A 144,179-nucleotide genomic window follows, 5' to 3' on the forward strand; every position below is an offset into this window, starting at 1 on the left:
AGGAAAAAAGAAAACAAAGTCAGTAATGTGAGGCAGTACGATTCTAATAACATCACTGTTTCCCGTCCTCAAGGAGCAGGGTCGTCAACACAAAATGATAATAGACAAGGGGCAAGGGACCAGAGGAGAGAGAGGCTCAATTTGACCCCCCCGATGATTATAAGGAATTGTTTCAGATTTTGTATGATCGGCATGTGGTTCGCCGTATCACGTGACACCAATGCAACCCCTTTTCCAAATGGTATGATGCTAGTGCTCAGTGTGAGTACCATGCAGGGAACCCTGGGCATTCATTGAGAATTGTACTGCTTTTAAGAAGGTTGTCCAAGCTTTGAGAACGAGGAATGTCATCAACTTTGGTGACAGTGAGCAGCCAAATATAGCTCAGAATCCGGTGCAAGCCATGCAGGGGCAGGAGTTAACGCGATTACTGAAGAAAAAAAAGGAAAGAGAATTGTAAGGAAGTTAGTTGATGTAGTATCACCCATGAGTTGGTGTGGTGCCAGATGGTCAAGGTAGATGTTGAAGTGCAGGGAACCCTGGGCATTCCATTGAGAATTGTACTGCTTTTAAGAAGGTTGTCCAAGCTTTGAGAACGAGGAATGTCATCAACTTTGGTGACAGTGAGCAGCCAAATATAGCTCAGAATCCGTTGCCAAGCCATGCAGGGGCAGGAGTTAACGCGATTACTGAAGAAAAAGGAAAGAGAATTGTAAGGAAGGTTAGTGATGTAGTATCACCCATGAGTTGGGTGTGGTGCCAGATGGTCAAGGTAGGATTGTTGAAGCCCAGTTTGATGGGTGAACAGTTTAACAGTGTAGAGGTATGTCTGTATCATAACAGTGAAGGACACAATATTCAGCAATGTCCTGACTTCCTATCTTTGGTACAAGACATGATGGACGGTAAAGAAATTGAGTTCTTTAGAGAGATTGCTGAAGAAGAGGAAGCGGAAGTTTGCGCTTCAGAAGGATCGTTGCTGAGAAGGTAGTCCCGAAAGTGGTTATTACACCTCCATCTCCATTCCCATATCGGGATAATAAACAAGTGCCTTGGAGATATGATTGCCAGATGGGAGATGTAACAAAAGAGAATAAGGAAGTAGATGAGGTGGGACGCTTTACTAGAAGCGGTAGGTGTTATTCTCTTAATCCACCTAAAGAGTCTGAGAAGAAGGTTGCAGTTGATAAAGGGAAAAAAGTGGATGTGCAGATAGAAGAGGATAAGCCTGTTATTAATGAATCAGTAACCGAGAGTGAAGCGGTAGAATTTTTGAAGTTTCTGAAACACAGTGAATACAGTGTTGTGGAACAGTTACACAAGTTGCCTGCCCGTATTTCTGTTTTATCATTACTTTTGAGTTCAGAGGCCCATAGGAATGCTCTGTTAAAGGTTTTGAACCATACTTTTGTTCCGAAAGAGTTGCCCATTGAAAAGTTGGATCGGTTAGTTTCCAATATACAAGCTGATAATTTTTATCTTTTTCTGATGATGAGATCCCTTCTGGGATGATTGGTAGTCAGAAGGCTTTGCACATTACAGTTAAATGTAAAGGGCATGTGTTGTCCCGGGTCTTGGTTGATAATGGTTCAGCTTTGAATGTGATGCCCTTAGTGACTCTAAAGAAGCTTCCATTAGATAGTACACTTATGAGAACCTGTCAAAGTGTGGTTCGAGCTTTCGATGGGACTAAAAGAGAAATGTTGGGCAAGATTGATGTTCCTCTGAATATTGGTCCAGCAATTTATGAAGTAGAATTTCTCGTAATGGACATTATGCCTACATACAATTGTTTGTTGGGAAGGCCTTGGATTCATCAGGCCGGTGCAGTTCCGTCCACATTGCACCAGAGACTGAAATTTGTAATTGATGGAAGGTTGGTATGTATTCACGCTGAAGAGGACATTATTGCTTCTGTTTCTACTACTGCTCCGTATATTGAAGTTGATGAGCAAGCCGTCGAGTGTTCTTTCATATCGTTGGAGTTTGTCAATGCCATATTCGTGGCCGAGGGCAGGAAGATACCAAAGCCTCGATTGTCAAACTATACCAAGATGGGGCTCAAATTGACTCTTGGAAGAGGAGCGAAAGTTGAAAAGGGGTTAGGTCGACAGTTGCAAGGACTGGTGAATCCAATAAGCCCTGTTACTAAAAGAGATCGATTTGGTTTGGGGTATCAGCCAACTCCGAGGGATAAGCTGAGGGGAATTAAAAATGGTCAGGAAATGAGAAAGGCCAGATTGGCTGGTGAAGACCTTAGCTGGGAACCCATGACCTTCCCGCCGTTGAGCAGCTTTTTCATATCTGGGGGACATATGTTTCAAGGGAATTCAAAGAACACTAAGGTGATGGTTGAGGATGCCTTGGGAGATTTAGGCATTAGTTCTATAACTGATGATGAATTTGAGGAAATGAGAGATATAGGCATTTATCCTGCACCGCCGGGCTTTGTGTTGAACAATTGGACCGCGGAAGAACTGCCTGTAGTTTACAAATCTTTTACAGAGTAATGCACTGGAACTTTCTCCCTGTTGTTCATACCCTGGGGCAATAGGTGATTTTATGTAAAGGGTTAAGCTGTTTGTTTTTTCTTGCTTTCAATAAAAGATGCATTCTGTTAGTTCCAAATGGCAAACATTTCCCCATGCATTTCATTCATTCATTCATTATTGTATATATGTATGTATTATTTTCTTTCTATTTATTTATATGGGAAAATATCCTCCCATATGTATATATGTATATATATCTTCTCTTTCATTATTTTTTCAGGAGCTCAGATATCAATAATATGAATGCCAATGACTCTGACCCGGAGATTGATTTCGAGAAGCCTATATATCAAGGAGAAATCGAGGATTGTGATGATGATGAGGGATGTGAACTACCTTCTGAATTGCTGAAAATGGTGGAGAATGAAGATAAGCAGATTTTGCCTCATAAAGAGTTTTTGAATTTGGGGACAAATGAGGATAAGAGAGAAATAAAGATTGGTACCACTCTGTCAGTTAGAGGTCGACATGATTTGATAGAATTGCTTCAAGAATACAAGGATGTGTTTGCTTGGTCATACGAAGATATGTCGGGTTTAGATACAGAGTTGGTTGTTCACAAACTGCCAATAAAGCCTGAATATAAACCGGTACAACAAAAATTGAGAAGAATGAGACCCGAGATGCTGCTCAAGATTAAAGAGGAAGTGAAGAAACAATTTGATGCCGGGTTTCTTAAAGTGGCCAAATATCCTGAATGGGTGGCTAATATTATCCCAGTACCGAAGAAGGATGGGAAAGTTCGAATGTGTGTCGACTACAGAGATCTCAACCGAGCTAGTCCAAAGGATAATTTTCCTTTGCCACATATAGACACGCTAGTGGATAATACTGCTGGAAATTCTTTGTTCTCTTTTATGGATGGTTTCTCTGGCTATAATCAAATTAAGATGAACCCTGAAGATATGGAAAAAAAAGACATTTGTTACCATGTGGGGAACGTTTTGCTATAAAGTAATGCCGTTTGGACTGAAGAATGCAGGGGCAACATATCAAAGGGCCATGGTGACGTTATTTCACGACATGATGCATAAAGAGATAGAAGTTTATGTCGATGATATGATAGTCAAAGCCAAGACAGAGGAAGAACATATCGGGAATTTGAGAAAACTCTTTAAAAGACTAAAAATATGCCAGCTAAAACTCAACCCAAATAAATGTACTTTTGGGGTGACATCTGGGAAGCTGTTGGGATTTGTAGTGAGCCGAAAAGGAATTGAAATAGACCCAGATAAAGTAAAGGCTATTCAAAACTTGCCACCCCCACGAACACAAAAAAAGAAGTCAGAGGATTTTTGGGGAGATTAAATTATATAGCTCGGTTTATTTCACAGCTGACCAAAAAGTGTGATCCCATATTTCGCCTTCTTCGCAAGAATAACTCAGGAGAATGGAGTGAGGACTGTCAAAGAGCTTTTGAAGCAGTGAAGAGATATTTGTCGAGCACTCCAATCTTAGCACCACCAATCTCAGGCAAACCCTTGATTCTTTATTTGTCAGTTTATGAAAATTCAATGGGGTGTGTGCTGGGGCAACGTGACCAAACTGAGAAGAAAGAAAGGGCTATTTATTATCTCAGCAAGAAGTTCACTGAATGTGAGACAAGATACTTACCCGTTGAAAAGTTGTGTTGCGCTTTAGTATGGGCTACCCGAAGGCTTAGGCAATATATGTTGTATCATACTACTTGGCTTATATCCAAGCTTGATCCTTTGAAATATCTAATGGGTGTGCCTGCATTATCTGGAAGATTAGCTCGTTGGTAGATCTTATTGTCCGAATTTGACATCCAGTATGTAAACCAGACGGCAATTAAAGGAAGTGCTATAGCGGAATTCATTGCAAGCAGGGCTTCGGAAGAATATGAGTCGTTGAGCTTTGATTTCCCAGATGAAGATTTAATGGCTATTTCGGTAGAAGAAGCAGTTGCATCTACTAGTAAATATTGGAAGTTGAACTTCGATGGTGCTTCAAATGCCATGGGACATGGAATCGGGGCAATTTTGGTCTCACCAGAGGGAGAGCATTATCCTTTCACCAGTCGGCTTAATTTTGATTGTACTAACAATATGGCTGAGTATGAAGCTTGTGTTATGGGTCTTAGAGCTGCTGTTGAACGCAAAGTAAAAATGCTCAAGGTGTATAGAGATTCAGCTTTGGTAATATACCAGCTCAGAGGAGAATGGGAGACAAAAGATCCCAAGCTTGTAGAATACCGTAAGTTAGTTATGGAACTTGTTGAAGAATTTGATGAAGTAACTTTCAATTACCTCCCCAGAGAAGAGAATCAAATGGCAGATTCCTTAGCCACACTGGCAGCAGCATTTAAGATGAGCGAGCATTCAAATATGATGCCCATTGAAATGAAGGCTTATGAGTATCCGGCCCATTGTTTTAATATTGAAGAGGAAGAATATGGAAATCCCTGGTATTATGATATCTTGCAATATATAAGGTATCAGAGTTATCCAGAACAGGCTACTGAGAATGATAAGAGAACCATTAGAAGAATGGCATCAGGATATGTGCTTGATGGTGAGACCCTATACAAGAAAAGTCTGGATCAGGTCTTGTTAAGATGTGTTGACGCGAAAGAAGCCAAATTGATTCTTGAAGAAGTGCATGAGGGAATATGTGGTACCCATGCTAATGGGCATGCTATGGCTAGGCAGATTATGAGATTTGGGTATTATTGGTCAACTATGGAAACAGACTGTATCAATTATGCCCGAAAATGTCACAAGTGTCAGATTTATGGAGATAGAATACATACTCCTCCTCATCCGTTGCATGTAATGACAGCTCCGTGGCCATTCTCAATATGGGGCATGGATGTTATTGGACAAATTTCGCCCAAAGCTTCAAATGGTCATCGCTTCATTCTGGTAGCCATAGATTATTTCACCAAGTGGGTAGAAGCAGCTTCTTACGCAAATGTTACCCAGTCTACAATATGCAAATTTTTGAAGAAGGAGATCATTTGTAGATATGGTTTGCCCGAGAGGATTATCTCTGATAATGCGTTGAATTTAAATAATAAGATGATGGACTCGGTCTGTAAACAGTTCAAAATAAAGCATCATAATTCCACTACTTATCGCCCAAAGATGAATGGGGCAGTAGAGGCGGCCAATAAGAACATCAAAAGGCTCATAGAGAAAATGACTGAGACCTATAAGGATTGGCAAGAGAAGTTGCCCTTTGCTCTGTTTGCTTATCGAACTTCAGTACGGACTTCAACTGGGGCAACTCCGTTTTCTTTGGTTTATGGGATGGAAGCTGTCTTACCTATTGAGGTGGAAATTCCCTCACTTCGGATTTTGTCAGAGGTAAAGCTTGATGAGGCAGAATGGGTCCAAGCTAGGTATGACCAGTTGAATTTGATTGAAGAAAAGAGATTGAAAGCTATTTGTCATGGTCAGATGTACCAAAAACGTATGATACGGGCATATGGTAAGAAAGTTCGCCTTCGAGAATTCCATGAGGGAGTTTTGGTGCTTAAAAGGATTTTGCCTATTCAGAAGGATTTCAGAGGAAAATGGATGCCCAATTGGGAAGGACCTTATGTTGTCAAGAAAGCCTTTTCTGGAGGAGCTCTAGTCCTAACTGAAATGGATGGATCAGAATTACCATATCCAGTGAATTCTGACGCTGTTAAGAAATATTTCGCTTGAAGAAGAAAGAAGAAGAAAAAAATGAAAAAAATAATAAAAAAAAATGAGAAGAAGAAAAAGAGGAAAAAAGAGAAAAAATGGAAAATGGAAAATGGAAGAAAAACAAAAAGAGAAAAATGAAAAAAAGAGAAAAATAAAAGGAGGGTTCAAGACGAAAACCCGAAAAGGGTGTCTTGGAACCAAAGGAGGTCTCAAGTTGAAAACCCGCAAAGGGCGGCTTGAGTTGAATTTGAAATTCAGAATTCGCGCATGGTGGAGGTTCTGAATCAATTTTGGAAGTGGAAAGAGCTCCTGATATGGATAGTAACAATGACAGTTGGTGATCAGCGATGAGACTAAAGATTAATGAGTCTCGATTCAAATAACCAAGAGAAATTGAATGCACATGAGATTCAATATTGGTTTAGGGCATCTAATGATAGAGATTTGGGAGTTTAGAAGTAGCTTCATACTATTAAGCATCACAATTTTGGAAATCTTTTTGACAGAAGTTACACTCAAGATATTCTAACGGCGTGCCAGTTCAAAAGCATTTGCATTATTGATATTTGAAGACGCCTACTCTTTTGTTCTTTTATTGTTTCCAGTTAAAAGTTTGCCATTTAGTTGCCTAAAATTCTCTGTATTTATATAAATAAAGAGATATCTTTCCTTGTTCATTTCCCTTTTGTAAGAATCTTATTTTGAAAAGTTAAAACATATAACTTAACTTGAAGTACATGAGATCACTTTGTATTATTGTGCAAAAGGTTTTGGAAAATGCAGGTATTCTGAAGTTGACAATGGTTTAAAGATGTAAGTTTGTGTGGCTACGGGAAGCTAAAACCTTGGAATTCATAGAAAATCTCAGCCATGATAAGAATACCCAAAGAGATTGTCATTGGTCAAGAAGTTGGTCATGGGTACTGGTGGGTTTCAAGAAAAGAAAGAGTCAAGGTTCTGTTAAGCCGAGAGATATGAAATTGAGATTGTTAACTGGGGTGAACTGGTCAAACGTTCTGTGCCCAAGATGAAGCCGAGTTTCATCGAGATCAAAGGAGATAGAGTTCCTTCGAAGAAGAAAATGCATCAAATTGCATATTTGCATACATTTAGGCATGAATAGGATCATGGCACTCATAATTGCATGATGACTTAAGCATTTGCAGGTTTCCCAATGATAGTTGAAGATTGAAGATATTGAAGCATCGAGATGAAGATATTTGGTTTGGAGATTTTGAAAAGAATGATGTTTATACGAAAACTGAGCTAAAGCAGATTCATGTATCCAATGGTTTCCAGACAAGTTTTCGCGATGGAGATGAATTTTCAGAGATTTTATCAAATTCTAAATTTTTGAATATAATATTTTCAAACATACATTAATGATTGATAATGTTTGATTTTCAGGTTGGACTTCCAAAACAGGTCAATCTTAAGCCTTCACGAAAGAGTAATGAAGCAAACTCGTTTGTTGAAGATTGTTCGAGTTCTCTACTCTCTGAAGGAATAGAGAGCGGACCCATTTTATGAAGATTGAGTCCTATACTCTCTGAAGGAATAGGGAGCGGACAAGTTCGTTGAAGATTGAGTCCTATACTCTCTGAAGGAATAGGGAGCGGACAAGTTCGTTGAAGATTGAGTCCTATACTCTCTGAAGGAATAGAGAGCGGACAAGTTCGTTGAAGATTGAGTCCTATACTCTCTGAAGGAATAGGGAGCGGACAAGTTCGTTGAAGATTGAGTCCTATACTCTCTGAAGGAATAGGGAGCGGACAAGTTCGTTGAAGATTGAGTCCTATACTCTCTGAAGGAATAGAGAGCAGACCCGTTTTGTTGAAGATTGTTCGAGTTCTATACTCTCTGAAGGAATAGAGAGCGGACCCGTTTTGTTGAAGATTGTTCGAGTTCTATACTCCCTGAACGGATAGGGAGCGAACCCGTTTTGTTGAAGATTGTTAGAGTTCTATACTCCCTGAATGGATAGGGAGCGAACCCGTTTTATGAAAATTGTTCAAGTCTTATACTCTCTGAATGAATAGAGAGCAGACACATTTTATGAAGATTGTTCGATTCTTATACTTCCTGAAGGAATACGGAGCAGACTCGTCATTTGAAGATATTTCAAGTCTCACTTATCCCGACGTAATATTGAGTGGTTTAATCTTTTGAAGTTCTCATGACCGGACAAATTCGATCATCTTTTGATCTTTGCTCTAGTCTCGTTACACGACAATGAGCAAAGAGGGGCAGCTGTAGATGCTCGTTTCTGTCCAGGGCCAAGTCGGAGCAGACCCGAAGCAATGAGAGCCCAGATGAGCCCAAACCAGATGAAGGTCCAGCTCAAGACCAATTGACAACAGTTGGATGCAGAAAAAGAAAGAGATCGAGGTTGGTTTTTAGTAGTTGAAATAATTAGATAATGGGGAATTAAAAAACTGTAAATAGTCAGTTTTGAGAGGGTTATTACCATGACAGGAGAGAAAAAACGGGGGGAAGGGTTAGAGAGCAAAAAAAAGCGAGAGAGGAATCGGAGATCATTGCTAAAAAAAACAGAAAACATATAGGGAGAAAGAGATCAAGCAGTGTAACAGACTCATTTTTTCAGGAAAGCAATATTAAGCAAGGAGCAATTTTCTTGGTATTTCCTATCTTTAATTTAATTGCTAGCAATTTCCATGAATGTTTTTATTTCTAAGTAAGTGAAAATACAGAGAAGATGAACTAGTTACGTTGTATTGCTTAGTTTTGTTTTTTTTTACTAGTATTGTGGCTATCATAGTGTGTAGTTGGGATGTTAATGAGAGTTAGGTTTCCTTGAGTAGCCACCATTCGTAAGTTAGAGGCGAATTCTTAAGAGAGATAAGTAGAAAATGGTGAGAGAACAGTGAGTTTACCTGTCTTTGCAATTTTCGTCTGGAGAACTCTCGACGGCAATGGTGTTTGAAGGAGAAGAGTGACAATCGGCCTCCTTTTCTGGTCAGTAGTTTGCGTAATAATAAGAAGAGAAGGGTCTAAATAGTTTACCTCGCAACGCATCGTTGTTTGTTGTCGAATTCGTCGGCAAGATTGAGGGTGCGCAGGGTCTTAGTGTTCGGGAGGTATTAAAATGGCGAGAATAAGAGAATTTAGGGTCGGTTTAAATTCGTTTCTGGATTATCCGGCAATCGAAGGTGAAGATCAGAGTACTCGGTTTTGGGTATCACGGCGGCGTTCATGGGTATGGAGGAAATAGGATAGGGTCGGTTTGTTTTTTTTTTAACTTCTATGGTTGTCGATAGTGCCATGTAGAATAGATTTATGCGGCTAGAAGCTATGGTAGTTGAGAGATGCGCCATGCATGGCCGAGAAAGAGATCGGCAGTATGCGAAGAAAGGGAAGAAGAAAATTAGGAGTGCGACTAGGCATGTTCTGTTTGAAGATTAGAATAGTTTGGCAGTTTACTTAGGTTTAATATTAAATAGTTTGGGTTCTGCGTAAGTTAGTGTAGCTGGTAGGTTAGTTTTCATTTAAGTTTCATGTTAATTTTTTGGGTAAATTAGTATTTAGTCCTCATAGGTTTAGATTTTATTTATACTTAAGTCATATTTAGTTATGTTTTCAAATTCTGTCATTTTGTAATTGTCCTAATTTCGTTGTTTTCCCAACTTTAGTTTTAGTTGTAATTTTTTTAGGTTATTTATGTTAGATCCTCTATATTTATGTGTGTTTTTATTTAAGTCTATGCTTTAGTTTTAATTTGTATGTCAAATTTTACATTCATTTAAATTTAGTCATTACATTTATGTATATATACACTTTTTAAAATTTATAGTTTAGCATGTTATGATTTTGGTTTTATATTTAGGTCACATGCTTACATTATATGTTATATGGTTTATGATTTTTAATTAAAATGTACGTACATAATTTTTTTGTATTTTACGTTGTATGATATTTTTAATGTTTTTTTAATAAATTTTGGCATGACATCTTTCTGGCACAATTCACATGATAACCGCATTCGCATAACTCGACATAATACATAATTGAATTAAGGGTAACACATTTTTAATTTAAAATTGTTTTAAGTGGGCAGTCATAACTGATTTGAGATCTGCTTTTAATGATTTTAAAATAAAAGTGTATCCCGAAAGTGAAACCAAAAATTGATTCGTCATCTAAAATTTGGGAACGAAAGAAAAAGAAATGTTCGTTTATTTAAATATATCGAGAAAAGGTTGTTATATCTTTAAGATCTAGTCTCGATATTTGTAAATAATCGAACATTCTTTATCTTTCTAAAATTACTTGGTAATTTTAATTTAATTTGTTTGAGTGTTTTTGAATATTTCAAATTTACATTTTTATTTTATGGGATCAAAAATTAAAATAAATTCGAATTTGTAAAGTTCATTGCAAAGACGTTAATTAATCGACTAGGTACCGATTTAGGGCGTTGTGGGGGTGCTAATCCTTCCCCACACGTAATCGACTCCCGAACTCATTTTTTGGTAACGCATACCTCAATTTGTTGTTTTAATTAAAATTAATTTTTATTTAAAATGACAAAGCATTTTTGGGTGCCCAATCACACCTTAATCAAAGATTGGTGGCGACTCTTTGAACCGTATTTTTTTGATCGTAAGGGAAATTCAAAAATTTTCGAAACGAGAGGTCTTTTAAATTGCATTTGTTTTTAAATTAAAAAGAGATAATTAAGAATCAATGTGGTTTTTTTAAATCTTACCTTTTTTCACCCTTCAAGAAAAAAATCGTTTCGACACCTCATAGGGATTTTATAGTTATTCATTTTATAACTCATATATCATAGTTTCTATAGTGCTTATCCTATAGGTTCGTATCACCATTATATAGTCATGCACACATACAAATCATGTAATACATATAATCACAAATATCACATATACTCATCTTACACCCATGATCATGCTCATGATTTCATATATACTACCATAGGAAGTAGACTCATCGCGAGTCTTGTTTCCATACATCATACATCACTAATATGCACTCACCTGGCCTCACTAGTCAATATCTATCTCTTATCTTTTCCCCTGATCGATCTTACTTGTCAATGGTTCCGAAAATCGTTTAAGTTATGTATCTACATAATTACACATTTTAAGGAAATTATTAGATGCCTACACCTTGTAATTTGATACTAACAACTTATCCAAACTTAATAAACCAATATTCATTTTTTCCTTTAGGGGACCCTCCTTGGGGTATCGATACCCTCCTTGGGGTATTGATACCCTCCTTAGGGTATCGTTACCCTCATTTCATTTTGAAATTTTTCGTTTGAGAGGGTATCGGTACCTGTTGAATGGGTACCGATACCCCTAGCCCAGAAATCATATTTTTATTCCTAAAATTACTTTATTTCAGCTCAAATGCTTCATATATCATTCCCTTTTATATTCTTAACTTACATACACATGCTTAAGCTTACTTATACTCCTTTATCACATCTTTAACCTAAAAATCCTATCCTCCATATGTAATTCAAGAATTACACTTGATTTTCAACATGTTCCAAATTTAATTATATTACTTCTAACTTTTTAATTAAACCCTTGACAAGTCAAATTCAACCTCGAAATCTATTAACTCCTTTTATCTCAATAATTCACTTAAAAACTCTTTTTACTTAATCTATCCTAACTCTGTCATCTTTTGATTTAAATTTGACTTAAGTTTTCTTTAAGCTTAAGTATACTCTAATGATCATAACCAACTCAAAAATTCAACAAGAAATTAACTATCTGGAAAACTCACCTTTGTTTGGAGCATATGGCCACGATGGAGAAGAAGGGAACCCACTTTCCATACTCTTCTTTCCTTTTTCCTCATTTCCCACGTTTATCATCCTATATAAAGGGAAAATAAAAATATTTCTTATCAAATTACCATTATACCCTTCAAACTTTCCATAATTATTATATAATCTAATACTGAAATATTCATATTTAAGTCATTAAACTTTTAACTTGTTTCGAAATCGAGCACATAATTTTCAAAATTTTCAATTTAGTCATTGACCCTGATTTTGGGATATTACATTCTCATTTCATAAGGGAATGAACAAAATGCTTGGTATTTGGTATGCATAGAAGCAGACAACACGAGGTATCTTTTGCATATGATATCACTATACTTTTTTTTGAGGACGTTCAGTGATGATAATGATCTTCACAGATGGAATAGTCGAGTAGGTGAATCTAGTTTAGGTCAGTTGCTTGGAAATTGAACTCTAAAGATGAGATTCCTTGAGTTTCAACAACACCTACACTATAACAGGTTCTTCTTGACAAACTTAAGAAATTGGATCTGTATATCCAGATTATAACATTATATATATACAATAAAGCTTGAGATGTCCCTCTAGAACAATTGGTTAAACGCAGCTTTATGGATAAGATTCAGCTAGCCTGATAAAGGTGATTATAATATACAATAAAGCTTGAGTTGTCCCTCTAGAGCAATTGGTTAAACACTACGGCTTTATAGATAATATCCAGCTAGCCTGATAAAGGTAATTATAATATATATACAATAACATTGAGTTGTCCCTATAGAACAATTGGTTAAATGCCCCGGCTTTATGGATCCAACTAGCCAGACAATGGCAAATTAAATAAGGAGTTTCGGTAAAGATGGACTAAGGGAGTTAAGGAACACCTATTATAGTCAATTTCACACGAGCACTCAAGAATTTCATTTTTAGACTGATATTTTTGCGCTGCCTTTGTTAGAGAAACCTACAAAGCTTGAACAAATGGAAGATTTCAGAGGACCGAAATAGAAGGTCTAGTAATTGATTATGCTAGTTGCGTCATTTTGTCCGCATCTTATTAAAATGCCAAGCCAAGGAAAAAAGGCATGTTGCAATGACCGAGAAAAAAATGACATTTTTTATAGTTGAAATCTTAGAAAATAGGAAGTCAACCTGAAACCAACTAATCAACTTGAACATTTTTCAAAGAGCTATTGATTCCTTTGACATTCTTTGAACTCATGTTTTTGATTTGATTCGTTTGTAAGCCTGAATTAAGGGGAAACATTTTATAGAATTCTTATATTCTCATATCTTTTTCCTTCCTAAAATAAGAGAAAGAAAAAACATTTTCAAACAAGACAGTCTCAAATGTGAAAGGCTACAACCCAAGAAGAATTAGGGCATGATCGATTCCAAGGACCAGATTTGCAGACAAAGCATGAGACTCCACCCAGGAGATAAAACAAGAGTTAATTCTTATTACATGCATCTTAGACATACTTAAGAGCATCACATTCATCATTTTTTGCATACATAATTTTTTTGCAGCTTTTAGAGTCAATTTCAACTTCACAGCGAAGGATATTGGACTCAACAAACAATTTTCTAGTTTCATTCAGAGTCAATTTCAACTTCACAGCGAAGGATATTGGACTCGAAACAATGCAACTTACACAAGATTGGATTTCAACTTCATGACGAAGGATATCCAACTCAAAACCAATTTGGTAAAATAACCCTTGGATTTCAACTTCACAACGAAAATATCTAATTCAAAGCTCAACTTCACAACGAATGAGCTATCCACGATTTCAACTTCACGATGAAGGATATCGTGCCCACAAGCAGCATCCATCTTAGATTGGATTTCAACTTCACAACGAATGAGCCATCCATGATTTCAACTTCATGATGAAGAATATCGTGCCCACAAGCAGCATCCATCTCTAGATTGGATTTCAACTTCATAACGAAGGATATCCAATTCAAAGCTCAACTTCACAACGAATGAGCCATCTACGATTTTAACTTCACGACGAAGGATATCGTGCCCACAAGGAGCATCCATCTCTAGATTGGATTTCAACTTCTCAACGAAGGATATCCAATTCAAAGCTCAACTTTACAACGAATGAGCCATCCACGACTTCAACTTCATGACGAAGGATATCGATCCCACAAGCAGCTTCCGTCTCTAGATTGGAATTCAACTTCACAATGAAGGATATCCAATTCAAAGCTCAACTTCACAACGAATGAGCCGTCTACGATTTCAACTTCACGATGAAGGATATCATGTCCAATAGATCAACTTGATTTCATAGAAAATAAGTCATCTGCAATAACATGGGTTTATTCCCCATCCAAGTACAACATAACTCAAGGCAAGAAGGGTTATCTGTCAACAAAGACCTTCAAGTTCGATTACATTCAACTCAAAGGCATATCCAATTTACAGCATAGCTCAAGGTGAGAAGGGCTATCTGTCAACCAAGACCTTCGAGTTCGATTACACTCAGCTCAAAGGCACATCAAATTTACAGCATAACTCAAGGAGAGAAGGGATGTCTGTTAGCAAAGACCTTCTAGTTCGATTACATTCAGCTCAAAGGCACATCAAATTTACAATATAACTCAAGGCGAGAAGGGTTATCGGTCAATGAAAACTTTCGAGTTCGATTCCATTCAGCTCGATGACACATCAACCACACGGTAAACTCTTTTTGGTTGAAGCCGAGATCTTCAAGTCAAGAAGAAGATCTGGGGCAATCTCTCAAGTTCAGTACAACATAACTCAAGGCGAGAAGGGTTATCTGTCAATAAAAACTTTCGAGTTCGATTCCATTCAGCTCGATGACATATCAACTATTTTCCAGTTAAAGTTTAAACCAAGGTCTTTAAGTCAAATAAAAGTCTTGGGTGACAAGAAACCATTTTCCAGCAACATAGCTTAAGTCGAGAAAAACCACCTGTCAACGAACACTTTTAAGTTCGGTTTTGATCAGCTCGAGGGCCTATCAACCACATGATGGAGCCAAGGAACTGTTTTCTGATTGAATTTTTAAACCAAGGTCTTTAAATCGAGAAGAAAATCGAAGCGGACTACAATTTGGCAACAAGAACCCACATTTTGATTCAAATTCTGAACTACGACTTCAATTCCATATCACTTCAAGACGGACTCGACTTCGTGACGGATGAGTCATTCGCAACTCAATTTGACAGTGAGTTATTCTTAATTGAAATATCGATCAATTTTCAACTCCACCGAACGAAAATTTGTGTTATGTTATCTTTGTCCTATTTTTCGTTCTATGAAAAAGAACAAAGAGGGGCAGTTGTAGACACTAATTTTCGACCGGCCATATATATATTATTTTCATTATTATGGTATAATATATATGTATATATTTTATATTTATTCTATGTTTTTATTACATTTACAGGGCCCATTACACACAAGTACAAAATAACCCAACATGTGGCCCAGCAGAACGCCCTAGTGGAGCAACCCGTCTGCAACCCGAACCCAAACCTGTCCAGCTAGGGTTTGAAACCCTAGCTTTCTCTTCTCTACAGCACCGTAATCCCTCATCCAAAGACTCCTCGCCACTCATACAACTACGCCGGCCGTTTTGCTCAATTCAACCAACCGCAGTAACGTGGATTTATGGGACACCAAAAAACAGCAAATAAACAAGTAGTTTAGATCGATTAGGACTAAAAAATAGTCTACAATAGGGAATTTTTTACCTATAAATACATGTAAATCGAACTCAAGAACACAAGACTTAAGCACAGAAAAATCACGAAAAAATACAAGCAAATCGCAAGAATATTCGAAGCATTTTTTGTAAAAAATCGAAGAGAAATAAAGGTAAAAGCTTGTACCTTGTTTTCGGTGTTAAGGCTCGCATATCTTTTGTTTTCATTTCTTTCGTTTTGGATTCAAAAAAACCCAAAAGACTGAGGAACGAAGGGGAGGTATTTCAAGACTTTTACTCTCAGATCTAGCCTCCCCTGAGGTCGTTTTGCAGAAACAAAGGGGATTTTTGAAGTGGGGATATGAATAGCTATCTAAAAAGCAATATTTTTGGGTTTCGTCATCGATGAACGGCGGCCGACGAGGTGGCGTTTGGCCAGAAACTAGGTTGGGGTGGCGGTGTTCTTCACGAATAAAGAACACCCAATAACTTTCAGAGGATTTTCGGGGAGGCTTCTTTGATCCATTTTTGAGGCAACTGTAAAATGAAATCATGTTTATGATTTTTTAACTTTTATAGCAACCCGTTAACCCATTGCTGACCCGCGCGTCGACCCGACCCAAAGCCTAAGGGTCTGCATGTTTTACCAAATAAAAGGGATAATTTTTCTTTTGGTCCCCCATTTTTCAGTCATTCACTTTGAGCCCCAAATTTAACTTTTTAGCCCCAAATTTCTTTTAAAATTGACCCTCGATTTGTTTTTCTTTCAATTCAGTCCCTTCACATTTTAATTTTAATTTTTATTTTATTTCTTATTTTTTATTTATTTAAATATTATATTTTAGTATTATATATATATATACATATGTTTTTTCTTTCTTGTTTTATTTAATTTATTTACTTTATTTTACTTATTTTTCTATTTTTTCATTAGTATTATGTTCATATATTTTTATTTTTTTTTCTTTTCCATATTTTATTTAAATGCTTTTTTATATTCATTTGTTTTTTATTTATTTTTTATTTATTCCTTTTTATTCTTTTATTTTATTTTTTTTTCATTGCTTTATCTTTTTTTTTTACTTATTTAATACTATATTATACTTACATTTGTTTTTATCATCTCCTAGGCACCCTTTTCTTCTTGTCCCTATTTTTGACCAAATTTGTTTTCTTTTTTTCTTCGGTGCATTAATGGTAGTAGGCCCTCCTTATTTTATTTTCCTTCTTATTTTCTTATTTTTGTTTTTTTTTTCTCACGTTTTATGTATATATGGATATTTTATTTTAACATTATTCTTTTTATTTATTTATTTAACTTATTTATTAAACACTACATCATATATATATTATTTTTTTCTATTTTTTTCTTTCTTCCCTTCCCTTCATTTTGTTTTATTTTATTTTTATTTATTTTATTATTTCGTTTTGTTTATTTTTTTTATTTTACTTTGTTTTCTTTTATTGTTTTCTTTTATTTTATTCTTTAGCCATCTCCTTAGGGTTTTATTTGTTTCATTATTTGTTTTTCTTTTGTTGTTTAATCTTGTATTTAGCATGGTGTAGATCAAATCCAAAAATTAATCTGGTCAAATTTGGCTACCCAAAAGTAGAAGGTTTCCTATGAGAAGTCATATAAAGCAGAGTGTAGATTTTAGATTCCTAAATATATATTAGTTTGTTTGTTTGTTTGGAATTTAAATTTAAATTCTTAAGCTTTACCTCTAAATAAGTGTTGTAGAGAAGTTTATTGTACTTAGGATTGTTCTCTAGAGTTTTATAAACTATAGAGAATTCCAATTTTTTAAGTGAATAAAAAATCATAGAATATCTGTCTTCTCTAAAACTCACATGGTATCAGTCTAGGATTATCGTTCCTACTCTTCACTGATGGCTCTTTCCTCTTCCTCAGAAATTAATTCTGGCGGTGGCAGCAATCCCAACAGTAGATTCGTCGAATCTTCAACCCCCGTCACAGTCCATAAACTGATTGGCCATAACTACCTTCAATAGTCCCAATCAGTCAAGATGTACACGAAGAACAAAGGTAAAGTTAGCTACATAACATGCGGGGTTGCTAAACCTGCTGAAATCGATCCAGGATATGAAAACTGGCTTCAAGAAAGCAGTCTGGTAATGTCATGCTTAGTCAACACCATGTCCCCTGGGATTGGAGAAAATTTCTTACTTTATTAAACAACACATGAAATCTGATTTTCTGCCAAAGAAACATATTCAAGTGCATATAATATTTCTAAGTTATTTGGGATCGAGAGTAAAGCATCAGATCTCAAGCAAGACGATCTGAGTGTTAGTATTATAACACTTTGAACAGGTATTGGCAGCATATAGATTTGTATGAAACTAATGGGTGGAATTGTGTGACTGATGCAACACTTTACAAGAAGTTGGTCAACCATAAATAAAAATTTCAATTTATGAATGGTTTACATAAAAGTTTAGATGTTGTTAGTGACCGAATTCTTAGCATCAAGCCACTTCCTTCCATTGGTGAGGTGTTTTCCGAGGTTTGTAGAGAGGAAATTCGACAGGCGCTGATGTTGGTTGAACCTTCGTCACTTGATGCTTCTGCTCTTCTCACTCATGCTACTACTCCTAGAAAACCTAGACCGAGTAAGCCATGGTATGAAAACTGTCGACGAGTTGGTCATCTAAAGGAGAATTAATTGAAACTCCATGGCAGTCTTACTAATTGGAAACCACAACGACAACGGTCAAAAAAAGGATATTTCATCCAATTTTGCGACATCAGAATCTTCAACCAATTTCAACCAGCAGTAGTTTGATGAAATGCAGAAATTGATTCGACAAACTATGTCCCTCATTGAACAAGCTCCTGCGTCCATAACTCAGTTTGGTAGTTTTTCCTTTCCTTCTAGCACTTTTTTTGGGTTGCTGATTCGGGTGTCACTGATCATATGACATGGAACAACAATTTTTCATTAATCTCACACTGTCATCCATCCAACGATATGTGAAGACTGCTGATGGCACTTTCCATGGTTGTGTTTTTTAGGAAATAGACTCGGAGAGAGTGATTGGAAATGTTGAACTGTGTAATGGTCTCTATATCCTTGAAGGTCAATCTCTTCCTCAACGACGTCTGATCAGGTTGCACCTTCTCTTCTGTTTGTTTCTCTTCCCATTTATCGAATTTAAACTCTAATGAGATAATGTTGTGGCATTTTCTCCTAGGTCATCCGAATTTTTATTTCCTTCACAAATTGTTTCCTAAATTGTTTCTCAATAAAACATCAGCCCCCACGCACAATAGTAGCCCCCACGGCCACCAAAGGTGATGCACGACCTTCACCAGGCCGGTTCGACCAACCCACGCACAGGCCCGACAACGCGATGACCACGATTGGCCAAGACAAGACATGACATGATGGAGTGTCGTGAACACGCTCGGCTACCTCACCAAAACAGTTCGGAGATGACAGCAAACAAAGGACAAAGGGAGGGGTTCAGTCGAATGTTATCATCTGCGACTTAACTTGGTAATGAACAGCGGTGGCGACGTGAAAGGGAGCAGTGGCAGTAAGCGTTTAAAAAAAGGGGGAAAGAGATGGTGGAGGGGCGCCACACGAGTTTTAAACAAAACTAAAGTTAAAGTTTGATTCTAAATAAATTTGGTTTAATCATAGGGTTAGTCCCTGGCTTCTATGGGTTTACGAAAAGGACCGCCACTATTTTATTTTTGTAATTTTGTCATCGAAAATGAATTAGGGATTTTAGGAAAAATCCTCAATTTTTAGGGTTTTTATCTACTCGACATATTGAGACTTCGTTTGCTCTTTAAAATTTGTTTTATCATAATTACCTTGGAATTCATACATGTTGCGTGTGTATGGCATATCATTTCGAGGATATGGATTCCTAAGTTAATAGTTGCATTAGAAGACTTTCAATACGAAAATGTCACATTAAAAGGTAAATAGATATGTGAAAGCGTGTCTAAGATCCAAGAAGGCACTCTAAAAAACAACATGAAGGATGATCAAATTAAGAAATAGAAGCTCATAGAATGCATTAAAATAAACTTTTCAAAGATGACATAATGATGTTGATATGACTATTCAAGAAGAAATGTAGGGGGAAAATGTATTCGAATTAGAATCATCAAGACCCAAAATAAGGAGTTTTATATGGAAATGATCGGAAGCTTAACAGGTGACTCCAATAAGCTGAGAATTGATTCAATGTTAGCACGAGGCAATGAATGATGCTTGGTGTTCACGTAGTAAAACAAAGGATAATCGATAAGGTACCAATGTTGGACGTTGTGAGGTGTTAACCCTTCCCCACATGTAATTGACTTTTGAATATGTTTCTGATTTCACATACCAAAACATTAGTAGTAAAATTAAAGGTTTTATTAAAAATTATCTGATTTTAAGTGTTCTAATCTCACATTAAAAATGATTGGTGACAACTCTCGTCTTAAAACATTTAAAAAATTCCGTCCAGCGCTGCAACCAAAGTCATATGACATCACTAAATTGGGGTAAATAAAAGCATAATAGTTTATTTTCAATGATATTAATGAGATTGATTTTATATGATTAAAGAAGAAAAAAGAGTTTTTGCTTGTAATAAATGAATTTTAGTAAATGAAAAAAAATGCCCATTAAGTTTTAAATTGGTTGCGAATTAGTTCTTGAATGTCTATTTTCTGAAACATGTGGAGTGAAATGTTTGCTAGGTAGTCCTTCGAAGCATAATAGATGGATTTCTAGCGATACTATTCTTTTTAATTATTTAGGCATAATGAATCACCTTAGTGTTGCATAAACGATGACTTTATTCTTTATTATTATTTTTTAAACATTTTATTTTCTAACGTTTTAAAACATAACCTATTGAATGAAAATCGTTGATTAATTAACAGTCCATCTATATGGCTGACGTAACATTTTCATATGTATTCAATTGTTGATGTCATAGATGTCACGTCATCATTTTTTGTGGTGTGAGACAAGTCATATTATCATTTTAGTAACGTAGAACATATCATGTCATCATTTTGGTGTTATAACATATACCATGTCATCATTTTAGGTGATACCATCAATTAAGCACATGTAACATCAGTAATATGAGTTAACTAGTAGTCAACTAACGATTTTCATTCAACATAGTCTATTTTAACTAGAAATTAAAACTTTGAGTGATAAAATGATCCAAAAAATAATATAGAATAAAGTGACAATTTGTACAAATGTGGTGGCCTTTTTGTCATTCTACCAATTATTCATGATATCATGAATTGCCAACTAAATTAATCAAGTCGTCGTTTAATTGTATTATCAATTTAAAAGTTAGGTTAAATTTACTTTTTATTATCCCAAATTGTTATGGAATCTGAATATTGTCCGACTAAATTTTCGGATCAGATAACCGACGTCGCAGAGAGTTTGTTGCTCAGGCTACTTGTACAGTGTACTCACCGGAGGTGCTTCAATCTACATTTTTCGTGTTGGTTTGTGACTTTTTGTGTACAATCTCCACCTTAACCTGTCCTCGCCACAAAATCTCATTTGTTTCTTTTAAGCTCTATGTGGCTTATTGTATAAGCCGTTAGGTAGTAAGTTGCCAGCCCCTCAAAACGCCCTTGTCTCGTGTTTCGGTCACCTACCATTTTCGTGGTTTGAAGAGTCTCAATTTCATGATAATAATCTTAATGGCATCGGGTAGGCATGTGTTTGTTTGACTCAAACTTTTTATTCCAAGTTTGTTCTTGCGATACGATACTATTTCATTGATTTGTAAAATTATTATAAAAATAAAAGATAATCTTTTACTACATCAAACACGTTTAAAGATAATAAAAATTGAGGAAGTGATCAATGGCGAAACTTGGGTCTATTTAAGATTTTTTTTTAAATTAGAGAGACTTAATGAGAATTTTTCCAAATTATGAGAGGGGTTAAATTAAGAACATTCAAAAAATTTAAAGCTTAATCTAAATTTTTAAAAATTTTGTGAGGGCCAATTAAATTTTTTTAAAATTGTAAAGGTTTAAATTATAATTTTTCAAATTGTGGGGGCCATGGTCCCCTCCAGACCTAATTACGTTCCGGCCCAGGAAGTGATGATATAAACACTTCACAACAAGTTAATCAAGTAAAATATGTTTAAAATTTTCGTGTTTATAGAGTATGCACACATATTCGTCTTAAATAATTTCAGGATCCTAAGTGAATGTAAAAATATATTCTATTACTTTAAACAATTAATTTAATATTATATTAAGAAATCGTAGAAAAATGATTAAGGTAGGGACTTAAATTATAAAAGTAAAAAATGTGATCGAAAAAAATTATAGACCTCAATTATAAAAGTAAAAAATAAAATAAAAAATTTAGGGCACTAATTTTAAAGGCAAAGAGTAAGATTTAAAATATTAGGAGCCTAAATTATATAAGTCAACCTTACGAATGGTGGTGGGATCTCTTTGTCTTCTTTATTTGCATATGCTATTTGGCAAATATGGAAACGACGAAATTAGTATATCTTTCATGGTACTCTACACCCGTCAGGGACGACCCTTCATCGAAGTATTAGTTGGGCAAAGTATTAGGATCATCAATTATAAATATAAAAAAGGTAGATTAAAAATTAAATGCTTCAACTATAAAGATAAAGAATAAGATTATAAAAATTAAGTGTCTTAATTATAAAAATAAAATATAAAATTACTTTTTTTAAAAAACTCAATTGTAAAAAAAATATAATATAAAAATTAGAAACCCTATAAAAATGGGCTTAAGAGTACATCTTAAGCGACCGCTTAGACCCTATAAGCCCATTTTATAGGACCTTTAATTTTTCTATTATATTTTTATTTTTAAAATTGAGTTTATTTTTAAAAAAAAGTTAATTTTATCTTTTATCATTATAATTCATATCACTAATTTTTTTAATATTACTTTTTACTTTTAAAGTTGAGGCATTTAATTTTTTTAATCCATCTTTTTTCCATTTATAATTGATGACTCTAATACTTTGCCCAACTAATGCTTCGATGAAGGGTTGTACTTGACGAGTGTGGACTATCATGAAAGATATACTCATTTCGCCGTTTCCATATTTGCCAAATAACATATGCAAATAAAGAAGACCAAGAGATCGCACCAGCATTTGCAAGGTTGACTTATATAAAATTTAGGCCCATAATATTTTCAATTTTATTCTATACCTTTAACCTCTAATTTTTTTAATCTTATTTTTTATTTTTATAATTAAAGTCTCTATTTTTTTTCGATCACACTTTTTACTTTTATAATTTAAGTCCCTAATTTAATCATTTTCTACGATTTCTTAATATAATATTAAATTAATTATTTAAAGTAATAGAATATACTTTTGTTTTATCTTGCCTTATTTTTTAGTTTCACTTAGGGTCCCGAAATTATTCAATACAACTTTGTGTACACACTCTATAAACATAATTGCTCAAATTTAAGAGCTATAAATCAAGGTCGAAAATTTTAAACATTTTTTACTTGATTAACTTGTTGTGAAGTGTTTGTATCATCACTTCCCGGGGTGGAAGGTAGTTAGGTTTAGAGGGGCCATGACCCCTACAATTTAAAAAATTATAATTTAAACCTTACAATTTTAAAAAAAATAATTTGGCCCTCACAAAATTTTTAAAAATTTAGATTAAACTTTAAAAATTTTTAATGTTCTTAGTTGAACCCCTCTCATAATTTGAAAAAAAATTCTCATTAAGTCTCTCAAATTTTTAAAAATCTTAAATAGACCCAACTTTATTGAAGAAAATGTAAACTGCTTCAAAATTTTTGAAAATTTTAATTTGAACCTCTAATTTTTTTTAAAGTTTTAAGTTGATCTCCAAAACTCTATCACCAAGTTTCGCCATTGATCGCTTCCTCAATTTTTATTGTCTTTAAACATTTTTAATGTAGTAAAAGATTATCTTTTATTTTTATAATAATTTTACAAATTAATGAAATAGTATCGTATCACAAGAATAAACTTGGAATAAAAAGTTTGAGTTGCTATAATTCAAATATGAATAAGCTCTTTATGGCCATCAATTTCTGCCGCTACTTGTCACCAGACATGTCCATTGTGGATTCATATTAACGGAGGCTCATCACTATTCTTTCAGCATCTCGAGGTTGCTGCTTTGTTGGACTACGCATTGGATTATTTTTAAAGTTAATTTCTAATGATTTTTAATTTACAATTTATTTTATTCAAAATAAAAAAAATATTTAATTTATAATAATTTTAATTGTAATTGAAAATATTATATTATGATGGGTTCTAACATAAAATATTACATATTCAATTTAAAAGGTTATATAATCGATAATAATTTTGATTACAACAAAAAAATGTGTTGACAATAACTTTAAGGTTGCCATTGAAATAATTATGTGATTTATATGATTTGTTAGGAAAAATAATATATTTTATTTTAACTTAAAATGTCATTTTGTAACTGAAATAATTATGTGATTTACATGATTCGTTAGGAAAAAATAATATATTTTATTTTAACTTAAAATGTCATTTTATAACTTAAAAAATTACGTTTTATTACAATTTAATTGATTTTTAATTTTATATGAATTGTATTTTAGAATCTTCAATTTTGTTGCACAACCAAACGAAGAAAAATAACAATAGTAAGCAAATTCCTTCGATCATTCTGGCAAAGGTTGAGAGTATTTTTTTTAATAAATATTATATTATATTTACCTAAAATAATCATATATATAGCACATTTAGAATCTTTATTAATATGATCCTTAAAAAGTTGTAACGGTAGATAATCAAAAAGTTTATTATTTAATTAATTTTTTAAGATTAAAGGTTTTTTTATTATGCTAAAGAGGTGGTTATAAAGTAATATATGTTCTAAAAACTCTCAAATGAACGTTAAATCACATATTGCAGTTACTGGTGTTTGAACCAGAGACTTCTGAAAACAACAACAATTCTTTTAACCAATAAATAAGTTGGTTCGTACTTAAGATTAAAGGTTAAATTCATAGAAAAATTGTAAACACATAGAAGTAAAGATTTATTTTATTCTGTTTATAGTTATAAGAACAACAATTAATAATAAAACTCAATAAAAGCTAGGAGCTAAATCAATATTTTTAAACCAAAAATAGTATTGATATTTAATTTTATAAAAAATAAAATATAAAAAATTTATTTTAATTTTAAAATAATGCAAACAACCATTTGAGACATTTAAATCAAATAAAAAACATCCATAATTTGTAATGCTCTAGAATTGTAGGTCCAATTTTGCTTTCAGTTCATGTGTTCTTCGTACATTTAAATTTTAATTCTTATTTATAAAAAAATAGTTCTTATATTTTTAATCTCAAAATTTTAGTCTTATTACTCTTTTAATTTAATAATTAAAGTTGAGTTGATAATTTGATTAAAAAAACTTTTGTTAATTTGAATCATGTTGCCTTTCTAAATAAAAAAAATATTCATATAAAGAATATTACAGTCGTAGAAAGCCAAAAAATAATAATAATAATAAAAAAAATTGAATCTAGATTATAAAGTTCTTGGATACTATTTTTGGGACATACTGGAATTTGATGCTCTTTTCCTTTCATGGCTTTATTGTAGTTTTAATAATTTTTTCAATATTACATTATCCAATTTAAAGGAAGTCTTTTCTAAGAATATTATTAATAGAATTTCAATTATTTTTTAACAGTTCGAGATAATTACAAGTTAATAAATGACTATTTTTTTAATATGTAGACATGTATACGTATCTTGTAAATACATGTGTTCGAACGAATAAATTCTATAACGAGAATAATATTTTTTTTATCATTGAGGACATGGGCTGAACTTCATGGGGTCAAGGGGAGCCTTGACCCCGTCAATTATTTTTAAGTATTAGTTAATATTATATATATATATATATATATACATATTTGAAAAATTAATTAGATCTCTCAATTATAAATATTATATTTTTGAAAAATAAAAATATTTTAACACAGGCTATAATAAATTCTTAATTCCGCTTATAATGATATCATTTAATGAGTTCCAAACTTCAATTATTAAATCAAAAGAATATAAGGATTGGGTTTTTAGAAGACATCCAAAAAAAGATACTCTTAACATTTGATTAAATACTCATTTTAATCTCTATTTTTGATCGCTAACATTTTATTTTAGGAAAAAATGCTTATAATATTTTACTAAATAATCAAAGTAGTTCTTATTTCTTTTTTGGAGCATTTTGGTCACTGACATTTTACTTTAGGATAAAAGGCCCTTATTTTAGAATATTGATCATTTGTTGACTAATGTTTTCATTTATATAGAGATTTTTTTTGATTCAAATTGAAATGTTGAAACTAAAATACCCAAAGAAAAATATATGGCAAAATAATTATTTAACCAAATGTCAAGGACATTTTTTATTATTATGCCCCTTTAGAATTAAAAGTAAAAGAAATAAAAGTCAAATGTACAAAGAGTAGATAGACTAAAAGAAAATTAGACCAAATATTATAGCTCTATTTTCTTTTCTTCGTTTCTTGCAGTTAATTTCTCACCTATGCACTTTTTTTTTTTTTGATAAATCACCTATGCAACTTTTGGTCTTTAAACAGAAGCCGACAAAAACAAATTCACATGAAAAAATAATCACAAACCCAAAACGAAAAGGAAAATAAAAAAAACTAAAAAAAAGGTAGAAGTGCAGTATTTTTCATTCACCTTTCAAGTTGTTGGTTCAATATTATTCTATTTATCACAAAATTCCAACTCAGACACCATCTTCCAAGTTGTAAGCAGAGTTTTGGGCTCCAAGAATATAGAGAGAGAGACTGAAAGGGAAAGAAGGAAGGCAAATGTTTGCCACCAAAAAACTTAAAACCTTTCTTTTGGGACCTTGAAAAATCCTTGTTGGCTGTTGCCTCTACAAGGTCATATTTTGTTTTTTTTTTGTTTTTTTATGGGGGAGGTCCTACAATCCCACTTGTTGGCCTTTGCTGCTTCTCTCTCTGCCCTTTGTTTAGTGTTTACCTTCATTTGTTTTTAAATATATATTTTTCCCAAACTACTCCCTTTTCTATTCTTTCTTATCTAATTCTATATCCCAGCATAAAGACCCATTCTTTTTCTTAATCTGGGTGTTGAAATTTTGTTGCTTTTTTTGGGTTGTTGAAGGTGAATGGAACTGTTGGTTCTTTGTATGCTGTTCAACTGTTTTTTTTTTGCTGGATTTCTTTGTAAAGGTGGGTGCTTTCTTTGAACTGAAACATCTGGGTCCTTCTGATATTTGACTAACTTTGCTGGGCATCGCTTTGAAAATACGGTGGTTTTGGGGCTTGGATTTGATGGGTTGATTTGTTTTGGATAGCTTGAGAGTTGGAAATTGGAAGGTTATATGGATAAAAGGACGGGGTTTTTTTTTCTTTCCCTTTTTAGTTTATAGTTTGTTTTTGGTTTTGTTTGAACCTAGATTTCATTTCATGATTGGTCCAAGACAATGGAGATGTTTATGGCCAGATTTTTATTTCTTTAGCATTGAATGCTATGTCTTGGTGAAATAACATGAAGAATCTTCTCAAGAAACTGCACATGATGTCTAATCAATCTGAAGATGTAGAAGGGTCAACTGCATCAAAGGGCAACAAGTCCAGTGATGTATCATCATCAACTGATGGGGCTGTGCAGTCAAAGCCTCATCATAGTCCTGAAAACAATAAACCATTGTCTGTGCTTTCCAATTGGTTAAATTCAGTTGCCAATAGAAAAGTTCCTAGGTCACCATCTTCTTCAAACGTGAAAAGGGAGGAAACTATGGAACCTACTGATTTAGTTAGTACTAGTGGCTTAGAGGCTGCCTTGGATGCAGTGAGGCGTGATTCAGGTTCTAGTAACTCAAGGGATCCTGATATAGAAGAGGAGTATCAGATACAATTGGCCCTTGAGTTGAGTGCCCGGGAGGATCCTGAGGCGGCCCAAATCGAGGCTGTTAAGCAAATTAGTTTAGGGTCTTGTGATCCTGAGAATACTCCAGCTGAAGTTGTTGCTTTTAGATATTGGGTATGTTTCCATCTTCATTCCCATGTTTAACCCATTTAGCTTTCCTTTTGTTCTACTTCTTAGTACGTACGAAAGTCTTAGTTGGAATCTTTGAGTTTAATTCTTGATTTTTAACTCCCTTTACTTGGTTGAGTTTAAACACTTTATCAATGTGCTATAGGTTGAGCCTTTGGCAACTGTTTTGCATAGCATTAACTTTATATTATCTTTTCTCCTTTAATTTCTTTCTCCTGTTTCATCTTGAATATCACGTGAAAGTTATTTTGTGAATTGGAAAAGTTTAGCACATAACTCTTTGGAATGAATGTAATTTATGCTTAGGGGGAGAAATACTTTCGAGACCAAATCCAGTTATTGTTCTGAGAAGGTGTCTGCCTTTCCCTTGTGCTGTTTGTGATTCGTGAATCCTTCTCATTTTCATTATAAAAGCCTCAAAATATGAATTATAAGTAGCATCCTCAGAGCTTAAATAGAGTTTCCAGATTCCTTATTAACGTTTCATGTCTGTTAGTTGATCTTATTCGACTTGGATTTGTCCCCTTTTGATCTAGCCTCATGTTTATTCAAATATTTGTCTGACATTATGTTCTTTTAATTTTGAAGTCCATAAGTTCATCCATTTATTTCTTATAATCAGCTAACTTCGTCAGTAACTGAACTAATCTTTTAAATAGAGCTCTTTTGTACTTCCTGCCCCGTCTTCATATTTCTAGAATAGAAGTTTATCCTTGCTGTTTCTTAGTTGAATGGCCATTATAGAAATACTAAATTGTATTAGTAAGTTCATGGGTTCTTTCAATTCATTGACAAACACATGTTTTGAGACTTTCATCGTAATGATCTGGTTTATGATTTAAGTAATCTTGGGTGTGGAATCTTGGATTTGATATTTTTTGGGGTTGTGTCCAAGTTGTTGGTTTTCCCCTCAAGTTAAACTGAATTAGACTTGGACTTCCTTTTTGATAAAAAATTGGACTTGGATTGATCTGTTATGATGACAGGAAGGTTAGGGTTTGATCGTGTTGATTTGGGGGAAATCGCGAAGGGAAGAGTTGGGAAGAAACAACAGAAATTGGGGGAGACTCGAAGGAGATTAGGGATTTATCGGGAAGCTAGGGATTGAGATACCTGAAGAATTGGGAATGGAAGAGATTAGAAGAGTCGGCTGAGGGGTTAATGGGTCTATATGTTAATTGTTTTTAATTACTGTTGGGCCTTTAAGATTGGGCTTGAGTCTGTTAGAAGAGTTTGGTGATAGAAGAGGGAATGGTGAGTCAGCATAGGTGGTTATTTTGTTTTAGATTCTGTTTGGACAGCTGGTACTGTAGATATATAACTTGTACCAATCCTTTAAGGATTTTTCATCTGATGAATGAAGCACAATTTCTGTATCTAAATTTCTCTCTTCTGAAATCCCTAAAATTCTTCTAAAATTCATCCTCATTCATAACAAATTGGTATCAGAGCTGGTTTTGTGATCCAAAATCAAGTAGTTCAAGCTGGGAAAGACAAGGAAGATGCAGAAGACTGGAACCAGTGAGGTACCAGAACAGACCATAGAGGAGAAAGAGGAATATTTACCGTCGTGGTGGACAGAGCAGAAAGCTGAGTTGGAAGGAAGGATTCAGACACTAGAAGAAGGAATGACTGAGAACAGGGGGTATTTGCAGAGAATCCTGCAGCTGGTCAATCAAGCAGCTGAGGAGAAGGATTCACCTCAGTCAGTAAAGAACCAACTAACAGCAGTTGAGAAACAGGACAAAAATGGAGGTAAACAACCCTGTTTGATTACGGTTCTTAACGAGCATGAGAAATATACTTTTCAATCGAATGAACCTGGGATATTAGCTTCTAAACCTGTGGGGTTTACTGGTCATCACACTGTTAATCCAAAGTTGCAAGAAGAAAATAGGATGGGTAGTTCTAGTGAGACTAAGGGGGGAGGAGATGAACATGTTGATACTAGAAGCTACTGTAAAAACCCTTTTGGGAATACAAATGCTGTGTTACAGAGGCCCAAATTGGAGTTACCAATGTTTGATGGTAACAACTGCAGGGGCTGGATTAGGAAATGTCAGAAGTTCTTTAAATTGTTTGGAATTCCAGAGGAGCAAAAACTGGAATTAGCTGCTATGTATTTAGTAGGGAAGGCTGAAACCTGGTTTGATGGTTATATATTGCAGAAATATAGAGTTACTTGGCAGGAATTTGAGGCTGATTTATGTCACATATTTGGGGACAGAAACTATTCTGATATTATTGAAGAATTCAATAAGTTGATGCAGAAGGGGAGTGTGGAGGAATATCAAGAAAAATTTGAAGAGTTTAAACCTTATTTACTGCAACAGAACATGCATCTGGGGGAGGCTTATTTTGTGTCTAGCTTCATTAGTGGTCTCAAGGAAGAATTAAAGCACAAGGTGAAGGTGTTAGAGCCAAAGAATTTATTTGAAGCTTACAGGCAAGCAAAACTTTATGAATTGGCTAATGAGATTGAAGGGAAGAAGTATAAAGTGGCTAACAAAATTTTTTCTTATAATCCCTCAAATATTCAACAGAGCAGTGGGAATAAGGGGTTTTTGCCTAAGACAGCTCCTCCTAATACTAGTAACAAACAGAGTTTATTGGATTACAGAAGAGCCAATAACTTGTGTTTTAAATGTGAGGAAAAATTTGCTCCCGGACATCAGTGCAAAGTGAGACAGCTCAACTGTATGGAGGAAGAGGAACCTACTGATTCTGATGAACAAGAATTAATAGAGGGAGAGATTAGAGAGGGGGAAGATCAAGCTAAAGAGACCCTGGAAATTTCTATTAATGCTATTACAGGGAATGTGGGGCATACTACCCTGAGAATCCAAGGTTTTATAAGAGGAAAACCTATTAATGTGCTAATTGATAGTGGCAGCACCCATAGTTTTGTAACTCCTAAATGGGCCAAGGAAGGGGTTGAATTAGTACATACCCAACCATTAGTCATCACAGTAGCTAATGGTGAGAAGCTGTTCAGTACTGCTAGGAGTAATAAGGTGAGCTGGAAGATGCAAGGCTATGATTTTCAGCATGACTTCAGAGTATTAGCTTTGGGAGGTAGTGATATGGTTTTGGGGGTGGATTGGATGGAAGAATTCAGCCCTATAATGATGGATTTTAAAACTAAAACTATCAGTTTTGAGAAGAATGGAGAAACTGTAGTTATAAAAGGGTCTCAAAAGCTACCATTATTCAGATCTATCACAGGTGAGAAATTACAGAAGTTAGCAGAAAAGGACACTGAATTGAATGGAGAGATTTATTTGTTAAGTGCTGAAGTAGAAGGCAGTGAAATTCCTTTACCACTAGAAGACCTACTAGAAGAGTTTAAAGAAGTTTTCGAAGAACCAAGAGGAATGCCTCCTAGTAGACAACATGATCATGCAATTGTCCTTAAACAGGGAACACAACCAGTAAACCTTAGACCTTATAGATTTGCTCATCATCATAAGGCTGAAGTTGAGAAACAGATTACTGAAATGTTGTCCTCTTCTATTATTCAGGTGAGTAAAAGTCCTTTTGCTTCTCCATGTTTACTTATTAAAAAGAAAGATGGAACTTGGAGATTTTGTGTGGATTATAGGAAACTTAATTCTGCTACAGTTAAAAATAAGTTTCCTATTCCTATAGTGGAGGATTTGTTAGATGAATTGAATGGGGCTGCTTTCTTCTCAAAAATTGATTTGAGGTCAGGATATTGGCAAATTAGAATCAAGGAGGGAGATATTCACAAGACTGCTTTTAGGACTCATCAAGGACACTATGAGTTTAAAGTAATGCCATTTGGTCTTACTAATGCTCCAGCTACTTTTCAGGCTTTAATGAATGATTTGTTTGGAGCATATCTAAGGAAATTTGTTCTTGTATTTTTTGATGATATCTTGGTTTACAGTCCTAGTTTGGCAGAGCATAAACAGCACTTAAGAACAGTGTTGGAGGTGCTGTTGGAAAACAAGTTATATGCTAAAAGAAGTAAGTGCTTCTTTGGACAGCAGCAAGTGGAATATCTAGGGCATTTAATATCAGCTGATGGGGTGGCTACAGATCCTACCAAAATTAAAGCCATGCAGCAGTGGCCTTTGCCTAAAAATCTAAAAGCTTTAAGAGGATTTTTGGGTTTAACTGGATACTACAGAAAATTCATCAGAGGATATGGGGAACTGAGTAAGCCTTTAACCAATATGTTGAAAAAGGATGGGTTTTATTGGTCTCAAGAAGCTATTACAGCCTTTGAAAAGTTAAAGGAAGTTATGTGTAATGCTCCAGTTTTGGCTTTGCCTAATTTTGAGCAGAAATTTTTTTTGGAAACTGATGCGAGTTCTAAAGGGATTGGAGCTGTTCTTTCTCAAGCAGGAAGACCTATAGCCTATTTGAGTAAAGCTTTGGGTCCTAAGCATGCAGATCTATCCATTTATGAGAAGGAGTATTTGGCCATTTTGATGGCAGTTTCACATTGGAGGCATTATCTAGAGAGTGGTTCTTTTGTCATTAAAACAGATCATGAGTCCTTGAAACATTTACTTGAACAGAAGCTAACTACAACTATTCAGAGGAAGGGGCTTACAAAGTTATTGGGGTTGGATTATATTATTCAGTACAGGAAGGGTAAGTCTAATAAAGCTGCAGATGCACTCTCTAGACAACAAATGGATTCTGGTGAATTTGATCAAATAGGAGTTACTGTTATAACTCCTACTTGGCTACAAGATATTGAAAAGAGTTATGAAGAAGATGCTCTAGCTCAAGAAAATAAACCTATTCTGGTTATTAATCCAGATCAATTACAGGACTGGAAATTACTGAAGGGAGTCTTGTATTTCAAAAATAGGATTTATGTGGGCAACAAAGGGGATTTGAGGCAGAATATAATTGTGGCTTTGCATGATTCACCACAAGGAGGTCACTCAGGTATTCAAGCTACTTATCAGAAAATTAAGTCTTATTTTTTCTGGCCAAGGATGAAAATTCAAGTTCAGGAGCATATACAGCAGTGTGATATTTGTCAAAGGACTAAAATAGAACATATCTCTAAGCCAGGGTTGTTACAGCCTATTGCAGTCCCAAACAATGCTTGGGAAGTGATTACAATGGACTTCATTGAAGGATTGCCACCTTCAACAAAGTATAATTGCATTTTAGTGGTGATTGATAAATTCACTAAATATGCTCATTTTATGCCACTATCTCATCCCTATACAGTAGTGGAGGTTGCTAGAGTTTATCTTGATCAGGTTTACAAATTACATGGCCCTCCTAAGGTGGCTATTTCTGATAGGGACAAGTCTTTTACTAGTCTGTTTTGGCAAGAATTAATGAAGCAATTGGGGTCCACTACATTATTTAGTACTGCCTATCATCCTGAGACAGATGGCCAGACAGAGAGGTTGAATCAGTGCTTGGAGCAGTATTTGAGGTGTATGTGTTTTTTGAAACCAAAGACTTGGTCCAAATGGTTAGCTCAGGCCGAGTGGTGGTACAATACTAACTACCACTCTGCTCTACAGATGACACCATTTGAAGCTTTATATGGGTATAAAGCTCCTAATGTGACATGGACAACAGAATCTAGGGTGGAAGCAGTGAAAGATGTCATGCAACACAGGGAACAGTTAAATTTACTACTACGAGAGCAATTAATTAAAGCTTCTAACAGAATGAAGCAGATGAGTGATAAGCATAGAACAGACAGGGAGTTTCAAATTGGCGATGAAGTTTACCTGAAGCTTCAACCATATAGACAAACATCACTAGCCCTCAAAAGAAATTTGAAGCTTGCGGCTCGTTATTTTGGACCCTACAAGATACAAAACAAAATTGGTCAAGTTGCTTATAAACTAGAGTTGCCAGCAAATTCAAAGATCCATCCAGTTTTTCACGTGAGTTTACTTAAAAAGAAAGTAGGGAACAAAGGACTTATCTCGATCGATCCTCCAGAGGTCGCGCCGGATGGACAATTGAAGATTTACCCAGCCCTTGTTTTGGATCAACGAGTGATTACAAGACAGAATCGAGCAGTCATTCAACTGCTCATTCAGTGGACGAATATGGGAGAGACAGAGGCAACTTGGGAGGATTATACAGTTTTAAGACAACAATTTCCTCAGTTCGATCCTTGGGGACAAGAATCATCTGGAGAAGGGGGTATTGTTATGATGACAGGAAGGTTAGGGTTTGATCGTGTTGATTTGGGGGAAATCGCGAAGGGAAGAGTTGGGAAGAAACAGCAGAAATTGGGGGAGACTCGAAGGAGATTAGGGATTTATCGGGAAGCTAGGGATTGAGATACCTGAAGAATTGGGAATGGAAGAGATTAGAAGAGTCGGCTGAGGGGTTAATGGGTCTATATGTTAATTGTTTTTAATTACTGTTGGGCCTTTAAGATTGGGCTTGAGTCTGTTAGAAGAGTTTGGTGATAGAAGAGGGAATGGTGAGTCAGCATAGGTGGTTATTTTGTTTTAGATTCTGTTTGGACAGCTGGTACTGTAGATATATAACTTGTACCAATCCTTTAAGGATTTTTCATCTGATGAATGAAGCACAATTTCTGTATCTAAATTTCTCTCTTCTGAAATCCCTAAAATTCTTCTAAAATTCATCCTCATTCATAACATGATCATTCATATCAAGAATGATTTTATATAGTGTGGTTAAGTTATCCCAATTCATATTCTTCTGAACGTTATGTACTCCAAATTTTGATTTTTTATGTCATATACACAAGATATTCATTGAGCTAAAGATTGTAAGTGATTTACGATGATTATGGTTTAAACTTGCATACAAAGATCAACTATAACTTTGAAATTCAGAACTGGTATTAATTATTTTTTTTTTGATAGGAATGGTAGGCCTCGTTAAAACCCCCTTCTTGATTAATGGATCACAATGTGCTCCTTAATCAGCGGAAGGAGGAAAGAGTGCCTAAAAACTTCATTAATAACCTCCAGTTACATAATACTTAAAACCTACCACATAGACTCCTTTAACAACATCCCAAAACAAAGCTAAAAATAACCTGAATCAACCAGAACAATGTATCTATCCAATACCCTCCTTTGCTAGAGTATCAGCCTCAACATTGGCTGACCTAGCAATAGGGGTGTTCATTCGGTTAAAACGGTGGCCGACCGAACCGAATTAACCATAACCGAATTAACCAAAATTTTTTTTCTTTAACCGTTAACCGAACCGAATTTTTTTTCGAACATATTAACCGAACCGAATAAATTTCGGTTAATTCGGTTAATTTCGAATTAACCTAATTTTTTTTTAAAATTTTCTAATTTATATAAAAATTAAATATTTTTTAATTCAAAAAAAGTTTATAATTAATTTAAATAATATATAATTATAAAATAAAAATTTTAGATAAATTTTTTAATTAATTAATATTGATTTAAGTTTAAAAGTTATTGGATCTTAAATTATTAATTGGGTTTTAAATGGTTTGGGCTTAGCTCATATGTTATATATAATATATTTAATATTTTTTTAATTAAAAAACAGTTTACAAATAATTTAAATAATATATAATTATAAAATAAAAAATTTATATAATTTTTTAATTAATTAATATTGATTTAAGTTTAAAAGTTATTGGATCTTAAATTATTAATTGGGTTTTAAATGATTTGGGTTGAGCCCATATGTTATATATAATATATTTAATATTTAAAATTTAATTTCGGTTAATTAACCGAATTCGAACCGAATTAACCGTTGACCGAATTTTAAAAATTTTCTTAACCGTTAACCGACCGAACTAATTCGGTAACCGAACCGAATTAATTCGGTTCGGTCGGTTAACCAAATTAGTTCGGTTATTTGAACACCCCTACCTAGCAACCCATCTAATAATATCATTCAAACCTCTAAACTTATCACCAATATCATTCACCAAGTCAAAGTAGACCAAAGGACATCGTTCTTTATTCTTGACCCAATCAATTGCTAATTTACTGTCAGATTCAATCAGATTCAACGATTAAACGTTCCTTAAAAAGTTGTTGAATCGAAGTAAAGTAGGATAATCCCTTCTTAATTGCCAATAGCTCAATCAAGATAGGAGGACCTGGACCAGCAGCCTCTTTGTAAGAACCAACCACCGAACCATCCTCAACTCTAAGAATGCCTCCAACACCACTTTTCCTCCAGTCTGCCGTCACTGCCGCATCCACATTCAACTTTAAAAAGCCCTTTGGAGGGCGTGACCAAGGCACAATTAAGGTAATAGGAGAGCTTGAGTAAGAGCAACTATCCCCAAGTGATGGATCACTAATGAGAGAGTCCTTAGGAATATATACCTCCTTGAAGTTAGCTAAGAACCAAGATGCCATCCTACTTCTCGCCATAAAAAATAAATCAATCTGATCTAACCTCCTCCCATCGAACACAATGGCATTCCTCCACTTCCAAATTGACCATAGAACCACACCCGAAATGAAGGACCAAATTTTAGAATTAGGTACCAAATCATCCCAAGCAAACAAAAAATTTTGAGCATTGGCTTGAAAAGCTGAACAAACTCCCCAGAAATTCAAAAATTTGTTCCATAAAGACCACGCCACAACACAAGTAAAAAATAAATGTGTTGAGGACTCATCCGCCTTGTTACATAAAGGGCAACCAGCGTCAACAATAGCTGGAACTCCTCTCCTCTGTAACTCTAGTTTAACTGGCAATCTTTGAAGCACCACTTGCCACATAAATACCTCCACTTTAAGGAGGCACCAAACCCCTCCAAACGTACTTCATCCAAAAAGGGTCTGCTGTACTTGTAGTACAACAAGACTTTACACTCGAATTGACAGTATAAACTCCTTCCCCATTCCCTCTCCAGACTAACCCATCAGAACAGTCATGAGAAAGAGTGATATTATGAATTAAAGCCAATAAATCAGAGAATTGAACCAGTTCCCAATCACTTAAATTCCTTCTCAATTGAACATGCCAAGACCAGCCTGCAGACTGAAACTCCCCAAACTCATTCAGCTTCCCATACTTATTTACCGAAAGAACAAACATTCTCGGGAAAACTAGATTTAGAGGGGTATCAAGCGCCCAACAATCATACCAAAATCTGATGCTCCTCCCATCCCCCACTCTAACTTTAAACAAGCTTCGGAACTTTACTCCAAACTGATCCTGTTTGAAGTGATTATTGACCACCGATTTCCATATCCAAGAAGCATATGCAGGTAGTTCCTCATTAAACATAAGAGAATTAGGGTCCAGATTATATTTACAGCAAATAACCTTCTTCCACACTGACTCCCTATCGTTTGCAAATCTCCACGACCATTTCCCTAGGAGAGCTCTATTCATATAACTAACATCCAGAACACCAAGACCCCCAGCATTCTTTCCAGCGCACACAGTCGACCAATTGACCCAGCGAATTTTTTTTGCCTCCACACCTCCTCCCCATAGAAATCTGGCCATGATGGAGTTAAGCTTCACCATCACCGAAGACAGTATCTTAAACAGAGACATGAAATATGTAGGCAAGGAACTCAAAACTGTCTTCAATAAAATCAACCTCCCTGCCATTGACAAAGTCTTAGCCTTCCAACCTGCTAACCTCTTATAAAAATTTTGAACAATCGGATCCCACACCAATAGCGAATTCCTCTTAGCACCAAGAGGCAACCCCAAATATTCCGTATGGAAATGTCCTACCGAGCATCCAACAGCATTAGCCCACTGAAGAATCACTTCCTCATCAATATTTATCCCAAATAATTTGCTCTTAGACATATTCAATTTCAGGCCTGACATAACTTCGAAAACACGTAGGATCCTCTTAACATTAATTACCTGTGTCTTCGATGCATTGCAGAAAATAATTAGATCATCTGCGAATTGCAGATGAGATAGATTAACTGAAGCCTCATCGCAACCAACAATCAGACCACAAAACAGACCTGAAGATACTGCCTTACGTAGCAGCAGATTCAGCAGTTCTCCAACAAAATTAAATAGCAGTGGGGAAAGGGAACAGCCCTGTCTAAGACCTTTAGCTATAGGAAATTCAGCAGTAGGAACACCGTTAACTAAAACTGATGCCGAAGCAGTTGTAACACACTTTCGAATCCAATTACACCACTTAGAACCAAACCCCATTTTGTTCATGACTTTAAAGAGAATGTTCCAATCTAATGAATCATAAGCCTTCTTGAAGTCCACCTTAAAAACACAACCCTTCAACCCTTTCTTCCTCCACAAATCAATTCCTTCATTAGCAATAAAAGAGCAGTCCAGAATTTGTCTCCCAGGAATAAAAGCAATCTGTGACTCACTGATAATATCGTTAATACAACATCTCAACCTTCTCGAAAGACACTTAGATAGGATCTTGTACATCCCACCTACAAGTGAAATAGGTCTGAACTCATCTAAACCCCCAACATTAGAGCCCTTGGGGATGAGAGTTATGAAAGAATGATTTATGCCATGTTCTCAATCCTTCCCCAAAAAGAAATTATGAAAAAACTTCATAATATCACCTTTCAAGTAAGACCAGAATTTAAAAAAAAACCCATATTCAACCCATCGGGCCCTGGAGCTTTATTACTATCACACGAGCTGATGATTTCCCAAATCTCTTCTTCCGTAAACTCCTTTTCTAACATTAAATTCTGCTCCATACGAGAAAAATTCAATTCAAAATCCTCTACTTCCAAAGTTGAAACACTGTTATAGGCTTTAAAGAAATGCTCCTTGACACTAGACTTGATAATGACAGGATCTTTGATAATTACACCATCAACATTAATAGCATTCAGAGAATTTATTCTCCTTCTAATTGAAGCGCATGTATGAAAAAATTTAGAATTTCGGTCACCATCTTTAAACCACTTCTCTCTAGAATTTTGGCACCAAATTTGCTCCTCAATTCTGTATAGTTTCCAAAGATCATTTCTTAACAACCTCAACTCTGACGCGTTCCCAACAACACTGGATGACTGATTTTGCTGCATCCTCTTTTCTAATTGGTGAATTTTGTCTTCAAGAACAGAAATGTCCACACGTGGAAACTGATTCCTATCCCCAGACCAGCTTTTAATGGCATACTTTGTATTCTAAACGTTGGTTAAAAAACTATTTGCAGAAGAGAGAATGAGTGTGAAAGGTAGAGAGAGAGAAAGAGAAAATTTGAAAGAGTCCAACGTCTCTGATGAGGAATGGATTATTTTCGTTGATAATCTTAGCAAGAGGGTTCCAAGAAGTGTGTGAAGGGAATTTTTTAGTCATTATGGTCAGATTGTTAGCATTTTCATCCCACGTCTTTTAGTGAAACCAAAATACAAATCTTCAACTTTTGCTTTTGTCCAATTTGCTGGTGAAGAAGGTAGAAAGAAGGCAATCCAGTATGCTAATGGAACATGGATAGATGGGAGAAGAATATCAGTGGGGATTGCAAAGTATCAGAATACAAAGAGAAGGATAGCTGCTGAAGGCAAGATGAAGTTGGAGAACAAATAAGAAAAACATGAAAAAACAAAGAGAGGAGGGAATGTCGAGTCTTGGAGAAGTATGAGAGACAGAAGATCGTATAAGGATGCCTTGAATACAGGTATTAATATGAGAAGTGAACCAGTTTCAGGGGGAAACGAGAAGGGTAAAAATTAGATTGCAAAAGGAGTTAGGAATGTCTGGGAGATGCATATTCTGAAGGAAAATTCAGATTGGGTGAAGAGATCATTAACAGGTATAATCAAACCTTCTTTTGATCAGGATGTGATAAAAAAAGCGTTGAAGTTAGAGGGAATCAAAGTCAATTTAACCAGATGGGGTTATGCATGGAATGCTTGTATCATTACTTTTAAGACGATGGAAGAGTTTTAAGATGTATGGATGAATAAGAAAGAAGAGCTGCTCTTCTGCTTTGATTGGTTGGCACCATTATTGAGTGACGATGGACTTCCATTAGCTTTTTTCCAGGTGGAGCTTCATGAACTTCCTTTATTATGCTGGAATGAAGCATTTCTGGAAAAACTTACTGCGAGGTGGGGAGATTTCATATGTGTTAAGGGTGAAACAAAGAGCACAGCAGAGTTATCAGTGGCGAAAGTTATTATTAGGGTGGAGAGTCCATATGACGTCCCGGAAACGGTTACCATAGGTTCTTATTATAGATCATTCAAAGTTAAGATAACTTTGGGATCTGTTTTTAAAATTCCAGAAGATTTAGTGGGGAGGAAAGTGGAAAAAATTTCAGAAGATTGGAACAGTGATGATGTCTCGCCTAGTGAGGATGCTGGCCGACGTTCTATTCTGGCAAGATTTGAAAATCGAGAGTTATCAGAAGAGTCTAGGCGTAAAGTATTATCTTGGTTGAATAAAGGACAAAATAGTGGTTGGAATGAAGTTAGTGGGAGACATGGCTCATCGAGTAAGTCAAACAAAGAATTTTCTAATTGTGGGCTGACAGGTTTAGTGGAAGACAACACAAACCAAAGTGGGAAACACTTGGGGTTGGGGTTGAGGGAATTATTTGATAAAGATGTTCAAGCCCAATTGGATGATAATTGGGTCTCTTCACAACCATTGAAGAAAATTATTCCTGAAGGGCTAGCTTATAATTTAAAATGGGTTGGGGAAGGGGAAAATAATTCAAGTGGCAGATTTATTCCCCAGCCTAATAACAATTATCTCAATACTACTGATTGTGACGAGGAGGTTGAAGAGGAGCTGCAGAAGGTGCATACAGTAGAGGGAAAAAGAAGTTTCAGAAAATGAAGATGTAGCTGCTATTGGTATGAAGCTTTCAATCTGCCCGAGGAACCAAGAAGGAATTAAGGATGATTTGTCGAATATTCAGTTGAGTCTAAATGAGGGAAGCACGTCAACTTCGAATTCAAGACCTCTTATTCGGTCAAAAAGTTTCAGCAAACGAAGAAAGTTAATAATTTCTTCATGTTGTTCAGGAAGTGTACGCTCAGAGGGTGATAAGTCTATAAGTTTCTTTGATAGAATTTATAGGAGGGATTATAGAAGTATGGTCAGGGAGTCTATGGAACAAGAATTGACTTCTCCAATGTCTTCCCATTCATCTATTAAAGCAAATGAAGAAGCTGCAGCAACTCGGAATGTTTGTAATATGTTGGGGATTATGTTTAAAGGTGGGCAACAATTATTAGAGGAGGAGATCGAGAAGCTGGAGATGAAGAGGGTTTCGAAGAAGCTTTAGGCTCTCTTTCTACGGCTGGGTTGTGCAAACTGTTTCAGATAATTAAATGTCAAAATTTAGCTTGATATCGTGGAATATTAGGGGTTTAGGTAGACATGAAAAATGCAGAGCAGTAGCCAGACTTGTGATGAAGAGTAGCCCAACTATTTTGTTGATACAGGAAACCAAACGTTAACAGTTCCAGCAAGCATTAAGAAGGAAATTAGGGGGATCACGTTTAAAAGGCTTTAATTTTGCTCCAGCTGTGGGTACTGCAGGAGGATTATTGTGCATGTGGAACGAGGAAGTGTTTGAAGTTAAACAAGAATTTATTCACAACAGATTTATAGCCATTGTTGGTACATTCAAATCATCAATGGTGGAGTGTGCAGTATTGAATGTGTATGATCTTTCTATTGAGGCAGAGAAGGATGCTTTTTTCAAGGAGCTAAAGGAGTTTGTAGTACACCTTAATGTTCCAGTGTGTATTGGGGGAGACTTTAATTCCTATTTAGAGCTGGATGAGAAGATGGGGGCTTCTCACAATTGGCATTCAATTGAGCTACTTAGGAACTTTGTCCAACAGACTGAATTAATGTACCTTCCATTAGCGGGTGGCAGATTTACATGGTGTAATAACAGAGACTTTCCAACGTGGGTCAGATTGGATCACTTTCTAATTAATGGTGAATTTCTGATTACCTTTCCGAACTTAGTTCAAAGTCTTCTTCCTAAGTCCCTCTCGGATCACAATCCGGTTTTGCTAGAAGAGAAACGATTGAATTGGGGCCTTAAACCATTTAGATTATTCAATTATTTATTAGAGGAAGAAGGGTTTGAAGAGTTGGTCAGTTCTATAATTATAAACCTCAACAGGGAAAATAATCGTAGGGGCATATTAAGTATTTTGCAAGGCACAAAAAAAGTGATTAAAAGCTGGTCGGGCAGCAGGTATACAGGGATTTCTGAAACTATTTCGGTGCTGGAAAACAAAATTCGTGATATGGAATTAAAATTCCAAAACAGCAGTCTCTCGCCTCAAGAATAGAGACAGTTGTCGCATTACATGAGTGAGTTATGGAGGATGCACAGGATAGATGAGAGGATTTGGTTCCAGAAATCAAGGGTAAAATGGATTAAGGAGGGAGATAAGAATACGAGGTTCTTCCATCTTTGTGCCTCGAGCAGGAAAAATTAAATTCTATCTCATTGTTTATTAAAGGTCATGAGACTTCAGATCCGAAACAAATAAAAGAGCATGTAACAGATTTCTTTACGAAGGTTTTTAACAGTGTAGCAACACTGGAGGTGGATGATATGAATCTTGGTTTTTCCAAATTAACAATTGAACAAAGGGAGCGACTAGAGGTACAATTTTCAGAACAATAAGTTTGGGAAGCGATCTCGTGTTCAGATAATAATAAGGCGCCTGGACTGGATGGGCTCACTATGGGTTTTTTCAAGAAGTGCTGGCCTAGTTTGAAGGATTCGGTGATGAAATTCTTTACTGATTTTTACCAGAAAAAGAAATGGGAGCACGGTGTCAATCACACATTCATTACCTTAATTCTGAAGAAAATTAATCCAATATGTTTGGAAGACTACAGACCCATCAGTCTCGTTGGAAATACGTATAAAATTTTGTCTAAAGTATTATCTAAGAGAATTATTTCGTGCGTTGAAGACATTGTTAGCTCCTCTCAACTCGCCTTCTTTCCTGGAAGACAGTTGCTAGATTGTGCATTTATTGCTAATGAGGCCATATATTATTGGAGGAAAAAAGGGCTGAAATGTGTTGTTTTTAAAGCAGATTTCCTCAGAGCTTATGACACATTTGAATGGCCAATCCTACTTAGAATCATGAAGGAGATGGGATTTGGTGAAAGATGGTGTTCGTGGATCTCGTATTGCTTATCTTCTGCGTCGGTTTCTGTTCTGTTGAATGGTACCCCCACAAAGGAGATTAAGATGTCAAAAGGTTTAAGACAAGGATGTAGCTTTTCTCCAATCCTATTTAATCTGGTGGGGGAGCTACTTCATTTGTTGTTGACTAAAGCGGTAAATATGGGCCTATTCTATGGTTTTACTGTTGGGGTGCCAGGTAATTCTTGCCAGTTGTCGCATCTTCAGTTTGCAGACGATTTAATAATTTTCTGTCGTGCATCCATCAGCCAAATCATAAATGTTAAAAGAGTTTTGAGAATTTTCAGCTTGATGGCTAGGCTCAACCTAAACCTTTCGAAAAGTCATTTATATGGGATCAATATTGAAGAATCTACCCTAACAAAATGGGCCTCTTCCATAGGTTGCTCTGTGGGTTCATTCCCGACGGTATATCTAGGATTGCCATTAGGAGCGAAGAAGAACTCAGAGGTTTTGTGGGAACCAGTTATTCAGAGGTTCAATAACAAATTGGCAGGTTGGAAAGCTTCGACATTATCTTTGGTTGGTAGATTGGTCCTATTGAAATCAGTTCTGACTTCTCTTCCAATATTTTTCCTATCCGTATTCAAACTGTCGAATAAAGTTAGCCAGAAATTGAATTCGTTGACGGTTGGATTTTTGTGGGGGGACGGCTCAGAGAAGAAACACATCCATTGGGTGAATTGGCAAACCGTGTGTCGTCCGATTGAAGATGGAGGTTTGGGGGTCTTAGATCTTAATCTTACCAATCGGGCTTTACTAGCGAAATGAATTTGGAAGTATGCTAACGAGAAGGCTTCACTGTGGAAGAATTTGATTTGCTGCAAGCAAAACAGTGATAGCACGTCTACGTCGGTTAGTTCGGTATATTCTACCCAAGATTCTTGGATTTGGAAAGGAATTGTTAGAAGCTTCTTGAAGAATGATGCGATTGGTGAGGTTAAGATCACATTCTAGAATCCAAGTGAGAAATGGCAAATCAATTTTATTTTGGAATGATGTATGGGTTGATAATATACCCTTGAAAATTCAGTTTCCGAGAATCTTTGTATTGTCCCTAAATAAATCGGGAAGGGTTAGAGATTTTGGCAGTTATGATTCTAATGGCTGGTTTTGGGATATTCGTACAAGAAGAAATTTATGTGATTGGGAGTTGGAACAATGGCTGGAATTAATGATCAAATTGAACAACATTTAGTTGACAGATGCAATGGATGATTTTTTATCATGGACAGGGAATGGCAATGGACTGTTTTCTGTCGGATCGTGTAGAAGGACTATTGTTAAAGATCAAGTGGTGAACCCTATTTGGAAGAATTGTGTATGGTCAGGGTTGGTGCCTCCTAGAATCAAATCTTTTCTTTGGCAAGCTACACACCAAATGCTGGCAGTTAAGTCACAGCTGAAGATCAGGGGGTCCCCTTATCGGATGGGGAGCTTTGTCCGATGTGTATGTTAAGTGAAGAAACGGTTCAACATTTGTTTATTGTCTGCCCAGTGGCTGGCGAGGTTTGGACTAATTTTTTCAGACTTTGGGACGTAAGTACAGCTTTACCTGGGGATATTTCTTCCCTAATTAGTTCCTGGTCTGATTTGGTGGCGAACTCAATGATCTGGAAATTTATTCCAGGGGTGGTACTTTGGTCGATATGGAATTATAGAAATTCTATGTTTTTTGACAGAGGTTCTGGACAAGTCTTCCTTGTTCTTCATCGTCAGATTTAGATTAGTCAAGTGGTTTTTAGCCAAATTCCATCAAGTACAGATTTCAATGGATTTGTTAATAGCTGATCCCACTTTAGCAGATGGTTTCAAGTGTTTATAGGCTCCGAATAGGGTTGTTCAAAAATGGCTCCCTCCACCAGTTGATTTCTATAAGTTTAATGTCAACGGTGATGTGAGAAGCGATGAGATGGCAGGTGGCATTGGGGGTATCCTCAGAAATTCTAATGGTTTCGTCCTAGTGTCGTTTTCAGAGAGAGCCGGTCCTGGTCCTCCCCCATTACCAGAGTTGAAGGCTATTAGGAAAGCTATTGACATTTTTTATTCCTCTGTTTGGGCTACAAAAGAAAGATTAATTCTGGAAAGCGATTGCAAAAATGCGGTGGAATGGGTCCAATCGCCCAATCTCTCCCCTGTGTTCTCTAGTAATTTTATTAAGGAAATTAAGTCTTATGTACTGTCTAGGGGTCTGTTAGTGAAGTTAATTCCTAGGGGGTGTAATTGGGAGGCTGATAAGTTAGCAAAGGAAGGGATTGGTTGAGTGTAGGCTGTTTTAACAGGTTGTTCCTGCTTCTTGTGAAGTCAGCCTTATATGTTGTTTTGTAAAGGTTTTCTAATGTATCTTTGAATTATTAATAAAATGAGGTACTCTTTTACTCCTTCCGCTGTTTGACCCATTTTTTTTCGAATGGGTCAATTATGAAGGGGGTTTTTAATGAAACCTCCTACTTCTATAAAAAAAAACTATTTGCAGATTTGAGTATATATAAAATATAGTTTTCTCTTTAACTACTTTTAGAGGTAAGGATTATTATTATATGAAATTGAAGTTATAAGTAATAAAATGAATTTTTTTGTGACATGAAGAAAGATGGTTTAGATCAGCTTTGAATGTTGTGATTCAAGCATATATTACATGGTGAAATGCTATAGGTTATCAGATTATGTTTAATAAAAGAATAATAAAAAGTTCTGGCTAATATTGGTAATATGTCATTTTGGACTTTCTAAATATCTACACATTTGCTAGATTCCTTCCCACTGCCGTGTTAGCTTTCTAGGCTATATGTTTATTCCCTGCTAACCCAGCTCATATCGTAGATTTGTCCGTGCTTCACAGAATTATAATTCTCTCGATTATGATGACAAGATCCTGGATGGCTTTTATGACCTCTATGGAATTCTAACTGAGCCCACTTCCGAAAGAATGCCTTCACTTCCTGATCTGCAAGGGGCGTCAGTGTCAAGCAATGTCTCTCAGGAAGCAGTTTTGGTCAATAGGGCTTTTGATGCAAATTTGTTGAAACTTGAACGAAAAGCACTAGAGGTGACTGCGAAGTTAAGATCAGAATCTTTGGCTTCTGAAAGTAGCAACCTGGTGCAAAAACTTGCGGTTCTAGTTTCTGACCATATGGGTGGACCAGTTGCGGATCCTGAAAATATGTCACGGGCCTGGAGAAGTCTTACTTACAGTTTAAAAGCTACCCTTGGCAGCATGGTTTTGCCACTTGGTTCTTTAACGATTGGGTTGGCTCGTCAGCGTGCATTGCTATTCAAGGTATTTGCCCTCTTTGTTTTTATTTCTTTTGATTTAGGTGTTTACAACCTGACAATTGGATTTCTCAAGATTTACGAGAACAATGAAAGAAAAGAAGATTCCATACAGAAAATGTCTTGTTGTTGAATTAACAACCAGTTCAGTGTAGTTGATAGTTTATTCCAAATTTTCAGTCCAACTATGGTTTTGATGAGAAGTGACGGCAAATAATGATTTCAAAATGGCCCTCTAAGAATATCATTCTTTCGTATGTGCGTTAAATATGTTTTGTTTGCTTGATGGTCTTCGTTGTTGTTTTTTCCTATCCATAAAACTTCTGTTTCTATTTTAAGATGAATGTTGATGGGGCTGTTAACCTTGATTGGAGAAGAAGTGGTATTGGTGGAGTTCTTAAAGATGCCGATAAGAACAAGCTGGTTTCTTTTTCTAGAGCATTAGGACCTTCTTCTCCTATTCTTGCTGAGATATTTGCTATCAAAGTGGGGTTAGAATTGTTTTTTGAGTCAGTTTGGAGGGACAAAGGAATTCTGATTTTGGAAAGTGACTCGTTTCTTGCTGTGAAGTGGATCAACAGCCCGAAACTTTGCCCGGTTCACCTTGTTGATTTGATTACAGAAATTCATAAGACAGTTGTGCAGTCTAATGTTATCATTAAGCATATCAGCAGATGTACTAATGTGGAAGCTGATTGTCTAGCTAAGTCAGGAATTGGTTAGTGAGTGAGGAGGTTGTTGTTATGAGTAGTGGTTATGGTGTATTATTTTGGTTATGGTTCTATGTTAGGTAATTTTATGTAATGTTTGGAATCTTATGTAATTATGGGTTATTAATATATTTAGGCACTCTTTTCCTCCTTCCGCTATTTGTCTCCTTACAAGAGGCAACTATGAGGGAGGTTTTTAATGAGGCCTTCTATTCCTATCAAAAAAATAAAACTTCTGTTTCATTTATATTGCTTATTTGGTTTAGGTCATGTACAATGAGTACCCAAGTCTTGCACTCTTGGGCATACTTCTTTATGCTTTCCTTTAGGAAGTTCACTTTTCTTAGTAATTCGATTTCATGGTTTGATTGTAATGATCTTTGAGGAATTCTCCTCTATCAATAATGGCTATTTCTTTGTGTTTGCATAGGTTTTGGCTGATACTGCTGGTATTCCTTGTCGATTGGTTAAGGGGCAGCAATACACAGGTTCTGATGATGTAGCAATAAATTTTGTAAAGATTGGTAATGGAAGGTGATTTCCGTTATGGTGTATATTTTTATATTTTACGGTTAATTGTTTCATTTGATCAAATGTGTTTCTTTTGTTTAATTATGTTATGTACTAACTTCTATACAAACCTCTACGTATTTCATATATATTTCTCTATTTTAGAATTTGCATTGTGGTTCTTCTTCAAAAGATGCTTGTTGGGATTTTTTTTAGGCTAGTATTGCATCTAGGTTTGAAAATTGTCGATATAGATTGCAGAAGCTTAACTATTAATCTAGGTGATCCGTATATTTTCAGGGATTACATTGTTGACCTAATGGCAGATCCTGGAACACTTATTCCTTCTGATGTAGCTGGACCGCATGTTGAGTATGCTGATTCTTTCTTTTCCACCAGTCCTTTGTCTAGAGACATTGATTCATCTCATATGGCCTCTTCTAGTAGTGGGTTTGGGAGTTCATTTGAAGACAATTCAGAGTTCGGGACAGCTGAGAGGAGATCCAGGTTAAAAATTTTTGCTACTGGAGGAAACCAATCTGATGAAAGAGGTGATTTTAATGCGTTTGCAGATTTATCTGGGGCAACTAGAAGTCTGGAGCAATCTAAGGAGCCCATGGAAGACCTTAAAACCCCGTACATGGAGAAGGTACATGTGCGAGAACTTCCAAACAGACCTACTTATCCTCATGCACATGCGAGATCTCCTTCCTGGACAGAAGGTATTAGCTCTCCTGCTGTGCGTAGGATGAAGGTGAAAGATGTCTCGCAGTACATGCTTGATGCTGCCAAGGAGAATCCACAGTTGGCTCAAAAACTTCATGATGTTTTACTTGAGAGTGGTGTTGTTGCTCCCCCTAATTTATTCTCTGAGGTTTATTCCGAGCAGTTAGACAGATCAATTATTGAAGTCAGGTTGGCAACGGAGACTAAAGATGGAAACATACAGAGCACTGGACATCGTGAAAGTAAGAATCAAGATGATTTTGGGCCCTCTCATTGCTTGCCTCCTCTACCCCATCGCAAAGTATATGCCAAAGCAAGCTCTCCTCATAACCAACGTGAGCATCTTAAACCCGGAGAAGGCCTAAGGATCTCTTATCCATTGGATGCCAGGGAATCCACTGGAACACCTGTGTCATTAGAAGTTGATGCAGTTCCAATTCAATATTCAAGAAATGTCCCAGTTGCTGTTGTTGCATCTTCAATGGTAGTTGCCGCAACAAAGTCTTGCACCGATTCAAATGTTGAACTTCCTTTAGCTGCTGCTGCTACTGCTACGGCTGCTGCTGTGGTGGCAACTAGTGCAGCTGTGAATAAGCATAATGATGTAGTTGCCGACTTTGCTGGTAGTGAGCCACAAGGTAGTGATGAAAGGGAACATGATGCTTTGGGTGTCAACTCAGAAGGTGAGAGAATATCAGATAGATCAGCTGGTAATGAAAGTTCAAAGTCGGATGCTGCGCTTGAAGATATTGCAGATTGTGAGATTCCATGGGAGGAAATCACGTTGGGAGAGCGCATTGGACTTGGTATTGACCTCTCCGTTAGCTATATGTTTCATGCTTCCCTTTGGTTTAATGTGATATAACATCATTATTTTGGTGCATCCTTTATGCTGCAGGTTCATATGGTGAGGTTCATCGTGGAGAATGGCATGGAACTGTGAGTTTTCTCCTGCTTAGCTTTTGTCTACTGTCCGTCTTCCCTGGGTCTGAACAATTTATGTTTTCACCTTCATTGAGAAGCATTAAAGATGTTCTATTATCATATAGAAAGTATGATTTTGTATCATGCTTATTGGCTGGTAAGTCACTTGGATGATGTGCAATAACCTTTTTGGGTGTAAGCTACAAAATATAAGCTGCTAAGTGGCTTAAAAGAATACATGACACTTTACTGGAAAATTGGCTTAAAGACAATGAGGACCATTGAAATGAAAATTTTAAGAATAGTTACATAAAATATAAGTGTATTGCAAGGCACTATTTGAAGAGTATTGTATCTTTTTCCCTGTTTCATGTGTATTTGATAACCTAATTATCCTCATGCACATGCGAGACCTTCTAAGACTCTTATCCGCTACGAAACTTATCTAGTAAGAAACCAATCTAATTAGATAATACTTGATCTATAAAATTTAAAAAATAAGACTTCTAATTTTCGGCTTCTTTCTACTTATGTTTATTTTCAATCTTATTAACTGGCATTGCTGGATAATGCATTCCATATAAATGCATTATTTCATTCACAAAAATTGTTTGTATATACACAATGTAAATCTGGTTGTCCAACAATGTTATCAAATGAGTTGTTTTTTTTCCTGCTGTTTGAATGGAAATCATTTATTGCCTTAATCTTCAATTGGGTAAAATTTTCTATCTTATGTTGCCGTGCTTTGAAGGAGAATATTAATCATTTTCTCACACTTCGATTTCATAGGAAGTTGCTGTGAAAAAGTTCCTGGATCAAGATATCTCCGGGGAACTACTTGAAGAATTCAAAAGCGAGGTATTGGCCTTTCCTATCTCTTGTGCTAATGTGTACATGTACTTACCTGATGCCAAAGCCTAATTTTGCATGTTTTTAATGTCATTAGATTTGTTATAACCCGCAGTTACTGAATTCCATGTAACTTTTGACAATCTTTCACACCTAAAACTTAGTCAATATTGCCCCACTTTATGTCTGTTTATACTCCTCTAGTGGCAATTATGGCTAGAGTTGTCCTTGGGTCTAGAAGGTTTTCCAGTTCATTATCTCTCACTTTTTGTTTGGATACTCGGTGCACCTCTTTAGATGTATGATGCTTGGTATAAGAAAAAAGTTAAGCCACCATCCAACAGCTTGGCCCTGATAAAGTAAATTTTATCATGTATAATAAAAGAAATGTATTATACATGTTATTGAGTACGGTTTTGTTTTGGAAAAGTGTACAAAAAGTAGGCTTAATGGATGATCTTGATTTTCAAAGTTCAAGTTCCGTACCAGACTGGTTGAACCTTGGAGACCCCTAAGTTATTGTCTGTTTTATTGAGGAACTAAAGCATTTTAATTTTGTAGGTCCTAATCATGAAAAAATCAGGCATCCCAATGTTGTTCTTTCATGGAGCTGTAACCCGTCCACCAAACCTTTCAATTGTAACAGAATTTCTCATAGTATGCTGCCACGCTTTCTTTTAACAATTTTATAGAAACTTTATTTGTATTTTAGTCTGATTTTGCTTTTAGTCATATACAGCGACATAATACTTTTGAAAGACTTTCTGTGGTGACTTTCTAACATAGATTATGAGAACTAGTTATTCCCCAAGCAGCTTAATGGAAATGATGTGTCGAATCACAAGTAGAGCTATTCCATAAATCCTCATCATTATGCCATGTGCCAGTATTTTATTAGCAATTTAATTGTGAGTAAAAGAAGAAAAAAGGCTAAAAGTTGAATTTACCATAAGCAAAGGGTGTGGGTTAAAGAAACACTCTGGAAGAGTTACTGAAATTGTGCCCTAATGAATAAAATGCTGTTCGAGGCATGGTTCTGGATTCTGAACTTGCTCATCTTGGCATTGTTGTTTCTTTATTCTTATGTTTTGAATGTTTTATTTTTCTTGCTGTTTTCCTAGTTGCTCTGCACTTAGCAACTCTTTATTCACTTTGTTAGACACATTCTATCTAAGCATTTGCATTTTATATGCAGAGGTAGTTTGTATAGTTACTTCATCGGCCAAATAATCAATTAGATGAGCGGCGACGTTTGAGAATGGCTCTTGATGCTGTATGTTTCTGTTTTTCGATTTTACTAATATCTGATTTCGCATGCTTTGTATGTGAATATTTTCTTGTATTTTATTTTTAACCAATAATCAAGTATGAAACAAATAATTGCAACTCTTATTATCTATATTTGAATTATAATTATTGTTGCACATTGAATTGCATATGTACAAATATCTGAAACTAATAAAGAGTAAATTTTGTACCATCATGCAAAGCTTTCATATTTTCAAAATACATCAGATTATATAAGTTTTGTGTTCTTAATCTTAAGATTAATTAAAACTCTGTTTCTTAATCTACATATATTACACTTTGAAATGATTATGTTATTTGGTTTACTTAAAGTTCATTTGATGGTTTTGCTTGGTATCCTTTCTTTCTGGATGCTTGAACTTTCAGGCTCGAGGAATGAATTACTTGCACAATTGCACTCCAATGATTGTACACCGTGATTTGAAGTCCCCAAATCTTTTAGTTGATAAAATTGGGTTGTAAAGGTTGCCTTCTTCTCTTCTTTACTGTTGCTGATCCCATTAGAAACTTCTTTAACAAGTAACTAAAACGGGTATGAAATTTTGATTTAGGTTTGTGATTTTGGTTTATCACGGATGAAGCACAGTACATATCTCATCAAGGTCAACTGCAGGGACGGTAATGCCAAACAACTTGTTTACTCTTTTGTTTTCAATAACACTTATTTTCTCTTATATATAGCTGTTCAATCCGAATCAATGCCAATGGAAATAGTGGAATTGTTGATTTAACAATTTTTTTTGTAACATATGGGTAATCCTAAAAGACATCCTGGTGTAAGTTGTAACTATCTGGTGTCTGTTTTGTTTTCGATATATGGGACAAATTATAATTTTAGTGTCATCAAATATGCTCTGCACACTACGCATGTTTTTTCATTGTTCGCCAATGTCGACTTTTAAGAGTACCATACAATATGTATCTTTGAATTTATTCAAGTCTATGCCTCACGCTTCTCCAGGCTGAATGGATGGCTCCAGAAGTACTAAGAAATGAACCTTCAAATGAGAAGTAGGCATTTTCTTTTCCCATTGTCATTTTACATTATTGTCGGTCATGATTCTAGAGTTATTTAATGGTCATATAAAATATGGTCAACATGCAGGTGTGATGTTTATAGCTTTGGAGTTATCTTATGGGAGCTCTCTACAATGCAACAACCATGGGGAGGGATGAATCCCTGCAAGTTGTTGGTGCAGTAGGATTTCAGCATCGTAGACTTGACATTCCAGATGACATGGATCCTACCATTGCAGAAATTATTAGAAGGTGTTGGCAGACTTGAGTATATTTTTATTTATTTATTTATCTATTTTGTCTCTGATCAGATATGTGATGCAATATTGCAAATTCCCATAAGCTCAAGTTCATATAGTTGCACCTTACCATATGAGTTATTTTGAACCTAGAGTTGCCATGCTATTTATATTACACAGTATGTATACTTCAACTGTTGTTGGGATGTTGTTCATTGGAGGTGTCAGTGACTGTGTTGGTGGGATGATATTTGGAGCCTGAATTTCCGACCAACGATGATGTAGGCGCCTAGGCGGATTCTCCATGATTTTCTAGGTTTGATAACCATGCCTGTTTCATGTGAGAGACAGAATAAAAAAGGAAGAAATTGACAGGAGAAAAAGAAATTTTTAATCAAACTTCTCATTGTAAAAACAGAAAACAAACCTGTTTTTATAGGCTATGGATTACAAGTTAAGAGTCCTACTACGTTTATTTTTCTTCCTAACTTTTATCTCCTAAACTTTATCTTATCTCCCAAGAAACTTAATCCTAATCGTACAATATGAATAATTTAAACTTTATCTCCTAAAATAAATTAACTTCTGAGTGAAATAAATTCCTAATCGTCAGCAACTTTCTACAGTGACATCTAATCCTCTGTATATGAAAGGAAGCTAAACTATTAAAATGACACCAGACAATTACATTTTTTTACTGTGAATTTGATTGTTTGCTAGTCTATTAATTTGAAATCAACTCACTTTCAGAGTTGATTAGTTGCTACAATCTTGGTGCATGTGTCGGTGATCTGGCTGGTATTACAAGCTAGTCTTTTGAACCATGAATTTAGCTAATTCTAAACAATCTGCATCGGTGAATTCTGGAACTTATGAATTATATTTCCATCTCTACTTTGTACATATTTTTCCACTTCTTAATAGATAGCCTGACCTTTACTTGGTAGTCTGAATTTTCTGACTTGTATTTTTGTTATTATGCATTTGCTTTTGAATTACACAAACAAATACGCTAACCGTTTAGAAGTGTTGTGCCGAAAATTTATTCACCTACAGTGTCCTTCATTCTATTATCATGTTCACTATTGAACTTTGGTAAATGATGGAGGTTGAATGAGATGAACTATATTCCGTCATCATCATTGCAATCCATAGATTGTTGTCGTCGATGCATCTGGATGCCTGATTGGAAGGACTGACCATTGTTGTTTAAAATTGTAGAGATCCAAAACTGAGGCCAACATTTGCAGAAATTATGGCTGCTTTGAAGCCCCTGCAAAAGCCAATAACAAGTGCACAAGTACCTAGATCAAGTGCCAATGAGGGGATTCAGCCATAAAAAGTGTTGTAGTGTTTGGGACGAGTGACATGATTGAAGATTACACAACATAGACATATACTCTGGTTTGGGATGATGTGATTCTTTCTGCACATTTTACATTCTGCTTTGCTTCGACTTGTTGCTGTCTTTTTTTTTTCATTTTTCTTTCGGGGTGTCGGTGACAGCCATTTTCGACGTGCATTTATTTGTAAAAAAGAAGAAAAGAAAGAAAGAAAGTGAAGTTGTAATCAGTGGTTTGCCTCATTTTGTGTTCTAGAGGTTTTTTTTTTTGTTGAAAAAAAAAACTGTAGAATATTTTAATCTGTTGAACATTTGTTAGGTGAAACCGAAACATGGTTCACCAAGGAATAGGATTCTCTTTTGTGGCTACAAATTTGAAGAATGGTGCAGCTTACATAATGATGCCATTTTCACCTTGTTCTTGTTTCAAATGCCTTCCAACTCTTCAGTCTATTCTGGGTTTGGTCCTTAATCTTAGAAATACATTTTTTTTAAATTGTATCATAAATTTTTAATATAAAAAAATATCTCTAACATTTGATTAAATAATCATTTTATATATAGATATATATATATATATATAGAATATTTTAACCCGTAAAATTTATTATTTTAATTAAAATAACCCTTCCATTGATGATAATTATTAGTCAACACTCAAAATATGATTATTTTGTCTTTAAAAAATGTTGAGATAAAATATTCCGAAAAGAGAAGAATAAGGACCAAAGTTATTGAATCAATCAGTGGTCTTAAAGATGGGATGAAAATCGTTAGTTGACTAATGATTCTTGCTAGTTAGATATATCCACGTGAATCAAAATATTGATGTGTGCCATATCAATACTTTTTTTAGATAATTAGAGTCAACTATAAGATTTAGAATAAACTATAAAAGTACATTTTAAAATCTACAATTTTCTAAATTTATTTTTTAAATAAAATTTAAATCTTTTTAAATTTTTTGTAATTCATTTTAAAATTTAGATATAATTTTGAACTTATATTTATATATTTTAGAAAATTTTATTTTTTTAATTTTTTAATATATTAAAAATTAAGTTTTTAAATTATTTTTAATTATACATTTATTTAAAAATTAAAAAGAGTCACGTGCTATTGCTATATTATTATTATCTTATTAGTCTCAATTGAATACAATGCAATTTTATTCAAAAACTTTCAATCATTTGACAATGAATGTACATACACTTGCATATGTAATGCTCAAACTCGAAACATTAAAATATAACATAATCACTTAACTACTGAGATCGATTGGTTTGTGCTACTAATATCCTATTATGAATATATTATGTGTTAGAATATTTTAATATTTTCAATTAAAATGTATAATATAATATTTTAAATATTATATTTTATTAATAGATGTTACTACCTTATAATCGGTATTATTAATCAATAACCCCCATCAAATAATTTTTAGATGGATGCCCTCCAAACTGCACACTTCAGACTACCTCGCTACAAAACGCGATGTAATTACTCGCCTCTCACCATATGCGAGGTACGTCATACGTGGAAGCACTTTTCACATAATGGTATTTAATATTATTTTATTTAATACCTAGCATTCTGCAGGACGCGAGGTCCACGAGACATTGAATCGTCGCAAGTAATTTATCGCGAGTGGTGTTCATTATTCATCGCGTCACGCGAGGTATGCTATTCCAACCCAAATCCACAAGTTCTATAGGCATGTTTGAGTGGTATTTCGGGAATTTAATCTCAAAGTTTTTGTAAGTTATAAGATTACATGCATACTATTGGAATTTATCTTTCACTTGAGGCCATTATTGAGACATACGGGACAATGTAAGCGGATTAAAAATTGCATTGAAAATGCTCCCAAAGCTTGGTTTGTGCGTGAAAAAAATGCTAAAAGGGTTTGATAGGCATAGTCGAGGGTTTTTTCGGGTATTTTATCTAAACAATTTCGTAGTTTATTATATTAGAGGCGTAGTATTGTAACTTATCTTTCAATTGAGTGTAATATCGACACATACGACATTGTAAGCGGGGTAAAAATCGCTTTCAACATGGTTCCAAAGTTTGATCTTCTACATTAAGAAGATGCTAACATGGCTTAATAGGCATGTTCGGGGTGGGGTAAAAATCATAATGTTGAAGGATAACTTAAACAAATTAATAATTAATTGATACGAGAGCGTGATCGAATAGGTCATTTGTTCTTTGAGTGTCCGAGATTCCTACAAATACTGCATAGCTTCGGTTGCTCGGTTCTTTTTTGATGTTGGACCAAGTCCTCATCACAATAAATCCTCGTCGATTGTGGACGAACTGTTTTCTACTGTCGTAGTGAAAAATTTAGCCTTGTTGTAGTTTCATCATCAACTTCATCCGGATCCCTTTCGTTTCTAATGAGAGGAAACTCGTGCTTATACATATTTTTTTTATAAGAATGACAGGCCTCCTTAAAAACCTCCTTCTTGATCCAAGAAGGAGGAAAAGAGTGCCTTAGAAACTTTATTACTCCTCCGAAATTACATAAGATTTAACATAAACACCATACTGAAAAAACACAACAGACTAAGCTACTCAACAGAAACAAAAACCTAAACTCAAACGATAAAACGCACTGGAAACGACTAAACATCAACCAATTCCCATCTTATACATATTGAATATGGTTTGAAGTAAGTATACAAGATCAACGAATTCAATATAGTCAATCTGTACAGAAAAACAAGCAACATTGACGTGTGAACATGAGTATTTGAATGTTTGGAATACTTCACAGTCACAGGTTCTATCACGTAGATTAACGACGCATGCATTGTGATATATGCCTTCCAAATCCTTGAATATTCTGATACACGGAATTGATTTAGTTCGCGAGAGATGCATGTTACATTCTTTGTGTTTGCGTGTTGTATAAAGGCCTGCAATCTTCTGTGGAGGTTTGGATGGAATATGTGGGAACTTGCAATCAATTCAACTGCTTTTTTTCCAAAGGTTGCAAACAGGGTTGCCAACCGATAATATGTCACTTTGAAAATGGAAGTGATAGACAAATGTCGTACTCCCTTCATGATGAATTGATCGCCTCCACCAAGTTTGTTGTTAATATGACCATATTGTTTACCCCATCGAAAGATCGAAGCTATTTCTCTCTCGGGATTTTAACTATGTAGTTGTAGCCTTGTTGATTCCTGATTCTTATTTCATGGAATAACTCCTCAACCTCGCGTACGAAATGTGAGTGTCCTAGCCATTAAAAATGCAGCAGTTAATTAAATAATAAAAGAAAAAAATATATGAATCCCAAAATGATGAAAGGTGTACCCATGTGAAACATCATTACACATTCATCTTCATTCATAAACTTTTGTAGATAGTTTGTAGCAATATGGCGTAAACAGTACCAGTGATGATATAAGGAGGTTGCTAAGACGGTCTCATTTGCTCGATTTCATATCTAATCCCAGCGCCTATGTCAGAAATTAAACATATCCCACCAGAACGTTCACGCAAAACATGAGAAAAAACATCTGTGAAAGTACTTGAAGAAGAATTTCCAAGAGTCTATGTATTCCTTTTTACTATTGCAAAACAATGAGAATAATTTTCCTATTTCCGTCTTGTGCAACAGTAAAAAAAATAATATATGTGTGTGTCTACCGTACAACAAAGTGTCGTCGACCTGAACCATTGGTTTGCAGTGGTGGAATGCAGTCACACACTGCAGAAATGTCTAAAATATGTTGTGGAATTGGCACGCACCATGTATGACACAATCGTTTTTATACGTCAGCACAATTTCTAGTTTCACAACCATTCCCGGTATGTGTTTATTCATAAATTTCAACCATTATCGCATCTTTGTGTACGATTCTTCCTATTGACCGAACAATTTTTGTTGAGCATGATACTTAGCATACCATGCTTTATTGGTAGTTAACCGTGTAGCCATATTCAGATGTAATCAAAGCAATACAAATGGCAACTGATATACGTGGAGTTGTTTTCATTAGTAGTTTTGTTAGGATTTTTGGAAGCTCAAATCGATAACCGGAATAGTTTGCAAAGAGGGGTCGGAACGGTTTTATGTTTAGGGAATAAGGAGATTGAAAGATAGATAATTGCACAGCGATTTATAGTGGTTTGACTTTCTCAACCAAAGTCTACGTCCACTACCTTAGCTCCTCACCAAGGATTTTCCAACAAATTCACTAATTTGTTCTTTCTTTTGAGGATAAAGAGTAACCTTACAAACTCCCTAGTTTTTCCGGGCTAAACTAGAACCTTTCCCTAGCTTTTACACGGAATTAGCTAGAACCTTTCCCCTTTACAAAAGGATAAGAAATGTAAACAAGAAAACCTCTCTAAGGTAGGTGTTTACAAGATTGAGCTCACAAGAACAAAATATATACAAGAGAAGGAAGAAATAAGAAAGAAAAACTCTTCTCTTGTGTTTGATTGCTTGGATAGTTGTTCTCTTGCTTCTTCAAGTGTCCTTAGGTTGTATTTATAGCTTGGAATATGTTTGAAGTCGTATATAGCCGTTAGGGATGTTTTGGAGCCGTTTGGAGATGAGAAACAATTAATAAAACAGCTTGGAGTGTGGGGGGAATCGGTACCCCTCATGGGGAATCGGTTCCCTAAGTGCAATCTATTTTCGACCGTTAGACAGGGGGGAATCGGTACCCCTAGGGGGAATCTGTTCCCCCTGGAGGGAATTGGTAACCCTTACAGGGGGAATCTGTACCTCCTGGACAATTTGATTTTTCTTGAAACCCTTTAAAAAGAATATATTTTTAGCTCGATTAAGGCTCGAAATACTTTGTAAAATTGTTTTAAAATAGTTTAAGTATAAAACACAATTTTACACTTTAGTAAGGATTAAAATGAACTTTGAAAGACTTGGAGTAATATTTTGATATTCGAATAATTATATCGAATATACTTAGAAAATCTTTTGTAAAATCTTCAAATTCATTTAACTTAATTTGTTATATCGAAACATCAAATGTTTTCAACAGGTTTGAAGGCCTCACAAGCATGTTGATAACTCCGTAAAAATACTATATTTAGGACATTTACTTAAGTTATTGGTTATCTTAAGGCACATTTAGGATCATATAGATGCATTTAGGAGTATATAATTACATTTGGTGGATTGAATTTGCCGTGGTATTTTATTTTGCAATTGATGCTGCTTGATGGGAAGGGTTGTGTCTGGTTAGTGATGTACAGGTTCATGAAGCCAAAGGTGAGCAAGGGAAATTACCGTGGCAATTTGGGTTGATGAAGCATGAAGAAAACATCGCGGTAGCTAGGACGATTTTTTGGGAACAGAAAAAGACAAAAAAAAGTTGAAGATATTTTTATAAAAGAGCCAACTGTCCAACCCACACATGATTTATGTTGTCTGCAACTTAGGAGGGGACCATTGCCACCTTTGTACTCCCTTTCACGTGATAGGGATGTTACCTAGGGTATTAAAAGAATTTTAGCACAAAACCCTAGGATATTCCCTTAGTATAAATAGAAAATGATGCCACAAAAAATGGAAAAGATTCTTTTGGGAGATAGTGAGAGAGGCAAGAGTGAGAAGGCAACTACAAGCTTCTATTTTTTCTTCCTTTTCATCTTTTTAATGGTGTCCTTCAATTTCAAGCTCAAGGGAGTGGTGAGCTAGGTGTTTGAGATAAACTAGTGTCGCTAAGGTGGTTCATGGTGGCCAAGGGAGCTCACGACAACGAGCGTTGAAAGTTTTCCCTCCATCTCTGTGATTTCTTTTCCTTTATCTTTTGAGGGTTGTTATAAAGCGAATGATATTTTTGGATGATTTATACCCCACCATGAACTAAACCTTATTTGGTGTGAGTCATTTATGGATGATTAATTGTTTATTTTAATGAATGGTTTAGTTTTTTGGTTATTATTTGCTTTGTTTATTGTATTTAATTACTTAGGATTATAAGATCTATGAGAGTAGTTGTTTCTTAGGTTCACCACTTAGTGTTTGAGAGAAACTAAATGGTTCGATGCTTAGTGTTCGAGAGAAACTGGGTGAGGATCAATGTGAGCAATGGGTTTTAGTTTTTAACTAAGACCTAATCTACCTTAGAGATAAGGATAGGATTTTAACGACTAAAATAAGTAGAACTTAATCGATAGGTTTTATGCTATTGTTCAAGCTAAGAGGTATTGCCGTGGCATTTTCATCTGTTAGGTTCTTTGACTAGAGATAGCATAGGGGCACTCTTAGCAAAATTTGTCGAGTAAGTAAGCCATAGAACCATTCTAGAAAACAAAGCTTAGGATTCCTTAGTAACCCCACAAATTATTCCCATTGCAACTTGTTTGTGTGAGGATTGTCTAGTTATCTTTTTTAATCCTGAATTCTCAATTGTTTTTGTCTTAGCATTTTTAATTGGTTACACTTCATACATCTCACATGGCCATAGCATTTTCATCATGCTTAATTGCCACATTGTCATTATATCTTATTTTTCTATAATATTTTTGTTTGTCACCCATCCATACTACCATTGAAATTTCATGTACATATATTTCATTTTACCACAACATTATCATTGTTTGATACCATCACACTAACTATACTTAGATAATTTAGATTGATTCTTTAACTTAACTTGAAATTTCATCCAATCCATGTGGAGACGATACTCACTCACTCTATATTACTTGTTCGATTGTGTATACTTGCACATATTTTTGCGTAATTTATAAGTACACAAAACGTGCAACACACATGAACATCTAAGTTTGGATGATCCTGATTGAGCCTGCTCGCGGTGTATGTATGAGGTTGGACGTATTTTTGTTAACGTCCACATGTTGTTCATCTTTTTCAATCGTGATACGCCAACCCTCTAATTATAACCTTCGTGTTTGTGGACACATTCGACGGTATACTTGTCCGCGTCTATTTTTTTCACATTTGACGTAACCCAATGATGTATATTATAGTTCTTAATTGCATCCGCAGTGAGTTCTTTCGTTTTAAACGTCATTCCAATATAAAGCTCGCCATGAGCATGTTGGTGGTATTCATCAAGCTCTGGTAATTGGGAAAATTTCGTAGCGTTTAGAGGTTCCATAACAACCATTATGAAGTGAGATGGTGGCTCGTAATAAGAAACTTGAGGTATGACATATGAAATTTCATCATAATTCTCTCCCTTTGACATATTTAGATCATCTGGTTTTTCATTGAAAGGGCCTACCTCGTAACCATCTAGGCTGATCTCCCTTAGTAGTTCTTCATAAGAAATATCCTCCTCAAGCTGAAATAGTTCAGTGTCGTCGACTACGGGGATAACATAAGTAGCAATTGAGCGTCAATCATGAGACCGCTCATGAACCGTTCTACCAAGATCAAAGTCGACATCAGCAGCACAAGAATACCTTAGCATCGAAGATGATAAAGCACCAGCACCACTACAATATTGATTGTATGTTGAAAGTTGTGTTGCTAGTTGATTTAGGTAAAAGTCCAAGCTAGCGACGTAATAATGCGTTAGCATTGAAGATGATGATGCACCCAAGTCAGCCCAACTTTGTGTACTTAATAAATTGAAGTCTTTACGTAAATTAGTTGTCGGACTATAAACATTTGGATCGAAGTCAAAATCTGCCCATGTCCAACTTGGGATACTAACTGTAGTAGCATCATTAGCGTTAGAAAAAGTTTCATATAGCTTAAGTGGCCCTCATAATGAATACTGTATGTGACAATCGAGCATCATGTCCTGCGACCATATAGAACATTGTTCTTGACTTTTTTCATCAACTTCTTATAAGTTAATTTCTTCGACAACATTATCATAACAGTATATTCGGACTGAAAGATGGTGTCGAGAGATTCATCACACATAATATTGTCATCATAGTATACTAAATCAATAACACTTCCTCTCTTTGATATGTGTTGAAGATATCTATGATCATGCAAAGAGAAGAACAAAGTATGCAATAAATTATAATTACTTCAATCTATGTAATAATTGACAAGCGTCAAATAAACTTACCACTATAGTTGTTGATCAAATTCCTTATCTTTGCCTTCACTTAAGTTCTGTATGGTTTGTTTGTTCACCTTCAATTGCTTAAACTAAGGATTTGAATGGAAGTCTTGTTTTTTTAGTAGACTAGTTTCTTGACATGATGTTCAAGAGACATAGGCCTGCAAATTATATTTCTGACGTGATGTGGTAGGTAACTCGCGTTTTGCAAAAAGCGAGTTATTCAGAGATTCCTGATGTGGCATAAGCTGATTCGATGTGGGAAATGAAATGAAACTCGCGGTGAATAAGGCACGAGTTTACTGCCACGATGGTTATATAAAAATTATACCTCTTTTCCCACTAAACCTAATCATCTTATTTCATTCATAAATGATCTATTCATTCTCATAAATTTTCACTTCTAGTTTGAAAAAGACATAATCTTCCGGTGGCAGTTATAAAAAGTTTTTGCCTTGCTTTGCAAACCTTGTCCTCTATTAGCCTTGTACTTCGTTACCCTTCTGACACGACGCGAGGTTCCTCTATTAGGAAAAAATGCTATTGAGGTTTTTCTTTTGTATTTTTGTACCGAGAGTACCAATAACATAAGGCTTCCTCTTTTGGTGGCATTTAGATTTCCTATTGGGGCTCTCGAGACTCTTCTTGCAAGCGAACACCCTTTGACAAATGCTTGGGGCTCTCGCGGCTCTAAAGGTACAACAATTTTCAGGTTGTTATTGTGAAAAACACAAGGCTCTAAGACGAAGTTTTCCTTTAATTTTTCTGTCGTCTTGGTATCCGTTTATTATAGAAGGCAACATCGACTTGTTCTGTGTATTAAAATTAAAATGTACATATCCATTTTTGGAGTCGTTTAAGCCAATACTAAATTATGTTTGTTAGTTTAAACGTGATTTATTTTCCTTTGTAAGCATTTTAAACATGATTGGTACACCATTTACAAGTTGAAGATAATAACACCTCTAAGCTCAAACGTTCATTGACAATGTGTTATTTGTAACGCCATTTATAAATTAAACTTCATATAATAATACCTTAAAAAATAATATCATTATGGAATCGGACCTCGCGTTATACATATAGTGAGGTTCATCAAACGTCAAATATTATTCGATTCAGATTCATTGTATCTCGCACCCTGTGAAATGCAAGTTATAGTATGATTCATTAATATTATTCGATTCAAAGTGTGGCGCCTTTTCAACGTACCTCGCGTCTTCGAAGACGCGAGGTCTCTATGTTCGCTTCGTAATCAATGCGTGGACAATTATAATTAGGGCCCATTTTGGATGTCTTCCTAATCCTATTTCCAAACAAAATGATAAAAAGAATATGTTTTAATATGGTGCAATTATTCCCGAGAGAGGTGTTATAAAAAATTCTTGTGCACGTGGCTTGTAATTCTATAGTTGATTTCGTCAACACGCAATTAAGTTGCAACGGATAGAGATTATATTTTTCAAAATGTTTCAATGAAGAATTACGTTATCATGACGTGGAACCAAGCCGATAAAAGGTTTCATGAAAGATGTTCCGCTCCTAATAATCATGAAGCTTTATATAGTGAAGACGTGTATAATTATTTTAGTGGAATAAATTCGAAGTTCAGTCTACAATGTTTGAAGCAAGCAGCTGAAAAAGGTGATAACAACATATATGTGTATAACCTCATTCTAATTTGTTTCGGGGGCAATTTAAGGGACGGAGGATTTCAAATCTTGAGAACTCTTGATCTCACGAAAATAAATTTAGAAGTTATTCGTCAAGAGATGAATCTGTTTTTAGGGTTAATGTCATGGCTCGTCACAATATTGTTTTCCCAGAATAAATCGAAGCATGCACTTGTCCTACCGACTGCTCATGTAATTCACACCACCATCTTTGGCAAAGATACAATAACAATCTATGTACTTGTTATGCTTCTTGTTTTTGGAACCATGAAACAATTTTGTTTTTTTACATTCTACAATTAGGTTATGTAAGAGAATATAATTTATTAAACATTATGTATAAAAATATTATGTTTCAATAAATGTTATTTTTATTAAAGATTATAGAAGTTATATTCAAATAAATATTATATATAAAAATATCATGTTCGAATAAATGTTATATTATTAGATATTATGTTCAAATAAATGTTAATATAAAAAAACATTATCATGTCATATAAATAAAATTCTTACATTTAATTCGAATAACATATCGCTCGTGACGATTCAATGTCTTGTGGACTTCGCGTTCTGCAGAGTGCGAGGTATTAAATAAAAATATTAAATATCGTTATGTGAAAGTGCATCAACGTATGACGTACCTCATGATGAGAGTCGAGTAATTGTATCGCATTTCATAAGACGCAAGGTAATCTGACGTGTGCATTTTAGAGGGCATCCATCTAAATAATCTTGGGAGGAGGTTGGATGTTTAAAAAATTATTTAATGGGGTTATTGATTTAATAATGCCCTTAAAATCACGAGCTCTGAATTGGATATAAAATGACGTTGTGGGAAGCAAAGGGGAAATAAAGGAATTCCAACAGGTCATAGAGTATTCAAAATCAAATACATTTCAATCCAATAGGTAATTAGAATCGCTGTTCAACTCACAGCCACACACACCAACCTGCCACTGGCCACACCATTTGGGAAAAGAACAAAGCCACCCCTTCGTTTTAATCACAAACGAAAGACCAAAAACCTTTGTGTAAGCAAACAGGAATCAAAATGGGAACCGTCATAGATTCCCATTTCTTAGCTCTAACGGCCATTGTTACTGTATGCTTTATTACTTTAATTTACTTCTCTCTCCTCTTCATCTTATTTTTAAAGAATTCTCTCTTAATTGATTTATCTTGGTGTTTGGTGCAGGTGGGATATCAGTTATTTTTCTTTATTGTCACTGCTCTTCTCAAGTTTGATAAAGTCACCGACTTTGCTGGTACTTACCTAATCCTCAAATTTATCTTCTTTACTTGTTCTTTACTTCGCAAGTTTTACAAAGTTCAAATCTTCAGTAAAAGTCAATGTTATTCTCCTTTGGTACCCGAGTTAGAGTATTTGCGTCTGCAGGCTGTGTATTGTCAATCGACTAATAAAATTTTAAACAGAGGCTATCTTGTAATGACATATTTCAGACTATTACAAAAATTCTTCAAATGCCAAAATAGTTTTCTTGATTCATTGGTTTCTAACAAGAAATAAGAATTACTTTTATACGATTATCTTTTACAATTTAGGTGTTGATATCGTTTTTTTTTGTTCACTCAGGAAGCACAAATTTTGTTATAATTGCGGTGTTGACTCTGGTAATTAAAGGATCATGGCATTTTCGACAGGTAATTCGAAATCACTATTTTTTTTTTCAAATATGGAAAGTACATTGACGAAGTTACGAAGTACTTTCATGACATCCTCAAATAATTGACTGCGTAAAATTTTGCATGAAATACCAGTGAACCTCATATAGGATTCTGATTCTGATAAGAATTTTACTCCGAAACATTACTGATTTAGCTGATCTGTTACTTTAGTCACACTTTGCATTTAATTGTTTGCTTATGCATTGGAGGAAGTAGCCATAAACATAATTCTATTCGTACAAAATAGGTTCAAGTTTTTCATATTGAGTGGTAAAGAGATATCTTAACATTTTCCTTTCCATATCCTTTTTTGTAGAAGAAGTGAAATAGAAAACATTTCTTTTTTGTGTTATCATATGGTGTCCTCAAGCCACATTGGGCTCGAGAGTAATCCCTCTTGAGCCAAGAGCGTTAAATAAGCTCTTCCAATAGTGCGCTTCCCAAGATTCAAATTCATATCCTCATCCATTAGGCGGTTGAGGCCGCTACCTCGTCAACCAACATCTTGTTGGCAAAAGAAAATGTACTTATATTTCCTATGCATTTTTAGTTGAGGATCTTGACGATTTGACCCTTCTGAATGTATTTCAGCATGGAATAATGTTCAATAGACATTTTCATTTTTCACTGAGTGATTTTGCAATTCTTCTTTTCAGGTAATCTTGACTTTGCTTGTAGTAATATGGGGACTACGCTTGGGACTATTTCTATTGATGAGGTATAATAGTATGGAAATTTATAGTTATTCAAAGTTATGTTTTTTTTTCTGAAGCAGTGCTTTCTGTAACAATTCTTTATATGTAAGTTATTCACAGTTATGTTTTTTTGTCATTATGGTGTTAAGAATTTTGCAATGGGGCGAGGATCAACGTTTTGATGAGATGCGTAGTAATTTGGGGAAATTAGCAATTTTCTGGATATTTCAGGTATCCTTATCTATCTGAGTATGTCTATTTCTTTTCTGTTTGTTGACCGAACATTTAATAAACCTCAATGCACCCCAATATTACCATGCATTGCAGGCTGTCTGGGTGTGGACTGTGAGTTTACCTGTAACCGTTGCCAATGCGAGCGATAGAGATCCATCCGTTCAGGCTGCAGACATCATAGGGTGGATTATGTGGTCAGTGGGTCTCTATATTGAAGCTACGGCTGATCAGCAAAAGCTTTTTTTAAGAATTCTCCGAAAACAGAGGAAAGTGGTGCAATATTGGACTATGGAAATACTCTCGTCATCCAAACTATTTCGGTGAGGTGAGCATCACGACTTTCTGATGTCACCAATTATTCTGGTTGCTTTGTTTCCTAGATGATTCTATCTACAAGTAATGCTTGGTTTATTTTATACCCCAAATGGTAGATGGTGTGATTAAGTGCATAATTCATTTTTATCTTTTTATCTTCCATACTCCATCTTGCCGCCTCTTATTACCTCCTGCATTGTTCAATCATGTGTTTTTGAGATATAAAAGGAGGAAGTAGGTTCATCTATGTTTTTCTGGTTTACTATATCTGGTGCACCTTCTGTAAAAAATACTGAAATTTTATTTGGTTTGCCACATCATTCCTAACTAACATAACCTCTACCTTATTTTAACTTTATCATAGTTAAGACTAGACTTCAGTTTCAATTTCTGTATTAAAATATCTAATGCACCTGTAATTGTGGGTGGTAATGGTTATATCACTCAAATGACGTGATTTTCCTTTTGTTCTTAACAAATATTGGCAAGATTTTCCTTTGGTGGGGAATTTTCATCGCCTCTGTTCCAATACTCGAAGGTGCTGAATGGCTCGTAATTCTTGGGCCAATCTTTCTGACATTGCTACTTCTTTTTGTTAGTGGCCTACCACTGCTCGAGGTTCCATTGTCCTACCCTTGAGTTCTTATATTATAAGATCTTGCTACAATTCTGCAATCTGCTTTACTGATATTATATTACATCTCACAGGAGTCCTCGGACAAGAAGTTTGGTACTGTTCCTGCATATAGGACTTACAAGAAAACAACTAGGTTTGCCAATTTGCTTCCATTTCATCTCTTGAACTATGAATTGGAGAAGTTACTGAGTTTAGCATCTCTCTGGTTTCAGTCCTCTCATTCCACTGCCTCAAATCGTATATGGGAACCTACCGTTATGGGTCAAAGCTACTTTTCTCTTTGAATTTCCTTTCTACAGTCGGAGTTTGCCGCAAGTAGGGCCAAACTGGTGAGATTAAATCTAATCTTTTTGCAAATTGTTATTATTAGACTGTTACACAAAATTATCAGCTTTGCTAGTTTGATATTCTATACTGCATTATTTGATTGAATTTAAAATTAAAATACGAAGATCTTGGGGTACATATGTGGAAGAACCTACTGCCATTCACCTGTCTGTGCTGTTTGACTGACTGGAGTAGCTAATTCTTTATTCTATGTATCACATTGGACCAAATGAGCTTTTAGTTTCCATTGAACCAGTTTGATCTGGTTCTTTAACAATGCATATAACCTATATTGCTTATAGGTATATATTCGTTGCTGGCATTCTTTGACTGAGTTGTACTTGTACAAGGATGTTTTAAGTGCCAACTTGCTAAAACATGACACAAAAGAATCGTTGATAGTATATAATTCAAGAAATTCCACGTCCTTGTAAAAGGGATTGTTGTTCTTCTTAGAGGTCCCGGGTTCGAGCAGGGTGTGTGGATGTTGTCAATAGGCTAAGAAAACATTTGAATAGATACTACCTTCTAATCATCCCAGACTATTCAAAAAAATTTCCACATCCTTCCACAACTCGGTCAATCTTTGAACATTTCCACCAACTCAGTCTACCTTTGAACATTTTAATAGACTGAAAATCATACCCGGCTTGCTTATTTTTTTTTTCCTTTTTGACGCATGCACGTTAAGGGTGTGTTTGGAAAAATAATATAATTTCGTAAAAATGTAATTACTACCTTAGTCACGTGTAGTTACAAAGAATTCTAATTCGTTGTACATGTTTGGCTAGCAGAATATAATTACATCTTAATATCCTATGTCATGTTTGATGGTACAAATTGTAATTACATAGTTATAAGTTTAAATTTTAAAAATAATATTAATTATAAAATTGAAGAGTGTAGTTATTCGTGTAATTACACCAATTCTCACCCTTTCTCCTAAGAAGAGTCTAATTGGGGGTCTTCAGTTATACTCGATTCAGCGAGACCCACACATTACAATGGTTGGTCAAACATGTCATATGTATGTAATTACATCCAAATCCAGTTTCCATGTAGCTTTCCAAACGCGCCCTAAACCTAAATGTTTTTCCTTTTTCATTGAAGACTATTTTTTTTTACAATTTGTGTATCCTTATATGCAACTATGCGTGTCTAAATAATTGAAGTTGGGTAGAGGTGTGGAATGTCAAATGGATAAACCAGTTTCCACACAAATTTAGGACATACAAAAGTAAGCAATAGAATGAGACACTGGAATTTATTTACGTAGTTCAGACATAAATCTATGTTTTTAAGGCTTTTGTCTAGTGAAGAATTCGATTACAAACAATGATTTAAGTCCTCTTCTAGTTAATCTTTATCTCCTAGTCAACCCAAGGAAGTTATCCCATGGATATATATCATGATAAATGAGATTATATTGCAGCCGTATAGTCATGGTCGAGTAGGACTGCTCACAGCAATTTGAAATTTTCACATTTGGACAGTAAATTCTCTTTTACTAGATTGATGATTATCTGATAAACTGCTACTTTGTTCGACTCAACAGTGGATAAGAGTCATAATATAAATAAAAAAATGCTTTCAATTTTATTTAATTGCACATATGTGGATTGAAGATATGGAAAGGGATGTGGCCACTCCATAAACCACATGCCTGAGTACACTGCCGTCCCAAGATATATTAAACTGAACTAAAAATGTTGAGAAATGGGATTGTGTTTGTAAAGCATGAAACTCATAGCACACTGTGAGCTTGTGAACTTAATTTGAGAATTCTTATAATACGATTATTTATAAATATAAACTTTGCTCAATATATAACACGATTATATGTTTGCAGTTGCTTTATTATTACTTTCCCCATTGCTTTTTCTAGAGGTTATTTATGCCCTCTTTCTTCATATCCATTGTTCTTTTGCTTGAAGTATGTTTAGTATTTAGTTGTCCTTCATAAGGTGGACTTGACATATGCTTGGTTTCCTCACAACCCTACTTCACTTAGGAAGGGAATTTGTTTTCTCCCAAGAGCCGAAAATGAAAGCAAAGTGAGGCGATAAAGAGTAAATTTGTAATGAATAAAGGCAAGTGATTCCCTAGATTTTTATGTTCACAAAATAAAGTGTTTGTGATACAATAATAGTGGAGTCTCTAGTTATGCAATCCTTCAAGTGTGTGTGTTTAAACATTTTAAATATACCCAAAGAGTGTTTGTGTCTTTAAATGATAATAGAAATTTGAAACAAATAGAAGCAAAATATTGATATTCTTTAATGACATACAGGATTTCTTTCCTTTGATTGTTTTCTAACATCATTTCCTCTTGTGCAAGGCAGAAATCAAGGATGGATTAGAAGTGGTAGTATTCCTTGGTTTGACACGTTGGTTTCACAACTTTATTGGCACTTTCAGAAACAAATAGAAAATACGAAGAAAATATCTAAAATGCACGTGAATTTGAAATTTTCAGGGATTGCCGAGGTCTAGCACTGGGCACCTTTAACGTGAAAGCAATAGGACCGTATGGCAATGCTATTGTAGTGTTCTTGTTCTTGAAATTCTTCACTTGGGAGAGCTTTTAATTTTCTACCTCATCTGATTAGACTTTACCTTCTTGTAACATTCTTCTTGTCCTTGTATCCTCTCTTATGAAAATAAAGACCATTTGCTTTGGGTTAAATGACTTTGAAATTGAGTTTAAACCCTGTGTTAAATGGTTTTCCCAGTTCAATTGAAACCTACATGGTCTTTAAAGCAACATGATAAATTACTTGAATATGAAGAAATTAGTTAAGCATGTTTAAAAACAAATTGAGTGGGTTTGCTAGTGGAAAATAGCAATACCAAAAAGAGAAAAGGCAAATGATGAAAAATAGAAAGCCTTTGACCCCTGTTGTCTGAATCAATCTTTCATCGTCAAGAATCCGACGGCTTAGATTCGTCGTCATTACTCATCGTCCATCTTCCGAAATCTACATTCCCATCACCGTCGGAATCAACGGGCTCCATCATTCTTGCACAATCATCGACCCTACACTTCATTCACAGCTGATTCAAAACAAGATGCAACTTGTTCACCGAGATCAGGCCGTTCTTGTCCCGTTCAGACAGATCGAAGGAGACGGCGACTCTATCGGAAGACGAGCGGCACAGAGTGGAGAACTCGGACAGATCAATGATGCCGTCTTTTTCGGGGTTGATGTCTTCCAAGACATGTTTCAGTTCATCCTCCGAGTAGCTGCTGGAGCCCATTAATGGCATCCAACCTCCAATCCGGTTTACCACTCCCTGTCCAAACACGTTGATCTGGATGTGCATTTTGTTCGTGAGAAAGTAGCTGCTGATCAACTGTAAGTGAATTATGTGCCAGCTGCACATCAAGTTGCTGACGGGCTTACCAAGGCTCTTGCCAAAGGCAGCTTCTGAGGTGTTTCGGTCCAAGGTTTGTGTGATACCAGTCTAACGAAGAACAGGAGATTCGAAAAAGCAGGGGAATATTGGAGGTTAAAAATGCCATGACTTTGCCATGCATACGTGGCAGAAGAGATCTATTAAGAATTTGTTAGTCAGCTGAGGTGGTTACTGTGTTGTTAGGCAGTTGGGGCTATTTGTATGTCCATGCATTCTGTATATATATCCATGTACACTTCTGTCGCAATCGTCTTTCGGTTGGGTCCCGGAATTGGGCTTCGACTTAGAAAAATGTGGATTGGAGTCGCCACCGATCAAAAAAAAAAAAAAATTTAGGCTGATCGGACACCATCTTACCTGATCTGCGTTTTACCAGAAATGTGTCGGATTCGGGAGTCGGTTACGGTCAAGGAAGGATTAGCACCCTTGAACCGCCCTTTCGGTACTATGTAATTTCCAATTGTCTTAATTAAGAAAATTATAGTTTTAGATTAAAAGGTAAAAAATATCGATCCAAATCACTTACCTTAGATTGGTTTAGAAATCCCTTAAAAAGTCAAGAAACGAGTTAGGTAATAAAAGTGGTAAAATAAAATGAGGAAAAATAGAAAATAAAAATAGTTAATATATATATATACCAATAATCAAAAAAAAAATGAAGACATGGAAGATAAAATTACTAGGAAGAATATGAGGCAAACAGACAGAATAAAGAAAAAAACAAGGTACAAACAGAAGTATGAATAAATATAAAGAAAATACAAAAGGAAAAAGAAAATAAGGAGAGAAAAATAGAATAAGAATATAAACCAATAAATAGAAAAAAAAGAAAAGTACAAACACATATTAAAAATCTACATAAGAAAAATATATGCAATAGAATGAAATATATAAAGAACGAAAAAAATATATAAGTAATATATATATATATATATATATATATATATATATATATATATACTATAGTATAAATAAATAAATAAAGAAAAAGAAAAAATATAGGATATTATAACAATGTATATATACGTATATATATACATAAGAAAAATATATACAATAGAATGAAATATATAAAGAACAAGAAAAAAAATATAAGTAATATATATATATATATAAAATATAATATACTATAGTATAAATAAATAAATAAAGAAAAAGAAAAAATATATTATATTATAACAATGTATATATACGTATATGTATATAGAGAATCATAATGAAATAACGCAAACTTGGGTGACCGAATTAAAAGAAAATCAGAAACAGAGACTGAATCTTAAAGAAAATTGGATTCAAAATTGAAATCAGGGATCAAATCGAGCCTTAAAAAAATGAGAGGACCAAACGTGTAGTTTCTCCTTTCGTTAAGAAAAACACGCGAATCTTAGTATATAACTTAAGTTTAAAAAAAAAAATTCATTTATTCTCTTCTCATCAGCCGAATCCCTCTCCCATCTCTTCGTTTTCTCTCTTCAGTTCATCCTTGGATGAACACGCCGCCACCTGGGTTCCTGATGAACCCAGAAAACACCCGTCGCCGCCTCGCCGCCGCCGTTGAACGGCGACGACCACCGTTCATCGGCGGCAAAAATCAAAATTTTGCATTTTTCCGAGAGGTCTTTGTACCCTCGTTTAAAAAAACATATTGATTTTATGAAAAGGAAGCATCGGGAGGGTAGATCTAGAATAGATCCACTCGAAATACCCCTCCCCGGGTCATCGGCCGAACATTTCTTTGGGGTTTTCCGGGCAAAATAGCAAGCAACACTCGACATGCAACGATGAAACACGAACAAACAAAGGTGAAAAAAGAAAAAACGCTACCTTTTTATTCTCTTTTTCGAAAATCTCTACAAGTGTTTGAAATTTCTTTGTGTTGGCTATGATGAGTTTGCGTGTGTGGTGATTTCTCTGTGATCCAATCCATCCGTAGTGTTACAAATGTGTATTATTTATACTGAAAAAACTGACTTATTTTTAGGCTCCTGTTAAAAGTAGAATTCTAATGCATGTTGGTTGTTGATTTTGTGGGTCGTTGGTCGCTTCCTTGAGCCGGGAGAATCGGGATGACCGTTGATGGAGAGAGGCATACGGACTGAGGGTCCTCGGGTAAGCGGCGCCGCTTGGAACGAGGCATGGAGCTAGGGTTCTGGAGACTTTGGGTGTCACGGGCTGCTCTCGTGGGATTTGGGTCTTGTTGGGCCACGTGTAGCAAGCTACTGATGTATCAGGCCTGCACAAATGTAAAGAAATAATATTAATAATATTATATATATAATTATACAATATAATTATATAATATAACAAAATGATAAAATTGAGTGTCTTCAGCTGCCCCTCTTTGCTCATTGTCGTGTAACGAGAATGGAGCAAAGATTAAAAGACACGAATTTCAGCCATATCGAATATCTTCTATCGTGGAGTTGAAATCCGATATCAAGACTGATTTGTTGATTTGGATTGAATCTCGAAATGACTCCATCGTCTTGAGATTGAGTTGAAATGGGAAATTCTGAGCACGAAATCCTTCGTTGTGAAGTTGAAAACGATCTCAAAGCTTTTGACAAGTGGCCTCTGAATCGTCTTCTAGCTCCAGATACTTCGTCGTGAAGGTGGAACTTGACCTGAAGACTTTGGTGTTGTGCTGCTACAGATGACCCCTTCGTCGTGAAGTTGAGTCAATCTGTTGGGGTATGATACCCTTTGTTGTGAAGTTGTATATGTATATGGCCCCTTTCGTTGTGAAGCTGAGCCTGAGAACTGGATATCCTTCGTCGTGAAGTTGAAATCCAAGTATTGTCCCGAGTCCAATATCTTTCGTTGTGAAGTTGAAATTGGCTCTAAATTTGAGAAATGTTTGTTGACAACCAGCGGTCCCTTCGTCGTAAAGTTGAACTTGCATTGTCTGGAGTCTGATATCCTTCGTTGTGAAGTTGAGATTGGCTCTAAATTTGAGAAATGTTTGTTGACAACCAGCGGTCCCTTCGTCGTGAAGTTGAACTTGCGTTGTCTGGAGTCCAATATCCTTCGTTGTGAAGTTGAGATTGGCTCTGAATTTGAGAAATGTTTGTTGACAACCAGCGGTCCCTTCGTCGTGAAGTTGAACTTGCGTTGTCTGGAGTCCAATATCCTTCGTTGTGAAGTTGAAATTGGCTCTGAATTTGAGAAATGTTTGTTGATAACCAGCGGTCCCTTCGTCGTGAAGTTGAACTTGCGTTGTCTGGAGTCCAATATCCTTCGTTGTGAAGTTGAAATTGGCCTTGAAATTGTTTATTGACAACCAGCGGTCCCTTCGTCGTGAAGTTGAACTTGTGTTGTCTGGAGTCCAATTTCCTTCGTTGTGAAGTTGAAATTGGCCCTGAAATTGTTTATTGACAATCAGCGGTCCCTTCGTCGTGAAGTTGAACTTGCGTTGTCTGGAGTCCAATATCCTTCATTGTGAAGTTGAAATTGACTCTGGGTAAAACCTGCAAAGATATGCATATACGCGATGTTATGGATGTCATGCTTTTAGGTATGCCTAAAATGTATATGCAACATATGTTATTCTGGGCTCTGGAGAGAAATCTCGATCTCCGGTGGCCTGTCGTCGTTGACTCTTGATTTTGACACCTTGAAGTTCCGATCTCTGATCTTGAATTCTTCAAATGTTTGATTTTTTTTTGGGATGCTTCTCAACCATCTCAAGCATGTGCATGAGCCTTGATCGGCTTCTGGGTACCTGTACTTTTCAATGAATCTTTGTACAGTAATATGCGATTATCTTTCACAAAAAATAAATAAATCATTAGGTTTAAATCTAATTCAAGATGCTCAGAAGGAATTAGAGGAAATATTGTCTTTATTCATAAGGGAGGAGAAGAACAAATAATACATGGCAAACATTCTAAAAAACGAATACACGATGATGTGTCAATGAATGTCTTAGATCTCGATAACGTGGGCACTTCTGAGCTGAAAAGCCGTTTAGTGACCTTGAATGCAGCCTTTGCCAAAGGATCTTTGAAAATGTGACAACGTTTGGGAGGGTGCAACATTTCTCCGATTTGTTGAGTTCGTAGAAGATTCATGTGCCGGGATGTTTCTACCGTTAATATCCAAATCGCCCTTTCCGGGTTTTCAACTTGGACTCATCCTTGGTTGCAAGACGCCCTTTGCGGGTTTTCATCTTGAACCCACCTTATTTTCTCTTCTTTTGTTCTTTTTTGCTCTTTTTCTTTTCTCAATTTAGGGTGCCCTTTCGGGTTTCACCCTAAACATTCTTTTCTTCTTCTTCTTCTTCTTTTTTCAACTTAGGACGCCCTCTTGGATTTTCATCCTAAGCGAAGTATTTCTTGACTGCGTCCGAGTTAATGGGATGTGGCAGTTCAGGTCCGTCCATTTCAGCCAGGATGAGGGCTCCTCCGGAGAAAGCCTTTTTCACGACATAAGGTCCTTCCCAATTTGGCGTCCATTTTCCTCGGACATCTTTCTGGACTGGCCAAATTCTTTTTAGCACCAGATCTCCCTCGCGGAATACTCTTGGGCGCACCTTTTTGTCATGTGCTCGGATAATTCGTTTCTGATAGATTTGACCATGATGAATGGCTTTCAGTCTTTTTTCATCTATCAGATTAAGCTGATCATATCTGGATTGTGCCCACTCTTCATCATCCAGTTTAACTTCTGACAAGACCCTGAGAGACGAAATCTCGACTTCAATGGGTAGCACTGCTTCCATTCCATAGGCTAATGAAAATGGAGTTGCCCCAGTCGAAGTTCGTACCGAGGTTCGATAAGCGAACAAAGCAAAAGGCAACTTCTCATGCCAGTCTTTGTAAGTTTCAGTCGTTTTCTCCACTATCTTCTTAATGTTTTTGTTTGATGCTTCTACTGCTCCGTTCATCTTTGGTCTGTAAGCAGTGGAATTGTGATGTTTTATGTTGAACTGTTCGCAAGCAGCACTCATCATCTTGTTGTTCAAGTTTGTTGCGTTATCGGTGATAATCCTTTCAGGTAGACCATACCGACATATAATTTCTTTCTTCAGAAACTTGCAAATAGTGGATTGAGTGACACTGGCATATGACGCAGCCTCTACCCATTTCGTGAAATAGTCAATTGCTACGAGAATGAAACAGTGACCATTCGAAGCCTTCGGATGGATTTGCCCGATAACGTCCATGCCCCACACAGAGAAAGGCCATGGTGACGTCATTACATGAAGCGGATGGGGTAGAACATTTATCTTGTCTCCATAAATCTGACATTTATGACATCTCCTAGCATAGTTGATGCAATCGCTTTCCAGCGAGGACCAAAAATATCCGCATCTCATTATTTGTCTTGACATCATATGCCCATTTGCATGTGCTCCACAAACTCCATCATGTACTTCTTCCATTATCATTTTTGCCTCTTCAGCATCGACGCACCTTAACAGAACTTGGTTATGGCTTTTCTTGTATAAAACCTCTCCGTCAAGGACATATCCAGCTGCCAACCTTCTAAGGGTTCTCTTATCGGTTTCGGTGGCTTTTTCTGGATAACTCCGATGCTTGATATACTGCAGAATGTCGTAGTACCAAGGCTTAGTGTCTTTCACTTCTTCAATTTGGTAACAATGAGTTGGGTACTCATACGACTGCATGTTAATTGGCATCATTTCAGACTCTCCACTAGCCCTGAATGCGGCTGCCAATGTAGCTAAAGCGTCAGCCATCTGATTTTCTTCTCTAGGCACGTAGTGGAAGGTGACTTCGTCGAACTCTTCGAGTAGATCCAGCACTAGTCTCCGGTATTCTAACAGTTTTATATCCTTAGTTTCCCATTCTCCTCGGAGCTGATAGATTACTAAAGCTGAGTCACCATACACCCGCAAAGTCTTTATATTTTGCCCCAATGAAGCCCGAATTCCTAAGACGCATGCTTCATATTCAGCCATGTTATTGGTGCAATCAAAGTTTAGTCTGTTGGTAAATGGGTAATAACTCCCTTCCGGAGATATCAGGATTGCCCCGATGCCATGTCCTAATGCATTTGATGCTCCATCGAAATGCATTCTCCAGGAGATGTCTGTTGAAGTATCTGCTTCTTCTAAAGATATGGCCATCAAGTTTTCATCTGGGAAATCAAAGTCCAGCGGCTCATAGCTCTCATCAGTTCTGCTTGCCAAAAAATCGGATATGGCACTGCCTTTTACCGCTTTTTGGCTCACGTACTCGATGTCGAATTCAGACAAAAGCATCTGCCATCGGGCTAACCTTCCGGATAGAGCAGGTACACCCATCATGTATTTTAATGGGTCTAACTTGGAAATCAGCCAAGTGGTGTGATACAACATGTATTGTCGGAGTCTTTTTGTAGCCCAGACCAGAGCACAACAAACCTTCTCCATAGGAGGATATCGGACCTCGTAATCGGTGAACTTCTTGCTTAAGTAGTAGATGGCTCTTTCCTTCTTCCCGGACTCGTCATGTTGACCTAGGACACACCCCATGGAGCTCTCGAATATGGAGAGATACAAGAATAGAGGTTTTCCTGGGATAGGGGACATAAGGATAGGAGCGTGGGACATGTACTCTTTTACCTTCTCAAATGCAATCTGACAGTTTTCATCCCATGTTCCAGGGCTGTTTTTTCGGAGAAGGCGAAAGATTGGATCACACTTGTCGGTTAACTGAGATATAAACCGGACTATGTAATTCAATCTTCCTAAAAAACCTCGGACCTCCTTTTGTGTTCGTGGAGGAGGTAGACACTGGATAGCCTTAACCTTATCAGGATCAACCTCAATGCCTTTTCTGCTGACTATAAAGCCTAATAGTTTCCCGGATGTCACCCTGAAGGTACACTTGCTAGGGTTCAGTCGTAACCGGAATTTCCTCAATCTCTGGAAGAGCTTTCTCAGATTCTCGACATGTTCATTCTCTGTCTGTGCCTTGATAATCATGTCGTCGACATAAACCTTGATCTCTTTATGCATCATGTCGTGGAACAGGGTCACCATAGCTCTCTGATATGTTGCCCCAGCATTCTTTAATCCGAAAGGCATCACTTTGTAACAAAATGTTCCCCACATTGTGACGAAAGTGGTCTTTTCCATGTCTTCGGGATGCATCTTGATCTAATTGTACCCCGAAAATCCATCTATGAATGAAAAGTAGGTGTTCCCGGCCGTATTGTCCACCAAAGTGTCTATGTGTGGCAGAGGAAAGTTGTCCTTGGGACTTGCCCTATTAAGGTCCCGGTAATCGACACACATGCGTACTTTCCCGTCCTTCTTCGGCACATGCACTATGTTGGCCACCCACTCCGGGTATTTGGCTACTTGGAGAAAACCGGCATCAAATTGCTTCTTGACTTCTTCCTTGATCTTAAGGAGCATTTCTGGTCGCATTCTTCTCAGTTTTTGCTGCACATGTTTGAATTCTGGTTTGATTGGCAGTTTGTGAACTACCATATCTGTGTCTAGTCCCGGTATGTCTTGATACGACCAAGCGAACACATCTCCGTACTCCTGAAGTAAGACTATCAGGTTTTTTCTTGCTTCAGTCGAAAGATTTGTGCCGATTTTAACCTCCTTTCGATCTTCCTCAGTGCCCAAATTTAAGATTTCGATCGCCTCCTCATGTGGCAGTATTTGCTTTTCTTCTCTTTCTATCATTCTCAACAATTCGGTAGGCAATTTGTACTCCTCTTCATTATCGCATTCATCAAATTCCCCAAGACAAATGGTTGATTCAAAATCCACCTCCGGATCAGGATCATCAATGCCCACATTATCGTTATCTGGGAACCTGGAAGGAGGAAGATGTGCATGTGTGAGAGGATAATATCCCACACGGAACGGTCAAGAACTAACTTTGAGAATAACTAGAAATGAAGTACTGGAATGAAGGAGATAGATAATGACTTCAAAAAGAAAAATTTGTTTGCCATGGAAAAGAAAAATGCATCTTTTATTAAACTTAAACAAAATGTTTATTCACCCTTACAAAAGATCACCTATTGCCCCGGGTATAGGCAAATAGGGATAGTTCGAATATTACTCTGAAAGATTCTTGTAAACCACAGGTAGTTCTTCCACCGACCAACTGCTAGGCACGAACCCATGTGGCAGAGGACATATCCCGGATCTATCTCCATTGTCAACATCTTCTGTGGTCACGACATTGATGTTCAGATCTTCCAGAGCCGTTTCTAACTCGGATATGGTGGTCTCAAACACATAACCACCCGACTTGAATGTTCTGAAAAGCGGTGGGAATGTCATAGGCTTCCATTGGAGTTCGTTTCCAGTCAATCTGGCCAATCATCTCTCTCGGTTCTTTTGGATCTCCTTTCTCTTTTCATGATAACTGGGCTGAAAACCGAGCCCAAATTGGTCTAATTTTGAGATAGGAAGGACAGGATTGATCATTCCTTGCAAATATTTCCCAAAACCTCTCCCGGTTCTGGCGCCTCGGCCCAGGGTTTGCTTGATCTCCATCCTTGTGCACTTGGAGAGTCGAGGTCTTGGGATTCTCTTTCCTTCCGCCACGAATGTGGCATTCACAAACTCCAAGGAGCGGAACAAACATTCTACCGCTTCTTCGTCTACTTCGATAAATGGAGCCTCCGTGGTCACGCTTGCCACAATATCTTCCTCAGCGTTGATAATTACTAAGGCCCCGTCAATAACAAATTTAACTTTTTGGTGCAACGTGGAGGGTACTGCACCTGCTTGATGAATCCATGGCCTTCCCAAAAGACAGCTATAGGACGGCATGATATCCATCACAAGGAACTCAACATCATAGGTGGCTGGTCCGATGGTCAATGGTACCTCGATCTTTCCGATTACCTCTCTTTTGGTCCCATCGAATGCTCGGACCACATTCTGACAAGCTTTCATATGAGAGGTATCTATTGGTAGCCTCTTCAATGTAATTGAAGGTATCACGTTCAGGGCCGAACCATTATCGATTAAGACACTTGGTAAAACGTGCCCCTTACAGTAGGTAGTAATATGTAACGCCTTTGTTCAACCTCTTCCTCCGGATGGAATCTCATCATCTAAAAATGAGATGAGATTATCAGCTTGAATATTATTCACCAGTCGATCCATCTTGCTGACTGGTATGTCTTGTGGCACGAACGTTTGATTAAGGACATTCAACAGCTCTTCTCGGTGTGCTTCCGAGCTTAAAAATAGTGCTAGCATTGAAGTACGTGTAGGTAAGTTGTGGAGATGTTCTACAATGTTGTACTCGCTGTGCTTCAAGACCTTGAGGAACTCTTTAGCTTCTTCCTCCTTTATAGGTTCATTGACAACAAGCACATCTTCTTTGAACGGCTCAAGTGGTCTTTGCCCCCCTTTACTATTACCTCCTCCGAAAGTACTCACCTGACATTCGTACTTCCATGGCACTTGCCGATTGTCCTTATATTGAAAAGGCCGAGGTGCTGAGATTACCACCTTGGCTGGTGTTGTTACTGTCATGCTTGCCTTAGGGGTAATTATCAAAGGACTACCCCTACCAAATCTTCTGTCTGATTATTCTCCAGTGGCACAAACATCTGCTTCCAAGGACTCTTGAATTTCTTCGTAAAACTCCAGCTCCTTCCGATCCATCATGAGCTGGACTAACAATCTGAACTCTGGGCAATCTTGCACTTTATGCCCTTCTTTGTTGTGGTAACAACAATGGTTATCATCTTCATTTTCTGTCGTATCTGGATATGGTGCAAGAAATCCTGCCTTTACCATTTGGCTCCATACCCAAGCCAAAGGAGATTTAATTTCTGAAACACTTGATTTAATTCTCCTTCCCCCTTCAGTAGTAATGGCATTGATTCCTGTCTCCTGATGATTGGGCAAGGGATTCTGGGCGACGTTTGGTGCTCCGGAGTTGAAAGTAATCCAATTCTTGTTCCGCATTCGTTGTACAAGTCTTTTGAATGCGAGACAGCTTTCAATCGAATGCCCCTGCACACCGCCATGGTATTCGCAGTGAGCGCTCTCGTCATACCATTTCGGGTAAGGGGGATTTATTGGATTCATAGGATAAAGCGACACTGCATGAGTGTCGAAGAGTTGTTGGTATAATTCTTTATATGTCATGGGAATGGGTTCGAACTGCTCCCTTTCCCTTTCCCTTCTTGGTTCTCTCTGGTTCTGTCTAGAAGTACCGGATGGTACAGCTGCTGTGGAACTTGAGCTTGAGATCGTAATCCCCTTGCTGACGTTGTAGGTGTTTACATTGTTGATCTCTCGCTCTTTGTTTTTCATGGGAGGTTTTTTACTGGAGTCTCCTCCCTCAATCTTTCCTTGTTTAATGGCCAATTCGATCATTTCACCGGCCATGACTAAATCTGAGAAACTTCCCGACGTGATTGCTACCAAGTGCCCGAAGTAATGTGCCTTCAAGGTCTGTACAAACAGCTTTCTTGTTTCCTTTTCATCCAATGGTGGATGAACTTGCACAGATAAATCCCTCTATCTCTGTGCGTACTGTCGAAAACTCTCATTGTGTTTCTTCTCCAGGCTTTGTAACATAACCCGATCTGGTCTCATATCGTTGATATGCTTATACTGCTCCAAGAAAGACTTGGCTAAGTCTTTCCACGTCTTGATATGAGTTCGGCTAAGCTGGTTGTACCACCGAATAGTTGAAACGGACAGGCTCTCCTGAAAGCAATGGATCAGGAGTTGGTCATTCCCGCCATATCCTGTCATCTTTCGACAGAACATAGTGATATGGGCTGAAGGGCAGCTGTTCCCGTCGAACTTCTCAAACTCAGGAACTTTAAACTTTGGTGGAAGCACCAAGTCTGGAACTAGGCTCAGCTCCATTGCGTCCACTCCATAATAATCATGATCTCCCTGGACCATCTTTATTTGATCTTCTAATATTTTTATCTTTTCTTCCATCTTTTTGGCTTTATCTTCCTCATCAAAGTCTGGGACATGATAATCATTCGGATGATCATCAGGGATGATCGTAGAAGTTTGTATCTTCACAGCAGGTGCAACTTTCGCTTTGGTAACGAATGAGTCCCCGGGTAGTGCTGCTTTCCCTTTAGTAGCAGATGCGTCCCCGGGTAATATTCCGGGTGAGATAACCACTTGCGGGGTTGGTGGTATGGCCACCCCCTCAGAAGAAATGCCCCCTGATACACTAGCTTGTTGTAGACCCGACAACTTGGCTACGATTTGGTCGACCAAGGACTCCTAATTTTTCTTGATGGACTCAAGAGTACTTTCACTGTTCTGAGCCATCTTATCTTCTAGTTCCTTTTGAAGTCTTGCCATGTTCTCTTCGATCTTCTCCATTCTGGCTTCCATTTGTCTCTTTTTTGCTCGAGTATTGTGCGGGTGATGTGTATCTGATGCTTGTGGTGGTAAGCTCGGTGTCTGAGACATGTTCTGTTAGTTAATACGAATGTAAAAACATGGAAAAAATATAAAATAAACAGACATGAAATATAAAATGCAAGAAATACAATGCATGATGTATGCAATTGGAGGCATTGATCCAGAAAAGTGTTCATTATTATAAATAACCCTTGTTCAGACAAAAATGTCTTATCTTTTAAGAGACATAAAAACAAATTAAAGGTACATTCGGACTAAATCCTCTAGACCCCGAACAGCTTCCAGTAGGTTGACAAGTCTTCTGCCTTCATCTGACACTGGTTGAATGCCTTGTCGAACCACACCAGCTTCCCTTGCTAGGCCGTGAAGATGACAGGCTGCTTTTTGCACTTGATCCAGGAAATCTCGGATGGTTGCATCTCGGGCCCTCACCCTTCGCTGTGCTTGTTCCCAACGGAAACGCCATTGTAATCCTCCGTCGAAGGGCACCATCTGAAGCTCGTTTGCTTGCCTCTTGAACCCATCTACAATAGCTTCTAACTCAGCTATTGTCTTTCCATCTTTCTCATGTTGTTTTTCTAAGTCAGCTACCCGAACTCTCAAGCGCTGGTTCTGATATTGACTATCTGCCAAGCGTCTTTGGGCAGTCTTCATCTGTTCCTTCCAAGCTTTCTCATCAGGCCCCTCAAACTTCCTTTTCAGGCTATGAGCTTCGTCTTTCCAGTACTCAGAGGTTACCTTCAATTTGGCATTATCCTTGACCTTATCTTGATACCCCTTTCTCAAGTCTTCGAACTCAAAACAGACTCTTTTCTGTTCTCTTTTCAGTTTATTTGCCCGATCTTTCTGAGAGTCAGCATCTAGCTTCCACTGATAGCGCTCGGCTTCAAGTTCCTTTATCCTTTTCTTCAGCTCACTATTCACGGCTTCAAACTCGGTCTTGGCTATCTCGAGTTCAGAAGGGATATACCTGAGATGTTCTTCCATGGTTTGGGTGTCATCACAGTCTGGAACAAGGATGTTGTCATTCTTTCTCAATCTTCGCCACTCCACATAATCCGGAGTGAGCATGCTTCTGGCAGCTACAACATCCATCCGGAATACTTTCCTCCACGAATCGGCTGCTTCTTTGATCATCTTCTTATAGCTGTCGCCGTGATACTCAAACTCTGACCTAGCCAACCCGCATGTTGCCGGGACAAACTGACGTGCTCCATACTGTCTGAGTGCTAATAACGGAGCATACCCGACTGCTCCCCAAAGCCCAAGTAAGGTCACAATGTCAGAGTCACCACATCGGAAAAGAACGTCACTGAGAAATAGCCAGGGGGCTCTCCAGACAATATCCCGGTCCTGAAGATGCGTAAAGACCTTCATCCATTTTTCCTTCGAGGCGCCTTCATGCCATTTTAAGGTGATAAATTCACCTAGAGGTGAATAGGTGGTGCTGAAACGGCGGTAGGCAACCCCGTCAGTCTTCCAGAAGTGGCTGTGAATCCAGACCTGAAGGAGCTGAATGCACCCGGTGAATCTTCCTCCGCCAGTTCTTCGGCAATGGTTGAGAGATCGAAAGGTCTCGGCCAAGATGGCTGGTGCTGGGTTAACTCGTTTAGAAAGTTGTTCAAATAGTTCCACCACAGCAGCGTCAATGCACCACAAAGCCTTCGGAAAGATGATCAAACCGTACAGACCCAGTGCAAAAAGGTCTATAGTCTTCCACTAATCAGGGTGGTTTTTCATTAGTTGCTTTATGTGGATCCATTCAATTCCTTCTCCACTGCCTCTACGCTGAGTCCGATCGATTACCCATTTCTCATCTACTCCTGCAACTTTGGCCAGTGCATTCTTGAAGGGCTGGCTTTTGATGTGTTTAATGTAGGCTCGCTCAAGCTTGATGCTTTCACAATGCAGCAGTGTAGTGTATTCTTCGATGGTGGGCACCATGTCCTCTTGGTTAAAAGTGAAGCAACTATATCCCGGGTTCCAGAATTGAACCATGGCTCTAATTAAGGACTCATCAGTCTTAACATGAAGCAATAGTGCCATGTCACCGTACCGTTAGCTGAACTTCTGTCTCCGATCATTCTTCTAACTGTCCCAGATATCTCGAAGCTCTTGTACATTGTTCTGTTTTAAGCTGATAAGGGTGTAGCGAACCAACTCTGACACATAGTTTCCTTGAAGATTATCTCCCTTTTCACTTTGAGCCTTCTCGGACCATAGTCGTGCCTCAGCGTTTTCAATCTCTTGTATTACAACACCTTTGTCCATGGATTCAGATTATTTGAGTTTTAATAAACACCTTTTTAGGGATCAATGGCCTCTTGTTATGATGCAAATACTAAAAACAAACACAAAGGCAAAAAGGTTAGTAAAATAGAAATAAAAAAAATGGTAAAGGAAAAAACATAAGGACACAAAAAAAAGGTTAGGAAAGAAATGTCCTAGGTTTTGGAATGTGGTTTTGGGGTAGGCTCTATTTATTCAAAGTCTCCCGGTTTAGGTTCTAAAAACGGTACTCGAGTTCTCCTTGCTGGCGCCCCCTTGGGCCGACCAGACCCTTAGTCCGAAACCCATCACAGGCTTGTGTAGACTAAGTTAAACTCAAGAGGACACATTCCCTTATGCCCATACGGAGAATAAATTCACACGAAGGCATAAGGTATATGAATCCCGAAGGCTACTTGCTAGGCCCTTACGGTGAATAAATTCACACGAAGGCGTCGCTTTCACCCCCACTTAAAACGGGTTCGGAGCTCGGGTTTAGAGCCTTAGATGAAAAATGTTTGGAAAGCTGAAATCATTAGAAAACGGTCAGTCCAACTATTTACTCGAAAAATATAATCAAAAATAAGTAATAAGGATCGGAATATTACCTTAAAATTTAAACTTACCCTTTTCGTTAAAAAGACAACTGGAAATTACCTTAGCCTGACTCACTTACTTGTCTCCCCAGCGGAGTCGCCAAGCTGTCGCAACCGTCTTTCGGTTGGGCCCCGGAATTGGGCTTCGACTTAGAAAAATGTGGATTAGAGTCGCCACCGATCAAAAAAAAAATTTAGGTTGATCGGACACCATCTTACCTGATCTGCGTTTTACCAGAAATGTGTCGGATTCGGGAGTCGGTTACGGTCAAGGAAGGATTAGCACCCTTGAACCGCCCTTTCGGTACTATGTAATTTCCAATTGTCTTAATTAAGAAAATTATAGTTTTAGATTAAAAGGTAAAAAATATCGATCCAAATCACTTACCTTAGATTGGTTTAGAAATCCCCTTAAAAAGTCAAGAAACGAGTTAGGTAATAAAAGTGGTAAAATAAAATGAGGAAAATAGAAAATAAAAATAGTTAATATATATATATACCAATAATAATAAAAAAAGAATGAAGACATGGAAGATAAAAATACTAGGAAGAATATGAGGCAAACAGACAGAATAAAGAAAAAAACAAGGTACACAGAAGTATGAATAAATATAAAGAAAATACAAAAGAAAAAAGAAAATAAGGAGAGAAAAATAGAATAAGAATATAAACCAATAAATAGAAAAAAAAAGAAAAGTACAAACACATATTAAAAATCTACATAAGAAAAATATATGCAATAGAATGAAATATATAAAGAACGAAAAAATATATAAGTAATATATATATATATATATATATATATATATATATAAAATATAATATACTATAGTATAAATAAATAAATAAAGAAAAAGAAAAAATATAGGATATTATAACAATGTATATATACGTATATATATACATAAGAAAAATATATACAATAGAATGAAATATATAAAGAACGAGAAAAAAAAATATATAAGTAATATATATATATATATATATATATATATATATATATATATAATATACTATAGTATAAATAAATAAATAAATAAAGAAAAAGAAAAAATATGGTATATTATAACAATGTATATATACGTATATGTATATAGAGAATCATAATGAAATAACGCAAACTTGGGTGACCGAATTAAAAGAAAATCAGAAACAGAGACTGAATCTTAAAGAAAATTGGATTCAAAATTGAAATCAGGGATCAAATCGAGCCTTAAAAAAAACGAGAGGACCAAACGTGTAGTTTCTCCTTTCGTTAAGAAAAACACGCGGATCTTAGTATATAACTTAAGTTTTTTTTAAAAAAAAAATTCATTTATTGTCTTCTCATCAGCCGAATCCCTCTCCCATCTCTTCGTTTTCTCTCTTCAGATCATCCTTGGATGAACACGCCGCCACCTGGGTTCCTGATGAACCCAGAAAACACCCGTCGCCGCCTCGCCGCCGCTGTTGAACGGCGACGACCACCGTTCATCGGCGGCAAAAATCAAAATTTTGCATTTTTCCGAGAGGTCTCTGTACCCTCGTTTAAAAAAACATATTGATTTTATGAAAAGGAAGCATCGGGAGGGTAGATCTAGAATAGATCCACTCGAAATACCCCTCCCCGGGTCTTCGGCCGAACATTTCTTTGGGGTTTTCCGGGCAAAATAGCAAGCAACACTCGACATGCAACGATGAAACACGAACAAACAAAGGTGAAAAAAGAAAAAACGCTACATTTTTATTCTCTTTTTCGAAAATCTCTACAAGTGTTTGAAATTTCTTTGTGTTGGCTATGATGAGTTTGCGTGTGTGGTGATTTCTCTGTGATCCAATCCATCCGTAGTGTTACAAATGTGTATTATTTATACTGAAAAAACTGACTTATTTTTAGGCTCCTATTAAAAGTAGAATTCTAATGCATGTTGGTTGTTGATTTTGTGGGTCGTTGGTCGCTTCCTTGAGCCGGGAGAATCGGGATGACCGTTGATGGAGAGAGGCATACGGACTGAGGGGTCCTCGGGTAAGCGGCGCCGCTTGGAACGAGGCATGGAGCTAGGGTTCTGGAGACTTTGGGTGTCACGGGCTGCTCTCGTGGGATTTGGGTCTTGTTGGGCCACGTGTAGCAAGCTACTGATGTATCAGGCCTGCACAAATGTAAAGAAATAATATTAATAATATTATATATATATAATTATACAATATAATTATATAATATAACAAAATGATAAAATTGAGTGTCTTCAACTTCACTGTGAAATATAGTTTTCCTTTCATAAGGTTTCATCCTATTCTTCTTGTTGTTCCAGCACCCATCCGTGACGGAGATCTTGCCGTTCTTGTTGGCGTCAAACTGGTCCAAGGCCTTTCGGAGTTCGTCATGGTTGACGCGTGAGGCGGTGTTTGGTTGTGGGGTTGGAGTTCTGGACATGGTTTGCTTAAAAGGAAAATGGAATGATTTTGGTTCAGCCAAATAGGAACCATGGCGGGATAACAGAATAACAACCAACTGCTTCTACTTATGCCGAGCTTGTTCCATTATTGTCAAAATTTATTTCTTTTTCCTTTGATTACATATCATTTAAGCCATTAACATTTAACAAAGATAATAACATGACAGTTTATAAAAGTGGTATAGTTATATATTCGATCTCCAATATTTATATATTCTATCAATTTTGTCTTAATTTTAATTTAATTCAAAAAATTAATGCTCCAATCAGTAGATACCACGCATCAATAGATTATTGCAACACATTTTACTAGTGACACGTGATATTATTTAATTGGAGAATTTAGGGGTTTGAGATCGGAGGTTTAAGTTTTGAGATTTATGGTTTAGGATTTAGAATTTATGAACTATGATTTAGGGTTTAGAGTTTAAGGTTTAAGGTTTAATGATCGGGGTCTAGAGTTTAGATTACAAGTTTCAAATAAAATTTAATTTAGATTCAAATGAAAGGTTATGTATTAGTTTCTATTCATATAAGGATCTTATTGTCCTCAAAATGAAATAGCTAAAATTAAAATGATCTTAAAAAAAAGAATAAGAGTTGGGATGGATCCAATTAAAGGCCACTTTATAAAATTTAAGAGTAAAAACATATACAAAAATGTAATCATTTGAGAGTAGTAATTTCATCAATCTAAATGATCATTACTCAAAGTTTGCAAAGTTTTACGAGGCCTATGGAATTATTCAAAGCCTCTGAAGTCCTATATCTTTCGGACAACTACGACACCTTAATGTGTCTATCGACAGATTCATTTGATATGTAATCCAATATTTGATAGTTAGATTTAGTTAGTCTATTAATTTGCAAATAGTTATCCTTAACTTAAGTCTCAAACTAATATTAAGGGACATAACATAAGTTACCATGTAAGATTAAGATAATTTTCCTTTTTCTCTCGACGATTTTTCATCATTGTCTTTAACCCATTTATTTTTTGTTTTTTCTCCGGCAAACAACCGTCGTAATCCGATTTCACTATAAAAAAAAAATATGTATGAATGAGTGGTAAAAATAAAGAATGAAAGAGCGCGTGATATTTTTAAGGCAAACAGAGGTGAGGGAATAAAGGCAAATCAAAAGGACAAGATGAGTCCACGTACAGCAAAGACGAAGCAGCCCATTCCCACATTCAAACTTGAGGTTCCGAACCAACCACCGTTCCCCCTTCCCTCTTAAGCCACTCTACTAATCATCTGTATTTAATATTACCCTCTCTCCTAAATTTCCTTTGGGTAAACTACACAAATGATCCCTCGACTCTAGTCTCTCACTATTAAAAATTATAAAATAATCCCTTATTATAAGAGATTATTTTTTTGAGTCCTTCAACTATTAAAATTTACAAAATAGTTATCCGGCTTCTAATATATTTTGAACTCGTTCGTTTCTTTTGAAAATTTTGATAGTCGTTTCTACTGACTGGATATGATAAAATTATATTTTAATGATGTTTATTAACACTGTCATTAATTTTAAGCACTAACTCGACGACATAATATTTCAAGCATTGGTTTGATGACATAATGTAAATGGAGGCTCGATCCATAGAATACACCTCAAATAGTTATGGGATCAAATTTTATCATATCTCAGTTAACAAATTAACGTCCTACTCAAAAGACTATCATCTTTTAATGAAAAATGACGAGTTTGGAACATATGAATAGTCGGGTGACTGTTTTGTAACTTTTAATAGTCGAGTGACCATTTTATAACTTTTAATAGACAAGAGATTCAACAAAGCAATCTCATATATAATTGAGGGGTCACTTTATAATTTTTATTAGTTAGAGACTCAACAAAGCAACGTATTATAATTAGGGACCATTTGTGTACTTTACCCATTTTCCTTCATACATCCACTAATGCTGGAATTCATCTATATATTTTCGTGACCACAGAGCTGTAGAATATATGGGTTATCCGCGTACACATATGGTATAGGCATTAAAGTAATACGAGCATAGAAAGTGAGGAAGCTTAATGATGTGTATTTTAGCCACACAAGCCAAACTTTATTGAGCTTTGGTAGTGTCCATGGGAGCCATACATTTATCTCAATCTCAAGGTCCAAAACCCTCCAACGCCACCGTCTCTTTTACACTTGAATGGGCAATGAACAACTTCTCCTCCGGATTCCCAACCCAAGGAAGAAAGGAATATGATAACGAAAGCTTCGGAAAAGATAGAGAGAAGCAAGGCGATCATAAACCCGAAGCAGCTCGTTGCGAGTGGGATTTTTCTCTCGCTACAGTCGTCTCCTCTGGTGCCAATGCCGCGGTTTCTGATTCTCTCGGCGTCATCGAATTCGATCCTTCGAATACCGTTGTAGCGACAGGAGGGATCGCGAGAAAGATTAGGATTTACGATTTGAAGTCTTTGTTGCCACAAGATGACATCATCGTATGCAACGGTGAGCAAAATGATATAGCCTTACTAGACCATGTCAATGCATGTAGCTATTACATATGTACACCGGCTAAGCTCAGTAGCCTTAGATGGAAACCCGGGTCCGGAGGGCGGCTTCTCGGATCGGGAGACTATGACGGGGTGGTCACGGAATACGATCTTGAGAGGAAGCTGCCGGTCTTCGAACGTGACGAGCACGGCGGGAGAATAGTTTGGAGCGTGGACTATTCGCATAGGGACACATTCATCGGGGCATCCGGCTCAGATGATGGCACCATGCAAATGTGGGACCAACGATGTGGCAGCGGTGAATGTGTGGCTAAGGTGCAACCGTCAACGGCACGTAGCTCCGTCTGTTGCGTCGAATTCAGCCCCTCCAACGACTATCTGTTAGCCGTCGGATGCGCCGATAAGAAGGCGTATGCCTACGATGTGCGGAAAATGGATGAGCCGTTGCACGTGTTAGGAGGGCATACGAAAACCGTGACATACGTTAGATTCCTCGACACCCAAACAATGGTTTCAGCAGGAACCGATGGGTGTTTAAAGCTATGGAACATAAGCGATTGTCGTTTAATCAGAACATACAAGGGACACAAGAATTGTCGAAGCTTTGTTGGGCTGTCGGTTTGGAGGCATGGTGGCTTGCTTGGATGTGGGTCGGAAAACAACAAGGTATTTGTTTACGATAAGAGGTGGGGCGAACCCATTTGGGTACGTTGCTTCGAGACAATGGCTGGAGCCGGGTTTGAGCATGGGTTCGTCAATAGCGTATGCTGGAGGCAAGTCCAGGAAGACCGGTGCACACTTTTGGCAGGGGGTTCCAATGGGATTTTACAGGTTTTTGTTGGCACAAAGAAATCATAGCTCATTCTTATTGGTTTACCATTTTTTAGCATTTTATCCAAGTTTTTAACTTTCACTTGTGGCTTGCCATTCGCTTAAAGATATTTCAAAGTATGAACATTGATTTTCATCTCTGAATAATATAATCAAGGGAGGGAGGGTGTCAACACACATTTTTCGTCCTACTAGGATTCAAACTCCTAAAAATAGGATAGAATTTTAGGATTCAAACTCCTAAAAATAGGATAAAATTTTGCTAGGATTCAAACTCCTAAAAATAGGATAGAGTTCTACTATTATTTAAATTCCTAAAGATAGGATCCACAAGCACTATAAATAGCCATTGTAACTCACCATTGTAAGACGATTTACACACAAAACACAGAGGAAAGCACGGAAAATACAAAGGCAAAGTTGTTGTAAACGATTCAAAAAAGGAAATAAAAGGTAACATCTTTTTTTACATTGGTTCGTTCATTTCTCGCATGTGCACGTTATTTTTCTTGAGATTTGGTTCGAATAACCCAAAACGTGGGTTGCGCCGATGACTAAAAAGGGGTGGGATTTCGAAGTTTCGCACCTAGATCCACCCCGAGGCGTGTTCATTTTTTTAAAATATTTAATTCTCCCCCCTAAATCATTTTTTTCCTACTTTATTATTCTTGTTATATATGCATATTACTTTCTATTAATTTTATTATATATGTATATATGTTTTTTTACTAGTGTTATTATATATATATATTTATATATTTCCTATTTTGCATGTATATATACGTATATTACTTTTGATTTTCTTTTTTTTATTATTATTATTTTACTTATATATATATATATATGCTTTTACGTTTTTATATATTTTACTCATTTATTTATCTATTTTTATATTTATCCTATATTTTATGTTTTTATATTCTTTTACTTGTTTTATTTATTTATTTGCATTATCATTTTATTTTTATTTAGTTGTTTGTTGTGCATATATTAGTGTTATTGTTTTTTTATTTTATATATTCTATTCATTTTATATTTACTTTATTTCTTACTTAATCTCTTTATTTTATTTGTTTTACTTTATTTATCATTTATTCATCTCTTCTAACCCATATTTTGACTTTTAAAGGGTATATTTGTAAATCCGTCAAAGGTAAGTAATTTTGGATCATTATTTTATCTTTTAATTTAACTTGTTATTTTTCTTAATTAAGACAACTGGAAATTACGTAGTACCGAAAGGGCGGTTCAAGGGTGCTAATCCTTCCTTGACCGTAACCGACTCCCGAGCCCGACATATTTCTGGTAAGACGCAGATCAGGTAAGAAATAGGGTATCCGATCAACCCATTTATCTTTAAATAAATGATCGGTGGCGACTCCAATCCACATTTTTCAAGTCGAAGCCCAATTCCGGGGCCCAACCGAAACACGGTTGCGACAGCTTGGCGACTCCGCTGGGGACACAGGTAAGTGAGTCAGGCTAAGGTAATTTCCAGTTGTCTTTTTAACGAAAAGGGTAAGTTTAAATTTTAAGGTAATATTTCGATCATTTTTACTCACTTTTGATTATATTTTCGAGTAAATAGTTGGACTAATCGTTTTCTCATGATTTCAGCCATCAAAGTTTTTTTTCATCTAAGGCTCTATACCCGAGCTCCAAACCCTATTTTAAGTGGGGGTGAAAGCGACGCCTTCGTGTGAATTTATTCACCGTGCGGGCCTAGCAAGTAGCCTTCGGGATTCATATACCTTATGTCTTCGTGTGAATTTATTCACCGTGCGGGCATAAGGGAATGTGTCCTCTCGAGTTTAACTTAGTCCATACAAGCCTGTGATGGGTTTAGGACTAAGGGTCTGGCAAGCCCAAGGGGGCACCGGCAATGTAACAACCCGAAAATTTCAAATAATATTAATTTGGGATTTGAAGATTTAATTGTGTAATTGGTGAAAATTTGGGGACTAAATTGAAAGATTTTAAAACTTGAAGCTTGTTTTAGAGTTAAAGGAAATTCAGGGACCAAGCCCTGAATTTACCCAAAAAAGTTAGGTATTTGGTTTATATATATGATTTATGCGTGAATTGGGTTCTGAAAATCAGAACCCAATTCCTCCCAAATTTCCATTTCCTTGCCTCAACTTCCGACCCCGATTCCGACGCCGTCTGAATTCCGATCGTTGTTTTGAAAGCACCACCGTGTTCGTTATCGAGTCAGGAACAATCCCCTCAATTTAATTGAAGCGAAACGCTGCCAAACGTCGTGAATTTCAAGTCAAAGCATCGACGTTTTTTTTAGCTCAATCGCCTTGAAAATCCTAAATTCATCGCCGATCGTTGCTCCGTTTACGACACCTCCCGCACCATCGTGTTCCTTGTGCCGTTCCGAGTTCGCCGGTCTCATCCTCGATCTCCGTAGACGGCGGCGCATGGGGAGGTGAAGCGGTCAAAGTTTCCGATTTTATGAAATCGAGCTCTCCGCCGTTCAAAAATTTGAACCGATCTTTGTAAGTATCTCGAAATCACTGAAAATAATTTTTAGAAAATTTTCCGGAATTTTTAGAGTCCCGGAAGACGTCCCACGCGCCTACACGCGCCGCCGGTGGGCGAGTGAATGTTTGAAAAAAACCGGTTTGACCGGTTTTCTTAAGGGTTTGACCGGTTTGACCGGTCACGACCCGACCCGATAGTTGACCCGACCCGACCGTTGACCCGACCCGTTGACCCGACCCGACCGTTGACCGTTGACCGGTGCTATTTTGGTAAATAATTCGGTTTTGGTGCTATTCTAGTAAATAATTCAGTTTTGGTGCTATTCTGGTAAATAATTCGAAAAAGGGTGCTATTTGTGTAAAATGTTCAACAGATTGTTGACCTCCTTTGACCAGAACTTTGACCGGCTTTGACCGGCTATTAAACGATCGTTAATCTTTTCCGAAACCACCTATCCTGACAGTTTTCGACGTCCCGAATCCGTTTTTGGGGTCTGTTTCACCAAATTCGAACCCGGAAGTCTCCAAATCGTCAGTCAAACCCGTTGACTTTGATTTTGACCGAGAATTCGAAATTTCTGAAGGTCATACTTTATGTTTTTCGACGTCCTGAGTTTGATTCCGAAGTCCGTTTGGCAAATTCTGACCCAAAATTCCCGAATCGAGCTTGTGAACCTAAAAAGGCTTAGTATTTTAGTATTTTGATATATGGTTAAGAAATTGATTAAGTAAGATATTTTATGAAGGTACTCGTGTTTCACCTGAGCAAGGATCAGTCAGGTCCGGTGTTGTCCGTTCGTCAGATTAGTCCGAACCGCGTATTACAAGAACTACCCGTAGGTTTCCGTATATTATTTAAGTAAAGATTAAGATTATTTTTTTTATTAGAATTCCAATAAGGATTTTTCCAATTCGTAGGATCTAGCGCTGCAGCAGAGCGTGATCGACAAATCCAGTAGTAGGCTTCCCTATCCGATTTCTCAGACTGTTACAGGTGTGTTTCCTAACAGTATTATATTACTGATTTAAATGATTTATCTGAATACCGAATACTTGATATCTGATTTACTGTATATTCTGATATAATTTCTGAATTAAGGTATTTCATACCGACTTCTGAGATCTGCTTATCTGATATCTGAATTATTGATTTGAATTCTGATTTTCGTATTTCTGCATATGGTTTTTAAGCATGAAATATTTGTTATGTTTTAAGTGATTAATCATTGTTTTCATTTGAATACATTCATTGTCATTTGGGTGGGTATTGTTGAAGGAAGATTATCTGCAGACTTCTCGGCTTTGTGCTCAGGGTCTAAATGGCATGTGCGGTTGGGTGTATGGTTCTGGGGAACCTACACAATTATGATGTGAACGGATGGGGGTAGTGTTCATGTTTTAAAAACATGTTGCATAAACCGATTTCATTGAAAGATTTTATCCGTATGTTTTTATTATATACTGTATGGAGCACACTGAGCTTTTTAGTTCATTCTGTAGTTTTTAACCTTTTTCAGATAGTAGAAGACCGTAAGCTAGCAGATTTGGCATCAGGGAAGATCAACTACTTAATTTGTACGAACGTATATCTCTATATGTTTTTCAGTTGTGTTTGGTGACATGTATTTGCTATCGTTTTGGACTTATTTGTATTACTAATATCTTGTTTTGTATTATAAATAATGTAATATAAGTGTTTTAAATATAAAGAAATCTCTGAATGGGACATGTGCCCGCTTAGGTTTGGGTCTAACGTTTAGGCCGGGTCTAGGGGGTTACATTTGGTGGTATCAGAGCTTTCGGTTTTAAACACTCGGACTGTATATGGGTCCTAAATTTTGAAAAAAAAAAACGTGTCACCATATTTTATAATTTAAAGTTTTCTCGAGATCCCTGATGCTAATCTGACATATGTTTCGAATTCTTTCTGTAGAGCCTTATAGATCCAATAATGAATGCTGCTAGAGGTCGTAGGACAGGACGTGGACGTGGTAGAGGGCGAGTCGCTCGACCTTCTGTTACGATAGACGATCCATTGTCACCACTTGATTCTCCTGTTCCACAAGTAGATCCAACTCTTTCTCAAGATGATCAGTTTACTCCTGTGAGAGACCCTCCTGTCACTGAAAATGAGGATTCTGAGATGAATGAAGACGCCATTAATAGAGCTATCTTCCGCATGTTTCAGAGAGCTGCTAGAGCCCCTAGTAACATGACTGCAGTGGAGATTTCAAATTCTTTGGTCGCTGCTGGTGTAATTCCATTCGAGGGTATTACTGGTGGACCTCCGACAGACGCTGAGTATTGGCTGGAGGACACAGAGAGGATTATGGATGAGATGGACCTCAGACCTGAGCAGAAGTTGAAGGGGGTCCTAACTATGTTAAAGAAAGAAAGCTTCAGATGGTGGCAATCCATTTCGGGTAGTATTCCAAGAAACCAGTTAACATGGGATCTTTTCAAAGAATGTTTCCGGAGTCGTTACGTCGGAGAGAGATATCTACAGGAACGACGCCAGGAGTTTCAGAATCTGGAGCAGGGTAATATGACTGTTATGGACTACGAGGTTGAGTTCATCCGATTGAGTCGCTATGCCCCTGGACTTGTTAACACTGAGGCAGATCGATGCTTGAGGTTTGAGAATGGACTCAGGTATGAGATCAGGAGTCGAGTTGCTACCCATCGGGAGAGGAATTTTGACGCCTTGGTCGAGATAGCCAAGACTGCTGAAGAAATAGAGCTATTGGGTATGGAGCACAAGAGAGATACTGATCGAGCCCAGAATCGATTCAGGAGGCCTTCTGGTTTTGTTAATTCTTCTGCACATCCTAGCAAGAGAGGCAGGGGTGATTTCTTTCAGAGAGGCGGTGCGAGTGTCAGACCTGTTGCATCTGGTGCTTCAACTTTTCAGTCTACTAGACATGGTGGATCTTCTGGGTTGCAACCTTTGCAGACATGTGATTACTGTGGGAAACATCATCTTGGGGAATGCAGAAGAAAATTTGGCACCTGTTTTAGATGTGGTTCTGGTGACCATATTATAAGGGATTGTCCAGTGCCAGTTTCTACAGTTCAGACACCAGCTCGTACTCCCGCTCGATCTCAGAGTACTGTTCAGACTCCTGTAGGTGGTCGTACTCAGGAGAGAGCACCTGGATCGGCTAATAGAGGCCGAGCATCTCAAAATAGGGGTCCAGTCAGATCTGAGGCCAGACAACCTGCATTGGTTTATACTGCCAGACTTCGACAAGATCGTGATGGGCCTAATGTGACTGCAGGTACTGTTACTATTCATTCAGTTCCATACTTTGCATTGTTTGATAGTGGCTCTACAAATTCCTATGTATCGCATTCCGTTTCTGATGGTCTAAATATTCCTGTTGAGTATACTGAGCATTCAGTGATAGTTCAAAGTCCCTTAGGCAAATCCATCGTGTTGCATCGTATTTTTAGAAAGTGCCCTGTAGAGATCAACGGGGAGATTTTTCTGGCTAACCTGATGGAGTTACCCTTTGAAGAGTTCGATTTGATTCTCGGCGTAGATTGGTTGAACAAACATCGAGTAAATATTGATTTTGAGACTAAGAGAGTTGTTCTGAAGACCCCAGATAATCGAAAGATTGTAATGATCGGGGAACGACGTGGATTTCTGACGAATGTTGTGTCTTCCTTGGTAGCGGAGAAGATGATCAGGAAGGGTTCCGAGGCGTTTCTTGCTTATATTCTGGACACTAGGAGATCTCAATCAGATATTGAAGGCATCCGAATTGTCAATGAATTTTCCGATGTTTTTCCCGAGGAGTTGCCTGGATTACCTCCAGATAGAGAAGTCGAGTTTGAGATTGAAGTCTATTCTGGTTCCAACCCGGTTTCAATGGCTCCTTATCGTATGGCCCCAAAGGAGCTTAAGGAACTGAAAGTCCAACTCCAGGAGTTGTTGGACAGGGGATTTATCCGACCCAGTGTATCACCGAGGGGAGCCCCAGTTCTCTTTGTTAAGAAGAAAGATGGGACATTGAGACTCTGTATTGATTATAGAAAACTGAACAAGCTCACGGTTAAAAACAAATATCCTCTGCCCAGAATCGATGATCTTTTTGACCAATTCCGAGGGGCTTCTATCTTTTCAAAGATAGACTTGAGATCTGGTTATTACCAACTCAAAGTGAAAGATGTGGATATTCCGAAGACTGCTTTCCGTACTCGGTATGGGCACTATGAGGTTTTGGTGATGTCCTTCGGGTTAACTAACGCCCCTGCTGCCTTTATGGATTTGATGCATAGGGTGTTTCGACCTTATTTGGACCAGTTTGTAGTTGTATTCATTGATGACATACTGGTGTATTCTAGAAGTGAAGCAGAACATGAGGAGCATTTAAGGATTGTTCTTCAAACTCTAAGGGAGAATAAACTATACGCTAAGTTGAGCAAGTGTGAATTCTGGCTCAGCGAAGTGACTTTTCTTGGACATATTGTCTCTGCTGATGGCATTCAGGTGGATCCGAGCAAAGTGGAGGCTATTCTGAACTGGAAGCAACCTAGGAACATCTCTGAGATCCGTAGTTTCTTGGGGTTAGCTGGTTACTACCGTCGTTTCGTTGAGGGGTTCTCCCTTATTGCAGCTCCTCTGACGAAACTATTAAGGAAAGATGTTCCATTTGTCTGGTCCGAGGACCAACAAGCTAGCTTTGAGAAATTGAAGACTGTTCTAACTCAAGCCCCAGTGTTGATTCAGCCTGAATCTGGGAAGGATTTTTCTGTCTACAGTGATGCTTCTCATTCTGGATTAGGATGTGTTTTGATGCAAGATAGGAAGGTTGTCGCTTATGCATCACGTCAGTTAAGGCCGCATGAGCGTAACTATCCTACTCACGATCTGGAATTAGCTGCTGTGGTTTTCGCTTTAAAGATCTGGAGACACTACCTCTACGGAGAAAAATGTTATATATATACTGATCATAAGAGTCTGAAGTATCTGCTTACTCAGAAAGAATTGAATTTGAGACAGCGTCGCTGGTTGGAGCTTTTAAAGGATTATGATTTCGAGATAGAATATCATCCAGGGAAGGCTAATGTAGTGGCAGACGCCTTGATCCGTAAGGCGATATCAGATCTCAGAGCCTTATTTGCTAACTTGAGCTTATTTGATGATAATAACATGTTAGCAGAGTTACAGGTTAAACCTACTTTGGCCGAGGAGATTAAGGCCAAACAACTCCTTGACAGCTCGTTGTTTCCCATTATTGAACAAGTTAAGCAGGGATCGAGTTCGGAGTATACTTTGGATCAGGATGGTATTTTGTGTTTTCACGGTCGTCATTGCATCCCTAAAGATGATGAGTTGAGACGAGTTATTCTTCAGGAAGCTCATAGTAGTCCATATGCTATGCATCCTGGCGGGGACACAATTTACAATAATCTCAAAGAGCGCTACTTTTGGACTGGTATGAAGAAAAATATTTCAGATTTTGTGGCGAGGTGTTTGACTTGTCAGCAGGTTAAGGCAGAGCATCAGCATCCATCTGGATTGTTACAGTCAATTAAGATTCCTGAGTGGAAATGGGAGCGTATTACGATGGACTTCGTTACTGGTCTTCCTCTAACTCCTTCCAAAAAGGATTCTATATGGGTGATTGTTGATCGACTCACCAAGTCAGCGCACTTTATCCCTATTCGGGTTAATTATTCTCTGGATAAACTGGCTAAGTTGTACATTTCTGAGATCGTTAGACTTCATGGTGTTCCGTTGTCTATCATATCTGATCGAGATCCGAGATTCACTTCCAGGTTCTGGAAAGCTTTGCACGAGGCTCTGGGTACTCGTTTGAATTTCAGTACAGCTTTTCATCCTCAAACCGATGGACAGTCTGAGCGATTGATTCAGGTGTTGGAGGATATGTTACGTGGTTGTGTGATTGATTTTCGTGGTAGCTGGGAAGATTTCTTGCCATTAGCTGAGTTCGCTTACAATAATAGTTATCAGGCGAGTATTCGCATGGCACCGTATGAGGCTCTGTATGGACGTAGATGTCGTACTCCTATATGTTGGACTGAATTGCATGATAGGAAGACTTTGGGTCCAGACTTGGTTCGAGAGACTGAAGATACTGTCAGACTGATCCGTGATCGCTTAAGAGAGGCATTTGATAGGCAGAAGTCATACGCAGATAAGCGACGTAAGGATATCGAGTTTGAGGTTGGAGATCAGGTTTTTCTCAAGGTATCTCCATGGAAGAAGGTATTGAGATTTGGACGTAAGGGTAAATTGAGTCCGAGATTTATTGGGCCGTATTGTATTCTGAAGAAAGTTGGACCTGTTGCTTATCAGCTTGAGTTGCCTCCCCAGCTCAGTCGTATTCATGATGTTTTTCATGTGTCTATGTTAAGGCGATACCGTCCAGATCCAGATCACATCATTCAGGTTGATGAGGTAGAGCTGAGACCTGATTTGTCATATGAGGAGGAGCCTGTTCATGTTTTAGAGAAGGATGAGCGAGTTCTTCGGAATAGGCGTATTCCAATGGTCAAAGTTCTGTGGAGTAACCGTAGCCCCTCAGAAGCTACTTGGGAGACATTGGAGTCAATGGAGGTTCAATTTCCTCATCTGTTTTCATAAGGTAAATTTCGAGGACGAAATTTCTTGTAGAGGGGGAGAATTGTAACAACCCGAAAATTTCAAATAATATTAATTTGGGATTTGAAGATTTAATTGTGTAATTGGTGAAAATTTGGGGACTAAATTGAAAGATTTTAAAACTTGAAGCTTGTTTTAGAGTTAAAGGAAATTCAGGGACCAAGCCCTGAATTTACCCAAAAAAGTTAGGTATTTGGTTTATATATATGATTTATGCGTGAATTGGGTTCTGAAAATCAGAACCCAATTCCTCCCAAATTTCCATTTCCTTGCCTCAACTTCCGACCCCGATTCCGACGCCGTCTGAATTCCGATCGTTGTTTTGAAAGCACCATCGTGTTCGTTATCGAGTCAGGAACAATCCCCTCAATTTAATTGAAGCGAAACGCTGCCAAACGTCGTGAATTTCAAGTCAAAGCATCGACGTTTTTTTTAGCTCAATCGCCTTGAAAATCCTAAATTCATCGCCGATCGTTGCTCCGTTTACGACACCTCCCGCACCATCGTGTTCCTTGTGCCGTTCCGAGTTCGCCGGTGTCATCCTCGATCTCCGTAGACGGCGGCGCATGGGGAGGTGAAGCGGTCAAAGTTTCCGATTTTATGAAATCGAGCTCTCCGCCGTTCAAAAATTTGAACCGATCTTTGTAAGTATCTCGAAATCACTGAAAATAATTTTTAGAAAATTTTCCGGAATTTTTAGAGTCCCGGAAGACGTCCCACGCGCCTACACGCGCCGCCGGTGGGCGAGTGAATGTTTGAAAAAAACCGGTTTGACCGGTCACGACCCGACCCGATAGTTGACCCGACCCGACCGTTGACCCGACCCGTTGACCCGACCCGTTGACCCGACCCGACTGTTGACCGTTGACCGGTGCTATTTTGGTAAATAATTCGGTTTTGTGCTATTCTGGTAAATAATTCAGTTTTGGTGCTATTCTGGTAAATAATTCGAAAAAGGGTGCTATTTGTGTAAAATGTTCAACAGATTGTTGACCTCCTTTGACCAGAACTTTGACCGGCTTTGACCGGCTATTAAACGATCGTTAATCTTTTCCGAAACCACCTATCCTGACAGTTTTCGACGTCCCGAATCCGTTTTTGGGGTCTGTTTCACCAAATTCGAACCCGGAAGTCTCCAAATCGTCAGTCAAACCCGTTGACTTTGATTTTGACCGAGAATTCGAAATTTCTGAAGGTCATACTTTATGTTTTTCGACGTCCTGAGTTTGATTCCGAAGTCCGTTTTGCCAAATTCTGACCCGAAATTCCCGAATCGAGCTTGTGAACCTAAAAAGGCTTAGTATTTTAGTATTTTGATATATGGTTAAGAAATTGATTAAGTAAGATATTTTATGAAGGTACTCGTGTTTCACCTGAGCAAGGATCAGTCAGGTCCGGTGTTGTCCGTTCGTCAGATCAGTCCGAACCGCGTATTACAAGAACTACCCGTAGGTTTCCGTATATTATTAAGTAAAGATTAAGATTATTTTTTTATTAGAATTCCAATAAGGATTTTTCCAATTCGTAGGATCTAGCGCTGCAGCAGAGCGTGATCGACAAATCCAGTAGTAGGCTTCCCTATCCGATTTCTCAGACTGTTACAGGTGTGTTTCCTAACAGTATTATATTACTGATTTAAATGATTTATCTGAATACCGAATACTTGATATCTGATTTACTGTATATTCTGATATAATTTCTGAATTAAGGTATTTCATACCGACTTCTGAGATCTGCTTATCTGATATCTGAATTATTGATTTGAATTCTGATTTTCGTATTTCTGCATATGGTTTTTAAGCATGAAATATTTGTTATGTTTTAAGTGATTAATCATTGTTTTCATTTGAATACATTCATTGTCATTTGGGTGGGTATTGTTGAAGGAAGATTATCTGCAGACTTCTCGGCTTTGTGCTCAGGGTCTAAATGGCATGTGCGGTTGGGTGTATGGTTCTGGGGAACCTACACAATTATTGAAAGATTTTATCCGTATGTTTTTATTATATACTGTATGGAGCACACTGAGCTTTTTAGTTCATTCTGTAGTTTTTAACCTTTTTCAGATAGTAGAAGACCGTAAGCTAGCAGATTTGGCATCAGGGAAGATCAACTACTTAATTTGTACGAACGTATATCTCTATATGTTTTTCAGTTGTGTTTGGTGACATGTATTTGCTATCGTTTTGGACTTATTTGTATTACTAATATCTTGTTTTGTATTATAAATAATGTAATATAAGTGTTTTAAATATAAAGAAATCTCTGAATGGGACATGTGCCCGCTTAGGTTTGGGTCTAACATTTAGGCCGGGTCTAGGGGGTTACAGGCAAGGAGAACTCGGGTACCGTTTTTTTAGAACCTAAACCGGAAGATGATGGAGAATTAGAGCCCATCCCAAAACCTCATTCCAAACCTTAGGCTGCTTTGATTTTATTTCCTGCCTTACTTTATGTTCAAAGCATGCGAACTAGACAAATATGCGATTAGGATTTATTTGAGATTAGCATGCGTGATAGAGATCATGTCCGGGTAGGAATAATAAGCATGTGGGGTAGATATCATGTGGGGTAGGATTTTTCATTTTCATGATCGTTTTTTATTATTTTTCACCTCACTAACTCTTTTCATCTTTCTTTTTTTTTCTTTTATTTTCATCACTTGCATCATTTAAAAGAGGTATTGATCCACTAAAACGTGTTTGTTAAAACTCGAATAATCTGAATCCATGAACAAAGGTGTTGTAATACAAGAGATGAAAATACAAAGGATAGTCTACAAGGCGACTATGTGTCACATTCAATCCAGAAGACGTGGTGCCCACAATTGAAGAGTATATCACTCTGCTGCATTATAAAGGACTCAGAATGAACCGGGTCTACATCAAGCACAATGAAAGCTTATCTTTGAAGAACTGACTGGAAGAGGTTGCAGGGGCAGGATGAAGGTTATGTATCTTGGAAGTCCCTTTGAACACGACAATGGCAAAATGATAGCTGAAATTGGAGACCATTGCTGGCGAATTCAAGAAACAGATTATTGAACTTCACATAGTTCCTATCAATTAAGGGCTCCAATGACGAATTCGTTGGGAACAAGCTCAACAAAAGTAGGTGCTCGAGATGCGATCATTCGAGACTTCTTGGACCAATACGAAAAATAACTCAACATTTTCACGGTTCATCCAGAGAGGCCGGAGCGGTTCGACAGGTTATTCAACCGGTGAAAGACGAAAGCAGAATACTAGTCAACATGTCAGAAGCTGTCAGGATATTTTTGTCTCTTAAAAGATAAAACATTTTTGTCCCCAATAAGGATTATTCATAATAACAGGCACATTTCTTGGATCAATGCCTCGAACATTTCATGCATTCTTACATTTTTTCATCTTCATCTACATTTTTAAGCATTTTCATAAACATGAAATTTCTTCCTAGATGATTCGATGAAGTGGATTTAACCACATGGAAGCAAGATTGTAACCTTAAAGAAAAAAACTGAAAACAATACAGTAGGAGCCTGATCAGCTGATTGTAGGACAAAGCCTGCCATGAAGATCTAAAGAATCTCCATATCCTAAGGGCTACGATGTTGAAGCTGTTAGCTGTTACCACATAAGAAACCCCAAACATTCCTCTAAAAACTGTAAGACATTTGTCGAAGGGGGCATGGCATATACCATTTGCACTTAGAGGATTGTTTTGTTTGAACACGTCTTTGATCTTTCATGTTTACTTAATCTTTTAAAGGATTGAATTTATGCTACTTTCTAAAGTGGAGCAATTGAACAAATTTTAATCTTTAGTTCTTCTAATATTAAATGAATTAAGGATTCTTTTAATTCTTCAAGAATTATAGATTTTTGACATATGACAAGATTAGACCTTTCTTACCCTATCTCAAACCCCAAAATAAAATACCTCGATTTTTTTTTTACCCAAAATAACTCATGACCATTACCAAAAAACCAAATTTTGACATTACCTCCCTTTGAAATTCTTAAACATTGCATTTATCTTTTTGATACACATGTACCTTTCTTTGAGTCAATAAGATCACACCATTGTCCTTTTAGACTCAAAATTAACCTTTTCTTACCATTAAAACCCAAGGCATTGAGTTGTTCATTTGAATATGAGCATTCTTCTAAAGACACAACTTGGGGCATCTCGCGGGGAGCCTGAACATTGAGACATGTTGGGAGCAAGGAGCAACAAAAAACAATTCATTCGAAGTAATCCTATCATGCATTAATTACACTGTTTTCATGTGAATAGAATTAATCCTGCAAATCTATCCCCCTGGGGATACCTCTTTTGTGAGGACTTCCATGTATGAAATGATGAACGGCTTTCTTTCTTTATCCTTTCACAACAGGAGAAAAAAATATATCCATTGTGTCCCCTTTTGAGCCTATAATATTTTTCTTCTGATTCAACCCTAACCAAGGATCACCCTCCACACTGGGGGGCAAGGTGGAGAAAATCTGCTCACATGAGTGAAGACATTGATTCAGATGAGATACCGAAAGGTGAACCAAATGCCAAGTGCGATGATTCAATCAGAACAAAAAGGGCAAAAAGAAAAAAGAAAATAAGCAAAAAAGGAAAAAACAAGAACAAAAAAGAAAGAACAAAAATAAAAAAAAGGGACAAAAAGCACATGCAAAATTCCCTAAAGACAAATGGTGCATCAAGCTTCAATGAGATTGATCAAGCACAATCATTCCCGAATCACTGAATCACTTCACTCGAAGATCATGGAACATCCAGAGAAAATCCAGAGAAACACATATGAGCAGATCCAAATTGAGCAAGACAGGATTGAAGGCATCAGAATGAATTGATCCTTGGTTCAACACCCTGAAACACTTGTTTGGGCCTATTTATCCTTTTATTTCATAACCATGAGCCTTGGCCTACATTACGTGCCTTAAAAGTCCCTTCTAATCATACATGGATTTCTAAACAGAAGAGACTATCTTCAGATTTCATCCCGCCCATCAGGATTAATCTTTGTTTGCAAAAAAACAATGTAATTAATGCATGGTAGAAAAAAATAACAAAGGGGGGTTCAAGACGTAAATCCTGAATAACGTCTTGAAACCAAAGGAGGGTTCGAGTTGAAAACCTAAAAAGGCGGCTCGAATATAAAAATTGTGCAACTGAGGCGATCACGTAAATTCCTTGATAAGGCATCGCACAATCCGAGTGTGACAACAAAGGTTGGGAGTCAGGGAACACTTCCAGCAGAGGAGCATGCAAGCTACCCCATCAATCTTTTGAGCATCCAATGTCAAACCTTTGAGCATCAAATGTCAAACCTTTGACCAAACACAATAACCTGAGACTTTTTATCCTTTCCTTACTTGACTATCTCCCAAAGATAGCTTGGATCATGGCAGTTGTCAAATAGCTATAATTTATTGAAGGATTAACATTGTAATTAATTCTTTGATATCCGATGAACTCTAGTTTTATGATTCGTCTCAATTGTAAAACCGTGATAGGGGCAATATTTTTAAAACTTGAGATTAAACATTTTTGAAACTCTTTTAATTGATATTTTCACGACTTTGAAAATAAAAGAGAAAGAAAAACATTTTTTTTTCAAACAATACAGTCTCTCTAGAGTGGATCTTGGTAAATGACATGTGACTCTCAAACACAAAGCTCATGCTTAGAATCAATGATGAAGCAAGAAATGAGGAACATTTGGGGTATCTTTGAAGATTCAACATCAAATATTGGGGCATTTTTGGATATTGAGGCATCTTTGGGGATTCAACATCCTAATGCGAATTATCAGACCTTTTTCAGGAGATAAAATATAACCAATTCATGTTACATGCATCTTATGCATACATTTTAGAGCGTCATATCTATCATTTTCTTTCCACGTACATAATTTTTACAGCTTTAGAGTCAAGTTCGACTTCAAGACGAAGGATACTCGATTCAAAAGCACCTTTACAGATTGATGTCGGTTGCTTAGCTCAGCAGCAAGAAGCTACACTTCAACCAACTCGACAGATAGAAAGATCGACATTCATTTTCAGATTCGACATTTCCAATATAAATTCTGTCTCGCTTGAGACAGTCTCATTTAATGCAGATGATTATCTCACTTGAGATTGCTTTTTTAAAACAGACTTTGTCTCACTTGGGACTGTTTTACTCGAAAGAAGATTTATTTCACTCATGATTGTTTTTCTTAAAACAAGATTTGTCTCGCTTGAGACCGTTTTCACTATAAGAGTTTTGTCTCTCTTGAGACAGTTTCCCTTGAAACAAATTTTGTCTCTCTTGAGACAGTTTCTCTTGAAACAAATTTCGTCTATCTTGAGACAGTTTCCCTTGAAATAAATTTTGTCTCTCTTGAGACAGTTTCCCTTGAAACAAAATATTTGAATATGTTTTCTTTGAAACAAATTCCGTCTCCCTTGAGACAGTTTCTTTTGGAACTAAGTTTTGTCTCTCTTGAGACAGTTTCTCTTGAAACAATTTTCGTCTATCTTGAGACAGTTTCCCTTGAAACAAAACCTTTGAATTTATTTCCCCTAAAACAAATTTTGTCTCCCTTGAGACAGTTACTCTTGAAACACAAAATCTTCAAATTTATTTCCCTTAAAACATAATTTTGTTTCCCTTGAGACCGTTTCTCATGAAACAACAGATATCTTTGAGATCGTTTCCCTTGAAACGAATTCTATCTCTTTCAAGACAACTTCTTTTGAAGCATCATCTGAACCGTTACACTCAGCTCGGGCACATACTTGAGATGGTCGAGAAGCATTTCTCAAATCAAAAATAGAATGTGCACATCAGATTTGAACATTTGAAGAATTCAAGATCAGGGATCAAAATTTGAAGATTCAAGAATCAAGATTCCAGACAGGCAACTGGAGATTGAGATTTCTCTCCAGAGCCCCAAGATAACATATGTTACATATGCATTTTAGGCACACCTAAGAGCATTGCATCCATAACATCACATATATGCATAACTTTTTCAGGTTTTAGCTAGAGTCAATTTCAACTTCGCGGCGAAGGATATTGAACTCAAAGCGACACGATTTGCTCGAGAGTGGATTTCAACTTCACGACGAATGATATCTAGCTCGAAGCCAAACTTCACAATAAAGGGGCCATCTGCGATTTCAACTCCACGAAGGAGGATATCGTGGCACTCGAGGCAACACAAGTTCAACTTCACAACGAAGGGACGGCTGGTTGTCAACAAACAACTTCTCAATTTCAGAGTCAATTTCAACTTCACAACGAAGGATATTAGACTCCAGACAATGCAAGTTCAACTTCACGACGAAGGGACCGCTGCCTGTCAACAACAAATTCTCAATTTCAGAGCCAATTTCAACTTCACAATGAAGGATATTGGACTTCAGACAACGCAAGTTCAACTTCATGACGAAGGGACCGCTGCTGCTTGTCAACAACAACTTCTCAATTTCAGAGCCAATTTCAACTTCACAACGAAGGATATTGGTCTCCAGACAACGCAAGTTCAACTTCACGACGAAGGGACCGCTGCTTGTCAACAACAACTTCTCAATTTCATAGCCAATTTCAACTTCACAACGAAGGATATTGGACTTCAGACAACGCAAGTTCAACTTCACGACGAAGGGACCGCTGCTTGTCAACAACAACTTCCCAATCTCAGAGCCAATTTCAACTTCACAACGAAGAATATTGGACTCCAGACAACGCAAGTTCAACTTCACGGCGAAGGGACCGCTGCCTGTCAACAACAACTTCTCAATTTCAGAGCCAATTTCAACTTCACAACGAAGGATATTGGACTCCAGACAACGCAAGTTCAACTTCACGACGAAGGGACCGCTGCTTGTCAACAACAACTTCTCAATTTCATAGCCAATTTCAACTTCACAACGAAGGATATTGGACTTCAGACAACGCAAGTTCAACTTCACGACGAAGGGACCGCTGCTTGTCAACAACAACTTCCCAATCTCAGAGCTAATTTCAACTTCACAACGAAGGATATTGGACTCCAGACAATGCAAGTTCAACTTCACGACGAAGGGACCGCTGCTTGTCAACAACAACTTCCTAATCTAAGAGCCAATTTCAACTTCACAACGAAGGATATTGGACTCCAGACAACGCAAGTTCAACTTCACGACGAAGGGACCGCTGCTTGTCAACAAAATTTCATTCAGATTCAATTTCAACTTCACAACGAAGGATATTGGACTCGAGACAACACAAGTTCAACTTCACAACGAAGGGACGGCTGGTTGTCAACAAACAATTTCCCGGTTCCAGAGCCAATTTCAACTTCACGACGGAGGATATTGGACTTGGAACAATGCTACTTACTTGGATTTCAACTTCACGACGAAGGATATCCAACTCAAAGAAGGATTATCTGCCATCAAAATTGTCGAGTTCGACTCCATTCAGCTCGATGACACATCAATCGCACTACTTTTCGGTTGCAGTCGAGGTTTTCAAGTCGAGAAGAGGACCTGGGTTAGCCGTGCCTTAGTGACAAGCAACCATTTTCAAACAGCATAGCTTAAGTCAAGAAAAAGCTATCTGTCAATGAAGATTTCTGAGTTTGATTCCGATCCAAGGTCTTTAAACTGAGAAGAAGACCGAAGGGTAACGGGAAGCCACGTGCCGATTCAAATTCCGAACTACGGCTTTAATTTCATATCATTTCAAGATGAACTTGACTTCACGATGGAGGAGTCATCCGTAACTCAATTCGACAGGGAGTTATTGAAACATCAGAGTTAATTTTCAACTCCACTGAACGAAAATTGTGTCTTTTAATCTTTGCCCTATCCCCGTTACACGACTATGGGCAAAGAGGGGCAGCTGTCAACACACATTTTTCGTCCTACTAGGATTCAAACTCCTAAAAATAGGATAGAATTTTAGGATTCAAACTCCTAAAAATAGGATAAAATTTTGCTAGGATTCAAACTCCTAAAAATAGGATAGAGTTCTACTATTATTTAAATTCCTAAAGATAGGATCCACAAGCACTATAAATAGCCATTGTAACTCACCATTGTAAGACGATTTACACACAAAACACAGAGGAAAGCACGGAAAATACAAAGGCAAAGTTGTTGTAAACGATTCGAAAAGGAAATAAAAGGTAGCATCTTTTTTTACATTGGTTCGTTCATTTCTCGCATGTGCACGTTATTTTTCTTGAGATTTGGTTCGAATAACCCAAAACGTGGGATGCGCCGATGACTAAAAAGGGGTGGGATTTCGAAGTTTCGAACCTAGATCCACCCCCGAGGCGTGTTCATTTTTTTAAAATATTTAATTCTCCCCCCTAAATCATTTTTTTCCTACTTTATTATTCTTGTTATATATGCATATTACTTTCTATTAATTTTATTATATATGTATATGTTTTTTTACTAGTGTTATTATATATATATATTTATATATTTCCTATTTTGCATGTATATATACGTATATTACTTTTGATTTTCTTTTTTTTATTATTATTATTTTACTTATATATATATATATATGCTTTTACGTTTTTATATATTTTACTCATTTATTTATCTATTTTTATATTTATCCTATATTTTATGTTTTTATATTCTTTTACTTGTTTTATTTATTTATTTGCATTATCATTTTATTTTTATTTAGTTGTTTGTTGTGCATATATTAGTGTTATTGTTTTTTATTTTATATATTCTATTCATTTTATATTTACTTTATTTCTTACTTAATCTCTTTATTTTATTTGTTTTACTTTATTTATCATTTATTCATCTCTTCTAACCCATATTTTGACTTTTAAAGGGTATATTTGTAAATCCGTCAAAGGTAAGTAATTTTGGATCATTATTTTATCTTTTAATTTAACTTGTTATTTTTCTTAATTAAGACAACTGGAAATTACGTAGTACCGAAAGGGCGGTTCAAGGGTGCTAATCCTTCCTTGACCGTAACCGACTCCCGAGCCCGACATATTTCTGGTAAGACGCAGATCAGGTAAGAAATAGGGTATCCGATCAACCCATTTATCTTTAAATAAATGATCGGTGGCGACTCCAATCCACATTTTTCAAGTCGAAGCCCAATTCCGAGGCCCAACCGAAACACGGTTGCGACAGAGGGATTAAAGAGTATTTGAAGGTGAGATCACATCTTCTGAAAATTTTAAATTCCCATATAGTTTAGGTATTTTCTTTGATGATCTAATTTTATACTATGAAATTTTATAATTCCATATCCTCTAAATTTTTAATAAACTTTCTAAGTTGGTACCCTAATTTGTATTCTTAAGCTCGTCCTTGAACCAATGGATGGAATTTGTCCACCCAATGAGAGACGTAACGAATAGTTGAAGCCCAAAATGTGTGAATGAAGCGCACCAAATTCATTGAATTTATTATGAGGCCATGCCACCGTATAAAATTATGGCAAAAATAAACCATCCATCCTTAGAATTGCTTACTAGATCCAACTACAGAACCAACTGCAGTTTCAATAGAGGATTTGTCAACAAACTTGTGGTATGGCAAAATTTGTTTAATGAACAAAAAATTGTTATTATAAAACTAATTTGTTTCATTTTGAAGATATGCAAGTGTTGGCAATTGAACTAGCCTTGCGGAGACCCTATGGTTTAAGCCTTGATCCTCGTTGACTCTCCAACAACTTTCTCCATTCTACAGTACCACTCCGATTCGAGTGTGTTCCACCATATCTTAGGTGTCGTATAGGTCTTAGCACACCGAAGACGGCAAGGTCGGCTAGATTAGGCTTCAATCCCCCTGCACAACGAGAATCAGAGAAAAAAACTAACAATTACCCTTCAAAGACAATAGGATAAGAAAAGTACTATGACAATTTTTAAGATAGAGTCAGATCAATGTGGTAGCTTAACTATAATGTACCATTTCAATTAAATTACAACCCTACCAAGACATCTTGCCAACCTCAAAATTGTGAGTCTATATATATAGGGTTAAGATCCACTTACACAATATAAAAATAAATAGTTTTACACTGATTAAAAATCATTGGATGAGCAAAAATAGATGGCTGAGATTATCTCCTTATTTTTTTCTAGTGAATATCTTCTTATTCCCTACTGTTAATCTCAGTAGTCTATTTTCACTCATCTCATGATCCTAAATCAATGTAGAACTTTTTAGTTTTACATTGTATAACTGGATCCTACCTCATATATATATATATATATATATAAGATGTAATGTGACGAATGCATGTCATAATTATCAATCAGCGGCTGTTGCATCTCTGATAACTGTATTCACTGCAGGTATAAATCATACCTAAAAAACTTCGACCATTTAGAGCATCCACCCAAGTTTCTGCTGCTTCATACAAGGCAGCACGCTCATCAGTTATGTTATATTTCTTCTTTAGATTCTTAGACACAAAATACATGGCTGCAGCTCCAGCGTATTTCACTGTTATTTTCTCAGTGAAACTGAAGTTACCTGCAGTTAAGAGGTAAGAAAAACAAGAATCCAATGTTGGTACTGATTGAATAGAAAAGAACAAATCCAAGTATAAAACACAATCTATGGTAAAAAAAAAAAGAAAAAAAAAAGCAGTTGAAATCCTCGAAGAGATCATTCTAAAACATGAGGCCTACAGCAAAGTAAATCAACAAAAGTTAAAACAAATTAGAAAATGTCATAATCACAGACTTGCATACGGAAAAAAAATACAATGACAATTTGATAATATAGATCATCCAGTAAAAGTTGCATGCTACAGAATCCAATAATCAGAATAGCATCAATGGGAATGTGATAGGAAGAGTAGCTGAGTAATAATTGAGGTTAGGTAATTTATAATTCATGTAATTAACAATTCTGTACAAAGAAAATTGCTTATGATCATGAAAAAGAGTTCTAAAAACAAATTATTGTTAATAGATTATTAAAAATGGATTTCACAGAACAACTAATTAGAAGTTATGCTTAATGATACAGGGAGAGTATGTGAGAAGCTACTAGAAAACTATGGTTAGTAATCGGTGGCACTGCACTAGCACCAAAAGCTGTTAGAGGCAACTAGTGGCAGTTAATAAGTTGTTGGCAGCAATTAGCATTACCTGGTGGGAAAAGTGTGTAAACGGCAGTTATCTAGCTAACGGATTGCCTTGTATATAGAGAGTCCAAATCTGTGTTGAATAAATATGAATGAAAATACCTCTGTTCCTCTCTTTCTCCTTTCTCTCCCAATTACCCTTTCCCTTGAAACCCCACCAAACCAGTAGATAAGGAAGCTGTTCTCTTCATCAGCTTCCCTGCCTTGCTAGCCATTAAACCACTTATCACTTGAACAAATACTAAAAAATCACAGGACGTGGTTTAAAGATTAAATGGACCTAGACATATCTAATTTCCAAATGTCTTCTATCCAAGTACATTTTCTACTGTTTCACGTCTTCAATTCCCAGAAAATTGACGGTAAAACTCTATTTGAGGTTCATTATTGGAAATGTTAATGTTACTTATTTAAAGTATTCAGAGGAAAATATCATCTCCTAGATAAAAACTGAAACAGAATAGTCTCCAAAGCTCATTGACCTTTAAAATGTTGCAATTTGCTCAGGAAAGTATATAAGAAGTCGTAGGCATTTCAAAAACATTTCAAGTAATGGAACACGTATAGAAGCTAGATAGTTGATAATTCTTATGATCCATAAATAGATAAAATTACTTTTTTAATACTTATTAAAGGACCTATGTAAAACATAGAGGTTGACATAATTATTCCCAGGTTTAGGGGTAAATGGATCGGTCGTTGACTAAAATTAATGTGAAAGCAGCAAGGTTTGTAAAAGAAGGGAAGGGAGCTACATATATATAATATGAAACTATGCATTAATTTACCATTGCTAGTGATGTAGTCGAAAGACTCAAGAGCCTCGGAAGTGTTGCGGTATATGTTTGGGGATAAGACATGCACCAACTGGTTGTCAACCCACCTACATAAGGACATCATTATTAGTGTTCCAAAGATCAAATACTTTATTCTAAAAGCAGCTATAGCTAAAGGAACACTACGAATTGCACTGATGCAGCAATATGTATTAACCAAAATGGTCATCAATTCATAGGAACACAGAAACAAGAAAAAATGGCCTGTGTATAGTTTGGCACACACTTAACTCTATATACTAACAAGATTACTTGCATATATGCTCATATTATATCTTGATACTGAGCATCATTGCTAAGCATATAGATTTCATGTTTGCGTGCATGGGATTCAATTAAGAAGACGATTAATATAAATAGTTCTACAAATTATTCAATTTTGTCAGAGGGTAAATAACTGATGTCAAATTCAGATCATTCAAGACCAGATAAATAACTGATATCAAATTCTATGCATATAGATGACATGTTTGCATTCATGTGATTCAATTAAAAAAATAAGTATAAATAGTTGTACAAATTATTCAGTTTTGTCAGAGGGTAAATAACTGATTTCGAATTCTGATCATTCAAGGCCAGGTAATAGAAAATTAATAGGAATGCTAGGACAAGCCACCCAAATATTCCAACAGTGGAAAGGCCCATATGTCACATATTAGTCCTGGAACTTCTTATAAAAAATTCCAGTAAAATCTTATCTCTAAAAGTCTAAGTTAGGTTTAGATCTTATCTCTAATTAAGGTGTTCATTCCTTTCGTTAATAGGAGACCAAATTATAAGTATTGCACGTTTGCCTTTGTGCACTTTGCAAGTAGAGAGGATCTGCTCCTTGCAAAGGGTAGGATGAATAATGTTTTGATTGATGGGAGGAAAATTTCGGTTTCGATTGCGAGATTCCAGAGGAAGAATAGTTTGAGGAGTTCGGTGCGTAGTAGCGTGGCGGGGGCCAGGAGTGTACGAGCAGAGGAGCTTGGGTGAAGAAGCTTGAAGTCCCGGGTTAACGATGGAGGGAAGATGCCGGTGAACAAGTTTTATGATGGAAGGTCGTATAAGGATACGGTTGTGGGAGTTAAGAAAGGTGAGGGCATGAAGGTGAGTAGTTATGGAGTTATCAGGGGAGTCAACAGTTTTGGAGTCTCTAGGGAGGGGAAGAATCCTTTGGATATGTTCATTCCTAAGGAGGAAAGTTCGTGGTTGAGAGCGTCTTTGACTGGAATTTGTAAGGAGTCCTTTGAAGTTGATTTTGTGCAGAGGGCTCTCATTACTGAAGGTATCAATGCTAAGGTGGCTCGTTGGGGTCATGCTAATAATGCGTGCTTAGTAGTTTTCCGATCGGTCGAGGAGAAAGTAGCAACGGTGGAAGAGAAATGGGAGGCTCTATCATTCTGGTTTGATAGGTTGGAACCTGTCTTGGACGTGAATAATGTCCCTTTGATGTATTGTACGGTTTCTTTGATAGGTGTCCCTTTAAACTGCTGGTCAGTTGATTTTTTCACTAGTTAAGCTTCTAGTTGGGGCGCTCTAGTGAAGATTCAGGAGCAATCTGTTTTGAGATCGGATTGCAGAGCGGCTCGCTTGATGGTAAGGGTGGCAAGTCCGTTTGATATACCTCCTCAGGTCTTTGTTAATACGTTCGGTAGGTCGTTTACTGTTAAAATTAAGGTGGAAGGAGGTGAAGATTTTTTCCCGGTGTTAGACGAGGTGGTTGAAGAAGTCGGCACCGTGGATCCTTGGGCGGAGAATTCACAGGAGTGGAGCCAAGGGGCTGAAGTGGAGGGGCAGGATGGGTTATTGGGTTGTCAGAAGATGTCAGGCTCTCAGGTCAGAGTGGAAGCATGGGTTCGGGATTCTCCATGTGGGGTCGGCACGCGTGGCGAGGGATATGTCAAGGAGACAGAAGTTGGTGATTGTAGTGGGACTATTAATTTATGTTTGGTGGAGACTGCATCAAGTGGAGATCCAGGTCAGCAGGAAGTGTTGGGGGAATTTCTTGATGGAAGAGAAATGGGAGTGAGTAAGGGAGTTGTCTCTTTGGGGACTGGAAATTGTGACCAAATTAATGGGTTAAATTTTAATTTGGGGTCGGTGGAGACTAGTGGGCCCTCAAATGGTTTTTCTAGTATTAAAAATGTTGGTAATAAATTGGTTTTAGTAACTGATTCGGGGGATGATATTCAGAATGTTTATCGGATGAAGGAGGGGGTTGCTTTTCAGAAGTCAGACTCGATGGTTGCGGCTCTAGAAGATGGTTCAGAGAAGGAAGGTTCTCGTGATTCTCTTTTGAGTTCGAGTGTCAAAGAGCTAGATGGGAATCAGGGTGCGAAGTGCTCCATAATTCCTTTGGATGATAAATGCAAATCACGGGGAAAGGAGGGAATTAGTTTTAAGAACTCGGTCCAATTCCTGTCTCGTCCCTGGAATAATGCAAACCATAGGAAGTTAAGAATTGCTCCCACCAATTCCGGTAGTGTTGGCTCGGACGGTGAAGTTTCTATTACTTTTCTTGATAGATTATATAGAAGGGTGGATAGGAGTTTTTGTAGGGATTCTTTGGATCATGATAGGAGTACTTCAGAACATTCACACCCTTCGGGTCATGCAAGATGTGAAGCAGCTGCTACCAGGGAGGTTTGTGACTTGTTGGGGATTTCCTTTAAAGAAGGGCAGGATGTTTTTGAAGACCAGATAATGAGGATGGAGTTGATAGGAGTTCCTCGGGATTCCTGAGTGCTGGTGACTGGTTGTTTTAGGTTGTTATCATTGTTATTTAAATGACTCATTTGAAAATGATCTCTTGGAATGTTAGGGGACTGGGGAAATCAGAAAAGTACGAGCTGTTGCTAGATTAGTCACCAGAGTTAAACCTACCTTTCTGCTTTTGCAGGAAACTAAACTGAATAAGTTCCAGAATGAATTTTGGAGGAAATTGGGAGGTACTTGGTTGAAAGGAAAATGCTGTCAGCCAGCAGTTGGATCTGCAGGGGGCTTAATTTGTTTGTGGAATGATAATTTCTTTGAAGTCACTAGGGAATTTTATCATAATAGATTTATTGCTTTATCAGGGAAATTTAAGGCTAGTAATTTTGATTGTGTTATTATTAACGTATATGGTCCGACAGTAGAGGCTGATAAGGAGGTTTTCTTCAGGGAGCTGAGCAATTTTGTGCATACTCTAGAATTGCCAGTGTGTGTAGGGGGGATTTCAACGCCTACCTCGATCCATAGGAGAAAATTGGGGTGGCTCAAAATTGGCATTCTTTGGATATTTGTAATGCTTTTGTACAGGGTTTTAATTTTGTGGATTTACCGTTAGTTCGAGGGAGGTTTACGTGGTGCAATAATAGGGAGTTTTCAACTTGTATAAGACTAGATCGGTTTTTATTAACGGATAACTTCTTTCAGAATTTTTCGAAAGCAATTCAAAAGCTGTTACCTAAATCCCTATTCGATCATAATCCTTTGTTGCTTGAAGAAGACTGTACAGAATGGGGTCCTAAACCTTTTCGGTTTTTCAACTATTTGTTAGAGGAAGATGGGTTTGATGGGGTGATTCGGAACTCGATTTTTAATTTGAAAACGGAGAATGGTCGACGGGGTTTGCTTAGTATATTACAAGGAACGAAGAAAGCAATAAAAAACTGGCCAAACTCAAATCAGAAGGGGTTTTCGGAGGAGATTTCTGTTGTGGAAACAAGGATACATGAGTTGGAATTGAGGTCTCAAGGTGGCGGCATTTCTGCTCAGGACAGGTTGCAGCTTCTGCGTTGGAGGAATGATTTGTGGAATTTGCACAGGAAGGAGGAAAGTATTTGGCTACAGAAGTCAAGACAAAAGTGGATAACGAATGGGGATAGAAATACCAGATTCTTCCACTTATGTGCCTTGAATAGGAGCAGAGTAAATGCAATTTCGTCCTTGAAAGTGGCGGTTGTTGCGGTTACTGATCCGGATCAGATTAGAGCTGCTATTTCAGATTTTTTTTAAGTGCAGTTACAATGACAAGTCAACTCTGGAGGTGGACGAAATTAATCTGAACTTCGCCAAATTAACAGATGATCAAATGGAAGGTTTAGAGGCTGCTTTTTAGGAAGAGGAAGTGTGGGAGGCTATCTTCTATTCAGACAGCGCGAAGGCACCTGGTCCGGATGGATTTACTATGGGATTTTTTAAAAAATTCTGGCCTCTAATGAAGGAGAATATTATGAAATTTGTTCAAGATTTCCACAAAGGTAGATAATGGGAGAATGGGGTTAATCATTCTTTCATTTCTCTAATCCCCAAAAAACTGAATCCAGAGGTAATTGAAGATTTTAGACCCATAAGTCTTGTTAGCAGCATTTATAAAATAATTTCTAAAGTGCTTTCAAAAAGGCTAGTTTCAGTTATTAATGACATTGTTAGCCCATCGCAATTTGCCTTCATTCCGGGAAGACAATTGCTTGATTGTGCTCTTTTGGCTAATGAAGGCATTGAGTATTGGAGGAAAAGGGGGAGACGTGGAGTAGTCTTCAAAGTTGATTTCCGAAGGGCATATGATTCAGTTGAATGACCAATTTTACTGAGATTAATGAAGGTTATGGGCTTTGGGGATAAATGGATTTCTTGGATTGATCGTTGCATTTCTACAGCCTCTATCTCGGTGTTAGTGAATGGATCTCCTACGAAGGAATTTCACATTTCTAAAGGGTGGAGACAAGGATGCAGTCTGTCCCCTCTTCTGTTCAATTTAGTTGGGGAACTTTTAAATCTAATGTTGATCAAGGCTGCAGATGTAGGCCTTTTCCAAGGGTTCAGAATCGGTAGGGATGGTAATTCCTTCCATTTGACCCATCTACAGTTTGCAGATGATCTAATTTTATTCTGCAGTGATTCACCGATGCAGATCTTGAATATTAGGAGAGTTTTGATGGTTTTCAGTGTTATGTCGGGGCTGCTTTTAAATTTGTCAAAGAGCACTTTGTATGGCGTCAATGTAGGGGTTGATAGGATTATGGACTGGGCAAAGGAAGCGGGTTGTGGAGTGGGGTCTTTTTCGATGACGTACCTCGGTTTACCGATTGGTTCAAGTAGGAATTCTATAGGTTTGTGGGAACCGATAATCCAACTTTTCATTAGAAGACTAGCAGGTTGGAAAGCTAATTCTTTATCGATGGCTGGTAGACTTGTGTTGGTTAAATCTGTGTTGTCTTCTTTACCGATTTTTTTCTCTCTATTTTCAAAATTCCAGTAAAGGTGACTCAGAAATTAAATTCGTTGAATGCTAACTTTCTTTGGGGAGAAAATCAATCTAAGAATCGAATTCACTGGGTGAATTGGAATTTGGTGTGTAAGCCTTTTGAAGAGGGAGGGTTGGGAATCCTTGATATTAGGTTGATGAATAGAACCTTGCTTGGGAAATGGGTTTGGAAATTCGCAAATGAGAAAAACAGTCGGTGGAAAAAAATGATATGCTGTAAAAATAACGTTAGCAACTTATCTCTTGCATTATCACATGCCGCTTCACCTATAGATTCTTGGGTATGGAGGGGTATTTTGAATAATTATGTTAAAGATGATACAATGGGAGAGTGTTTGAGAACAAATTCCAAGATCCAATTGGGGAATGGTAGGTCAATTGCCTTCTGGACTGATGTTTGGGTGAATAATTTGACATTGAAAGCTCAATTTCCCAGGATTTTTGCTTTGTCGACGAATAAACGGGGGCTTGTAGCCGAGTTTGGTGGTTTTCATAATAATGTTTGGGTTTGGAATATTCTTTTAAGAAGAAACCTTTGTGATTGGGAATTGGAGCAGTGGATTACTCTTATGTCTTTGCTTGATAATATTGCGGTTTCCGGTTATGTGGAAGATTTTCTTGCTTGGTCGGGGAATGGGGCTGGTTTGTTCTCAATCAAGTCTTATAGACAGACGCTGTCGAGCAATTCTGAATGCAAGTTTGAGTGGAAGAAATGGGTGTGGACTGGTTTGGCTCCTCTTAGAGTCCAAACCTTTCTGTGGCAGGTTTGCCATCGTAAATTGACAGTCCGAGTGGAGTTGAGGAAAAGGGGAATCCCTTTGGATAATGTTTTTTGTCCGTTATGTGGTTATCTTGAGGAAACAGTAGAGCAACTATTCTTATTGTGTTCTGTTGCAAGAGAAATTTGGAATAAATTACTAAAGTTATGGGATATTTCTACTGCTTTGCCTCAAGATCCCTTTTCCCTCCTCTGTTCTTGGGCAAACCTACGGCAGAATTCTATTATTTGGAGGTTTATCCTGGCTGTCGTCTTATGGTCAATTTGGAAGGCTAGAAACTTGGTGGTGTTTGACAACGGAAATTTGGACAACACAGCTCTTTTTTTCTTCATTAGACTTAGGTTGGCTAAATGGTACCTTGCGAAATATCCTACAGCATGTTTGCAGACTGATCTGCTGGTAGGGGATCCATCGCGGGCTGATCAGTTTCCACAACCGTCTTGTTCAAAGAAGGTTATTGGTTGGGCACCTCCACCATCGAACATGTTTAAATTTAACGTGGATGGGGCAGTTACAAGTGATGGGTTGAGAGGTGGAATTGGAGGTATTTTAAGAGATTCAAATAGTTCGACCTTAGCCACTTTCTCTAAAGCAGTAGGGTCTACTCTTCCTATTCTGGCAGAACTTAAAGCTATTAAGGAGGGAATTGATTTTTTCTATTCATCGGGTTGGTGTAAGAAGGGAAGACTTATTATCGAAAGTGATTCAAAAAGTGCAGTGGATTGGATTAAGAACCTACAACCTACCCCTACTTCCTTGCGGGATCTGGTACAGGAAATTGGGGCTCTTATTTATGCTTTGGACGCTGTTCTTAGATGGATTCCTAGGAGCTGTAATATGGAGGCTGATAAGTTAGCTAAGTAGGGGATTGGTTGATTGTCTGTAGATCTTTGGTTTGTATGTTTTGTGCTTTCTTGGGCAAAGCACAAGCTTTGAGTCTGTAAGAGTGGTGGTAGTTTTGTAAGAGGTAAACCAATCAGGTTTCTAAATTGGTTTACCCTAAGTCAGTGGTGTTGGTTATGATTGTTTTTGGGCGTCTTCTGTTTTTCTGTTTTTGAAGGGGTGTTTTCCTGGATGTATCTTATGTAATTTCAGGTGTTGAATAAATTTCTAAGGCACTCTTTTCCTCCTTCCACTGATTAAGGAGCTTGGTTATAAGCTCCTATAATCAAGAAGGGGGTTTTTAATGAGGCCTACAATTCTTATCAAAAAAAAAAAAAAATTTATACACTACTTGATCATCATGATTGACAGGTTGGCATTCTAAGAGCATAACATTTTTTACACTATTTTGAATGTACTTCAAGCTAAGCTTCATCCAAATTAGTTTAAAAGTCTAAGATCAATTAAAAACACATATATATATATATAACCACCAAAATTTAGTGCACTGTGCACTCACATAGTTTTCTCAATAACTTAGCTAGATAAAATGATTCTAATAAGAAATAAATAGCTTTTTGATACAAGTAGCTGGGGTTCAATCTTATACCTGAATCCTCCTTAAGAATTTAACAAATGCTAGATCAAGATTAAGTTCTTAAGAACTAACTAATATTGTAGTGATGTAGTAAAATTGAAAATCTAATTACAATGAAAACAAGACAGTCTGTACCTACGCCATTTTGTTTCTTCATCTTCGTCAGCAACTGAAGTCTTTGTTTTCTCAGGAAGAATCTTTTCACCCAATTGGTCAATTATAGCTGCATGTTCCACGTGCCAGTTCGGTCAATCATAGCAACTAACAAGCTTAAATAAACTCAATAACTTAAAAAAATGGGTAGGTCCTTGGGGCTAATACAAAGTATCCAACGAAAATTTCGACTATAAACGGTTTTGATAACAAGAACCTGATGAATCCACCAGCTGTTGACCATCAACCATCAGTATAGGCACCTTCTTGTAATCAGACCACTTGATCTCTTTCTTACTAATAGGATCGACTTCCACCACCTTGTACGGTATACCATAGTAGTCCAAAAATGCTGAGAAACAATAATGAATCATGAAATTATTAAGATTTTAATTAGTTGTTTTGATATTTATGATATGGCTTTCAACATCCTAAAGTTGCTAAGAAAAAATACAAATTTTAGAAAGGAAAACTAAAGTTGATTAAAAATGCAAATTTTAGAAAGACTACAATGCAAAACAGAGAATAAAATTGTTTCATCGAAGAAAAAAATGCATTCGCTATGTTTTCAGTTTTCAATTCCTCAAAAAAACCCGTCTCTCCATGGTAATTGTTTTTGCTGCTATACATATACACACACAGTTCCTTTAAGTTGCTAGAATCCATAAGCCAAAACATATCTGATTTAAAAATTTATATACAATGAATAGTTAATATGTATGACTTATAATGTTTCCTCTATAATTCACTAAAAAATAACAATTTAATCATTCAAAAATGGCTAGTATCCAAATAACTTCTTTTTAATTTACTTTTTGCGGGAGCAGGCAAAAATAAGCAAGTACAAAGATGAAGCACTAAGTTTAAATTTGATTAGTTTTGTGAATATTTGTAGGAACGATTACAACGGAGAGTATAACAAAGAAAATCAACAAAGATATACTACCTTTAACTTTATTACAAAATGGGCATGCCTCATACTGATAAAGAACAACCTCCTTCGGCATGATTTCGGCTGGTGGCGGCTCCTTGGCGTAGACCGAAGCAGCAGTGGCCACAGAGGCGACAACGCCGGCAAGGCCGAGAGAAACGGCTTGATCCGGGCTTTTTGAAAAGGACTCGAGGAGGGGAGAGAACCAACGGTGAGAGGAGTTGGAATTGTTAGTTCTGCTGCTGCGGAAGAGCGCCACCTGGAGGAGACGAGGTTGGAGGTTGACTGCTCCTCCGTCGTGAACGGTGGAGAATGTCCTAGAAAGGACGGAGGAGGTGAACGAGGAGGCCCTTCTCATTGGCGATCCTGTAGCTGGGGGCAGATCTTGGCCAGGATCCAAGGGTTTTTCTTTCTTGCTTTTTAAAGATTGTGCCAAAAAAAAAAAAAAGAATATGAAATGTATTAAAAATAAGAAACATACGTGGTATGTGTCATTGACGCATATTTACATAAAAACGAAAACGAGCCGAGTCATGACAGTAGCGGTACATGCATAGAAACCTTATTCTTAATTATTCAATCGCTGCATGTTTAAAAATTTATTCAAATACTTGAAAAAAGAAAACTAAAAGGAACCCATGTTCTTGCAGAAATTGAAACTAGGCCAAAACTAACACTAAACTTATTCACTCGGTCGAAAACTCGAACAACATGGTGTGTCGGTACTTGCTACCAGGTTGAACAACAACCGATGGGAAGTTCGGTTGGTTTATGGCGTTAGGAAATCCCTGCGTCTCCAAGCATAAGCCGGCGTGCTTATTGTAAACGGCACCTCCTTTCCCCACCACTCCGTTCACATAATTATCGGTGTAGAATTGCATCCCGGGGGCATTGGTCCACAAGTTAAGGACCCTCGAACTCGATGGACTCTTCAATTTGGCAGCGTGTTTCAAACCTGATTGTTCTTCTCCACCGCTGAGAACATAGTTATGGTCATAACCCAAACCTACCTCATCGATCGAGAGAGCGATCTTCTTCTCAGCAGTGAAGTCAAAAGGAGTCCCTTTGACATGCTTGATTTCACCGGTTGGAATCAGGTTCTCGTCCACAGGAGTGATATCAGATGCTCATATCTGTATCGTATGGTCGAGTATGTTCCCCGAGTTGTGGCCCGCTAAGTTCCAATACGTATGTTGAGCCAAGTTAATCGGAGTGGCCTTATTCTCGGGCACCGCTTCCATGTCGAGCTTCATTGTTTTGCTTGAAGTTAGAGTGTAGGATGCAGTCACAGAAACATCACCCGGATAACCTTCGAACACAAAAACAGCAACATCAGAGAATCAAATAGAAATATGTGTGCTCGAAAGAGGGTGTGTGCGATCTTACCCTCCTCGGCATCGCTGCTGCGATATTTGAAAGTAATGGAGGGGTTGTCGCCTATCGTATATTCTACCACCTCCCATATTCTCTTGTCAAACCCCTTGAATCCAGCTGAAGGCAAGAAACAAAGAAAAGATACATGCGAATTCGTCATAAAAAATCCGAATAAGAATGAAAGTTCCTTATTGATCGGGGGAACAAAAGAACACCTAGGGACGAGAAGTATGTACCGTGGAGACTGTTTGGAGGGTTGTTGATTGGCAAAGAGTAGTCAGTTCCATTGAGAGTAAATTTGCCATTTTTAATCATGTTTGCTACTCTTCCCACAATGCAGCCAAAATAAGGCGCAGCACCTTGCTGATCAAACATAACAAAAATTAACCCCAAAAATCCGATTCTCTAAATCAAGGAGACTAAAAAGACATAATTCAACTCGACACGCGTAATAGTTTATGTAATAATATATGTTAGGAGGCGAATTTATAAAACTGTAACAAATTATCGATTGAAAATACAAAGAATAATTTGAAATTTTCAAAGTACGACCCATCTCTGAACTCGACAACCAATCGATTCATCACACAAACTACAAGATGAACATAGATGGGTTTCTCTTCTTTGTCCAAAAACAATCCAATTCACCAGACAAGATTAAGATCAGAATCAAAACTCTTCCAAAGTCAACAGAAGAAACGCACACACAAGTGAGAAGATTTACCAGGTACGGTTCGACAGTGTCGAATCCCAGGACGACACGACTAATTCACCTTAAAATTCAAGACGACATCGGCTAATTCAACTTAAAATTCAAGAAAGAAAAAGACCACAGTGATTGTTAATAATTCAGCATTCAAATTTTATTAGAAGAAGAAGTGAATGGGAGTAACGTTTTTGTCAGGAACAGACAATGAGGTGATAGTGCAGCCAATGTTGGTGATTTTAACAACCATGGTTCTATTGTTGAGTTCCTAAATCTGGGGTTGGTCTGCCATTTGAGGATTTTTTTCTTTTCTTCTTCAGTTTTTTGAGTTTCAGATCGGATGTTGGGTTTGGTATTTATAAAGGAAAAACACTGTGTCGGTGATGAAGGTATTACGTCACTTTGTCCCTTGTGGCGTGCCACGTATTCATATCTCTTTTGTTTCTACTAATACTACTATTAGGGGTGTAAACGAGTCGAGTCGAGTTTGAGTATTGCAGAGCTCGACTTGACTCGACTCGAAAATTTTGAAATAGAGCTCGACTCAACTCGAAAACTCGTGAGCTTAAAATTTTCAAGCTCGACTCGAACTCGAAATCCTGAGCTGAAGCTCGTGAGCAGCTCGAAAAGGCTCGAAATGAAAAAACAAATTCTTAAACTTAACTCGATTGAAGCTTCAAACTCAAACTCGAACATGAACCTTAAATACATAAAAATCTTACTGTATTTTTTAAAAAAATCAATACATAAATATTAATATTATTAATAATTTATTTTCTAAAAAAATAAAATCTTAATATATTATATTTTCGAGCTGCTCACGAGCTTTTCGAGTCGAATATCGAGTAGCTCGTTTCGGCTCGTTAAGAACTCGAGTCGAGCTCGAGCTCGAGTCGAATCCATTCGATCCGAGTATTTATCGAGCCTTAATCGAGTCGATCTTGAGTAGCTCGCGATCTGTCTCGTCTCGGTTACAGCCCTAACTACTACTCCTTGAATGAGTTTATTTTATCTCTACGATTTTAAAAACTATTGATTTTAGTAATTAATTAGGCATCAATTGTGGAATTTATATTAAAAAATAGTTTAAGGGTTATTTTATTATTTATTCTATGACATGATATTTTACAAAAATATTTACTTTTGAGATATCTAATAAAATAAATAAATTTAAACATCCACTATGTAGTTGAATTTTAATGCAATTATATAATTATAATGTGTTTAGACAACTACTATAATTTATTAACTTTATTAATTTAAATATAATCTATGATCTAATTATACTCTTCACTTATTCTTAAGAATAGGATAGGAATTTATATAATTATGCAGTAATACTTTTAAATTTGTAGGGATATTACACGAATTAAGCAATTTAAATGATAAAAAAATTATTGTTATTCTTTAAGATTTTATATTCGGACACTAAAAATATTAAAGATATGAACGTTTAATATTTAATAATTAAGAGTTACTTTTGAATATATATTATCCTATACTTATCCTACATTAATAAAAAAATGTAGAGACATTCTCATTAGTTTTTATTTATGTAATTGTTGAACCATATTTTATAATATTTTGATATAACAAATTAAGCAAAATGTTTTTCGGATTACATTTGATTTTGTTCAAAGTTTTTAAAGTTTTCAAAAATAATTCAAAGTCCATTAAAATTGAATTTGAGCACAAAAATATATTTTTCTAGATACATAGTATCGATATTGTTCACGTGGTATCGATACCATAGTTAAGAAAAGTATCGATACTCTCAAGGTAGTATCGATACTACCAGTTGTTTTCCAAATTGCTCAAATTCCAGAATGCAAAATAGGTATCAATACTCAAAGGAGTATCGATACTACCTTACATAGTAGTATCGATACCATAAAGCATAGTATCGATACTGGTAATGCCCAACGGCTAGTAACGGCTAGTTTATTTAAATAATATAAAGGAAGTACTGATACTCATTAAAAGAGTATCATACTCTCTGTCCTGGGTAGTTTTATTTTGTAGAAAAATTATCCCCAATGACTTTAAAGGGCCACAAGCTCATTCCATTGTATAAAAACAAGTTGAGGACACTAGAAGAAGGGTTAAAAAAAACACCTATTCAAGCAATCAAACTGTTGAAAAATTTTGATGTTTCGATATAACAAATTAAGTTAAATGAATTTTAAGATTTTACAAAAGGTTTTCTAAAGTATATTCGATATAATTATTTGAATATCAAAATTTACTCCAAGTCTTTCAAAATTCTTTTTAATCCTTACTAAAGTGTAAAAATATGTTAAACAAATTTACAAAGTATTTCGAGCCTTAATCGAGTCAAAAATCATTTCTTAATTAAAATCAAACCAAAATGGGCAGATTGCTCAGAGGGAGCCGATTCCCCCCAAGGGGGTACCGATTCCCCCCCTGAATGGTTTGGCTCCGAGAAATAACAGAATGCTCGGAGGGAACCGATTCCCCCCAAGGGGGTACCGATTCCCCCTGTTCAATGGTCGAAATATTTGAATTTTACACTAAGGGAATCGATTCCCTATGAGGGGGTACTGATTCCCCCAACGCTCCAAGCAGTTTTATTAGTGGATTTTCACACTCCAACGACTCTAACATCACCCAAATGATTCCCAACGGCTAGAATCATCCCAAAGTGTATTTAAACAAGTTCTGAAGCCATTGATCAACAAGAAATCATTGAGAAACAAGAGAGAAAGCATCAAACACCAAGTTTGTGCAAATCAAGCCAATTTTCCTTCAATATTCATTTTGCTTTCAAGAACACACATTGTGCTCATTTGTAATCATCTTTGAGTGTTCTTTTCTTGTTCTAGAATTGTGCAAACATCTTACCTTGTGAGGTTTTCTTGTAAGTTTGCGAAATTTGTGTATTTCTCTTTTAGAGAGTGTGTGCTCAAGAATTGGGGTATAATTCTTGAAGGAGTTGTAAGGTTATCTCTTTGGCCTCAAAAGAAAGAACAAATTAGTGAATTTGTTGGAAAATCCTTAGTGTGGATAGCTAAGGTAGTGGATGTAGACTTTGGTTGAGGGAGTCGAACCATTTTAAATTATTGTGCAATTACTTTCAATTTTCTGCAAAAGCTTCCACCAAATTTTTAATTGCCAATTCACCCCCTCTTGGCCAATTCTATCAATCAATTAACTAAACAATTGGCATCAGAACTTGATTCATTTGAAGGTTTAATCACCTCTTGAGTAGATATGGGAAAAGTTAAATCGATAAAGATGGCGTCCAGTTCCGGTTCATTCTCTATGGAAGAATCCAGACCAATTGGCATACCTCCTCACTTCAATGGAACAAATTATCGTCGTTGGAAGAAGTTCATGATGATGTTTGTCCAAGCACATGATATGGAAGCTTGGATGATAATCGAGGAAGGATATTCTTCTCCTACGAAAAAGACAAAGAAGTGGAGTAATAAAGAACGGAAGAAAGCTCAACAAAACACAAAGGCTATGCACATATTGTGTTGTGCAATTGATCCTAATGTATATAAAGGAGTTTCTTCTTGTTCAAATGCCAATGAGATGTCAGATAAGCTTGAGGAGATCTATAGAGACAAGGAAGAAGAAGAACCAATAAAGGTGATGTCTCTATTAGCTCTCATAGATCCAAAGGTATCTTCTAACTTAAATAGATTAAATTCAAAATCTTTTAATAAGTTACAAGATGCTTATGATGAATTATTTTCGAAGTTTGAGACCATGAACTCCAAATACAATAAATTGATTTCTAAATTTATAGCTAAAAATGATCTTCTTTTGAAAGCTAAAACAGATTTAGAAAATCAAAATGAAATGTTGAGAAATGAGTTAGAGCTTTCAAAAACGAAATATGAAAAATTTGAAAAAGAAATTTTCAAATTAAACAAACTTCTTCTAGAAATGAAAATGAATTTTGAAAATCAAAATGAAATCTTGAAGAAGGATTTAGAACTTTCAAAAATGAAATTTGAAAGTATTGAAAAAGAAAATTTCGATTTGAAAGTTAAGCTTGAATGTTTAACAAAAGAAAAAGATATCATTTTAAATAATTCATCTAGTTCAATAATGACAATATGTTCACATTGTCATTATCATTGTCATAAGGAACATATTTGTCCTTTAAAGAAAGGAAAACGATTTAAAATTAGACAAGTATGAGTTCCAAAAGGAACAAGAGGCATCGAAACTAACATTCAAGGATCCAAAACAATTTGGATACAAAAATCTACGTAAATGTCTCTTGTAGGTGTGTGGGAGCAAATTGTGATGAAAATGACGATGTTCAAGATGCTCTGGCCACACATGAAAAAGAAATGGGTAACCTCTAAACTTAATGTAATTATTTTATTTGGTTGCTCATTTAGTTTATGCATGCATGAGGTTTTAAATGTTGAATAATTCTAAATGATTATGTTTTATCTCATGTATGTTGAAAATTATTGTATGATGAACATAGTAATTTTTGGTAATGTTTTATAAACTCTAGTTCATCATATGAATTTTTGGTCAAAATTGTTTTTAAAATGAAATTGATATCTCTTTAACAATTGATATCGATTTTTCAAGAACTTTTGTTTTGCTAAATTTTGACCTTAAATTTTCTTAATGTTTATGCATAGATCTTATTTTTTTAATAATATAAAGTTTTAATGCATAACATTTTCAAAAACGTTATGCATAAGTTCTTAATCTTGATAATCGATATTGCAAAATGGTTTATTTGTGAATTGGTTAAAAGCATAATCTTTTGAAAAATGAATTTGATAAAAGATACAATGTCTTATTTTGAATTAATGATTGCAAAATTGATTGACATTGCATCCATTTTGATTATGCTTGTTGGTCATACAATAGGGACATATACATGTTGCATTTAGATATGACTAATTTATGACTAGTTGCTAAGGATGAGCATGATAGTTGGTTATGGAATAGGAGACTAGGACATGCTAATATGAGTGTTTTACAACGATTGATTCAAGGAGATTTAGTTCGAGGGTTGCCTAAACTAAAATTTGATAATGATAAAAAATTTTATGCTTGTGCTAAAGAAAACAAAAGAGAATTTCTTTTAAATCCATTAATGACGTATCCACTAGTAGAGTATTACAATTGATCCATTTAGATCTTTTTGGGCCATCTAGAACTACTAGCTTGGGTGGAAAACAATATGCATTTGCATTGGTAGATGCCTATTCTAGATATACTTGGGTTCTATTCTTAAGTACTAAAGATGAAGCATTAGAAAAATTCATCACGTTTTCAAAAGTAATCCAAAACGAAAAAGGTTACTCTATAACTAGTGTTAGGAGTGATCATGGAACTAAATTTGAAAATCTTGGATTTACTAAATTTTGTAATTCTAATAGTATTAGCCATAATATTTCAACATCTAGAACCCCTCAACAAAATGGAGTTGTTGAGAGGAAAAATCAAACTTTAGAAGAAATGGCTAGAACCTTGCTTTGTGAAAACAATTTGCCAAAATATTTTTGGGCAGAAGCCACAAATACCGCTTGTTATGTTATTAATCGAGTAATGATTAGGCCTATTTTGAAGAAAACTCCATATGAATTCTTTTTAAAATAAAAAGCCTAACATTAGCTATTTTCATTCTTTTGGATATAAATGTTTTGTTTTAAACAACGGTAAAGACAATCTTGGCAAATTTGATGCTAAAAGTGATGAAAGAATTTTTCTGGGTTATTCCTTAAATTCTAAAGCTTATCGAGTATTTAATAAAAGAACTTTAGTTGTAGAAGAGTCTATACATGTTGTTTTCGATGATAATCCTCTTCCGAGGAAGGATTCTTACGTGAATGATGATGTAGGTATTATAAATACTAATGACGTTAGACATGACGTTGGAGAACCATCATCAAAGGAAGAAACGAAAGATGAGGAAACGAAAGATCCTCTCGAGAATCCAGCCATTGAAGAAAGGGAAGTATCTTACCCAAGAGAGTACAACTATGTCAAGAATGGTGAAATTATAAGTGATCCATCCAAAGGGGTAACAACTCGATCTTTGTTGAATTATGTTTCGATATAACAAATTTAAGGCAAAATGGTTTTTGGACTTGAATTGAATTTACAAAATGTTTTTGGACTTAATTGAATTTATTCAAAGCTTTAAAAGGTTTCAAAAATAATTCAAAGTCCATTAAATTCAGATTTGAGCCAAAATGCTAAAGGGTGTCAAAGTGCATCCATGCACCCCTGCAGTGCATCCATGCATCCATGCAGTGCATCCATGCACCTACACTAGTGCATCGATGCATCATGCAGTGCATCCATGCACTCAAACATCGAATGCAATTAGTGCATCGATGCATCCTTCTGTGCATCGATGCATCAAGGCTGTGCATCCATGCACGAAGGCTGCAACGGCTAGTAATGGCTAGTTTATTTGAATTTAATGAAGGGGTATTGATGCACCATGATAGTGCACCGATGCACCATGTTATGGGCAGCCTTTTTTAGTAGAAAAATCATCCCCAAATGGCTCCAAAACATCCCCAACGGCTATATACAACATCAAACACATTCCAAGCTATAAATACAAGCTAAGAACACTTGAAGAAGCAAGATAACAACTATCCAAGCAATCAAACACAAGAGAAGAGTTTTTCAATCTTATTTCATCATTCTCTTGTAAATATTTTGTTCTTGTGAGCTCAATCTTGTAAACACCTACCTTATAGAGGTTTTTCTTGTTTACTTATTTTATCCTTTTGTAAAGGGAAAAGGTTCTAGCTTATCCCGTGTAAAAGCTAGGGAAAGGTTCTAGTTTAGCCCGGAAAAACTAGGGAGTTGTAAGGTTATCTCTTTGTTTTCAAAAGAAAGAACAAATTAGTGAATTTGTTGGAAAATCCTTGGTGAGGAGCTAAGGTAGTGGACGTAGACTTTGGTTTAGAAAGTCGAACCACTCTAAATCACTGTGCAATTTTCTATCTTTCAATCTCATTACTCCCTAAACTCAAAAACCGTTCCGACCCCTCTTTACAAACTGTTTCGGTTGTCGAATCGAGCTTTCAAAAATCCTAACAATTGGTATCAGAGCCTAACTCGTTAAGAAGGTTTAACCACCTTGAGACGATCCTCGAAGAAGCTCTACCAATTTCCGACACAACCGACAAAGAAATGACTTTTTCCTTCGGTGCTTATTATCTTGAAGAATATCCTATTATGGATTCACAACCGGTCAACAAGCCACCCTTCTTCAATGGAGCAAATTATGCACATTGGAAGAACAAGATGATGTACTTTATTCAATCCTACAATCTAGGAGCTTGGTACTCAATCATGGACAGTTAATCCTCTCCAACCGGCAAGTACAACGATTGGAGTAGAGAAGAGCAGAAAAATTTTCAGCTTAATTCTAAGGCTATACATATTCTATTTTGTGCTTTAGGTCCAAATAAATATGGAAAAGTCACATATTGTTCCAGTGCCAAAGAGATTTGGGATAAACTCCAAGTCACTCATGAAAGAACCGACGAAGTGAAGGAATCAAAGAAAAGTCTTCTCAACCATAGCTATGAGAACTTCAAGATGAAACCCGATGAAGACATCAAAGCTATGACGAATATATTTTCTGTGATTGTCAACGGTCTCAAGGGATATGGAGAAGTAATCCCTAATGAGAAGCTTGTGAGGAAGATGATCTACTCTCTTCCAAAGGAGTGGCAATCGAAGAAGACGTCCATTATCGAAGCAAGAAACTTAAATTCTCTCACTCTCGACGAGCTAATTGGTTCCCTCCTCACTCATGAAATGATGGTGAAGGAAGATGAAGAAAGGGAAGAGAAGAAAAACAAGAAGAAGAAGGAGATAGACATTGCCTTCAAACCCACCAATGAAAGCTGTCAAGATTCAAGTGGTGAGGTGGATGAAGACGATGATGAACAAGAAGAAGAGATGGTCAAGCTCTTGAAGGAACTCAAGAGATTCATGATTTCTAAGGAAGTGAAACATGAATCAACCAAGAAGAAGAGTCCCCCGATATGCTTCAATTGTCAAAGAAAGGGGCATGTCAAGTATGAATGTCCTCTTCTAAAGAAAAAGGGGAAGAAGGCATTTGTTGCATCATGGAGCGATGAAGATAATTCCATTGATGAAGATGAAGTAGTCAACCTATGCCTCATGGCCACTCAAGAAGAATTCGAGGTATCTTCTAACTCAAATGAATTTAATTCATTTACTTTTGATGAGTTACAAGATGCTTATAATAGGTTGTATTTGGGATTTGAGACCATGAATTCCAAATATACAAAATTAATTTCAAAACTCAAAATTGAAAATAAATCGATTTTGAAAGCTAGAATCGATTTTGAAAATCAAAATGAAATTTTGAAAAATGATTTAGAGCTTTCAAAAATCAAAATAAATGATTTAGAAAAGACAAATTTTGAGTTAGGAGTTAAGCTTAAAAGCTTAACTAAAGAAAAAGAATTAATTTCTAAAAACAACCTATTATGTTTAGAAATGACAAAATGCTCACATTGTCATTTTTATGGTCATAAGGAACATACTTGTCCTTTGAATAAAGGAAAACGTTTTAAAATTAGGCAAGTATGGGTTCCGAAAGGAACAAGGGGCATTGAAACTAACGTTCAAGGATCCAAAGCAATTTGGATACCAAAATCGAAATAAATGTCTCTTGTAGGTGTGTGAGAGCAATGGCGATGAAAGTGATGATATTCATGATGCTCTAGCCACACATGAAAAAGGAATGGGTAACCTCTAAGCTTAATATATATTTTTTTAATTTTAGTTATTTGGTTGCTCATAGGATTTATGCATGCATGAGTTTTGATTTTAAATGATTATGCGTTATTTTTAATCTCATGTATGTTAAAAAAATGGTTATGATGAACATTTTAAATTTTTAATGATTTTTTTTCAGTTCATCATAATAAAATTTTGGTCAAAATATGTTTTAATGCAAATGATATCTCTCTATCAATTGATATCAAAATTTTCAAATACTTTGATTTTACAAATTTTAATTTTTGACCTAAATTTGAATGTTTATGCATGTGGTTTAAATGAAAATGATATCTCTCTAACAATTAATATCAAATTTTTTTATGCATAACATTTTTGGAAAAACTTTATGCATATGATATTAAATTCAAAAATTGATATTGCATAAAGTATTTTAGACTTGGATATATTGAATTTCATGTGCTACTAACATGTTTGTTATTCTTTGATGAAATTCAATTTTGTTTAAGTGTCATGTTCTTAAAAGCTAATTTTTGTTTGGAATGCATTTATTGAGGGGGAGCTTTGATTTTTCAAATGATTTTTAAATGTAAAATTTACCACTTACTCTCCAAAGTTATTTTGAACTTCAAAGATCGAATTATTTTTGATATAACAAAAAGGGGGAGAAGTTTGGTTTGAAAAATTCAATTTCTAAATGAAAAAGAGGGAGCTTAACATTTTCATATATTTTCCAACAATTCTTAACAATTGATATTTTTTTCATTAAACATTTTATTAAGGGGGAGTTTTGCCAAAAACAATTTTTCAAATGTTTTGTTATATCAAAAAAGGGGAGATTGTTGAATTATGTTTCGATATAACAAATTTAAGGCAAAATGGTTTTTAGACTTGAATTGAATTTACAAAATATTTTTGGACTTAATTGAATTTATTCAAAGTTTTAAAAGGTTTCAAAAATAATTCAAAGTCCATTAAATTCAGATTTGAGCCAAAATGCTAAAGGGTGTCAAAGTGCATCCATGCACCCTTGCAGTGCTTCCATGCATCCATGCAGTGCATCCATGCACCTACACTAGTGCATCGATGCATCATGCAGTGCATCCATGCACTCAAACACCGAATGCAATTAGTGCATCGATGCATCCTTCTGTGCATCGATGCATCAAGCCTGTGCATCGATGCATCCTGCTGTGCATCCATGCACGAAGGCTGCAACGGCTAGTAACGGCTAGTTTATTTGAATTTAATGAAGGGGTATCGATGCACCATGATAGTGCACCGATGCACCATGTTTTGGGCAGCCTTTTTTAGTAGAAAAATCATCCCCAAGTGGCTCCAAAACATCCCCAACGGCTATATACAACATCAAACACATTCCAAGCTATAAATACAAGCTAAGGATACTTGAAGAAGCAAGAGAACAACTATCCAAGCAATCAAACACAAGAGAAGAGTTTTTCAATCTTATTTCATCATTCTCTTGTAAATATTTTGTTCTTGTGAGCTCAATCTTGTAAACACCTACCTTATAGAGGTTTTTCTTGTTTACTTATTTTATCCTTTTGTAAAGGGAAAATGTTATAGCTTATCTCGTGTAAAAGCTAGGGAAAGGTTCTAGTTTAGCCCGAAAAAACTAGGGAGTTGTAAGGTTATCTCTTTGTTTTCAAAAGAAAGAACAAATTAGTGAATTTGTTGGAAAATCCTTGGTGAGGAGCTAAGGTAGTGGACGTAGACTTTGGTTTAGAAAGTCGAACCACTCTAAATCACTGTGCAATTTTCTATCTTTCAATCTCATTACTCCCTAAACTCAAAAACCATTCCGACCCCTCTTTGCAAACCGTTTCGATTGTCGAATCGAGCTTCCAAAAATCCTAACAATTGGTATCAGAGCCTAACTCGTTAAGAAGGTTTAACCACCTTGAGACGATCCTCGAAGAAGCTCTACCAATTTCCGACGCAACCGACAAAGAAATGACTTTTTCCTTCGGTGCTTATTATCTTGAAGAATATCCTATTATGGATTCACAACCGGTCAACAAGCCACCCTTCTTCATTGGAGCAAATTATGCACATTGGAAGAACAAGATGATGTACTTTATTCAATCCTACAATATAGGAGCTTGGTACTCAATCATGGACAGTTAATCCTCTCCAACCGGCAAGTACAACGATTGGAGTAGAGAAGAGCAGAAAATTTTTTATCTTAATTCTAAGGCTATACATATTCTATTTTGTGCTTTAGGTCCAAATAAATATGGAAAAGTCTCATCTTGTTCCAGTGCCAAAGAGATTTGGGATAAACTCCAAGTCACTCATGAAGGAACCGACGAAGTGAGGGAATCAAAGAAAAGTCTTCTCAACCATAGCTATGAGAACTTCAAGATGAAACCCGATGAAGACATCAAAGCTATGACGGATATATTTTCTGTGATTGTCAACGGTCTCAAGGGATATGGAGAAGTAATCCCTAATGAGAAGCTTGTGAGGAAGATGATCTACTCTCTTCCAAAGGAGTGGCAATCGAAGAAGACGTCCATTATCGAAGCAAGAAACTTAAAGTCTCTCACTCTCGACGAGCTAATTGGTTCCCTCCTCACTCATTAAATGATGGTGAAGGAAGATGAAGAAAGGGAAGAGAAGAAAAACAAGAAGAAGAAGGAGATAGACATTTCCTTCAAACCCACCAATGAAAGCTATCAAGATTCAAGTGGTGAGGTGGATGAAGACGATGATGAACAAGAAGAAGAGATGGTCAAGCTCTTGAAGGAACTCAAGAGATTCATGATTTCTAAGGAAGTGAAACATGAATCAACCAAGAAGAAGAATCCCCTGATATGCTTCAATTGTCAAATAAAGGGGCATGTCAAGTATGAATGTCCTCTTCTAAAGAAAAAGGGGAAGAAGGCATTTGTCGCATCATGGAGCGATGAAGATAATTCCATTGATGAAGATGAAGTAGTCAACCTATGCCTCATGGCCACTCAAGAAGAATTCGAGGTATCTTCTAACTCAAATGAATTTAATTCATTTACTTTTGATGAGTTACAAGATGCTTATAATAGGTTGTATTTGGGATTTGAGACCATGAATTCCAAATATACAAAATTAATTTCAAAACTCAAAATTGAAAATAAATCGATTTTGAAAGCTAGAATCGATTTTGAAAATCAAAATGAAATTTTGAAAAATGATTTAGAGCTTTCAAAAATCAAAATAAATGATTTAGAAAAGACAAATTTTGAGTTAGGAGTTAAGCTTAAAAGCTTAACAAAAGAAAAAGAATTAATTTCTAAAAACAACCTATTATGTTTAGAAATGACAAAATGCTCACATTGTCATTTTTATGGTCATAAGGAACATACTTGTCCTTTGAATAAAGGAAAACGTTTTAAAATTAGGCAAGTATGGGTTCCGAAAGGAACAAGGGGCATTGAAACTAACGTTCAAGGATCCAAAGCAATTTGGATACCAAAATCGAAATAAATGTCTCTTGTAGGTGTGTGAGAGCAATGGCGATGAAAGTGATGATATTCATGATGCTCTAGCCACACATGAAAAAGGAATGGGTAACCTCTAAGCTTAATATATATATATTTTTTAATTTTAGTTATTTGGTTGCTCATAGGATTTATGCATGCATGAGTTTTGATTTTAAATGATTATGCGTTATTTTTAATCTCATGTATGTTAAAAAAATGGTTATGATGAACATTTTAAATTTTTAATGATTTTTTTCAGTTCATCATAATAAAATTTTGGTCAAAATATGTTTTAATGCAAATGATATCTCTCTAACAATTGATATCAAAATTTTCAAATACTTTGATTTTACAAATTTTAATTTTTGACCTAAATTTGAATGTTTATGCATGTGGTTTAAATGAAAATGATATCTCTCTAACAATTAATATCAAATTTTTTTATGCATAACATTTTTGGAAAAACTTTATGCATATGATATTAAATTCAAAAATTGATATTGCATAAAGTATTTTAGACTTGGATATATTGAATTTCATGTGCTACTAACATGTTTGTTATTCTTTGATGAAATTCAATTTTGTTTAAGTGTCATGTTCTTAAAAGCTAATTTTTGTTTGGAATGCATTTATTGAGGGGGAGCTTTGATTTTTCAAATGATTTTTAAATGTAAAATTTACCACTTACTCTCCAAAGTTATTTTGAACTTCAAAGATCGAATTATTTTTGATATAACAAAAAGGGGGAGAAGTTTGGTTTGAAAAATTCAATTTCTAAATGAAAAAGGGGGAGCTTAACATTTTCATATATTTTCCAACAATTCTTAACAATTGGTATTTTTTTCATTAAACATTTTATTAAGGGGGAGTTTTGACAAAAACAATTTTTCAAATGTTTTGTTATATAAAAAAAGGGGGAGATTGTTGAATTATGTTTTGATATAACAAATTTAAGGCAAAATGGTTTTTAGACTTGAATTGAATTTACAAAATATTTTTGGACTTAATTGAATTTATTCAAAGTTTTAAAAGGTTTCAAAAATAATTCAAAGTCCATTAAATTCAGATTTGAGCCAAAATGCTAAAGGGTGTCAAAGTGCATCCATGCACCCTTGCAGTGCTTCCATGCATCCATGCAGTGCATCCATGCACCTACACTAGTGCATCGATGCATCATGCAGTGCATCCATGCACTCAAACACCGAATGCAATTAGTGCATCGATGCATCCTTCTGTGCATCGATGCATCAAGGCTGTGCATCGATGCATCCTGCTGTGCATCCATGCACGAAGGCTGCAACGGCTAGTTTATTTGAATTTAATGAAGGGGGTATCGATGCACCATGATAGTGCACCGATGCACCATGTTATGGGCAGCCTTTTTGAGTAGAAAAATCATCCCCAAACGGCTCCAAAACATCCCCAACGGCTATATACAACATCAAACACATTCCAAGCTATAAATACAAGCTAAGGACACTTGAAGAAGCAAGAGAACAACTATCCAAGCAATCAAACACAAGAGAAGAGTTTATCAATCTTATTTCATCATTCTCTTGTAAATATTTTGTTCTTGTGAGCTCAATCTTGTAAACACCTACCTTAGAGAGGTTTTCTTGTTTACTTATTTTATCCTTTTGTAAAGGGGAATGGTTCTAGCTTATAATCTGTAAAAGCTAGGGAAAGGTTCTAGTTTAGCCCGAAAAACTAGGGAGTTGTAAGGTTATCTCTTTGTCCTCAAAAGAAAGAACAAATTAGTGAATTTGTTGGAAAATCCTTGGTGAGGAGCTAAGGTAGTGGACGTAGACTTTGGTTTAGAAAGTCGAACCACTCTAAATCACTGTGCAATTTCCTATCTTTCAATCTCCTTACTCCCTAAACTTAAAAACTATTCTGACCCCTCTTTGCAAACCGATTCGGTTGTCAAATCGAGCTTCCGAAAATCATAACAATCTTCTCCTAGAAATTTTTGTAATTATGTTGCATTTATCTCATGCATAGAGCTTAAGAATATTAAAGAAACATAAAATAATGAACATTGGATTATGGCTATGCAAGAAGAGTTAAATCAATTTGAGAGAAGTAAAGTATGGACATTAGTTGAAAGGCCTAGTAATAAGTCTAATGTAGGAACTAGATGGGTATTTATGAATAATCTTGATGAAAGTGGTAATATAGTGAGAAACAAGGCTATACTCAAGAAGAATGATTAGATTATGATGAAACATATGCTCCCGTAGCTAGGATGGAAGTAATTAGAATGTTATTAGCATTTGCATGTTTCAATGAATTTAAAATATTTCAAATGGATGTTAAAAGTGCATTTTTAATGGTTTTATAAAAGAAGAAGTGTATGTTGAACAACCTCCTGGTTTTGAAGATTCAAAATTTCCAAATCATGTTCTTAAATTGACAAAAGCGCTTTATGGTTTAAAACAAGCTCCTAGAGCTTGGTATGAAATATTGTCAAACTTTTTAATTGAAAAAGGTTTTTCAAAAGGGAAGGTTGACACTACATTGTTTTTTTAAAACATAAAGGTAAAGATTTATTAGTAGTTCAAATTTATGTTGATGATATAATATTTGGTTATACTAATGATGTTCTTTGCCAAGAATTTTCTAAGCTAATGTAAAGTGAATTCGAGATGAGCATGATGAGTGAGATCTCATTTTTCTTGGGACTCCAAATCAAGCAAAGAAAAGATGGCATCTTCATCAATCAAGCTAAATACGTCAAGGATATGCTCAAGAAGCTTGTACTGGAAAATGGGAAACCTCATGACACTCCAATGAGCTTATCTACAAAGCTTGATAAAGATGAAGGAGGTAAATGTGTGGATGTTAAATTATATAGGTCAATGATTGGCTCTTTGCTTTATTTAACTGCAAGTAGACCGTACATTATGTTTAGTGTTTACTTATGTGCTAGATTTCAATCATGTCCGAAGGAATCACATTTACTAGCTGTTTAGAGAATTTTTAGATACCTTAAGGACACTCCTAGTTTAGGACCTTGGTATCCTAGAGAATGTAGTTTTAGCTTGCGTGCCTTCTCTGATGCGGATTATGGATGATGAAAATTAGATAGGAAAAGCACCTCCGGTACTTGCCAATTACTTGGAAATATGCTGATTTCTTGGTTTTTAGAGAAACAAAATTGTGTTGCATTATCTACCACTGAAGCGAAATACATTTCAGCCGGTAGTTGTTGTGCACAAGTTTTATGGATGAAACAACAACTTTTTTATTATGGAATTGAAGTAGGTACCATTCCTATCAAGTGTGACAATACTAGTTCTATTTGTCTCACTAAAATTCCCATCCAACACTCTAGAACTAAGCATATTGAAATTAGACATCACTTCATTAGAGACCATGTCGCTAAGGAAGATGTAGTTCTATAATTTGTTGATACTTTGCACCAATTAGGTTTAATCGACCTATCTTCACTTAGTGTTTAAAATAAGTTTAGTACTTTTAAATTAGATTTGAAAATGCTTATAATAATAATATTGTTTGATTGCATTCTTTGCTATTAGTTAGGGGGAGTTTATGATTCTTAGTGAAAATTAATTTTAAGTTCAAATGTAGTTTAAGGATATATTTGATTGATTGAACATAGTTAATTTTTCAATATATGAGTTTTCAATACCAGTAGAGCTAAATTATTTAGCATTTTAAGTGTTTAATATCAAATTTTTAGCATTTTGGTGCAGAGGGAATCGATACCCCATTAAAGGGGAATCGATTTCCCCTTTTGAAGGGGAACCGATTCCCCCTGGAGGGAATCGATACTCCCCACGGGTTCTGGATATTACACGGCCATAATACCCTATTTTCTCAAACCCTCTCTTCTTCCCTTTGCCTCCATTCACTCTCTCCATCTCCCTAAATCTCTACTTTGCTTCAAAACAAATTTTTCAAGTCGGATTTCACTCAGTTTTTCAACTCATATACCTGCTAGCATCATTAATTTCGTGCAAACAACATCACATTCTCATAAAATCCAAATTTTCAAGGTAATATTTCAAAATCCTCTATTTCATTGATTTTTGAACTTATGACTAGTTTTTATTAGTTCTAAGATGAACATTACATCGGCCATTGGTTATATGATGATTTTACAACCAATTTCGTCAAAAACACTCAATTTTTCAAAATTATCTTTAAATTTTGAAATAAAAAAAATTCTAAAAATTGTTGTTTTAATTGATGTTTTTTATTCAATTATGTTGTTTTCATAAAAACTATACACATTAAGATTTTCAAACATTATTTTCCAAATAGTTTTTCAAAATATTGCCCTATAGGATTCGGTTTAGAGAACCTTGAAATATTGAGGACTCATTTGAGTTTTGGGTTTGATTATATTGTATACATGTGTTTAAATTTGTAGGTTATATATTATATTTTGATTCTTAAACCATGACAAATCCTAAACGACCTAGGACATCATCTAGTCGCTCAAGTCAAAACCAACCTATTATTCCTCCACCTAATCCAAACGACCCAAATATGACCATTATGAACTCTTGTTTCAACGTACCTGGTCGTAGACAAGATATATACCATAGGTACCATACTTGTTTTGAGTCATACAAAATCCGGGAAGAGTGTATCCCTTCGATCCAAGTTATGGAAGATATGGACTTCCAATATCTTTCTACTCTTAAATCCTAGAAGTTTGATAAACTCTTTAAACTCAAACCGTTGGATTATCATCAATTAGTCCGCATTTTTCTATTCCAAAGTGGTATGTCTCAGAAACGAGCGACGATCTGAAACTATAGGAGTTCGATCCTATCTTTTAGGATAATTCATTTTTATTGACTCCGACATAATCGCTACCCATTTTGGACTAGATAACTCAGGTTTAATGAAAAAGAGACTGTGGATTCTCCTAATAAGTCTAAGGATAGTGAGAGTACCCTAAGAACTCATCGTGATAGATTCTTTCATTATATGATCTCTTGGTGAGTTTCTATAAACACTGTTCCTTCTAAGAATATAGAAACTTTGGTTTATGGTTGTCTCCTTAGTAATTTGTTTATCAAACTCAGTCTTAGGGCCTCTTCTGATATTCCTATCCCTCTCCAAAACCAAATCAATCTTACTTTCTTGAAGAAAGCAGGATGGAAAAATGATAATGAAACGGGTCAATGGGTTTATCGTCCTGAACTCAGAACTTTGAATTGTGAAACATTTTGATGTTCATGGATTGTTTTATTTTGGATGTTTGAATTTGTTGGATAATTGGATATTTGAACTTACATACTTATATATTTGGTTTGGTTTTAACTTTCTTTTGAGCTTAATGTTTATTTTTGCATCATTTACATATTAGTTGCATTATGACCAATTTTTACCATTTCACATTGTTTATGAATATTAAATTATGAAACTAATGGCTAACGTCTTCTCTTGATTGTGATCTTAACAGCTTGAAATTTCTAAATATCAATTGGCTAATTTTTCAAAAACTTGTTTAAAAACGTTTTAGAGTCCTTTTGATTTAATAAAAAGGGGGAGAAGTGTTATAGTAAGGGGGAGTAATTTCAAAACCGATTTCAAAATTTAAATTTATTAGAAAATCTTAAAATTACTAAAATGTTTTGTTATATCAAAAAGGGGGAGATTGTTGAAAACATTTTGATGTTTCAATATAACAAATTAAATTAAATGAATTTTAAGATTTTACAAAAGGTTTTCTAAAGTATATCGATATAATTATTCAAATATCAAAATATTACTCCAAGTCTTTCAAAATTCTTTTTAATCCTTACTAAAGTGTAAAAATATGTTAAACAAATTTACAAAGTATTTCGAGCCTTAATCGAGTCAAAAATCATTTCTTAATTAAAATCAAACCAAAATGGGCAGATTGCCCAGAGGGAACCGATTCCCCCCTATGGGGGTACCGATTCCCCCCTGAATGGTTTGGCTCCGAGAAATAACAGAATGCTTAGAGGGAACCAATTTCTCCTGTTTAACGGTCGAAATATTTGAATTTTACACTAAGAGAATCGATTCCCTATGAGGGGGTACCTATTCCCCCCACGCTCCAAGTAGTTTTGCTAGTGGATTTTCACACTACAACAGCTCTAACATCACCCAAATGATTCCCAATGGCTAGAATCATCCCAAGGTATATTTAAACAAGTTCTGAAGCTATTGATCAACAGGAAATCATTGAGAAACAAGAGAGAAAGCATCAAACACCAAGTTTGTGCAAATCAAGCCAATTTTCCTTCAATATTCATTTTGCTTTCAAGAACACACATTGTGCTCATTTGTAATCATCTTTGAGTGTTATTTTCTTATTCTAGAATTGTGAAAACATCTTACCTTGTGAGGTTTTCATGTAAGTTTACGAAATTTGTGTATTTCTCTTTGAAAGAGAGTGTGCTCAAGAATTGAGGTATAATTCTTGATGGAGTTGTAAGGTTATCTCTTTGGCCGCAAAAGAAAGAACAAATTAGTGAATTTGTTGGAAAATTCTTTGTGTGGATATCTAAGGTAGTGGACGTAGACTTTTGTTGAGAAAGTCAAACAACTCTAAATTGATGTGCAATTACTTTCAATTTTCTGCAAAAGCTTCCACCAAATTTTTATTTGCCAATTCACCCCCTCTTGGCCAATTCCTTCGATCGATTAACTAAACACAAACACAAGAAAATAGCTTTTCACTCTTTATTTCCTTTCTCTTGTAAATAGTTATTTTTTTTAGCTTTAATTTTGTAAACATCTACCTTTTAGAGGTTTCTTTATTTACTTTCTTTTCTTTTTGTAAAGGGGTTTTGGTTCTAGCTAAGCCTTTAAAAAGCTAGAGAGTTTGTAAATGTTATCTCTTTATCCTTGAAAAAATAAAGAACATATTAGTGGATTTGTTGGAAAATCCTAAGTGATAAGCTTAGGTAGTGGATGTAGACTTCATTGAGAAAGTTGAACCACTATAAATCTTTGTGCATTAATTTTTCTCATCCTTTAAATTTTCTTATTCCCTAAATTTTTATCAAAAGTCAATTCACCCCCACTTGGCACATTTTTGGTTGTTCAATCGAGCTTCAACAATCCTAATAATTGGTATCAGTGCTTAACTCATTAAAAGGTTTAACAACCTTGAGACAATCCTTGAAGAAGTTAAACCAATTTCCAACACAACCGAAAAGAAGATGGTTTTGATCTCCGACTCTTATTATATTGAAGACTCTCAACCAGTCAACAAGCCGTCTTATTTCAATGGAGCTAATTATGGCTATTGGAAGAATATGATGATGCTCTTCATTCAAACCAATGATATAGGAGCTTGAAACTCTAACATGAAATGATACTCCATTCCAACCAGTGAGATGGATGATTGGAGTGATGGAGAGAAGAAGAAGTTCAAACTCAATGCTAAAGCTATGAATATTCTATTTTGTGTATCAGGCTCGGATGAATATGGACGAGTCTCATCTTGTTCTAATGCCAAGAAGATTTGGGACAAGCTCCAAGTCACTCATGAAGGAACCAATGAAGTGAGGGAAACCAAAATCAGTCTTCTCAACCATAGCTATGAAAATTTCAAGATTAATCCGGATGAAGACATCAAAGCTATGACATATATATTTTACGTTATTGTCAACAGTCTCAAGGGATTTGGAGAAGTAATCCCTAATGAGAAGTTTATGAAGAAATATGATCTACTCTCTTCCAAAGTCTTGGTAATCGAAGAAGACGATGATCATCAAAGCTAAGAATCTAAAGAATCTCACTCTTGATGAGCTTATTGGTTCTCTTCTCACTCATGAGTTGATGGTGAAGTAAGAAGATGAAGAAAAGAAAAACAAGACAAAGGAGGTAGGCATTGCCTTCAAATCCACCACTGAGAGCAATCAAGACTCAAGTAAAGAGGTGGATGAAGATGATGATGAAGAAGAAGAGATGGCCAAGCTCTTCAAAAGATTCAAGAGATTCATGACTTCTAAGGAAGTGAAGCATGAATCAAGCAAAAAAGAAGAGTCCCCCGGTGTGCTTCAATTGTCAAAGAACGGTGCATGTCAAGTATGATTGTCCCCTCCTAAAGAAGAAGGGATCAAGTAAAAATAAGGCATTTGTGGCAATTTGGAGTCATAAAGATGACTCCAATGATGATGAAGAAGTAGTCAACCTATGTCTTATGGCCATCGGAGAAGATTCAAAGGTATATTCTAACTCAAATAAATTAAATTTATATTCTTTTATGAGTTACAGGATGCTTATAATGAGTTGTATTTGGAATCTGAGACCATGAATTCTAAATATAAGAAATTAATTTCAAAACTTAAAGTTGAAAATGATTTGATTTTGAAAGAAAAAGTTTATTTTGAAAATGATTTAGAGAATTCAAAAATCAAAATCAATGATTTAGAAAAAAAATGATTTGAAAGTTAAGCTTGAAAGCTT

The 144,179-nt window shown here is 36.3% G+C and overlaps 2 protein-coding genes and 4 pseudogenes across 2 annotated transcripts; 3 read left to right on the top strand and 3 right to left on the bottom strand.

Moving 5' to 3' along the window:
- The first annotated feature begins 27,142 nt into the window (after positions 1 to 27,142).
- On the top strand, positions 27,143 to 54,168 carry LOC120158735 (annotated as a pseudogene).
- Positions 54,169 to 64,525: 10,357 nt separating this feature from the next.
- LOC120158561 (uncharacterized protein C594.04c-like) lies at positions 64,526 to 70,108 on the top strand. Its single transcript, XM_039169382.1, is given in 12 exon segments — positions 64,526 to 64,635; positions 64,729 to 64,798; positions 65,128 to 65,195; positions 65,876 to 65,937; positions 66,064 to 66,145; positions 66,242 to 66,387; positions 66,389 to 66,473; positions 66,953 to 67,081; positions 67,172 to 67,233; positions 67,313 to 67,429; positions 69,766 to 69,814; positions 69,904 to 70,108. Coding segments are annotated over 11 exon segments (894 nt in total). The 5' UTR covers positions 64,526 to 64,584; the 3' UTR covers positions 69,788 to 69,814; positions 69,904 to 70,108.
- A 226-nt stretch (positions 70,109 to 70,334) lies between these two features.
- On the bottom strand, positions 70,335 to 87,482 carry LOC120158681 (annotated as a pseudogene).
- A 1,991-nt stretch (positions 87,483 to 89,473) lies between these two features.
- On the top strand, positions 89,474 to 90,953 carry LOC120158540 (WD repeat-containing protein RUP2-like). Its single transcript, XM_039169360.1, has one exon. The coding sequence runs from the start codon at positions 89,582 to 89,584 to the stop codon at positions 90,818 to 90,820; it is 1,239 nt and encodes a 412-aa protein (XP_039025291.1). The 5' UTR covers positions 89,474 to 89,581; the 3' UTR covers positions 90,821 to 90,953.
- Positions 90,954 to 110,367: 19,414 nt separating this feature from the next.
- On the bottom strand, positions 110,368 to 121,843 carry LOC120158544 (annotated as a pseudogene).
- A 291-nt stretch (positions 121,844 to 122,134) lies between these two features.
- Positions 122,135 to 123,820, bottom strand: LOC120158545 (annotated as a pseudogene).
- Between the last annotated feature and the right edge of the window lie 20,359 nt (positions 123,821 to 144,179).

This window comes from Hibiscus syriacus, unplaced genomic scaffold (genome assembly GCF_006381635.1).
Source record: "Hibiscus syriacus cultivar Baekdansim isolate YM2019G1 unplaced genomic scaffold, ASM638163v2 tig00111330_pilon, whole genome shotgun sequence".
NCBI lineage: Eukaryota > Viridiplantae > Streptophyta > Magnoliopsida > Malvales > Malvaceae > Hibiscus > Hibiscus syriacus.

Excerpts from the sequence above, each read along its gene's own strand:
- LOC120158540 (XM_039169360.1), top strand. The coding sequence starts at position 89,582 with ATGGGAGCCATACATTTATCTCAATCTCAAGGTCCAAAACCCTCCAAC.